A 144179-nucleotide genomic window follows, 5' to 3' on the forward strand; every position below is an offset into this window, starting at 1 on the left:
AATTGTATATATTCAGAGACTTTGTGTTGGACTACCCACGGTCCTACATCGGTCGCCAACGCTCCCTTTAACACTCTCCATCCCCACTCCCCACAAAAACGCCACCACCCACGCTTACGCCTCCAATCTTACACCAAAACCACAAAAGCCTTCATCAGCAAATCATCACGTTCCAAACGTAATCCTTGGGCGTAGGAGCAGGTTTTACAACTGTCTGAACCTTTGCGATACCAAACTGTTATTTCATAGTCTATGATAACTTCTTTGACTTGCTTGATAACGGTGTTAGAACCTTCACCGAAACGTCGCTCCTATTTGTAACAAAGAAGTTGTTCATCCATATACCTTATTCTTACTTATAATAACCGAAGATAACCTTACTGTTAATAATTCGAACAATTAGCACTTATGCATGACATCAGCGGGACAGATTCTACTTTCATTGTTTACATCCAAGTTCCATTAGGAAGCTAAAGGGCAAGTGAGGACAGGCATTAAATTGCCCGTGTGACCAGAGTGTTTTCATGCCCGAATGATATACGAGTTTGCGTTAAATGGTCCACTTATTAAGTTGTCCAGAAAATCACGCATGTGTTCAATCAATAACCATTCACTGGCACTGTTACACTGCTATGTTGTATCCTTGTCGAAAACAAACCTGGTCTCATTTCATATCAGGGAGTGTCAGTTGCACTGAAAACACTTCAATCTGTATCCCCTGCCCATGAAATTGAACTTTGCAACTATCTAATCAATTTCTAACAAAATGAACGGCTTTACAACGTTCAGGACATCGATAGATCGTGTTGATTACAACAGCAACATGTCATCTGCATTCACTCAGTGAGATTTGTCGGTACCACGTCGTCGTGGTAAGAACGTGACAGGTTATCTAAACTTATCAAAGGCTATTGAAAACATCATATTGTATATCAAACTTATATAATAATAAATTGCCAGGCAAAAGAAAGTAAAACTTGAAAATTGTATTTGACCAAAGCATTACAAAGGTTATCAAAACGTTACTAGGCTGAAAACAGTTACCGAAATTGTAAACTTGAGGTCCAAAATAGAACATTATCGGTATTAATTTCACCACCATCCAATAACCATTTCTTGTTTGTTTCATTGTTAGCCACCATCAAACATGGGTAGATACTTTCCTTTGCCAGACAGTTCTTAAGTCATAAGAAGTGACATACACGTATGGCCTGAACAATAGTTTAGAAAACGAATTATTCCAGGAGTTATAAAAATCCCTATAGCTTGACAATGGCCATGATACACCCCTATTTGGACCTATAAAATATCTACATTATAGTAGAAATGCGACATGCGACATACTTTAATATAAACGTATCTACTGCTTTGGTTTATAAGGTTTTGGTTTATACTTGCTATTCCATGTTTCAGCTCACTCGACAGTCTTATATAAGAAATTCGCTGTGCATTAAAGTAAAACATTGCTAAATGTTTTTGATATTAATTCATAATATTTTTATCTCAAAATATAATTATCGTTTCTCAACATCGTTGATTGACCACAATCTGCTTCCACAGTGGCATATGGATATATCAACACTTCCAGGTCGATTAATACATTTTCTAATCTGCGCGGTGAATCAAGCCCTCAAACAATCCAGTGTGGCATTATCAGTATTAACATCCGACGTTTTATATTTATATACCACTGACAACCACAAACATACATGACAAGTTCTCGATACTAGCCTATTCTACCATATTTTCCCTACATGAGCAATGAATCATTGACGTCGTTATCGTCGTAACAGCCAGTGTCCATTGTGCATATGCACATTAACACCCTGTTAACTGATACATTATATATATCACGACAACGTCAACACAGATGGAAGTGCTGGACATTTGTGGGGTTTTAAATGTAACAGTAAACACAGGCGAAGCATGGTTGGTAATGCCATATGACCATATTATTACAATGTGTTAGGAGTGTATCAGGAGAATTCAAACAAGCCATTACAATGTTATTCCACGACTAGTAGTTGTTTCGCGTTTTGTACATTATTTTATGTGAACATGTTTTATAAAAGAATGCCCAGATCTAATATGCATGGTTTAATAACAGTGTTACTTTAGGGGCGTACTTGATGGTAGTTTATACTGGATTATTTCTATTAAGCATTTGATCTCATTCATCTCTGATTTTCAGTGATCCATTTATACAAATGTCACCACTAGTTTGCTTTTTCGCCCAGTGTTTCGGAAGATAATCGACACTGATAATTCGCAGGCGTTGACGTTTTATATTTCACATTCTAAGAACTGATAAATTCAGTTCATGATTTACGGTACTTTAGTTAATTGAGTACTTGAAATGAAATAATAATATTATCTATGAAACATAAATGACTGACAGATCTGGCGGCTCAAAACTAGTTCTGGTCCATTGATGTGTCATACCCGAGACATCTAAGTAATCAGTACTGTCTCTGCTGATATTGCAGATATTAATGGATAAAAACGATAGATAATTTAAAGAACACGATACACAAAATGCACATAGTAGTCGATTGGATGAGGATGTGTTTGTCATATAGATCACGTAGACGTTTAATGTATTTCCCACCTACACAGAACACGTCTCGGACGTGTGTGGATCATTTCAAATCTTAGTGTCTTTCCCTTCTCTAGTTTCATCCTATGAAAAAGTGACGTTGTTTGGAACGTCACATAGGCTGGCGCAGAGCACGAAGAGGAATGATTAGAGAGATATGCAAATACACTCACGTGTTGCCTCGCGGTCTATAGGTGATGGGATATGGACCTAGACTGGGATATTTAACCAATTATTCGCCATTATCAGAGTGTGGATCATATGAATGTTTAACGAGGCAGGAGTAGGGAGAGAGAGCAAATAGCAATCCGATGAAGATTTCTGTCAGGAAATTGATAGTTTGGCATTCGAGCTCAATTGTACTTTTACTTCGAATATTACTTTTTATACATGGTCGAACCTAGACTGTTGTTTCCTGGCGTAACAATATTTAAAGCACATGCTTGATGTGTGGGGCTTCAAGTCGATGTGGTTATTTTACAGAGATATTCTATCTAGAGCTTGTGTGTAGAACAGTCTAGCACCATCGCAGAATGGCTATCCCCTGCAGTACGATGCTGTTGCATTTGACAATGGTGAGTTTATTTAAATCTACAGCCATATATTTCTGTACTTCATATTATTTAACGTTGACTTTACAATTAATTATTGTAATTTCATAAATAAAAGCATTGACTTTATGTTTTAATTCAAGTGTAGCAATATTAACATGTGATATGAACATTTCAACATTACAGAGTTTTGTTTGTAGTTCCATGCAAGTATGCTATCCTATATGGTACATAACGCACTTGTAGTTCCATGCATGTATCCTATACGGTGCATAACGCACTTGTAGTTCCATGCATGTATCATATATGGTGCATAACGCACTTGTAGTTCCATGCATGTATCATATATGGTGCATAAAGCATTTGTAGTTCCATGCATGTATCCTATCCTATATGGTACATATCGCACTTGGATATCGAACGGGATGCTGGATACTGTACTTGTTTTATCTGTTTTTGGCCGAGTTTTCTTATGAATATGGAAAGGTTTGTGTGGCTTTTATTGTAGAATATTTCATAGGGTACTAGGTATGAATGAACTATTTCTACATATATGGACGATCCATAGCTGAACATCATAATTGAAATGATTCTGGTTTTAAATTATAATAACAATGGTCCTTACATTTTATTTTGTGTGTTGTGTGCAAGGATCTAAAATAATTTTGTTCGTCTTTCTTTTCCGTTGTTCTTTAAACTTAGGCGGAGTAGGCTTTTGTGAAACATTTTCTTTGTAAGTAATTGCTGGACGTGGAGTGTACTCTGTACTGATATCATTTCAATATTTTTCACGCTCTAATATTACTCCTTTAACACCACTGAAATGCGCGTTCATTGAATTAATGTTTTATATTCCGGGGTCGAATCCAATATGTCGAGACAATACCTTTCACATGACTAAAATAGGATAAGAATTGGCCTAACATGTCAATGGACATTCAAGAGGGGACACAGTTGTCCAAGACGCCGCAATTAGCTGTGCAGAGTTGCGTCCCTTGGGCACGCCAGAAACCTATGATTGTTTGTTCGAATCCCGGTTCACCGCGAATATGTTTCCAGGTTTGTTAGCACCATACCCGTGCACGTGGGTTTCAACGAAGTGGTAAACGTCTGAGACCAGCAATATTCCATCAATATCAGGACAGGGGACATCAGCAATGGGGATAGACCACACGGTGGACCTATTTAAACTAAATATGATATAGGGGCAATGCATATTTCTCTGAAATTACCATGTTATTTACAGTTATACAAAATGGAATATTGATTAAAAGTGGACGTGCAATTAACACTGTTGATGCCATAACACTGAGTTGAATCTGGCTCATTTCAGATGACACTTTAACGTACCGGGAATAATGTATATATACACATGCACAAAAGTTAAGCGCCACCCACCATATTTGTGAGCTGTTACTTTTGGCACTTAATGATGACTATTATAACAAGATGTACGATTGTTATAAGCCGTATATGTAAACCTCATGTGATGGAAAAGTTGTCCCAACGCAAGTTTATCTTGTGTTCCAAAAGAATATGAGCAGAAAGGGATTTTACCGAAGGCCAGAAATTGAAGGATTAGAAAACATTGAAAAACTTTTTTTGTCATGTAACTGTCATGATATCAGCAGACCATATCAAGTGTCACATAGACACCCTAGGGAGTGCAGAGTCTATTGCAAGACAGAAACGTCAGTACCGTGTGTATGATCCACGGACATTGACCACAGCTTCAACCCTACGCCTCATACTCATTACAAGTCGTTGAATGCTTCTCTGAGGCAAACGGATCCATTCTTCATGAAGTGCGGCTTCAAGTCCAGCGAGATTTTGAACTGGGGGATCACGATGTCTGATTTTCCGGCCAAGAATGGCCGAGAGATGCTCAATCGGATTAAGATCCGGACTACAGGCCGGCCAAGGAAGAGTGACAATAGCTTCTTGACGCAAAGAAGCCAAAACTGCCCGAGTTCTGTGTGGTCTAGCATTGTCGTCCATGTAAACAGGTCTTGTCTGAAGAGGATGGTTGTCAAAATGAGGGACTACCACTGGACGAAGAACGGCATCTTGGTATTGTTGGCCATTCAGGTTTCCACGAATTATCACCAGCGGAAGTTTGCAGCCGAAGGAAACACAACCCCATATCATGACAGACCCCCCGCCACATGCTAAGGTCTTCTGGATGTTCCCTGGTGCAAAACGAGTGTTACGTTGCCTCCAAACACGTATTCGACCATCAACAGTTCGTAGCAGCATTCGACACTTGTCAGACCAATGGATCCTTCTCCAGTTGGCCAAGTTCCATCGACTACGGGCACGACACCATATCAGACGATTCCGCATGTGCCTCTCTGTCAATTGAGGACGTTTTACTGGTCTTCTGGCAATATAACCAGCCGCTCTGAGGCGACGCCTTACGGTCATCGTCGAGAGTCTCTGATGGATAATCCACTGCAGTCTTAAATCTGTTGAAGTGGCAAATGGATTTCGTCTGACTATCCTGATAAGACGTCTATCCTCTCTGTTAGAGGTCTTTCTTGGCCTACCAGACCTATGCCTATCATTGACATCATTGGTTTGACCATGTTTGACAATCAAACGAGTGATAACACTGTGATGACGACCCATTTGTCTTGCAATGGCCCTGCATGACATGCCAGCATTTTTCATGCCTACCACTTGCCATATTTCAGTGTCGTTAACTTTCTCCTCACCATGGCTGATTTTCAACCTTTATTGGAAGGGGAATCTCACACAGGAGCAAAATGCAACCACGTGTCTGAAACTTGAATTTCAGTATTTATAGGGTAGGGGAACTGCAGCAACACGTAAAGCACGCTTTCCTTGTGGTATCTGGACAAATTTGGGTTCATGAAACTATAGAAGCCTAATTCAGTCATACATCATCATATTTCGTATTTCTGATTCCCACACGTGAAATCAAGAGACTATGAATATGGTAGCGCTTAACTTTTGTGCATGTGTATATTATATAGGAATGTGTAAATATATTGCAATAAATGTCACCACATCTCAGTGTTTCAACAGCTCCTATATCCTAATACTTATACACTAAATGCCTGATCTGTACTAGTACTCAAAAGGAGTTACCCCGATTTCTTCACCTGACTATAGTTAATCTGTCATAGCAACGTGTATTCGTAGCTATTCAATTGTGGGTGTTCTTTAACTTGTTTTGTGTAATATATAGTGGAGTATGTCGTCCCGATTGTGTGTCTATTTAACATCATTACTGTTACTATGGACAGAGCGCAAAGCAAACAACTCTACGGTTGAGTTTTACATTCAGATCATTATCCCACAGGGGGACAGTAACAAAGCATTTAATCACGCAGCTCGTTGTCACGTGACAGGATGGTCCCAAGAAGGTCATTTTGGGACCATCGGTCAATATACTTTGTGATATTTGAGACAGGTTTGCTCATTCATGCTTAAGACTAGATGCATCAGAACAAGGACAGTGGTTATTAGATGGTCACGTATAATCTAAACTCGGATGTTATTCGACAAAAGTATCTTTTTTGTGAGCAATAAGTGGATGTAATGCTCCCTTCGTGATTATATTATTATAGGAAGTCATCGACATGATGTTTGCACCGAAATAATAGGATGTGTTTCTCGACAAAACATGACACGGCGCTCTATATTTTGATATGATTCATGTGGTCATTACGTGTACTTTATGAACTATGATGTGAACAAATAATGTGCGATCGTGTGTAAATTAAAGAGCGTTTTATCTCGAAGTAGCTAATTAACTTTTTTTCATAAACATTCATGTAAAGGAATACACATGTAGTTCTGAATATACACAGATGTCAAATGCGAACATAATTGCAGGAAATAGATATGTAAACCACATGAACATTCAACGTATATATTAATTTTATCATGTCATTTCAACATGCAACATTGACAGTTCATCAGCCCCAAGGTGACAAAGGCTGCCCCGTCGTCTACGGCGCCGAGATTTGTTGTGCAGACTTGCGTCCCTTGGGCGTGCCAGGAAACTATGCTTGCGGGCTTAACTGATCATGTTTCAAGGGTTGTCAGCACCATACCATCTGTGCTAATTGTCTGAGGCCTGCCTCACTTCGGACTTTCCTGAAGGTGATAACAGCACGCGGTTATATAACTGAAACACTCCTCAAAGTGGCGTTGAACCCAAATCACTCACTCACTCCAGTCACACTATCCAGTCCAGTCATGACGCACTCATTCTGTAGATGAGGTGGCTTTAAAGACCGTATCTTTAACATATGTACAGGGTCACCTTACCCCCACTGCACATAACGGCAACACAATATGAACTGGATAACTTCTAGCTTGAGTGCAGACCTAATTACATCTATGACCTATATGCAGAAGAAAACATTGTAGAACACATTCTTGACATGGAGAGACGTTACCAACTGCACCTTGATATAACCACACTTATCTGATGAAGAAGGAACGCACCTTTCCACCAACTGATGTCTGGCTGATATAACCGTAACTTAAGGTAAGATCAACCAAAATGAAGCATGTATTTTGAGATAGTGTGGTGAGAACTAAGTCGACTTGGTGAAGTAAAAATGTTTCGTGAATGAGTCAGTTCCTCCATATTTCATAAACTCCCCATGATTGGACCTTTCTTAAAGAAAGTGAAATGACGTAATGTGTGCATACATGGGGGACTTCTGAGAAACAAGCCAACTTGTAGGTAAGATTGCTAGGGCCATTTCAGAATAATATGTTCAGTGAGTTAGTGAAAGTTAATGTACATCCTAGCTAACATTACATCTTTAAGAAATCGGGTCTTGGTTCCATAGTACGAGACATCACTGCAAGAGTTCCTTGTTGCATACAGGAGAACAATACCCTTATTACAGCCATTCGCCATCACAGACGGATTTGATTATCTAAGAGGGATCTGTACTGTAGGATTGAATGATCAGGAAGTGGGTTAGATCCAGCCTAGGTACACATATTCATATTCATCACACTATACATATATGAAAGTTATGACATAGATGAAATGTATGAACAAATCAAATAGGCAAGATGTATGAGACCCATCAGATAGATGCTATTTGAGAAGGCCATAACATGTATGTATGTATGTATGTATGTATGTATGTATGTATGTATGTATGTATGTATGTATGTATGTATGTATGTATGTATGTATGTATGTATGTATGTATGTATGTATGTATGTATGTATGTATGTATGCATGCATGCATGCATGCATGTATGTATGTATGTGTTTTTGCACTCCATTCTATTACGGTACAGAAGCAATGCTGTAGACATGCATACAATCAGTCAACACAAACATACGTATGACACTTAGAGCATATTTAGAGAAGAAAACCCACTACATAAATGCAATGAAACCAGTAGGAAAAGAAAAACATGAAATAATCCATTAATATTGCTAACTACCATGATATGGTTGCCTCTATTAGTTTCGTGAAAGAATGTCCATTCATGTAGGCTCACAGATGCTCGTACTTAACGTGTTGTCGGCAGAACAGTAAATCCTACACATCAAACAACATGTCACTACTCCCAAGCTAATTAGCACAACTGTCTACCACAGGAACATACTGGGAATGATAAGCCTTTGAGTTTGATAAGCCAGACCTTTGTAGGTCCCTCTGGCAGGGTTGATAGTTCACATAGGCCTGTTTATTTGCAACACACGAGCTTGTTAGCCCATAAAGGTAGATATTGTGATAGGCATTGACGTAGGTTGTTGACGAATGTTGAGTGAAAACAGTCAAGTACTTTCAGAAAATATTGGTTGCGTAATCAAAAACAACAAACAAACGTAGCTACATGCATATCTTGGAAGTTGTAATGAAATGTTTTAGTTTTTGTCATAATTAAGTTGTGTTCCGTTGGATGTGTTCACAGTATGAGAAAGTTCATTACTACATGTGGTAGTTTGTCTTTGATCTCGATGACACGAAACGTGACAAGGGTAACTAGATTCCTAGTGCTGGTTAAGTTAAGGGCATTCTAGTTTGTTTGTGAATATGAACAAGTTTGGTTTATGTATAAAACCGACAATAACAATTTCAATAATCATAAAAATCGCCATTGAACGATTCCGACTATTTCTTAAGCACTGTCCCCCACTGTGAATATATTTCATCAACGTTTTTCTTAACTAACAAGCAGCACAATCTTTGCACTTGTATTGTTCACAATTAGCGTATCGTTGTCATTAGTTTCAACAATGTCAGTAAATCAGTATCGAGTCGCTGGATTTTCGGGTTCATCGATCGCTTCATTGTCTGTTTTGTTGTTGGTGTCATTACTATTTGAGGTGAAATGGGGTTTAACGTCGCGTCCAAGATGACTGCACTTATAATAGCGACGTACATGCACGCGCGTGCGTGTTTGGCTGCTTGTACTAATCCGGACTGATGTCGATTCACAGTTCTAGCACACTGAGATACCATGCCGCAGTTTAACATGAATACCCCAGTCAGACTCCGAGCCGACCAGTCCTTGTTTTAGCCCCTTAATGCCGAGCGCCAGACAGGATAACAAAAAGTACCATGCTTTGGATCGAAACCCGGACCCGTCTCTAATTTCGGCAGACATTTCTTATGAATTTGGAAAAGAGGTTTGTCGCTTTTATTTACAGGCCGCTATCGCTTGGCGAGAGTACTGCTGTGGGACGTCAGGCAATAAATACTTACATTATTAGTCAAATTGTGTGAATGGCGGGCTCTTCCTGTCAAGCAGGACATGCTTACCCTTTTCGCGAACACCTGTTGTCATCACTGATTTCCAGTGGTCCATTCTTATATTTTTCACAGCTATTTTGCCTTTTGCGCTAGATGCAATCTGTTTCGGCGGATAATATAGATTGGTAATTCTCGTGCATTGACAATATATATTGATGAATCACTGTCAGATATTGATGATACAAGGTGTTCGCAAAAGGTATTCTGCCCCACCTGTGGCACCCGTCACAAGCACATGCAAAGGCGAGTCAAGTGTTCCCTTGAAACAAAACCCATATGGCAGAAGTCAAAATAGAAATTTGCATCGGACGTTCCCATGTATTTTTCAATTCTTTTTGGACAATGATATTCTCCTGTTATCTGTATCTAATTACATTCATTTTACCGGAATAGTGTTATAGTGGCGCATGTGATGATGCCCTTTGGCAGCAAGTTCTCCCCATCGATGCATTCCTCCGTGTAATAGTGGTGCATGTGGTGTTGCCACCTTCCAGCAAGCTCTCGCCACTGATGCATTCCCCTGTGTAATAGTGGTGCATGCGGCGTTGCCACCTTCCAGCAAGCTCTCGCCACTGATGCATTCCCCTGTGTAATAATAGTGCATGTAGTGATTCCACCTTCCAGCAAGCTCTCTCCACTGATGCATTCCCCTGTGTAATAATGGTGCATGTATTGATTCCACCTTCCAGCAAGCTCTCGCCACTGATGCATTCCCCTGTGTAATAGTGGTGCATGTAGTGATTCCACCTTCCAGCAAGCTCTCGCCACTGATGCATTCCCCTGTGTAATAATGGTGCATGTAGTGATTCCACCTTCCAGCAAGCTCTCGCCACTGATGCATTCCCCTGTGTAATAGTGGTGCATGTAGTGATTCCACCTTCCAGCAAGCTCTCGCCACTGATGCATTCCCCTGTGTAATAATGGTGCATGTGGTGTTGCCACCTTCCAGCAAGCTCTCGCCACTGATGCATTCCCCTGTGTAATAGTGGTGCATGTAGTGATTCCACCTTCCAGCAAGCTCTCGCCACTGATGCATTCCCCTGTGTAATAATGGTGCATGTATTGATTCCACCTTCCAGCAAGCTCTCGCCACTGATGCATTCCCCTGTGTAATAGTGGTGCATGTAGTGATTCCACCTTCCAGCAAGCTCTCGCCACTGATGCATTCCCCTGTGTAATAATGGTGCATGTAGTGATTCCACCTTCCAGTAAGCTCTCGCCACTGATGCATTCCCCTGTGTAATAATGGTGCATGTAGTGTTGCCACCTTCCAGCAAGCTCTCGCCACTGATGCATTCCCCTGTGTAATAATGGTGCATGTAGTGATTCCACCTTCCAGCAAGCTCTCGCCACTGATGCATTCCCCTGTGTAATAATGGTGCATGTGGTGTTGCCACCTTCCAGCAAGCTCTCGCCACTGATGCATTCCCCTGTGTAATAATGGTGCATGTGGTGTTGCCACCTTCCAGCAAGCTCTCGCCACTGTTGCATTCCCCTGTGTAAAATTTGAAATAGTTTGCTGTTGCATGGACATGTCAAGGTTGATTCAGTGGTTAGATCTATTTCTCAAAACATGTTTACATGTCTGGACGCTGGAGCAATTTGCTAAAATACGCGCAGTAAAACATATCGTTATCTGTTAATAGGTCGTAAAGAGAGATTTCCGTTTACCGTTTGACTGATTCTGTGACAGGTGTTCTTTGACACATGCGTGTAAGCATCAGTACACATGTCGAGTGGTAAATAAACGCCGCAGTGTTTTACTGGGTATACTGCATGCGAGTGTACAGAAGCGTGCCAACATTTGTGTGTGGCGTATTTAACAAACAGTCGTTAAACCTGAAAGGGGAAGTGTAAATAGCACACAGAGTGGTCATATAAAACAAGGCTATACATATAATGCTGAGTTGTGTGGTCAGTGACGAGATTAGACAGCATTTTGAATGATGGGTGTCAGCTCAGTGTTGGATAAACGTCGAACGGGAAGCTGGTTGTTGACATTAATATTTGATATGGTGCTGACATACCCCAGATCGTGGTTAATCGGGGATCCTGCCCATAACCAGCGGATCCTGGCAGTTACGGGACACTTCTCTGCACACTCTACTTGACCGCCCATCTTTATGCTTGTAAGAATGGTGTCATATTCGTGACAGTACAAATGTTGTAGTTTATAACGACTGTGCAGAGATTTGCTTATTGGTTCAAACAACATGTTAACTTCTCTGAAGATCTACAAAGATCACAATTAACATGTCAAACATTGAAGGTTTCAATATGATAATCCCCAAATCGCTTTACGTCTAATGATGACACGTTCATAGAATATTGGTGTCAATTTTAGGAGGCATCTGATCTGAAGCTACGATATTGGGTATCCGATAATAGCATTATTGGTTCATACGTGTTCAAGAGGGATTGGAAAACTGTTTAAGTTTCATATAATTTCATGGCTATTTAAGCTTAGAATTGCACGCATACTATTAAGTATGAAGAATCCAATAACAATGTCACTTAATTGAGAATTCAGTTCATTATGAAACGAACGTCGTTCAAAATGGATTGTCCCATGCAGTCACGACTCCATCATTTCAACCCTAGACTACCGGCGTTGTATCTTCTCAGACGATGTTGTTTCAATTATATCGTCTTCCAGAAGGTATATTAAGCTTTATAACAACCAAATTGTCACAGAATGTGGCTGCCCGACTAATAAGTTAATCTTTGAATGTGCGTTTTCCCGTATAGAATATTAAATATTTCATAGGTCATGTTTTCTTCATTTATGCGTAGTAAACTTGAATTTTAGTAAAGATATCTTATCATTGTGTGAGGGCAATACATGGTAATATATGCTTCATTGTGTCACTAAACGTTGATTCATGTATTTAAATAATCACACCAGACAAATCAGTGTATAACATCATGAGTATCGATCTATGCCATGAAGATACGATGTGATCCATATGTGTAATGTTGATAAGGGGCGGTTGAGTTGCCTCGTGGTTATGACTTTGACACGTCACGACGAAGACCCGGATCGATCCCCCACTTTGGTTCATTACGTAAATCCCTTTTATTCTATCCCTATGCCGTGATGTGATTGGAATATTGCAAATGGAAGAAATGGTGGTGGGTGGGGGTTGGGGGAATCCTGTATTGTTGATCATGTTACGAGAACATACATTCTGAGTCTAGTAATACTAACAATAACATATTAGTCTTTTCGAAGACTTGGTTCGATTCTCCATATGTGTTATATATTTGAAGTCGATTTCATTCTGGTTGTCCGCTGTTGTGGCATTGCTAGAGTATTCCTAAATTCAGCATGACTCCTTACGAATCAGTACAGGTAGAAGAAAACACCAAGCTTGTAGCCTTCATATCTTCCCTAAATTCGCAAAAATCTCGGAAAATAATCCTTGGTGTATAGTTTGCTGTTTCTCCACCTTTGTGTAAAATAGCAGAATACCACGTGTGTAACTCGTAGCAACGATTCAAGTAGTTCTTGTAGGGGGAATTTCCGGGAAAACTGAGAAACACTTAAACCATATGTTTAAATAGCTTTACCACCAACACAACATACTTCAGTCAAATGTGACAAGGAGTGAACACATCAGCTGTTTCCTATTCCAAAATGTAAATGTAAAGAGAAACAAACTGCAAGAACGCACAGACACATCTTCCTTCGTCTTCCAGTTTCATAACACTGCTTTTACGAGAAACACCATGTTGTAAGTAAATGAAATATCTTTGACCCTATTTTGAGAGCACACTTCATTTGTGTTAGCGCCAGGGTTGGTTCTAAGGCAAGCCCAAAACAATTGTACCAAGTCCCTTACCCATGATGTCACGTTGTGTGAGTGTCTGCACGTTAGTCCCAGTCGTCTCTCGTCAGTCAACAGACTCACGTTGGTTTGTGTTGGTCATATGACTGATATTATAGAAACGTTGGGTGACATCTCATCGGATAAAGACGCTAGAAGACCTATCGGATTATAAGACAAGGGAAGGAGTCCATATTCTGTGACTTTGACATATACGTATCCTGATGCTGCACATAGAAGTCTACTAAGGACATGGAAGAAGCAATTGTCAAGCGGCCCTATTCAGCCAGTGTGTTGCACTACAACAATATGTGGACTATTCATACTGGGAAAAACTTCTATACGTTTGGTGCAGAGTAAGTACTGTAAACATTATGTAATTATTAACATTCCAACGCTGTGCCACTCTCTAGAAAACGCTTAATGGAGCATGCATGTATTGAGCAATGCGCGAAGATCTTTTCAATGCACTTGGTGTATTGGTCTATGGATGTATCTACATGTGTACTTGGTACACTTCCTAGCTGGAAATAGATTTATGTCAGGCATACCCACATTCTCGTGTTGCGTTATAGTCTGCATGGAGCATGTCAACATGTGTACGGTTACACATAGCTGAGGCAGTGATATATATATTACATATATTACATACATATATCACTGCCTCAGCTATGTGTAACCGTACACATGTTGACATATATATTGTGCAAGTCTGTGTAAGTGTACTCTTCCACCAAACACGATATTTTAGAATTTGGGTCTTACTTTTTATATATCATTTTCAAAATAATTCTTTTTAATGCCCTTTCATATGGAATGTATATACTAAATATAAAACGCCAACGCCAGAGAATAACCAGTCTCGATTATCTCTCGAAACAAGATTCCACTGGGCGTAAAAGGTAAACTTGTGGTGAAAAGGGTATGAATTGATCTCTGACAATCAGTGATGACACCAGGTGTAGCACACGCCATTCACACAGCTTGCATAAAAAGGTAAGTATTTGCTGCCTGACACCGCTTAGCAGTATTCCTGTCGGGTGAGAATATTAACATCCTGTGGCGATTCCGGGTGAGAATAGAATAGAAATGTAAATATGATGATCGAATTAATGGGATCGTTGGTCATACTCGGCGACTTGGATAATTGTTTGTCATCGTACACCGACGGTGTGGAAATTTCCTGGTAATTTCAGTCATTGATTATTAGTATTTGCAGGTAGACGTCCGCCACGAGAGTGGAAGCTCCGGGGTTCGATCCTCGGTCGCGTCATACCAAAAGTCGTCAAAAGATGGTACTTATTACCCTGTCTGGCGATCGACATTGAGGGGCTAAAACAAGGACTGGTCGGCTCGGAGTCAGTATACTGCGTCTGAGTGGGGTATTCATGTTATCTCAACCCACACACGCTAAATGAGTAATAATCTTGGCCGTGACGTTAAACCCCATTTCGCCTTACAGGGAGACGTGATATAGATCGAATATTGCTGACTACGTCGTCAAACAAACAAACATTAGAGTACATTTGAACGTACAAGATCGTGCTATGAGTGAATGAATCCACTTTGTTCTATACACTAATTATATTTCCCCTTGCCTTGCTAGGTTACACTCGTCCCAGGTTCGAGTCCTCGAGTGGGTTTCACTTAAAGAGTAATCATTCATCGTCAAAGACCGGCGTCACATTGGCTGTCCTCCCACATAAAGTTGATATGCTGTGATATAAGCGTATCCATTGTCCGGGAAAGTAATGTAGTGCTTTGAGGTGAGGTGAGGTGAGGTGAGGTGTGGTGAGGTGAGGTGAGGTGAGGTGAGGTGAGGTGAGGTGAGGTGAGGTGAGGTGAGGTGAAATTTAGTGTAACGTCGCGTTCAATATTAGTGCATCTTTGTTTAAACCCCTGAATGCCGAGCGCCAGGCAGGGTAACAACAAATACCATCTTTTAACGTCTTTTGGCATGACGTGGCCGGGGCTCGAACCCACGACCTTCCGCTCTCCGAGCAGACGCTTTATCCACTAGACAACGGAGACGGTCTTAGCTTTAGGGTGTGCATGTGGCGCACTATATATGCACATTATATATTACTATTATTAGTCACTATGTAAAAATAATGCCTTATTTCCCACACTGAGGCTGATAAACATATCCCACTGTTGTGCCACTATTTAGTTTCGTACAGGCGTATTTCCACGTTCATGTACATACCGATGTGGTCAACAAGCAGGACCACATGATGGAAATAAATCCAGTATGAGTTCCAACCACGGCTGGAACCAATCCCGAAGTCGACATTTACTAAGACAAACAACGCTGACTTTGTAAATAGGGTTCAACAAATATGAGGAGAATTACTTCATTACTAAGTCAGAAACGATACGTATTGTTTCAACAAAGTCTGACAAACATTGACGCAAACTGTGATCCTGGACATTTTACGACATCCATATGGATCACTTTCCAGCATTATTACCAAAGGCTGCATAACGACAATGTAGGAAACATGGCGGCTCTGTCGGAAACCGTTCTGTGATCTGGGGGTCAGAAGAGAGAAGCAACGGTTCCTGTATTCCGAAAACCACAATTCGAATTTATGCACTTGATACATGTGACAAATAGCAATGGCCTGAATGCAACGTTGTTCTGTGGATGTTTGATTATTTCAATAGCTGGACATTTTGTACACACATATGCTGGTAATCTATGACCAAGGGGTGATGCATATCTTTGTGAAACATGTTCAACATCCTATTATGGAAAGTAATGGCTAGCCAGAGAACACACCAATCAGCCATACTCCTGTTTATATTACCCTTAAGTCTCTGTATCTTTGGCACCAGTAATCTTCCTTGTGTCTCTGACACGAATGATAACAGAACTGAATTATTTTATACCGCTGCGCAACAATGTGGAGGAAAAATGACCAACTAAACGTAACGTCACATGCTAACATAACGTCCAACTAAGCCAGGATCGCAGATTTTACTACCCTCAAGAACGTAAGCATTTATGGGACCACGGCCTGTTATTGTGAAGCCATGTGTTTCTTGAGTAGATGGTTTTACCACCCCCTTGATGGACTCTGGATTTGATAAGTAATCTTAGGAGAGCCATGTTCATACATAAGGAACAGTGCTCCAGGGTTCAGACTACGTTTCGTGTGAACTGTTTGAGGTTATAGTTGTGCCCAGGAGGTCGTTGTATGTTCTGGATGTAAGAAAAGACATTCTTCAAAGCCGAGATGTGATATTGGTGGTTACAGGAATGTTAAATACGTCAGGTAGGTCGTTGAAACGCTTTTTTGTATATATTTCTGGTTGATTTGGTATGTTTTATTTGAATACAACATGAATAAATCTTGCGTGGAATGTAACAGGGAAAATATGTCTTTGAACACTCGCGTTATAGATAACACACCACGAAACAAATCTACATTTAAGTATGGTTGTATAGCTCAGATTTAGCCCACAATCCCTCTTCCCTTTGTCGATCACTGAGTAACTTGAGTAACGTTATTTCGTGTTTTGAGCACAGGGAATTGGCCAAATCACAATCAATTAACCAATGCACGTTTGAAAAAAAGAATGAAAATATAATACACATTCCTGTGACCGTAATTATTCCATGTGTCTAATCCTTTGTCCGTGTGTAGTTGGCGAAGAAACATATATCATTGGATGTATTTCATTAAGTTAAGACGAGATGCCACAAGTTACAACATGTAATTCTCCATTAGTGCCTCGCGTCATCGACTGATGATTACACGTTTCAAACACCTACTCACACAAACATGTTAGTTAATTACAGGATTATGCTTCAACATCCCTTTGAAGATTTTAAGATGTACGAGGAGTAAAAGTCAATATAAAAGTGTCTTGAATTACCAAAAAAAGACTCAACTGAGCGGATGCAGGTTTTTGCGTATAAATCGAGAAGCATGCGCAGTTACAGCACTCGTTTAAAGTTCCGTTTGGTTGGTTCATTCAGTGTTACGCTACACATTGGTAGGAGGAACTGCATTGAGTGCTGCTGATCAGAAATGGTGTAGTCTTCATATGCCAGGTAAGAAATGAATGATAACGTTATTTTTGAATGACGGAGTCTTGGGATAAAATTTCAGTCCATGTGAAATGGTCCATCGTGTGCTCACTGCGAACACCTGGTGTCATGGACACGCATGACTATGACACCGGGTGTTCGTAGTAAGTAGCTGTTTGAACAACATCCGAAGATGAAGATGTGTCATCGCTTCAATATTCTGGGATATGTCAGAAACACGTTCACTTATCCACTGTTGAAATGTAATTTGTCTTCAAGATGAATGTGTTTTATCCTTCCCTCTGTATTGTAGCTATGGCAGTTTGTGGTACTGTAGCATAAGTTCCCATCCTGATGGCCCTGATTAAGATCCTGGGTTTGTCAGCACCGTGTGTGTCCGACGTGTCGATATAGATCCTTATTTAGTTATCTATACTTTGTCATCCGTCAACTTGTAAGTAATGCCTATCAAACATAACAGGGTTAAATCACTCACTAACTCCAATACCTGTGCAGTACATAAGATAAGATTGGGACTTCCAGCAAAATTCTCTTAATGTTGATCCACAAAACGATGCCTTCGTACACCTGGTACCTGGAAGTGAATGTAGGCTATATGTTGAACTAGTATACATGCACAGACATACTGCTTACACTGGCGTCTCAGAAATGATAATGATGCTCCTGAGCGAATGCCCCGACTGAAACAACACTTTGATTACTGTATGGGCAATACTACAGAGTATAAGAAATAGCATAGACAATGAATATGCCCACATTTCCCTTTCCCTTGGATAAACAAATACATGACAGTCTACATTGTATTTACACATGATAGATAGCCTTGCATTTCACTCAATAATCTTCTGTCGGTAACCTGAGTGAAGCTTAGGCAATAAATGATGCCTTCTCCTCATTTGTGACACCCCTGTATTAAGACGGTTAAGTATTATATACGTTATGGTTCAATTGGTAACTAATCCACTGTCAGGTACCCGTTGACTGGCACAAACTGGGAAGGATACTGTCTTCATCTTCTAAAAACCATCATCATCAAAGCAGTAAAACATTGTCGTGCTTCCTAATTGTATTTGATGCCCCGGCGAATGACTTATAAAATTTAAAACGTCAACTCTAGAAAATCAATCAGTCTCGATTATTTTCAGAAAAATAAATCAACTGAAGGTTAAAGGTAAACTAGAAAATGATATGGAGGACCCAAGGTGTTCGCGAAAGGGTAAGTTTGTCCTATACCGGTATCACCCGCCACTCACACAATTTTCATAAAGACGTAAACGTTTGTTGTCTAGTGCCGCACCCACCAATTCTCCTGCCATACGACGAAGGTATACGGGCAATCGATTCTGGACCAGACAAGTCAGTGATTAGCATCATGAACACTAATCCACATCGTTTACCCACCTGAACTAGAAGTAAAAGGGAACAGGTAAACCACCCCATCTGTTTCATTTTTAGTTCAATGCATAAAGATCTTGACTTGTATGATAGTTTCCCGAACTTTTCAAGGTGAACAATTGACGTGCCTTTGCATGTGTTTGTGACGGGTGCCACTGGTGGGCAGGATACACACACCTGGTATCATCACTATATGATAGTAGCTGGGCAGATATGTCAAATAAATGTTCACTTCTGGAAGCAAGCATGAAAATTTGTACATAGGGGTTATGGAGTATGCAGAAACTGATTTTAATGGGATCAACGCTGGCAAACCAATGGTTCCCACTCAAAATTGAGAAATCCAAGATGGCCGCCATCCGTATTACAAATTTCGATATATGGACATAAGTTTGGATCTATCTGACATAGAAACATGATCTTGGTGGCAAATTATAGGTTTTCGGGGGCCAAGGAATGCAATGAAATAGTTTAAAACACGATCAAAGATGGCCGCCGTCCATTTTACGAATATCGATATCTCTCCATAACTGTAATTTGATTCCCACTCAGAACTGAGATTGAACATAGAATGTATTAAGTTGAACCAGAATTCAAAACATAGCTTTTATTGATTTATTTTTTTCTGTCATCAGCACATGTGAATAAAGTTGTTGCAACTATATGATTTTGAAAATATTTTGTGGGCATGACGACGCTAATACATGTAAAAAATACAAGAATCAAGAATCAAACAAAACCGTTTTTTTCTGACGTGATGCTACCATACAAGCAACCTATAAACTTAAAAGTTGTTGGATTCCACCTAATTCTAAAAAACAAGTGTTCTCTTCTTGTAAGAAGTTCTTCACTCGATGTCTGCAAGTGGTTCCAGACACTTTAGCAAGTCAGATTGTTCTCCGAGACGCATCATGTTGTTTTCAGCCAGAGACGGTGGCCAAGAGTTGTTTTCATGCATGAAGAACACGTCCATTTCATCATTTCGTGCTTGACAAGAGATGTACATTCGCTAAAATAGCTGAAGGTCGCTCTTCACGTCGAACATTTTGAGGAGACTTTCCGTTCTCCTAACTTGAACAACTGGAGGTTATTTTTTTTAATAGTGTCATTGAAAGGCTTCTCCATCTTCACAACTGGCAAATCAACAAAGGTGTTGTACTAAGTCCTACCTATTTCCTCGGCTTCTGAGAAGTCCTGGACGACTTGATCAGACATGATGACCTTCGTGTCCAGTGTGAGGCGATCAGCGCTCGTTTTTGTGAAGGGATTACCCAATTCATGTAGAACATCTATCATGCTTTGGACATTTGTTGCAAATTTCTTTTGTATGGTCAGAGTTTGCTCATGGTGTCGATCATTGCGGGTTGTCTTCTGAGATGTGCTCACTTCAACCTCAGGTATGACCCTTGCCATCTCGGGACCTGCAATCATTCCCCGCCTGAGGGCTGCTTCATTTTCAGTGATGCCAATTATTCCACCATCCCCTTTCAACACAGCATTGAGTTGCTCGTGTACATGGTCATGAGCCATCATGGAGAAGCGATGAGTTGTTTTCTGTGTCACAAAGTGTCCTTTTTTGAACTCATTGCATACTGCTGGACATTCACGCTGTAACTGCATCAGATCTCGGACGTGAACAGACAACCACCTCGTATAGTGGAAGTGATCCATGGCAAACATCCATGGCACAATTTTTCCTGGTGTGCCAATGTAGAGCTTAAAGATTCCTTCACGCTGTGATTGCATGAAATGGAGGAAGAGAACCTCAGGTTTGAAGGTTTTGTTCCAGTACCGAAACTGCGGATGATGCGTCTCCATGTGTGTGCACCAGTTTTCGAATTGCATCACAGGCTTCGCGTCTGCCTCTGCTTCTGCTTTGTATGAACTGTAGGCTTGGCTACGTAAACAAATAGTGCAGCAGCTGTTACTTGATGAGCCCACTGAGAACGTACCGTGAATGATCCCTTTCTAAGAGCATCAGCCCTACCATCGGTGGTAACGTTCGCAGTCGTCAGTACAACCAATCATTCACTGCCATCTAGCCAATCTCCTAGAACTTTCAGGAACGCCATCTCTATTTGCAATCCACCCATCATCACCACATACTTATCATCACCACAAAATTGTGTTTGCCATAGGCAGCTGGCCAGGTCCACTGGATCTTCGTGGCGATGGCATACAGCGGCTGATCAACAGTCAATATTGGGACTTGTCCAGGATGCACATGTTCGGTAGCTTTAGCGATTACATCCATGCCATGCTTTACCATCGCCAAAGAACGTGCGTTATCACGGAATAATGGCATGAGCCCAGATATCGCCGGTGGTCTGGGGCAGGAATCTTGTGAAGCTGCAAAATGTGCTGACCAATTTCAATTCAGGTTTCTCCAACAGCTTCTCAACTGCCTGTGTCCATGAGAGCTGCAGCTCATCTGAGTTGACTGCAGACGTTTTGGGGACCGCTTGTCCCTCTGTCTTGCATGGTATAGGGTTATCGGTTGGGAATGCAGATGGCGGGACAGTACTGTACGACTCCATGATTGGCTTGATCTTCTTTGTCCTGCAATTGGTGTGTCCTTGTCGATGAGAGGTTTGTTCTGGAGCTCTGTGCCTGCACATTCATTCGTAACATGCTGTGTCAGAGATATGGCAGTTCCATGGAACGCAGTTTGTACTGAAGTGGATGAAGGATTGTGATCTATGTTGTCGAGATTGCCTGTTGTGAAGAGATCTTTTCTCAGCGCTGTAGGGCACACAGCCCCAACATCTTCAAACGAGGTCAATGCACTGTTTGGTACATCTATGGGCCAGCTGATGTATGGCCAGTATTCGGTCGTGCGATATAGACAATCCCTTCTCGAAAAGAGTGTCAATCAAGTCACGCTTTCTGGTCTTGTTGTGGATCAGCAACCCAAGGTACAAAGGAAGTCTGGTTTCCCGTTCCAGGCTGTGTCGAGTCTGTGAAGCAGTGGTTTCTTTCCTGCCACCTTTCAGGGTGTTGAATGTGGGCAACTCAGCTATTGATATTGCAGCTGTTTTCACAACATGATTGTTTTCCATCTGGTTTTGGATGTTTGTACATTGGTTTGCCAGCGTGGACCCCATTAAAATCAGATTCTGCATACACTAAAACCCCTATGTACAAATGTTCACGCTTTTTTCCGGAAGTGAACATCTTGGCCCCATATTGTTACATATCTGCCGAGCTATAGTGATTCCTGAACACATGCTTATGATATAGTCGTAATCGGACAAAGGACTCTTTTTATATTTCTTATGATTATGGAAATTGTATTTGTCCCTAATATTTATTGTTATACAAGGCCAAGCAGTCAGCCAAAACATGACTACCAATTTATTAAAATAGATATTTGTGTGTAAGAATGTATGAAAGGTCATAGTATGGGATAACATTGCGCATCATAAAGTAATAACCGTGATCATTAATGGACCTTCTAGTCCATTACGATGTAACTCAAATCGTATTGGGCTGTTCCAACTGTCGGTAAACCTAGCATGTCAACCCAGCCCTACCTAGTCATTCGTGACCAACTCGTCTTATTCCGGGACATGCCGAATAGCAGCGACTTGTGACCCTCTCGTGGCCATTTTTGCGACTGGGTTTCCGTCTAAGCGCAAACGTGCATATGAAAGGAACTGTCAACTCGTTGCGTAAGGATTCACGTATATTTCCCCATATATCGTATATATTCCGGATACTATTCAACACATCGGAACTGACAGTATAATACGGTATGATTAAACACATTTAACTGTATCTTGGGTATATTTTTAAAAGCAAGACATATGTAAAATCAAACATTGTTCCAGAGGGATTCTGTGACCCAAGTACTTGAAGTCGTTCGCGCATTCTGATTGGTTTGTCGTATTTTTGCACATAACATTCATCGATAGGGGAGCTTCTTGCAGGTTACGGAAAGGGAAGAGTGGTGACGAATGCTTCTTAGTGTATCCGTCTCACACGCGGGTAAAAGACACATGTCGGGTATGTCTGATTGGGAAGAACGGAAGGAATGGCTACACGCATTCTCCGTATATGGATGTCACAGGTTTCTGATATTGTCAGCCATTGTTCTCGTTTGAGATTATTGTCAAAACAACACTTGTTTTGATTGGCTGTCTTTTAATTTTTTTAATAGTTGTTTACACGTTATTTTACTGCTATGGCTTAATACTTTCCTGGAAATGCCTTATGCGTTTTTATGATCCAATTCGAATAAGTATTCTCAGAACCGCGCGGCCCTACCTATTTCAGGAGGGGCTATGTATAACATGTGTTCAACTGCATCAGAATCACCAAACAGAATGTATGTAAACAATTCTTGCACCTCATCTATTATATTCGACTCGCAAAGTGTATTTTATTCTGACATAATGCCATCGCAGAAATTCGGTCTATTAACACTTCTATAAACCATCTTCGTCATGCTTGAGTAATGTGCTTGAAGATAGACCTGTCCGAAATAACAATTTACATCAACCAATGTTTTGGGGCCATGAACTTGTTACACCAAAAACCTGTGATACGTGGATTAAGTTGCTAATTATACGTAATCCAAGTGTTATTTAGAGTTAATAAGTCATGATTAAATTACATAAAACGGATCAAACTGATTGAATAATGCGCACATGGTGTTTATAATAACAACATAAAATTGAAACCATATTTACGGTGTTTGGTAGTATGGTGTTTCGCCACTCACTGGAACATTAACTGACGTCCAAAAACAACTTTACCAACTGAAAATATATATTTCAGTATCCATTTTTGTTCGATGGAGTCTATCTAAAACACATAACCTAAATACAACAATAGTGTATGCAGAAAATGTTCATCGTCTGTTTGCGAGATAACACGCGAAAAAGTGAAAAACACGTGCACCACGGAGAACTGCAAATGCACGTGCGGGTAAGGGTATAAAACGATTGCGACGGCAAGTCAGACATCCACAGTGATAAAAAAACACAAAAGAAATGCCACGACTCACAGTCGAACAACGTGAACGAGCCTTGGGTATGGTACAGATGGGAGCCACCCACACCCATATTGCACGAACCTTCGGTTGCTCCCGTGTTGCCGTTACCAACTTGATGCAACGTTACAGACTGACAGGGCGGACCGCTCACAGGCCAAGAACAGGCAGACCCAGGGTGACCACGCCCCATGATGACCGGTACTTGCGTACCTTGCACCTCCGAAATCGCTTCCTGACAGTGACGTCATCGGCGACAAATGCCTTAGGTCACAGGGTTAGTCGACAGACAGTGGCCAGGAGACTCAGGGTTCATGGAATCAGGGCTTTTAGACCATACAGAGGACAGCTTTTGACAGTGCAACATCGTCGTCTGCGATTGAGATGGGCCCGGACTGTACGACGTTGGCAACGACGTGACTTGCAGAGGGTTGTCTTCACTGACGATTCTGTCGATTCTGTATGTTTAGGGCTGATGGAAGACAACGTGTTTACCGCCGAAAGGGTGAACGAACGGCGGCGTGTTGCGTGCAGGAGGTCGTACCATATGGTGGAGGGTCATGGTGTGGGGAGGGATCTGTGGGCAGGAGAGGACACCGCTGGTCATCGTTGACGGAAACTTGACAGCTCAGGTTACATGGATAACATTCTTCGTCCAGTTGTCCTACCATTTCTCCAACAGCAGCCACGTAGTGTCATTTACAGCCAGAATTGTTACTAACTTCCTCGCAGCCAACAACGCCAACGTCCTGCCGTGGCCAGCACGCTCACCCGACATGTCCCCAATAGAACACCTCTGGGACTTGATGGATCGTCGTGTTCGACAACGACCACACTCTTCAGCCAACCGGCAAGAACTGATCTTGGCCCTCCAAGAAGAATGGCGTCAAATCCCACGTGACCTCATCAGACGACTGACTTTTTCTGTGCGTCGAAGAGCTTTTGCGTGTAATGAGGCATTTGGTGGTCACACACGCTACTAATGACTTGGGCGATTGAACGTGAGCGATTGTTTATGTACTCTGCCTATTGTCCATGATTCTGAAAGCTCGAGTTTTGTACCACACCCAACTTTGGGGGGCTCTGACGTCATTCTCGGTCGCGGTATGATTGTCATTTTCAGTGTTGATTATGTTGATATATTGATCTTCTCAATACACTTTACTTCATGCATGTATGTTTTGTTGTTTTTGAGCAAGAGTGATTTCAAACTCGGGTAAAGTTTCTTTTGGACGTCAGTTTATATGCCTTTGTATACTAAACGTTAGGAGTCATGTACGCTAGCATCATGAAGTCAAGAATTATTTAGATTGTAAAACTGTGACATTATATCAAAACTATCATGGTAGTAAATCGAACAAGTGCAATGAAATGTTCACTGAATGGCTGTATGGTATGTATGTATGTATGTATGTATGTATGTATGTATGTATGTATGTATGTATGTATGTATGTATGCATGCATGCATGCATGCATGCGGGTGCGTGCGTGCGTGCGTGCGTGCGTGCGTGCGTGCGTGCGTATGTATGTACATTATATATTTTAATTTTAATATATAATTTAATTTTAATATTTTAATTGGGTGGCTCCTACCTCGCAAAGAAAGTAAGACCCCCTCCCCTCTCTCTTTCTCTCTCTCCGTCTCTCTCTGATCACCATTAATAATAATATATGTGGTATAACGTGATAATAACGGCATTTGACAATATTGCTTTAATCTACACTTTGAACATGTATAGAAACACTCTACCCTGTCAAAACTTGATGCTGCTCAAAATAAATTTTCAGAAAAAAACGCCAACATTCCACGTGTTGGAGGCAAACACGTTTTGAAGTAGAAGTTTTGGTACAGTTGGACCTTCGCAGATCGGCTTATTATTGTATAGACCGGTGAGATGTTCCAGAAACAGTTCAACCGCTGTATGGCCCCGCTGTCTGGAAGTGTCTTTTACTCTCAGTGAAGGAATACGTTTCAAACGAACTGTAACTATTTTTTGTATTTTATAACTGCATGTCAGGAAGTACCGAATGGAAAGTATCTGTATACGCCAAAGACGATCATCATTTTGAATGTATTTACCAGATGGGGCGTTCTGCCCCCATGGATAGAATTTGTAATCTATTAAAGAAAGTATTACCAAGCATGTAAACTTAATCGAATGCAGCAGCGAAAATAGCAAAGACATATTCTCACATTAGGTCTATGTCATCAATTCAGTATCAGTTGATGTTGTGTTTGTATATACTCCCTGGTGTAGTTTCTTAAGAGAGGATGCATTCGATACTCAGTCGCAGAATCCGCTAGCTGTAGGGTCGAATGCAAGAATTTCCGCCTTTATTACCTTGGTTTGTCAGCACCATATTGTTTTCATGGGCTTCGCTAAGCTGGCAAGCATATACAACATCTCTTACAGTAAAGTAACGCCGGGATGTAACATAAATACTGTTGAAATCGTTGTTAAATAGCTTAGCAGACATTGGCATCATATATTTATAACTTCCTACTAGGTGTAAAATGTGACTGAATGTGTAAAAACTTACACTGTTTGATTGACATTCGAGAAGTTGGTTGGCATTAAGAAAACATACAACCTTATGGAAACAATTTCTGGTTTGTTGCATACAGCAACCTTCCATTTTGATTCTTCCACCGCAGCTTTCAGAACTGCCGATGCGTGGGGCTCTTTAGCCTGACTAAGAATTCAGATCCCAGCCACCCTTCCGCCTGTTTTCCACACTATAAGACAAACACGGAAGTAAGCGATACATTTATCATTATACGCCATAACATCCACCATACCACTGTCCCTGTCATACGTGATAACAAATACGTAGATTAAACAAATAAAACCCAGCAAAGAAAGAAGTGACAGGAAGACACGAATAAATAAAAAGTCCATTGTCATACAGCGACGCGGGAGAGCAATCGACAATTCCTCTCAAAACGCTCCTGTTTCCTAGAATCGGAACATTTAACAACATTGAGGTGTCGGGTTTAACCTACCATGTATGTCTCCGTACACACACATCGTGTGATCAGGAAATACAGCCGTGATACTACATGTCGCTTTAACACGAACACTTCAGGCCATCGCCATAGCCATCAAACCGTAGGTTTTACAGACAAATCCCTTGGTTGTTCAGTCTGTTTTTGATAATGAAATTTGTTGGTATCAGTTATAACCTGATATCTGTTTGGATGAGTTGCTGTTTGAAACCTTTTGTTTGGAATTCCAGAGGGGATAAGTTGTCCCCCAGCCAAGGAGAAATTAAATTATTGATGACATATCTGTCACGACTTAGGGCATGTGGTCCACACGTCCTGTATCAAATTTATCCGGACCATTGTTAACCTGACCTATACTTTGACAATCCCCTTTGCACGTTACGAAATCACAATGAAATTGCATTTAAGGTATTAGTTAGAAATCTGAAGTAGATAAAAAAATCGGGATCATATGATGGCAGATAAAATAACTGTTAGCCCACTCAGACACAGTATACAGTCGAAAAGTCTTCATTTCATCCCCTTAATGCCGAGCCAGGCAGGGTAACAACAAGTATAATATTTTAACGTCTTTTGGTATGACGCGTCGAATGAACCACCTACCTCCCGCTCTCTATGGAGGCGGTCTAGGGACACCAGGTGTTGGTTTACACATAGGACTTGGGAGGAGTCGACCACGGTGAACACGGAGACTCAACGCTTTATCTACTAGGCTTCCCAACTGCACCGACTTTAAGTAAGGCGCATATTAAGGCTCCTATTTGGATGGAGTTTGTGAGGTGGAACTGCGCAGTGCACACTGACAATGGACAAAGAATACAATGTAGGTATCACACTGTTTATATGTATTGTGTTCGCAACCTACCGACAAACTATTATCTGTGTCAGGGTATCCGAAAACTCCCCCTTTAAATACAACTAACGTGTTACCTGATTACCTTATACACACAGCAGCGATTGGTACCCGGCAGGATGAGATGGTAATAGGAACAGTCATCTTACTAGGGGTAATAAGGGTAGTATTCTCCCCAGGGAACTCAGAATGCAGTTTGAATGCACACCTATCCGTTGATTGGAGAACTAATGGCATGCATATGTCCATTTGTGGCATGGTGTCTTAATAAGGCGACTATGCTTGTAGTAAGAGGCGACTAACAGGATCAGGTAGTCAGGCTTGCTGACTTGGTTTGATGCGTGTCATCGTATCCCATTTGAGTGGATCGATGCCCATGACGTCAATCATTGGATTGTCTGGTCCAGACTCGATTATTTACAGACCGCCGTCATATAGCTTGAACATTGCTGAGTGCGGCATTAAACAACAAACAAACAAACAAAGATAATGAGTTGAATCTTAATTCTGACGGTTTTAGTAATATGGTTTGAAATGTCTGAAACAATGCATGGACTAATTAGTTAATCACAGGCAACATTAAAGCAAACGAATTAAACTTTTAAAATAGAAATCAAAATTTTATATTCTGTCTGACTTCGACCAGCTGTTGGTAACGAAGAACATGGAGGTTAGGAACTGACTGCTGTCATCAACCGACATCACTTTGCCAAACCGATAACGCATACATATCTCATGTCAATCACGATCACCCAATATCAAAAATCAATTCCATGATCCGAAACAGGATTTCATGTAAGCCTTCAACTAATATCAATACACCCGTGAAGATGCGGGTTAGAATTGATCTTCAGCAACATGTTGGTAGTGAGAGCTAGACAACAAAATGGATCGGGTTGTCAGGCTCCCTGACTTGGTTGATGCATGTCAATTGCGTAGATCGATGCTCATAATGTCAATCACTGGACAATCTTTGATTATCTTATGACCCCCGTCATAAAGCCGAGTGCGGCGTTAAACCACAAACTAACATTAATATCAATCACTATATAAGTTTGGCAAACATTTGTTCCGTCTATCCTGCACGGTGAATTAGTAATGCCCGTATTAACGCTATGTTGCAGACAGAAATCTGGCTTCTGTCTCTGATCGGGGTTCCTAAAGGTCACTGGGTCATGTTCTGAACACGCCTCTGTCGCTGAACGTTATCATCGCCTATTTGATACCAGTCTCGTGGCTATTAGAACAATTACGCAACTATTGGAGAGAATAATCTTATAATAATTCACCACCGTTGAGTCAATATTTGACGTTTTCCGGCATCGAGGTGTATGGGCCGGAGTAATCACGGGGAACTCTCTTGGCTATTCTTTGACATGTCACGTGGTTGCTGGGTAATTCAATTTGCGGAATTGTCAGGAATCGGAATGATATCATTATCGGTAAACGCAGAAGTTATAAGAGTGTGGTTTGGTGGGTGGTCAGTTTCATTCTTGACACCTTTGTGAAGCACGACTGAGTCCCCGATCAACAGATGTGTCATTGCTGACAGAAGTCCTTATGGCACACAGGTATGTCTTTAATTCTATGTAAAGTGACGACCACTTGTGTGCGTGTGCGTGTGTGGGGGATTTTGTATCGAGGATGTTGTTTTTGCAACACCTGCAGAACGAGATATGTTTAATGTTATAACTATGAACCTAAATATATTTTTTAAATGTACCGCTATAATTGTTTTCAAGCATTATCTGGGACAGTTTATTTTTCTTCATAGAACTAACCACCCCCAAGAATATCAAATGGTCGGTGTCTAACAACACGTTTCTCCTTTAACCGTTCCAGTATCATGTGTAGAACATATACATATCGAGTTTGGCGGGTGAGTTCTGACTGATACCAACATCCGCCATGACGGGTTAGTCTAGCGGGCAAAGTGTTCGCTCGTCATACAGACGGTATGGGTTCGATCCCCCATATGGGTACACATTCTAAAGTCCATTCTCTGTGTTCCCCGCTGCGTTTTGCTGAAATGTTCCTAAAAAGGACGTATCAAAGACAATAATCGTTTACCATTCAACAGCATTCAACATTATTAGCATCTGGAGAGTTTTCCCCCTTGAAAGTTGAAAGTTATGTCTGAATTAAAGAGATTCAATAAACGGAATAAAGCAGATTTCTACGTACTATTAACGAATCTATTTGTTGTTTAAAAGCAACATAACGTCCGCTTTGGTAATTATATCTGTGTTCAATAGTGATTCAATAGGCGACGTTATAAAGCAGATTTCTATGTACTATAAATAAACCAATGTATTTGTTGTTTACAAGCCACATAACATCCGCTTTGGTAATTACATCTGTGTTAACTACAAATGATTATTGCTAATCTGTTCCCATGAGACAGAGCTCCCCACTCTGACCTTCCACGCTATATCGCAAATGGCCTAAAAACAGCCCTGTTCGCTATTATCTCAATGCTGACAGTGATATTTGAGTTTACACATATCCGCCAGTATAATGGATACATTACTTATTAACTAGGTGGTAATAGAAATATATAGGGTATTGGCTGCTAATGTCAATGGGGAGTTAATATCGAAACATAATACTCTTATTTTTTAGTTAACATGTTTTTTATCAGCCTAACGTACAAATGTAAGATGATACAAGTCAGTATGAAAAAATTACGGTATGAGATATCTTTCAATACATGCTATTTATCCGGGCCCTATTTCAGTAAATCCCATTTGATATGCTGCATAAAGTAAACGGAAGTTTCGAGTGGCACAATACCTTATTTCAAAATACTTGCACATTGATATCCAAGTTTATAAAACAAAGCCACAATGAGAATCAGAATCTATTACGTTAGGTGGTTGGTCGTAACTGGACGATGCCTCTTTTCCGGTGGTCGTTTTAAAATTTATAATGAACAAAGCGTACGTCGAACCACTTTGCCATTATTAGCTTCGACGACTTTATTTGTTTTAATCTCGGCATATAGTAACTTAAAGTTTAGAGTTACCTCTTTTTACGTTTTCAGCAGTTCACAAGCTCAAGAAACTGCCACAGATTTCGGAACACTTTAAAGTGCACTCTTGACATGTCACGTGGTTGCTGGGTAATTCATTTTGCGGAATTGTCAGGAATCGGAATGATATCATGGCGATGTCCAAACATGGCTGTTTTTCCAGTTAACGTTTTGTCTCGGTTTGACATTAGAATATTAAACTTATATTAGATATTGTAGGATGGACATGAAACTTGTCTCGAATACACTGCTGACGAGGTTTACCATAAGCGTTACAAATTAACAAGAAATTATGTTGGTCCTCCACATAGTCCATGCTACTTATCTTACACAATCATTGGTCTCTGGAAGAATTATTGTGTCTGCCAGTTTCCACATGTAAATAATATGAGTTACAGCGGAATCGAACCATTGCCCATCTTTGGTTACAACTGATAATTAATATTCTACAGTGACAGTTGATTTAAAAGGTGGATAAGGGTGCATCTGTGAGATCTTAACACTTGATGAATGCCAGTACTGTTCAAAAGCCGAGTTCAGCCGTGTTACAAATTCAGAAATAAAAGGTTTAGGTAAATCAGTACCCCAAATTTCCCTTATCCAACTTATACTTCCACATTCATCCCTGACACAGAGGTTTGATGTGGAAGACTTTACCCCAAATAACTCAATCTCTTTGTAAGGGGGCGATCGTTCGATTTTCGTGGTAAGCATCTTGCAATAATCTATTTTATGTGGTTGTCAATTTCTTGTGATCCCACCAGCCAGAAGCACACACTCCCCCTCTCCCCCCCCCCCCCCCACACACACACACCCCTTCCTACCACCACCAGCAGCAAGAATATGATATATATCTAGGTTGACGGGTAAGCTCTGAATGGCAACAACATCCACCATGACGTCGGGGTAGTCAAGTGCTTAAAGTGTTGGCTCATCACCCATATGGTTAGGGTTCGACTCCCCATATGGGTACAGATTCTGAAACCCATTCTTCGTGTTCCCGCTGTGATATAAAGGCGTGTAATGCTACTCGCTCGTATCAAAGACAATTACCATTCGACAGCACGAAAGTTTATATATTAGTTGAATCTGAAAAGTTTTCCTCCTTGAAAGTTAAAAATGATGTTGTCTGAATGGAAGTGATTCAGTAGGCGACGGTATAAAACAGATGTCTATGTACTATATATAAACCAATGTATTTATTGTTTACAAGCAACATAACATCCGCGTTGGTAATTATATCTGTGTTAACTACAAATGATTATTGCTAATCTGTTCCCACGAGACAGAGCATCCCACTATGACCTTATCATGCTTCCTATTTTATTTGATCCACAAATGTCATAAAAACATCACCTTCCTCTATCATCGAAATGCTAAACCGTGATATTTGAGTTTGCACACATCCGCCTGTATAGTGGATATATAACTTATTAACTGGGTGGTAATAGAGATAAACATAGTGTATTTGATGATAATGGAGCGTTAGTATCGAAACACAATACTGTCATTTTTGTTGACGTCATATTTTCGTTATTAGATATCTTACGAAACGGGCTTTTGATCTCTGAGCTATTACAGTGAGTGCCGTTTGATATTCTGCATACAGTAATCGAAGTATCGAGTGGCACACTGTTTCATTTCACGTACTCGACGACTCACCAGCTCAACTCTGATCAAGTACTTAATAATATGTTAATGAAACCGCCCCAACATTAGGAACACTTTAAGTGCAATCTTTTGAAATTGTTCCAAGATTTTGGGTTCAGTAGCATAATGTTGATTTCACTGATATTCTAACGTTCTAGTTTGGACTTAACTTTCAAAGAGAAATGTAATATCATTGTCATTTCTGTGTAGATATTGCAAGAATCAAATGACGTAACACAATGATGACCCGCAATCAACCAAGGTACCGAACTTGACGATCCAATCTTTTTTGCTGCCTCTTCTTTTAGCTCGGAATAATCACTACAGGATAGGACGCACTTTTAAAGCTATTTTTTCCACCACAAAGGATTATGATATCATATAAACCCATAATGCAAAACCATGCTCTCTTTTATTTATTAAACAGCTTGAAGAAAGATACCCTATTATTTAGCTCAATGAAGGTATCAGGTGTGTAATTTTGAGGATTTAGGCTATGAAAGCAAATAAGAAAACGTACAACTTGTGGATATGAACGCCTGGTTTATCGCAGATAGCGACGTCCCAATGTAGATTCTTACACAGTTATCAAGCCACGTGTAAGAATCTTCACCAAGACGTGGCTATATGCAAAACCCCAGAAGTTATCATCCATAAAGTTGTACGATTTCTCACCAGTTTATTTACTCACCAATTTATAGAATGCCAATCAGTTATGAAAGAAAAGGCTATGGAGTTATTTGTGCAACGTCCCAACAGTCATAGGTCTCAACGTCCCAACGTCCCAACGTCACCAAGGTCCCAACGTCCCAAATGCAATCAACTAAGTTACCGACCCTGACCACCCAATCTGTTCAGTCGTCTATTTAGCATGTGTTACTGGTGACCCGTTCTACCTAGGAATCTCCTTGCAATGTGTAATAATCACTTGCTTTTGTAACACATGCTGCAAATATGTACACACAGTTATTAAAAAAACTACAACGCCACATTTTCTCAATCTGTAGTCCTCAGCATGTGTCCATATCACAGCACGTCACGCTTATCAGCGCGGTTTTCTGAAATAAACAACTCTTGTAATGTAACTTAATGAAATCCGTTGTCAAAGTCGTAACTAATCTTGTCAATTACATGTTGGTTACGTTAGGCTGTTTCCCAAAGGTAATAAAAAGTGATTTACTATTAATTGCAATTGCAGATATTGCATCGCAACAGAGATATCACCGTCAAGACCAACTCATACTGAGCAGATGCGTAAAACACTAATTTATTAAAGGATATATTTTGTCACGTTTAACGACAATATGACTGAAAACCATGAAATAGCAAGTTATTCATTTACAGAGCTACAAATAAAAGCTCTACGTTCTAAGCTCTTAGCCTACGTTGTCTAGTGAGTAGATGTGAACGTTACCGTTCTTGGAGGTCGGCATTAAAAGCATACAACACGAACTTGTCGGCTCGGAGTCAGTATCAATGTGGGACATCCATGCTAAACTGCTGCATGGTATCTCAGTGGGCTAGCACTACAAAACGAACAAACGTCCCCAGGGCGCTATGTTTGACTGAAATTGGGACAGATGGTCACATTATGTGACTGACTGACTGTTTGTCTTTGTTCCCCATCAACACCAGTCGTTGCACATGCTATCAACCACTCGTTGTTCTGGTCGGGATACGAGTATTGTGATTTAGATGGGTTATTGCTGACTGTGGCGTCATCAGTCACTCAGTCATGTGAATCCAGTTCTCAAACATGCGATTCGGGTTATGGCGTCAGCCTACATTAGCCTCGAAAAATCAACCTTAACACGTAGCAGTAGTGTGCACTGTTTATGTGATCTATAGGTAACTCGCGGGCACGGGTGCCCTGTCTTCTAAGACGCCACAGTTCGCTGTTCAGAGTTCAGCACCCATGGCGTGCCAGAAACATATGGTCGAGGATTCGAATCCCAGTTCGCTCTGAATATGTCTGTGGGGTCGTTAACACGATACTCGCGGGATTCACCATAGTGGTAAATGTCTCCGGCCTGCATCACGTCGGACATTCGTTCCGCGTCATGACTGAGATATTGTTCGAGGCGGCGTTAAACCCAACTCACTCCCTCCCTCACTCACTCACTCACTCATTTTTTCACTCACTCACTCACTCTTTCACTCACTCACTCACTGTGAGTGACTGTGAATAGCTAATAATGAAAGGTCCTCAATTATGGTATTTAATATAACATTCAAGTGTTAATCTTACCACTGGCATCACGTACAAGCCAATTTCCTATGTTGGTTTGTGGGACAATTTTTGTTCTTGCTTGTTGCTTGATAGGCCGTGTATACCATTATCACAACCTGTCTCCCGCATCTTTATCGCTCATGTCAAACAAAGTAACACTATCGCTACGACAGCTATATGGGATTTCAACTACGAGCTGTGAACTGCTGCAACACAGACATTGTTCCGTCCCTTCCTATATATAATGCATGATCATAGAATCGCGTTTTACAACCTCATCGCGTTGATGAGTTGAAGGCCACATCATTCGGCGCCGAGGATTAATATTACATCACCTGTTGTACAAGGTCTACTGCAGCCCGATGTACATTTAATCGTCGGTTACTCTCAGTTGGTAGAATGAGTGAAATATGGCTGCTGACTCGATTTGACGTGAGTATATATATGAATAGTGCCAACTAATTGGTTCAAACACGCCGCTGTATGAGTTTGAGACTGTTATCATTATTCTAAAGGATCTTTCTCATTTTAGATATGTGATTTTTGTTATGTTATGCAATGTCATACATAGTCATACAACGTGAAATGTCAATAGTCATACAGTGTCAAACACTGTGACCTTATGTCATACATTGACAAATACTGTCATAGAACGTCATACACCATCACCAGTGATACAACGCATAACCTCTATTTAGCATAAGAAACATCGTGTTGAATACTTATATACACCCACTGAACCACTCACATCACCATACACCGTCATGAACTGTAGCCCGGGTATGCAATTCATTAACGGATGTTTTGATCGCTACTCCTTCCGCACTTGCTTATCGAACTAAATATAACGACAATTGACAAAAAATGTAAATATGAAGTATTGCTTGGAATATCGACCCTTACAGTTGATGAATTAAGCAACTAAGATTATCGATTTTGTTCGTTAATGATAACAAGGACATGTTTTGTGTCGTCTTGTCGAGACCGGTGTGTTTTGTTTTGAAACAAAATGTTTCGTGATTATTCGTACTTTGGGACCTGCTTTCGAGTGATTCCTATTAGAGCAACGTCAAATTGAAATTGTTTCAAGCGGGGACTGGGGGTAACCAAAATAATACTATATGTATCATACATGCAGTGTTTTAATATGAACGAATTGAAAACCACATGTACATGACGTAGATCTATTTGGACACAAATCGATTTGAAAATGGTAATATCAAAAATATACAGTATATGCAATATACATATTCTAAGATCTAAAAGTTCGCCAACTTACCATGAGAGAGCTAAATTAAATTAGACAAGCCTCAAAACTAGAGAATGCTGAATCAACCTTTATATACGAATAATATTAAAGAGAACCCTGTCATTTCAGCTATAAGAATGCAATGACCATTTGCTCTAGGCATTGTTATTGAACGCAGATAGCAAAGTCGCTCAAACTTTGCACACTGCACATGTATAGCATGCCGTCCACGATGACCTATCCTGGACATGTGTCCTTTAACGTCACAACGTCATATGGTTCATTTCCACAAACAAGGATAATGTCTACAAAAGTGTACAGTCAGAAAATGAAAAAGTGCGCGCAATAGGCATGGTCGAAGCTGGCTAATCACAGAATGCAGCTGTCTGACCCTTTGGTAAGTCTAAAAGAGTGATATCCCGACAGCGATATCGGCAAACGGGTGGGGTTAAGGTGAAGGTGGGTAGAGGAAGGCCTAGAAAGACGCACGCATATATGCACGCACCATTGCGCTGAAGAACAGATCCATTTCTGCACCAGAGCTGAGGGACAACTTCAGGGCTGCCAAAAATATGCGACTTTCGACGTGAAGCATACGAAACAGGTTGAAAACTGCAGGTTTAAAGTCAAGCCGTCCTTCAAGTAGATTGGACGTAAAGAAGTCTGACTGTGGCACACATGCATCTCAGGCAACAGTGGGAGCAGCAGATAGGAGGTCGTCAACAGCGGCATTGGAGATACACCATGTTTTCTGGTGAATCGAGGTTCTGTTTACGCTTTACAGATGGTACACAACGTGATTGGAGATGGCCTGGAGAGATGTGCTATCAGGCAGCCTTCCAAGGGCACGATGGGTACGGTGGTGGCTGCATCATGGGCTCAGCTGGCATCACATCCGACAACAGGGCAGATCTGATGATCGAGCCAGGGAACGTGACCGTTCAACGATATGTGGACCAAATATTACGTTCCGTGGTCATCCCATTTCCCCAGTGCGTAGGTCAGAACGTTTACTTCCAGGATGACAAAGCACGTCATCATAGAGCTCGTGATGCAGTCACAGCAAGGCCATGGCAAGCCAAATCTCCAGACATGTTCCCGATTGAACACCTTTGGGATGTTCTAAGTCGAAGCGTTCGCAACCGACCTCCGCGTTCCCAGCATTTGCAACATCTTGGGCAGGCCGTACAAGAAGAATGGCGAAGGCTACCACGAGAGACATTCCGGCATTGGATATCAAATATGCCTGCATCGATGTCGTGCCTGATTCGATGTCGTGACTGCATCGATGTCGTGCCTGATTCGATGTCGTGACTGCAGCGATGGTCACGGGGGATGGTCCTGAGTTTGACTTTACTGTGAAGATTGAATTCCACAACATCATTTCTTTACACATCATTTATGAATAAATTTGGGTGATCCCTTAAATTCTGTTCCTAGTATGTATTGATATAAAAATAACGATATCACACCTGCAAGTGTCACACTCGTTTTGGTTATCTCACATGTCTCTCCAACATATCACTAATGAAGTCATTATTTGACAAACCTAGAACAAAAACCGTTTCCTGTTCAACATATAACAGCCAATGACCCATTCCACTACATGACATGTGTTCTACGAATGCTGCAAACTCGTTTGAAGCGTTGTGTAAATTATGACAGTTGTACGACTGAGATTGTTTTGAGATCCAAACAAAGGGATCCGTCCAACAAAACGGTGCTATTAAAATATATATGAAAGCATAGATGGTATTCTACGATTATTGTTAATTATGAATCAAAACTCAGAACACTGTCCCGCAAAGCGATGTTAACGCTACGACTACCCTAAAGCATAAAAAGAACCAAGGGATTGGTTCTCAGTTCTACTCTCGTACCATAACATTAACGTAAAAACATAAACACAACCTTAACAATAATTATAGTTGTGGAACGGTGCTAAAAGACCTGGAAGAAATACTTTTCAACTAAACTATCCAGAAAAGCGAATTCATTCAATTTATGTATATACAATATAATCAAAATATCCACTGTGATACTCTCTGTTCAAACAGTTCTCATATGCCCTGCGGTTACATAGCCTACTGTTTATGGGAAAATAGAAATTATACGCTCCAGTAACCGAACATCTAAACGCTCCAGTAACCGAACATCGTTATTGATTGACCCTTGTTATTCATTGGGTGCTACACGAATATAACATTAATAAAAGCGCTTCGCATTAGTTATTGACAGTGTTGACATGGTAGCACGCTGTTGTGGCTTGAACTTGTTATGGAACTATCAGCTTTGCAGAAGACGGTAAGTTAAAACTAGAAGTAGTAATCATGAACACGTTATCATAACCATGTACTTTTACTATCGATGATGAGGAAGAGAATAGAGTTGAATATGTTTAATGTAATAAGATCAAGTGATCATAATATAAATGATTCTGCAAACAGAAAAAGATGTATTTATAGTGTGTAGGTTCTCATGTTACACAATTGTCTATAGTCAATTATACCTCGCATGATTCCACCTGGCGGCGATTCCCAGAGTACAACTGGTACCATGGATCTTGTGCGTGCAAATCATGTAAATAAGTTCATATCAAGCTGATAGTGACTTGAACCATATCATAACAGTTTATGTTTTGGCGTGTATTAACCAGTACTGCAATTCATTTGTTTGTAACGTATAAACTTGGTGACAACATGTCGGACGGACCATCTTCGGCGTTTCCTGATATTTTTAGGCCACTGTCCCCCAAATTTAGTACATATCATTCTCGGCTTCGACACATAAATAATAATAATAATAATGATAATAACAACGACAACAACAACAACAACAACAACAACAACAATAATAGTAATAATAATAACGAGAGTGAAAAAAGACATTCACAAAAAAACGTGTAATTTAATTTCAAATTCACGATAACAATTCTGTTGAGAAATAGCGTTTCACAGCTCATTTGTAACGTAAAACATCGACTCACGGCAGATTAGGAGAGCCAATTAACGTAGGTATTCCTACCCGGGATGACTGTAGTTCATGCTTTCAGTCACTAACGTATGAAAGCCAGCCCGTTTGATATAGCTGATTGCGGCCTTAGATAACAGTCACTCACTTACTCTCATGCTATATCATTTGTTCAAATATAAAACGCCAATGCTATATTTCCCAAAGAAACAATCCTTTGGGCGTAAAATGCAAAATAGTGGGGAAGATTATATAAATTGATCACAGAAAATCAGTGATGACACCAGGTGTTCGCGAAGTGGGTATGCATGTCTGGCCTACCGGTGGCACCTGCGACACATATCAACACGACAACATTTCTCAAACAGAATTATTTTCGCATTACCTTCGATTTCTCCTAGGATGTTGTGATGCATTTTTGCTGTGAGTACAATTGATTTAATAAATATGCTGCACTAAAGAAACACTTTATCTATTTGCATTTTGTCTCTCAAAGCCTGACTTCAGTAAACATCAGCGTCCTATTCGAATCGTCTGCCGCCATTGTTCATGGTGTTATATTTAATAAAATGTAATCCAAAGCAACAGACGTAATTCTCTGTCATGCGTAAAAGTAGTATTTCAGGGCATTGAAAAGTATGTAAGCGTGATCCAACACTCTTTGCTAAACTGACAACGATGTTTCAAGCTCTTCGCAGGTAAGTGCTACTCAATTATCAGAACCTGTTTCACACGACTGCCACAATCAGAACTGATCCCCTGCACTGCAAAGCATTTATTCTATCAATATACTTCTGTAGTGGAGCACCAGAACTTGGAATGCTAAGCTTCAAACCTCTTGATTGCCTTTACAGAAATAACTCGTTTCATGTAACAAGGGATTTATAGTCTCGGCCTCAATACGTTTAATACGCTCTGGCACGCCGTGGTATGAGTTTAAATCCACTTTTAATTACATACCACGTTCGGCTAGTAAAGAATGGAAGATTACTTAGATAGTTCCCTACACGTTTGAGTTCAATGTTTCATTTCATGTATGATTTGATGGCAATATTGTTATTCGACTTCAATAATCTGTGTTACTCATAAAACACCCAGGTGCGTCATAATAATATCATTGTTTGACCTTTTGTGGGGGTGCCGGGGCTCAGTGGCGATCTCCCATTTGTCATACAGGCAGTTGTCAGAGAGCCAGTTGTTAGACAGTGGAGTAGGGGAGTAATTAAGACAATACAACAGCTAGAATATGATAGATCTAATTAGCGGGCGCTACTCAGGAAGGAATACCTTGATTACATAGATAGATAGCTTGTCCTTTTCTCTGCAAAGTTGGAGACACTGATGTGATCTGTCAGTCTTCAATAATGCCAATCGTTATTTATGTACAAGTTCAGCGTTGTTTTCGCATATAAATAACCTTATTAATAACATAGTAGATGTACACTCAGTAGATTGCCCCAATGAAACATAGTTTTACACATCACAGTCTTCCTATCTGACCAGAGTCTGTGGAACATCTTCAAGGCATACCTCTAAGTAGGATTTTCATAATAATATCATCGTCACTGTAAGACATTGTAACAAAACCATTCACATCATGTGTGTCACAGAGTGTTTCAAACATAATATTTCTTTCATGAAGATTAAGTTCATAAGACATTAGTACGTGTCTTACAATATTTGTAAATATTCCTAATGTACATACTATGTACATGCGCCAGATTCAATATTGACATAAGATTGAGCAGTCATTACTCCAATACAATCTTCAATGATGCTACTGGAGGTATAAGGGAGACCCTGGATTTTTCTAGAGACATGACGTATATTTTTCAGACACAAAGCTTGTACTTTCTAGTGTTGAGTTTGATCTTCTAATTTGGACTCCTGGGTATACTACATTGTCTTTTTGAGAAAGTCTAACAACACCAGGATACAATTATTTGCATCAACCACTTTTAGGTACATTATATTTGAGCCAACACTTATTTGCAAATCAATGACTCATGTGTAGCAGACTCTGGAACCGAGCAAGAGTGCTCAAGTCCTGGGCTTGGCCCAACAGCAATCTTAATCCATTGTTAAGTTTATCCAGTTCACATACAAACTGGGGCGGTCGGGTAGCCTAGTGGTTAAAGCGTTCGCTCGTCACGCCGAAGACCCGGGTTCGAATCCCGACATGGGTACAATGTGTGAAGCCCATTTCTGGTGTCCCCCGCCGTGATATTGCTGGAATATTGCTAAAAGTGGCGTAAAACCAAACTCACTCACATACAAACTTGAAGTTCATTCATATTTCCAAATAAATATAAGACACCTGTATTGTCTAACTAAAGGGTACACTCAAATTTTGTTGATTTTAGATTTGTGTTTCCATTACCAGTGGTTTTGCTGTGCACTTCACCAGATATACATGTATTGCTGTTATAAACTTTCTGACATTTGGGAAGTTACCGGCCCAGCGGTCTAAGGGGCCGCAACTCGCTGTTCAGAGTTGCAAAGCATCTATGATCGTGATCGTGTGTTCGAATCCCGGTTCGCCCTGACGTGGTAGACGGCTACATCATTTCAGGCTTTAAGCTTACACTAAGCTGTCACGCCATGATATATCTGAAAAACGGCGTTGAACCCACCCCACTTTTATTGTGGTGCCTTGTATAGGGTTTGGCTCGCAGTCAGTGTCTCTTTGCACTGGATCAGTTAACGCAAGTGTTTCTATTTGCGAAAACACCGATACTTCCATATCTGATCCCTCAATCACACCATATGATCCTGACAGGATGTTTACCGGCACTAGAGCCTGATACTGGCACGTTAATTTGTTTGTCGCAAACTACTGGAAACTCGATACCTATAATTTTACTATCCCAGCGTTTTACTGCACTGTAAAAAAAGTTAATAAAAAATACTACGTAATGCAGCCCCAATTTACTGATGAAGTTGTCGCACACCATTATGAAACTTCTGTTGTGGAGTACTTTTTCGATGTTGATATCCGATTTGATTTTTTTCGATGTTGATGTCCGATTTTGATGTTTATGAATGATTTGATATTAGATTTCGAGTCTTAGTCGCATTAAAACATACACTTGCAAGCATGGCTATTTTTGCTGGTTATTTGGAGCATTATCGCCCTTTTTTAAATAGTAACTCTGTACCTTGCGGCTGTTTGACGTGCGATCAAAGAAGGGAGATGCGATGGGGTAAAATGGGGTTTAAGGTCACGTTCAATCTTCTTACACTTCTATAGCGACGTGTACGCACGTGTGTTTGTGGCCACTTATACCAGTCCGGACCAATATGTTAATGCTAGCTAGCTCACTGCGATACCATGCGACAGTCTAACATGAATAGCCCACTCAGACCAAGCATAATAACTCCGAGTCGACCAGATCTTGTTTTATTTACTTACTGACGAGCGCCAGGCAGGATAACAAGTACTATATTTTATCGTCTTTGGGTATGACACGGCGGTAATCAAACCACCGACTTAGGTTCCGCTCTTCGGGCAGAGGCTGTATATGGACTAGACCACGGAGGCGGTCATGTTGGGGCTGTAATGGGACATGTGTATTACGCTCAAGACTTAGCCAGGAGTTCTGTTTGCATTGTCAGCTAATGTGTGACCCCTTGGCATTGTCAACAAGGGTGACCTGTGAAGATCCGTGGTAGAATAGGTCTTCAGCAACCCATGCTTACCGTAAAAGACGACTATGCTTGTCGTAAGAAGCGACTAACGAGATCGGGTGGTCAGGCTCGTCAGACTTGGTTGATGTCATCGATCCCAGTTGCTTGGATCGATGCTCATGATATCAATCACTGGATTTACAGACCGCCGTTATATAGCTGGAATATTGCTGAATGCGGCGTAAAACAACAAACCAACCAACCAATGTCAACAAGACAAGGCTACGTTTGATACCCAGTAACCTAATTCCGGCAGAGTTGTGTCCCATAGCATCAAACAAACTTTGTTTGTTCAAGTCCCGATTCACCCAGATTATAATCTTAAGTTTGTTAGCATTACACCCGCGCACATTAGCCTCCCGATTTCTATGGCCCCTTCAGATGTTGGATATATCAGAACTTAAATCCTGACCTGTGAATCTGTCGTATTATGGGAGCAATGTTATCAAAGCTTTCACGTGAACATTTGATGTAGGATCCGTTTCACTCCGTCATGTGCACGTTTAGATTTGATAGAGTCTCTCAGGATCATACCGTTTATGCCATCAAGACCTTGGACTGGATACAAAAACAACAATATTTGATTTACCATAAACCCAGGCAGAAGACCAGTTAGGTATAAGATATGCGGATCAACACATTATCTTTTCTGTGGTATATCGGGTACTTTGTCTCATTTTACTCCCCCACAGTGTGTGCTACTTATGTTCCGAAGAAAATGGCAATGAGGCGACAACGATGTGCACGCCGAATATATATGCGTTAAATAACGTTGTTTTTTTGTTTCATCTCTTTAATTGGACGTATATATACCCTTGGTCGTGGGTTTCACCAAAGTATGTTTTTGATATATCACGTTATTTAACGTTATTTTCTTAATGCATATCATTTTGGGGCAGCGAATAGCAAATGTACCCTTATAGCAGATGTACTCGTCTTTTCAAGGTACTATAGGGTCAATTTATGTTATTTTACACGGGAGGTATCAATGTAACACACATCTCTCAAGTCATGGCTCGTGGTTGATAGCTCGCGAGTATGATGCTACACAATCAGTGACACATTGTGGCCTACTGATCAACATTACAGTCGATGGTTCCGAATATATAAAACGCCAACGCCTGAAACTAGTCAGTATCGAGTATCCGCCGAAACAGTGATTGAGTGAGTGAGGTAGGGTTTTAACGTCGCTTTGAACATTATTCCAGTTACATCAAGACGTGTCAGCTTGATGTGGGAGGAAAGTGGTGCAGGTCTTGGACGTTTAACACTTTGGTGAAACCCACGACCAAGGGTATTGCGCTGACAAACCTAGAAACAGATTCCGCTGGATCACTGATAGTCACCACACCAGGTGTTCACGAAAGGAATGAACATGAAAGGTATGGATACTGGTGACGTTTTGGCCCTACTTATGTATCAATGAGAGATATGTTGGTCCAGTCGTTTCAGCTACCTCAACCCAGTGTGTACATTGGCGTACAGGTTTTGCTGGTTCTGGTTTCTAATATCAGAATGATACCAAATATGGACCTTGGTTTATTAGTACATGTACCAGTTCTAGCGGGCGTCACCCTGATCGTATATATCTCCGACATGTGTCAGTATGGGCTCGGATATTCATATAAATGAAGTAATGATGACGTTGGCTTTAAATCCAACTCCTACTGAACAAGTGTTGAGTATGCTGTTATAAGTGAAGTCATCAGCTTTGCCAGGGGAGATTTTATCGATATTGAGGGATATGAAAAGGATGAGCATAATGTCCAACTCATACTTCCTGCATTTTGTCATTTTGATCGTTGTGAACAGAGACGCTTGTTCACACATATAGTGAGTGAGTGAGTTGGGTTTAACGCCGCTTTTAACATTATTCCAGTTATATCACGGCGTGTCAGCATAATGTGGGAGGAAAGCCCGAAGTGATGCAGGTGTCCGACGTTTACCACTTCGGTGAAACCCACGTGCACGGGTATGGTGCTGACAAACCTAGAAACATAATCGGGGTGAACAGGGATTCGAACCCACAATCATAGGTTTCTGGCGTGCCCAAGGGACGCAACTCTGCACAGCGAATCGGGGCGCTTTAGACGGCTGGGTCACCCGTGCCCCTTCACACATATAGGGATCGGTGTTCACAACCGCATGGTAGTGTATGTCAGCTAACCTTCAGAAAGGTTACCGCACAGCAATGAAACACCTGCCACAAATGACGTCAACAAAGAAAGACGGATTTTGGTACTGATTGCTCTAACCTAATCGCAAAAACGAAAATAATGCCTTCTAAATTATACATTGCCCACACACAATTCAACACACGCAGTCTTACTACAAACTCCGCTATTGACAAGCACAGCTCGTTAAACGGGAATAAATCTTCATTATCTTAAGCACGGCGGTTCAACATCAATCTGCCTAGTGGTGAAATACACATCACATTTCGACCTGCCCTTTCCAATCCGATTGCAAGACCACCAGCCACAAACACTTCAATCTTTCATCCCAGCATTACCATCCTCCCGATAGAACCCACGCCAGTAATGCAGAAGAATGGTGATATGGTACAATTAGGTTTTCTGTCTATCCCCAAAGGTGAGTGTCAGTCTATATATCCTTGCCAGGGAAATGTTGCCTCACACGATATATGATATCACCAGATGGTCTGTGTACCGCAATCTGTTCTGATCGAAAGCAGTACAAGCGGAAGCTTGTAGTCTTGAAACCTTGCATCGAACGTAGCGTACACAACGATACCAGGAGCACTATTCAAACAAACTTTCCCTGTCTACCTGTTGTTTGCTTCTGAATCAGTTACATGTAGGTAGCACAACCGTTGTTTAATGTCTTGATTCACCTGCCATCACATGACGTCAAAACCCTACAATAATAATCTTCTCTTGGAGTTACGTCAAACAGTTGATGTTGTTATCAAATCATTTCACTACACCCTGAAGGTCATTTTCTGTGATCCTAGCACAAGAAATAGCTGTGTCGATTAACGTTCCCGAAACACGTTAACTGCCAGACGTAACGTTATACATGTTAAACTTTCAACGTGACTTGTGTCAGCGACTTCAGTGATCAGGTAATACGTCATACCACTAGCATACCAATCCCCAGTGCTATGTACACGGCACATAGGACCCACGATATGATATACGGATTAGAGAGCACACTTCAAGGCTCCTTGGGGCTCTAAATCATCGATTACCGGTTGGGGAGTGCAGTCTTTGTGCGATCGGCGTTGATCTGGGTGGACGCTTGTGGTTTTACGCTGTTCAAGGTCAACGTGTAAAGAAACTTTTCAATACGATTTATACCGGAATTTTCAATATGGGGATATTTCAGGATTTCCCGGTAAGTTGGTTCTTTAGTTCAAGTTTTGCCTTATTTGTAACAGTATAACCACTCACAATTATCGAATCTACACATTCAGGTTGTCATTCACAGTAGGCCTTCATGTTTCGTGTATTGTATCGTAACAATAACTGAATAATGCAATTAACTTATAATAGTGTACAATTCGGACAGTTATGTTCGGAATCAGGGTTATAAAAGCACATATATTTACTTGAAGTGAGATGATAAGCATACGGAATATCAACGTAAGGAGGATATAATTTACCTGTATTTCTAGACCGGTAATCATTTTACATAATGTACCATTTTGATTACTTCCTTGTACCTTCAGCATATCTTTAATTAAACAGGACACGGGATTCAGTCGCAACCGTCTATTTAATCTAGTATTGATTCGATTGCCGCTTTGGAAACTCCGCACAGTCAGGTCTTCCGATGGAAACGTGTACATCATTATTAAGTGTTATTTTTAGTGTTCAGTTACATTGTCTGGTGAAAGAAGATGTCCACAAAGACGTTGTTTGTATTGAAGCGGTCGCAAACGGAACGGCATATTGTCAATGAGCTAACTAAACAGTTAAAGCCATCAAACAATTAAAGCCAACCAGACAATTCAAAGAAAATATGCACCGACTGATATGCTACGATCGACATTGTATGCGCAAATACATCCTTAGTTGCTTCCACTATAATTGATTGCGTTTGAGGCAATTAGGTTTCTGTCACAATGACTGTTTGTAGCTAAGAGGCTGACTATTCGATTTTCAGGGGACCGCTGGCTTGGATTAAAAAGATATTTTTAAATTTCCAGATAATATGTCCCAAGGTTTAAGGAAATAAATATTAGTGGGGTATCCTTGATGTCCTACATAAATGAAATGTTCCGGCCTATCCTCTCACAAATATGTTTGTGTGTGTTTTGAAGCATCAACCAAACATGCTCTTTGGGATATCATGTAAGGGGTTCTTGAATTGGAATTGCAGATATTTTGGGCTAAGCCTCCAGTTCCTGGTTTCGATGGATTGTGCAGTATCTTATGGTCTCATCATTCCTCTGGAATGTCTAACAATTGCGATTTGACAGGCATTTTCCTTCCAAATATAATGTTAAGAGCTAATGGTGTTGAATAACGGGGCGTTGTTTACAACAATCGTCAAGGCGGAAGTATCTGCACCTAATTATATCTGTATACATAGCAAGTAGAGGAGTGTACCTTCACTTAGGACGGTGTTTAGAGTCCGACTTAGAATAACATACTGATAACATACTGCCGATCATCACTTGTTGGTTGTGTCTATAATGGAATTTCAATGTAATCAAACAAATATTTATAATGTGATAAATTTCTGAATACATATAAAACAAGGGCTTTGCAATGATTTCCATGGTAATAAATTTCAGAATAAATTTTAAATTGAGAATTTGAAATGATTTTCATCACTGTTGAAGCTTCGAGTACAAAAGTTGTAAATTTAGAAAATTATGACAATGACAATCGTTCGACGGGGCGGAATGGGACGGCGGTCAAAGACGCCTAGATCCGTAATGCACAGTTCCATATCGTGCCAGGTTCCGTGGACTGTGTGTTCGAATTCCAGAATCTCCCCAACTGTGATCATATATGAGTGAGTGAGTGAGTTGGGTTTAACGCCGCTTTTAACATTATTCCAGTTATATCACGGCGTGTCAGCTTAATGTGGGAGGAAAGCCCGAAGTAATGCAGGTCTCAGACGTTTACCACTTCGGTGAAACCCACGTGCACGGGTATGGTGCTGACAAACCTAGAAACATAATCGAGGTGAACCGGGATTCGAACCCACAATCATAGGTTTCTGGCGTGTCCAAGGGGCGCAACTCTGCACAGCGAATCGCGGCGTCTTAGACGACTGGGTCACCCGTGCCCCCGATCATATATGAACATCATACCCGTGCTCGCGGAATTGATGCAAGTGATACCCGTCCTGGACCAGCATCACTTCGGGCCTTCCTCCCACGTTCAAACAGTGTTCTTCACTCAATCGATAGCTTTATGCGATCGACATAACTTATACAACCAGCTTTTCTATATCATGAAAGCGTATGTGTTATCTTGATACAACGACTATAGTATCAATCTTCCGTGTCCGTGTAACGGAATACAAGCAACGGCTGCATGAACTATGCACGTGATAAGTAAGAAATACAATTTGACCTGAACTGGGATCGGTGAACATATGTTTAGGTCTTGATAGACGGGCGACACCGGCATGTTATTCGGGGGTAGTGTCATGATCACAAGTTTGTTTGATGCTAGCTTCTGCAGTGTAATTTACTGCCATGTTCATGTGGAGTCAATATTTGGTTTATTGCATGAGGCTGAGAGAGAAGCTTGTTTATATCACACTAGGACCATGTGGTTGTAGTTTGTGATATTGGCACACGCGTCTTTCAGATTATTATTGTAACCCCGATTATAACCCAGACTGTAATTAAATGGACGCGTGGTGACATTGCGTAATGAAAGTGATTTTTTTATGAATAAATCATGATAAAGTGGTATTTCACCGTTGTTAAATTTAATACATTTTATAGAAATAACTATCACGCTGACGAAAGACGGTGTGCTTCAAACAGATTTAAAGATCGCTAGTATGTTTTGCACTTAAGGATGCTAATCTAATTAAGTGTGTATTATCATTATATGTTAAAGTACTCATTCATATTACCTAAATTTGTACACAAAGTTTATATCAACTAGTATAAATAAAAGCAACAAGTCCGTTTCATTATTCCGGCTGTATCATAAGCATGTTTTTAAGAATTACTATCAAATAGTGATGAGACCAAGTGTCATTCCAAACTTGAATAAGCATGTACATTCATTTGAGTGAGTGAGTGAGTGAGTGAGCATGTACATTCATTTGAGTGAGTGAGTGAGTGAGTGAGTGAGTGAGTGAGTGAGTGAGTGAGTATGGATATACGCCGCTTTTAGCAATACTCCACCAATATCACGGCGAGGGACACCAGCAATGGGCTTCACACATTGTACCCATGTCGGGAATCGAACCCAGGTTTTCGGCGTGACGAGCGAACGCTTTAACCACTAGGCTACCCGACCGCAGTGAGGGAGATAAGAATAGATAACAGGTAGTCTGATTACTGTAGTCAGAAAGCCATGTAGCAATATAACAAGATAACAGATTAACAGGTAGTCTGATTACTCTAGTCAGAAAGCTATGTAGCAATATAACAAGATAACAGATTACCAGGTAGTCTGATTACTGTAGTCAGAAAGCCATGTAGCAATATAACAAGATAACAGATTACCAGGTAGTCTGATTACTGTAGTCAGAAAGCTATGTAGCAATATAACAAGATAACAGATTACCAGGTAGTCTGATTACTGTAGTCATAAAGCTATGTAGCAATATAACAAATAACAAGATAAAATATCTGGATAATCAGGTAGTTTAATTACTGCAGTCAGAAAGCCATGTAGCAATATAACAAGATAACAGATTACCAGGTAGCACATTACTGTAGTCAGTAAACCATGTAGAAATATAACATAAGATAACAGATTACCAGGTAGTCTGATTACTGTAGTCAGAAAAACCATGTGACAATATAACATGAGATAACATATTACCAGGTAGTCTGATTACTGTAGTCAAAAAGCCAGGTGGCAATATAACAAATAACAAGATAACAGATTACCAGGTAGTCTGATTACTGTAGTCAGAAAGCCAGGTGGCAATATAACATAAGATAACAGATTACCAGGTAGTCTGATTACTGTAATCAGAAAGCCAGGTGGCAATATAACAAATAACAGATTACCAGGTAGTCTGATTACTGTAGTCAGAAAGCCAGGTGGCAATATAACAAGATAACAGATAACCAGGTAGTCATAGTGCTGTTGTCAGAAAGAAATGTCGCAGTACAATGTGATAATAGATAATAGATAACAGGTTGTTGGATTACTGTCGTCACAAAGCCATGTAGCAATGTAACAAATAACACGATAATTGATAACCAGGAAGTCATGTTGCTGTAGTCAGAAAGAAATGTGGTAATACAACAGAAACGTGATAATAGATAACAGGAAGTTGTATTGTTGCACTCAGAAAGCCACATAACACAACAATATACCATATAACAATATAGCAGATAACAGGCAGGCAGATAACCAGGATCAAATAACAAGATAAAAGATAACCAGAGTCCGCCACATAACAGATACGGAGGTCGTCAGATAGTCATGCACATTATAACAGATAAGCAAGTAGTCAGACTACTCAATAACCAAATGGCCATAGAGCCAAGAAATCCCATAACTATATAACGATATAACCAGACTTCCAGATACCGACATAACGTTTCAACAAGATCGCGCGATAACCCGATAACCAGGTCACCTTTGTCCATATAGCCATAGAGCCAGATAGACGAACAACAGAATAGATATTGTCCATATAGCCATAGAGTCAGATAGACGAACAGCAGAATAGATTTAGTCCATATAGCCATAGAGTCAGATAGACGAACAACAGAATAGATATAGTCCATATAGCCATAGAACCAGATAGACGAACAACAGAATAGATAGTGTCCATATAGCCATAGAGTCAGATAGACGAACAACAGAATAGATAGTGTCCATATAGCCATAGAGTCAGATAGACGAACAGCAGAATAGATTTAGTCCATATAGCCATAGAGTCAGATAGACGAACAACAGAATAGATATAGTCCATATAGCCATAGAACCAGATAGACGAACAGCAGAATAGATATAGTCCATATAGCCATAGAATCAGATAGACGAACAACAGAATAGATATAGTCCATATAGCCATAGAACCAGATAGACGAACAACAGAATGTCCAGACTACCGTTAAACTAGATAACCAGATAGAACCATACCCAGCCTGGCTACCCTACATACTGATAATCCGATAAGCGGAAACTACATTACATTAACCGTATAATCGGAAAACCGTAAAACCAGATTGACCAGTAAGTCCCTGGACCCGATCACCCGTGTCAGATAACCCGATGACCACAGATCCAGATATCATGATAACCAGATACAAAACTAACCATTAAAGCAGAAAAAAACAGATGACCATATAACCAGATAGACAGCAAGGTAATCAGAGACACATTGCCAGATTCATATAACGAGCAAACCGGATAAATGGAACGTTCGATCTAAAAACTGAATCTACGTGATTCACATTTCATAAATAAACAGCAACGCGTTATACATTATGGCAAGCAATATGCGTGCACATATACGTGACATACATCATGTAGACAGCTTCATCGCTCCATGGTACGCCAACTGATGGGTCTATGCTGATGCTACTTACACTCCCGGTTATGCCCTTGTTGCTTATCTTGTAACACTTCATCTTCTCCTTCCTTCTAGAAGTAAACAACTCTTTTATAACATAAAATATAATAAACGCGACGAGTGAGATGCGATGATAGATTGCTTACCCTTATCTATATAAAATCAGAGTCATACGTACTCAGTTGTTTCTCTAATAAGAAGGAAGGATATAAGAAGGAAGTTAGAAAGTATAGGAACGTGGATGATCTCTTCAACCTACAAAGGTCTGTCTTAACGTGTGTTACATATCATGGTTCTTTCTGCAGCATGTAGATAAGTTTGCTTTTCATACAATTATTCAAATTTGATCTCACCTGCTCCATTCTAATGGCTTTTGGCGGTTTGGTTAATGGGATATTTTTTGTGACAGTTTCTCAATATAAATAGCGGACTATGGCGCCAATTTGTTTAATCAGCAGATTTGTGTTCCGTAGACGTGCAGAATCCTCTTATTTTTGTTTTGAAAACTAGGTTCTTGCACGTTTTTTAACCTGGTCATGGGTTTCTCTAAAGTGATAATCATAAACGACCTGCCTCACTTTGGCTTTCCGCCAACAGCATACTGTCAAACTCACTCACTGTATACCAATCCAACCGCTGTAAGACAAGGACAACATGTAACACCTATAATTCTAAGCATGTGGGTAGGCACATGCGTAAGTACAACTACCTTGTGGTTTTAGGGAGATGTTTTATGATGCTTAAGTCCAAGAGTATTAGTAGACATACTTATGCTACATTATCCGTTGCATATGTTTCTGGCCAAGACCACAAACGCTTTATCATGCGAACAGTAGAAACAAGGTTCATCGGAACCACAGGAGCAATGTTCTGCTACCTTCTGATTCAACATTATGTACGTATAGAGCATTGACTTCATTCCCCATATCCGGACAACATCAGCATACTTCCACATTACAGACATGCTACATCATGTACCTCTATCAAAAGTATCTAGATCCGGGATGCATAGCTCAATAAATAAAAGTGATAAAAACCTTTCCATAATCCTAAAATATATAACGTCAATGCCATAGAACAATCACTCTTGATTATCTGCACATTCCATTTGGTGTAAAAGGCAAACTTGTGGTGGAAGTAATGTACAAAAATCAATTTGGCACCATGTGCTCGTCAAAAATGCGATGAACCATGTCATAGGACCGAGACTACAAGCACACACACACACACACACACACACACACACACACACACACACACACACACACATATATATATTACAAATGTATAAATGAATATAAAATGTACACGGAAAACAACAAAATTCCTCGAATACTTACTAACGTGAATTTGCTCCAAAACAAATTATTTTGATTTCACTATATTGACATTCCTGTCCCCGTACAAAACAAGATACATTTTATAATCCTTTAAAGGACGCTGTTGTTTGTTAAACACTTTTACCTATTTGCACTGAGCCACACCTGCACCTGAGTTACCCCTGAACAGTTGGCATACACCCTTATCATCTGTGCATACACCGGTAAACGGGGGTCTTGATCTCAGCCTAGCTTTACTGCTGACTTCGGGTCAGTGTCAACATATCCGTACGTCAATGCAATGTGACTTTAAATTAAACACATTATGTTGTTGAAGTACCACAGGTATGTAGATTTATCCGGTGATTTATGTCAAGCGATACGTACAGCATGAACCATCTCCAGTAAGACACACAGTACATCTTCCTGTTGTAAGTGTTGCCTCAGCTTTTGATACCGCCCCCCTCCCATCACACGAATGGTTATAGAGTAAGACCATTTGCATTGTGTCTGGGTCCTGAATCATTTTATTCGACCAGCACCATGTCGAGAATTAAGTGTCGATACAGATTGTTAGTGGTTCGTGCACGTAGTGATGGCTTGCATGTGTTGGGATATCCACAGGGATCCCTTTTGCTGTTCCCAGTAGGTCGGAGTTACCCACGTCACGTTTCAGTGGCTGGTGGTGATTATGATGTCTTTAACCGGACAGAAAATGTCATCTTCGTTTTTGTTACATTTTTATTCATACGGATAACAGTTCCCCGTCACAACAACAACAACAACTAAAAATAATGATAACGAATAACAATAGTAACAACAACAACAATAATACTACTAACACTAGTTACCTTGTCAGAAATAGAACCCACGGACTTGGCTCTTCCCTCAATCGCATGTAAATATATTTACCAATTATAATGGGAGGGTGGGTTTGATTAACGTGGAGGCTCTTCATGATAGAATTGTATTGTGTACTTTTGTCCACATTTATTTCTCTGATGATCCTCCTGTGAAGCATGGCAATGCTCAAGAAAACAGGATCACCAAAACCCTCTTTGCTGCATTTTGTCTTTTATCTGTACACCTTTCACCATGGGGCCTATGTTGGTTAAGATGACAACAACAGCAACAACAACCACAAATAGTGAAGATGATGATGAAGATCATGATGTATTTTTTCCTCTTATGCAAATCTATTGCAGTCAGCAAATGTGTGTCATCTGGCAATCAATACTTCACGACAAACAATTATTGATGCTATGAAATAAACCCCGACATTCGTCATGTACTGTATTGTCATGGGATGGGAGGATGTCAGTATCAGTGACTGATTCTATTTCTTGGTCTTTGCGTTCCGTCCCGCGGGCTTGTAACATGATGACAGTCCTCATCAACTGCTGTCAATAGCCAATCACAGCTTGTCCATTTTCCTCTCTGCTATATATTGACAAATCTGTTACTGTTGCCGGTAACCTTCTCGTCACGTTGTTGCTGTTTCCAATTTCTCGGAGTTCAAAGAGCAAGTGAAACAGCTGCTGATATCGATAGGATAATAGTTGTCAATAACGGTGTGTGTTTATATCACTCTAACTTGTTATCTCAAATATGATTACCTTTCGGGCTGCCAGTGGCAGTTAGATTTCATGTGTTTGTTTGGAAACTGCGTGTTTATTTTGGAAATATGGGATGAATTATCGAGTTTATTACATGAAGGAACATATTTAAGTTTCGACATGAAGAAAAAAAATGTTTGCAATCGACAGATTTGGATGCATGACTATCTACAGGTAATACGTTTTATATGTCACTTCAACCTATATTCAGTTATCGTAAAACAAACATATAGTTTAACCAACACAAGCTGTCACATATCGCCCACTTATAAGAAATGACAAAGTGCATCCAATTTCATATCATATTTATTTTACTCACATATATCATTTGGCACATGAGACAAATATGTGTAGAGGCTTTTAATTGTTGTTGCTGTTGTTGTTTTGAATATTAAACAGTAACTTGTACAATGTATTACTTTGCATCCCCTCTCATGTGCACACTAAATAATGTGAATGAAATATATGTGATATCAAATTGGTTGCAATTTGGCATTCCTCATGGGGAGATCTGAGACAGTTTGTGGCCGCTTGTATTGGTAAATAATATGACTAGCGCTATGATAGTATATGATGTTATACCTTCATACTCACACCCTGCACATTTTCAACATTTCAAACACGAAGTGTTTGCCATGGATGTTGTCTGCATACAAACACAATTACAAGTCCTCAGTTAACAGTATTATGGACGTCTTCACAGAATGATAACACAATCTTAAAGATATCACAGTTATCAACATCGTTGACTTTGAGACAGAATGACGTCGATGCACGCAATCACCTCTCTAACCATAACATCCCACACTCTATCTCTGAAGTATTGTAAAACAAATGATTATTTATCGTCAGTTATCAGACACAAAAATAATATTATCATTTCGCAGGGTCTGATTGACACAACACGTGCACAGATATAAAAAAATGTCTCTGATGTGCTGAGGTTACTTTCATGTGCTTCGTGAAGCCGGGTGAGGAGAGATGCACGGTGATTCACATGGGGCGTACTTCGAGATGCATTATTCCAGTGCATCCATACAATATTAATCAATTGCTTCGTAGAGCTATAAAAAATGTCGCATCTTGTAATCCTTAAACGGGTGATCAGCTTTGATAATCTAGTCCACCTGTGCCAGCCATACGTATCAAGCGTTCCCTGGTGGTAGTAATAAATATATTCATCATAATTATGATTGGTAGGCTTCTCGGCGGGATAAGGCCAACGGATAAAAACAATATCCGTTTGGATCATATGCGGATAGAGATGCAAATTTCAAAGGTCATGTAAGGACTACTTTCACTGTTTATAAACAAACATGACGTCGCCCTTGTCATTCGACGATCGAGTCAGAATTAACCATTGGGAATCTGGAGAAACTTCTGGGATAATTGCTATCATTATTAAAAGAATAATCTGAAAAAGTGAAATCTGAATCTAACTGTGACGTAGATAAGGTATTTTAAAAGTTTTGGCAACTCTGGAGATATTAATAGCGAAACAATTTTGCGAGGGCACCAGCCAAGCGGGATCAGTTGCAATGTCTGTGCTTGTAGACCTTTGCGCCGTGGAACCTTTTCCACAAATTAAAACAGTTCGATTTGGCCGAAATATGTCCTAATTGTTACTTTGTGTCGTTTGGCGCTATGTGTACATCCGCCTGCACTTCGTAACGTTATGACAGGACAGACAGACGGTCAACAACGTCTGACTGTGGCTGTGATGTCGTGTAGATGAGGGTTAGAGCAGCTTCCCTGTGATAAATGACAGTTACTCCAGCGGACAGAGCTTTTTTGCATATATATAGTTACGCCACTGTATAATACACAGGTTTTAACTGGAACTATATTGGCTACTATCACTGTTCGACTGAAACATCACTTACCTTCTGACGTAATATATATTAATGCGCACATTCCAGGAAAACTGTTTTGGTAATGTTTGTGAGAGATGGAAAGAGATTTTCGAGCACAGAATTGAAGAAGGTTAGACGTTATCAAGCTTGTTTGTTAAGGGATGGTAAATATTCTGTATTAGGAATAAATACTATAGATTCTTGTGGAATTGTAACAATTATTTGCTATCATCACACTTTCGTCAGGGGCACGGATGGCCCAGTCGTTTGAGGCGCCACACTCTGCCGTGCGAAGTTCTTTCCCTTAGGCACGCCAGAAATCTATGATCTTGGGTTCGAATCCAGGTTCGCCCCCATTATGTTTCGATGTTGATCAGCACAATACACGTGCTCGTGGGTTTCACCGACATAACCTCGGGCTTTCCTCCCACCATGATATAACTGGTATACTGTTAAAATCAGCGTTAAACCCAACTCACTCACTCACTCACACTTTTGTCATGTAGGTTGCTCGCGCGGACATTTGTCAAAGAAGATATGAAGATATTAGTGCTCAATATGTAGATGTGATGAGAAATATTGTACTTCAGGTATTTTCTGCACATCACTGTTACATGTATAGACTTGCTGTTCAAGGGTTCGGAACTTTTGTTGTAACCATGTTAAATATTTGAAACAACAAACAACGACGGAAGTAATATAGCACCTTGGATGTCAAGTTAGTGCTCGATGAGCTTTTTTTCTGCACTAACGATGAACAGATAATTTGTAGACTTCAAAAGCTGGAATATTTTGGAAGCTGTATAATGTATACATTATGTAGTGTTTACGAGTATGTGACTGATATCTACATCCCCCTTTCGTAATTGAAAACTGCTTAGAAAATGATACCACCCACACGCTTATACTTGCGCATATCTTACCTGGACTGGAACAGAGATAGTAATAAGTCAGCGCGTCTATCTCCTTGTGCTTTCTAATGGCGGAGAAATATTCAAAGGGTTATGATCAACGAAACCTTTTGAATAGTTAACAGACTCGTTAGATAAGAAACGGAATCTATTATTCTGTGGCAGGCTTGATAATGATTCTAGGTGCAGTCGGGCATCTTTTGAAATATATCTTCGATTGATGACGCCATTATGCCACACGGCTAGACGTTAAAGAGGGGTAGGAAATAAACCTGTGATTAATTTTGTGAAAGGTTTTGCTTAAAAAAGAGGGCATTTTAGTTGTCAGAGTAGATGTCCATACCTATGTTTCAATGATAAAATTATTCAAGCATGATCTTTGTGTACAATATGTCCAAATGCAATATAGATGATTAATCGAACATCTGACATGCATCCAAAGTCTCCCTCTATTCTTCCCATGCAACCACCAGGTTGTTCTGTATATTTCGGATATGATGAAATCAATAACAGTAAAAAATCAGGACATTACTGTTATTTGGTTGTTTGGTCTAACATATGCAGCGGACACCGCATATATATAGTGAGTGCGTGAGTGGGTGAGTTTAACGCCGCTTTGAACAGTAATCAAGTTATATCACGGCGTGTCAGCTTGTTGTGTGAGGAAAGCAAGTGATGCAGGTCTCAGTTGTTACTCTGAACGGCGTCTTCGGCGCCTTTGCCCCCCATTTCCCGATATATATATATATATATATTGTTATCTACTTAATCTGTTCAATCTTCACAACAAACCACTTTGACTGCAAGCGGGAAAACAAGATTTGAAGCCGTGTGTGAGAAATTATATTTATCGCTAGCCCAACGCACAGGAGGAGCCACTTAGGTCGGCACTTCAATCGTCCTGCTTGCGTCATTGAGCAGGTGTTTCTAAAATGCCTCTAGATCACTTCTATACTGCAGTAAGGCACTTCATGAGTGACGATTTTGGAGGGCTAATGTGGTCTGTATATCAACGCTAATTAGTATTTACTGTACAAAATCTTGATATATGCCCTTGTGACTTCACAGGTTAAACAGGTGTCTGCCGCGAAAAACTGGACTAACACGTATACAATGTACGTAGAAAAAGAAATGAATAAAGTACAATGTTGTTTTATTTTGGCGATAAAGCATTTAAAGCACATGGTTTACAGATTCCAGTTTTTCCTGATATTTGGTTTCTACTATTATTTATGAAATACTTATTAAAACTCTTACCTTGCTTGTACTCCAAGTGTAAGGGTCCATGTAATTGCACCTGATTCATTGACCTGACTTTGTAACATGACGATACATTCTGACCACGATAATGCATGCGTCAGATGTAAGAGGTCTGAGGGGCCTCAACAATCAGTTCGTCATATCCGTAGTTTGTTATGTCCATAGACTGTTTCTCGCCACTTCATTTTGAAGTCGGTTTCTCGCCACTTCATTTTGAAGTCCGTTTCTCGCCATTTCATTTTGAAGTCCGTTTCTCGCCTTTTTGAAGTCAAATAGAAAACGAAGTTTCATGTTATGTCTGTCTTGTCTGTCTGTCTGTCTGTCTGTCTGTCTGTCTCATGAAGAGTATAAAACCGATATCACAATGTCATGCCCATGGTATTTGATAATGGCACGATAAGGTCAATGAACTATATGTATCACCTTGTACAATTAACAACATGATAGTTTTTTAAACAACTTTTTTTCTTTGACTGGAATAAAAATAACAAACAGCAGATATTGTTGGGTACAGGGTATTCTTTGTCCTGTATTGAACATTTAATAGACTTCCCTATTTTGAGTTATTGTGCAGTTCATTTTCTCATTTGGAGCGAAACGGACTAGAGTTTGAGTGCGCGTGGAAGTCCTACGGCTATACAGGTGGTAGATACTAGTAGGTTCTTGAAACGGCGGGTACGGTGCTGACGCATCTAAGATCATACTCGGGGCGAATATGGCATCCGAGCCCGTACTCAGCGGATCCTGGCCAAAACACTAAGGGGAACAACTCTACTGTGAGATGTGGTGCCTCAGATCCCTGTGTTGTTCGGACATCAACTTGATAATTATATTATTACTTACCGTTTAAGACAGAATCGATAAACCAATTATTGATAAGCCTGAAGCGTAATCCTCTTACACGTTAGTACGTTATCTGATAGTCTTAATAAATACAATAACAGCGCTGTTTGAATGAATACAGTTAATACTTAACCGAATAAGAACATCGCCGCTTCACAAGATATATTCACAAACTGCTTGTTTTAAACGTCTTTGAATAAATCATTACAGTAAAACGCTCATCAAAGTCTACACAGCAGGTAGGACTCACTGCTCACAAACAAATCCTTATCCCCGGTGAACTGTTCCAGGTCTAATTATGCTACTTTGGCTTGTAATTATAAGGTGCTGTACGGTTACCTGAATAGACCACGGTCATTTACGCACAGCTGGGACAAATCATGTGTTTATAAGCTATTAACATCCGACGGGCAAGGTGCGATCAGTCTTCATGATTGACAGCAAAGGGTTCCTGTGAACAGGCATTGCGAAACTGTCAGTGACTAGTACGAAGGGACAACCTCACACATGGCTCTCGTGTGTTTCCGTGGCGAGCGAACAGGAACGTGGCAGAAAGGCCATTGAGGCAAGTTGTGCAGTTTGTTTTAACACGCTGGGGATAAAAACGTGCTTATTTACACTGGCCTGCTGCAGATTTACCTGCAAGTGTTACATCGTGCAGTAAGTGTTTAAAGCGATGTTATGTGTAAACATGGTTATTTGATGTTGTTTAAACGCAATTTGTTTTGAAGGTTTGACATTCACAGTGAAACCTTGATAACCCGACGTCATCGGGGCCAACCGCCACAGATCAATTTATCCGTAGTTCGAAACGAGGAGTGTAGCATAAAACATTGTAAATCATGTACAAGTGTCGAATCTGACGGCGCGGTGAAGTTATCGTCTTATAAAGTTAGTGAGGGGCGGTCGGGTAGCCTAGTGGTTAAAGCGTTTGCTCGTCAAGCGTAAGACCCTTGTTCGATTCCCCACATGGGTACAATGTGTGAAGCCCATTTTCCGGTCTCCCCCGCCGTGATATTGCTGGATTATTGCAAAAATCGACGTAAGAGGATACTCACTTGCTCACTAACGAGATAATGAATTTTCAGTATATTTCACTGTATAACAAAAATAAATATGCCGTTTTCAGAAAATCAAAATATTCTATGTTACTTCTTGTGAGTAATGTATCATACAGGCATAAATCGGCTTGGGGTAGGTCTTTACAAAAGTGAAATATTATGAACGCGTGTGCAGAAGATTTGTTTTCCATTAAAAGAGACTCATTTGATTCAGGATAACATCAGTTATTAAACGAGACACATTTCGTTGAAATTCGTGTTTGTGTCGTGTCATCATCACCTGGGTAAACCTGTATATCGCGTACCGGTCGTGATGACTGGGACCAGTGCAGATCGTGTTATGTACGCTCATTGCAAATATGCTCCATTCATGTGGGAGACTCATTTTATTTATTTATCTATTCATTTAACTACTGACGTTCTGAGAGAATGAGTTCCTTCACGTATTATTCACACTTTCAATGGTTCAGACCCGCAAAGATCCGGGTAGAGAATAGGTCTTCAGCAACCCGTGCTTACCCGTAAGAGGCGACTATGCTTGTAAGGCGATTAACGGGATCGAGTGGTCAGGCTCGCTGACTTGCTTTGATGCATGTCATCGTGGCCCAATTTCGTAGAATGATGTTCATGATGTCAATCATTGGATTGTCTAGTCCAGACCCCATTACTTACATATAGCTGGAATATTGCTGAGTGTGGTTAAACAACAAACAAACAAACAAATCAATTGTTCAGTTTAGTATTCAATTTCTGCTAATTCATTCATTCATTCAATGATTCATTCACACATATCCTCCCTCATTGACTTTGTTTTCCTTATCATTGACCTTGTTGAATCAATTTGTGTTTGAGTCATATATTACCTGACTCACTAAATCAACCTGTCAACTGCCCACCCACTGCCAGATACCGACGACTTAAGGATTGACTCACTGATTGAGTCGTTGACAATTTACCGAATTCCTAACCAGCAGACTAACTCGTTTTAGCCTTCTTTGTTCAATCGTTCACTGAATTACATATTGGCTTGCAAAGGACCATGTCCGCGTTGGGATTCCGGGTTAGAATAGGTCCCGAGCAACCTATTTTGGTCGTACGAGGCGGCCAAAGGGATCGGGTGGTCAGGCTCGGTGACTTGTTTGATTGCGTGTAACCCGACCGTATGGTTCGTTGCTCACAATATTGATCACTGGATTGTCTGATCCAGACTGTTTTAGTAGTACTTTTTTTCTTTTAGTGCTGAGTGCGGCGTTACACAACAAACAAACACATCATTCATTTTTTCGTCGCACAGTGGACTGACAGATGGCTTAGTGGATTTTTATTGTTATTACGTTTAGTAGACCAATGGATATCAGTACGTCCTAACAGTACACATAACTAGTGGCTCTATGCGCGTGACACTGATTACGACTAAAGATTTGTTTGATAGACATTTCTTAGAAGTTGAAGGATGATAAAGTAGACACAATTTATGGATATCAACTCCTTCTTTCTGTAATGGCGACGTTCCGGTATATATCCCTATACCGCTATCAAGCATCGTCAAGTCTACTTCGGATACGACTCGCCTAAGATCATGTCTCTCTTCAAGAACACAACACTTCCCAAGTGTGCAGCGTCCACCATCGTATTCTCCACACACCAAATGTATTGTAATGACCACGAACTGTTACCCCAAACACTCAAGCGATATAGTGGCTCATATCACATTTACATATGTAATCCAGACAGTCTGTCATGTTTCCTTACCTAAGTGGTTGGCATGACCAGTCAAAGACACGCGTACGTTGCAAGCTGTCAATAAGATAAAGTACAGTTATAAACTTCAAGCTTAAAGGATCACCACTAGGTCAATGAAAGCAAGCAGATCACGGATGTACACAGACACATATACGTAGGCCTTCCCAAATATCGGCAGTCCATGTACATTAACTGCAGGGTCCTTTCCGATCGGTTTAACCACCAATTTTAGTAATGGGTCAGTTTGCTCAGCTCGAGTGTGGTTTTAAGTAGGTGGGATATTGTGTGTCAATTGGGACTGGAAGTGTTTCCTGTTCATGACTAGACATGGCGTTTGACGTTATTTTTGTATTAAGGTCATACGAAATTATTACTTGGTTCGAGGAACAAGTGATCTATCTTTTGTAGCTTGTGTCAACGGATTGGTTAGCTTATTGCTCATCTGCCAGTTGTTTTGAAAGTACAATATAAGATATATGATTGAATTGATTGAGCGAGATAATTGTAGTTTAATAGGTACACATTTCACTGTCAGTTAAATAATTATTAAAATTAATGAAGCATTCGTGACGTAAGGAGAGTCATTGAACGTTGAATAAATGCGACAAAACCATTTCCGTAGTTAACAGACATATCTGTTAAAAGCTAAAAACTAAACGAATTTGTTTAACAAAATTGTAATCTTGAGCAGTTAGCATTTTATATACTGTGTTATTAATTTCCTAGTGTTTGTTTGGATAATCATGTAATGAAGCCTCTTTACTCGAACTCTGTAATATCCGTATTCTGCGTATCAGGAACAAGCGATAACTCGATATACTCGGTATATATACACACCGTCTTTCCTATTCGTTTTAACGAGGGTTCCCTGTATGTTGATGGAGAGATATGGGTGGAGTACTAGTAGAAAGCTCCTTTTTAATTGTGAGTCTACATTTTGTCCAATCCATATAATAGCCACTTTATGGACATCATCTTTTGCAAGAAATAAATTGAATGCGCCTTAACATCTATCTATAATAAAAGCGACAGACCCTTTCCATAGCAACAACAAATTGTACGATTTCGAGTGGATCACAAGCACGTGTTAATGAATCACTGTCAAACAGTGATGATACAAGAAGGTGTTTGTGACGAGGTGTGCCCTATCGGTGTCACCTATAACAACACAGTATTTATAGTCTATCAGTGAGTATGGTTATGCCATAGTTTTAAGATTGACATTCATATCTCTGAAGTTACAGCTCTTCAGCTAATTACGGTGTAGCGAATGCTCCTAAATAAACCGTTAGACGTGTTCGTAAATTGTTCATGCATTGCTGTGAAATGGTTGTTCTTTAATATTCATACACGACCTCGAAAGAGAAGGCAGTGACTGAGTAACGTTATATACTTTAGACATTACTGATTAACCGTTAAAACGTGGAGGCATGTAATTGGAATAATAAATTCATCGATTGTTTTATACCTCCAGATACTTAAAAGGCGATGGAGTAGCTTAGTGGTTAAAGCGTTAACTCGTCACGACGAAGACCCGGATTCGATTCCAACATGGGTTCAAATTCAAGCCCATTTCTGGTGTCTCCGTGTATATACTAGTATTGATGGCATGTTGATAAAAGCGGCGTAAAACCAGACTCACCCAAACACTCACTATGATACTGAGACAACACCCATCATGACTCCTGCGTTAGATATCTTATCATGCGTAAATACCGACGATTAGGCTCCGTCTCTGGCAGTGACAGATGTTGACTGATGACTAACAGTCACTTGGACTATTGTGCATTTCCGATACACATGTGTATACACAATATACATGACCAGCTATATACATAGTTATACAGTATACATAGCACCACTGACAAAAGGAAGTGTGGTGCATCGAAATAGCTAGAACAGGAACTGAGACAGCACAGAGGTGATTTGTCTAACGGATTCTCGCTTTGTGGATAGTATTTTATAGGACAATGGATCGTAACTTACGGCACATACCACCAGCATTGTTGTTGAGAAAGTGTATCGCTCAGGGCAACCGGCTAGTGGAGGCGGTTGAAAGTGTTTTATAATCAATCAGTGAGTAGATTTACTCGAGAAATAAGTTATCTCCGGTGTTTTGATAAAACTGCTGTTTCACTGGAGGATACCAAAGGGAGGTAACCGGTATGGGGTTATATCCAATGGAGGCTCGCTTTGTTATCAACGGTTTATATTCAGGAGTGCTTTGGAGCAAGTCGTGCACTCACAGCCTCGCGTGAGAAAGGATGACTTGTGGAATTACTTTTGGAGATTTGGAAATAATGCGAGAGGTAAAGTGATACATTTCTGGCATACTTTACGTGACATTGTGATAATCGTAGCCCCTCCCGCCTATGTGACGCTTATGCCTGTCCTATTTCTCACTCCCGTCTTAACGGGTAACGTAGCAATGCAAACCACATTTTCAACTTGTGAACTTGAAAGAAACTCACACATATTTACCGGGCAAGAGCAAACGATTGAGCTTGCAGTGTTCGCGGAAACCGTTCAGTTTTCTCAGCTGCTGATCAGAGATAGACAAACCATTGTTACCAGATTTCACGGACACATTATGCCCACTTGACGTAAACCGTAGGTCAGGCTTTTTCACTTATAACCATCACGCGTGGATAATGTATGGAAATATGGAAATTTTTCCTCGTTTTATGTGAAATCTGTCCGAGTCAGTATATACTGTGGGGGCACAACCAAGTCAGGGTGAGTGTTGATTTGGGTCATTCTTTAATGATATTGCTTTTACCACAGTGCTTTTACCCGAGTATATACATTACTCTACATTAATTGTAAACGGTCAATAATGTTTTATAATATCATGGAAGCCGTCATAATACATCGATTGTACATATTTCGGCCCATACTTATTATGCATGAAGTATGTTCGCGGAAGGAAATGCGTGTGTACAACATGTCACTTAAACCTTGGATGTCACACTGCGACTACGCTATAAGTAATGTTTAAAAATGTGTTTGCGTTTACACTTTTCTGCATGTCAGCTATACGGCGTTACAGTGCATATCCGGGTAATATAACACGATGGGGCAATGTCGCATGTGTCGTATATCACACACACACACATAAGGCAATCGAATGATAAATGTTTGTATCATGCTTAAGGGGGAAATCCATTTGATTTCTAGTGGTTGGGGTATTTTTAAGTTAATAGTTTGTTCAGAATTTTTTTAAATGTATAGGTTTTTTTTACAGTGGTTGTGATTTAATGAATGAAAGATGTAAAGTGAATTTACACCAACTAAATCAGTTTGTCTGGTCATGTAAGTGTGTATTACTTGTTAGTTTATTTATAAATATATCATGTAATTGATGACCAACCATAGACGAAGATGAAACCATGCTAGAGAAGATAGTGTTTCCAGAGAAGATAGTGTTACTGGAGAAGATATTATTACTAGAACACATAGTGTTACTAGAGACGAGTGTGTTACTATAGAAGATAGCGTTACTACAGAAGAAAGTGACAAAACTTATGCCTGATGCAATTCCCTATTTTGATTGTGACTCAGGTAAACGATTGGCGTGCCTCTGCATGTGTTTGTGACGAGTGCCGCTGGAGCAGAATATGCTCACCTTATCGAGAACGCCTGGTATCATCACTATTTTTGCAAGTGATTCATAAACACATGCTTATGTCATAGAAGGAATCGTATCACGGACCTGCGTGTTTACGTGTCGACGGCTGTGTGTACGTGCGGGACAGTAGGGCATCGTGGGTAAAGCGTTGGCTCGTAACCACGAACTCCGGGGTTCGATTCATGACTGGGATACGATGTTTGAAGCATTGAAGCACATTTCTGGTGTCTCCCGCCGACGGTTGGCGTTGCCAGGGATGCATGTGCATGGGCAGATAACATTAACTTAACCACTCCACCTGTCTTGACATTTCCTGTATCATGTCACGCGTGACAGTGTTCCTTGATGGTACGCCCGAGCAGGGAGTTTCCGTGATGCATTTGTGTCTGTGCATTCAAAACGTTCAACCGACATTCGCCACGAACTTCATGGGAGTAGACTGAACGTTTACTTGTACTAATTCTTAGTCTGTCGACGTCTGTTATTCAGTGTGATATAAAAACAAAATGAAAAAGTGTAGGTAAAGTTTTGAAATGGAGTAAACCCTCAGATCCGAGGGCTTAACGTTAGCGTGTCAGATGCGAGTCAAGGATAAATTAAAATGGCAACATGATTGATGTCCGTGTCACACCACTACCTTAAGACATGTACGTTTTACAATTGTGATATATTGCATTGAATGTACAATTCTCTAACGAGAACACTGTCCCTGATACCACAAATGTCAGGTCTCATTGAAAATATAGACTGAAATATTCAAATCCATTGAAACTGAATCGAACTTTCAAATACATATACATGTACATGTGGTATAGCTTAGATATAAGAGTGTGTGAGGTGGATTTAACGCCGCTTTTAACAGTATTCCAGTCATATCACGACATGTCAGCCTAATGTGGGAGGAAAGCCCGAAGTTTACCACTTTGGTTAAAACCATGAGCATGGATATGCTGCTGACAAACCTATAAACATAATCGTGGCGAACCAGGATTCTAACCCACTCTGCGCAGCGAATCGCGGCGACCAAGACGACTGCACCACCCGTGCCCCTTAGATATGAAAGAGTCAATCATTGTTCTTTTCTGTCAGGTCAATCTATTGAGGGTATGTTCAACACGTCAAGCGTAGATATCGTGTCACCTAATATAACTACATCATGTGTTTCTTAAAAGGAAAAGGCACTTATAACTGTGCGATCATGAAAGGCATTGTCAAGCACAACTGACAATGAAAAGAGTCATTAACACACTACATCCATTATAATGCAGTCCCGAGGCCTGTTATTAAGCGAAAGGTTGAATCACGGCTCCGTGAAACACATATGTGTCTTTGACCTCTCTATTTGGGTGTAGCGAAGCACATAATTTTGACATTTTTGAACATATATTCAGCATTTGATGGCACAGACATTAGTTGTTGTGCATTTGCGTACTGAATATATGATTTTAATGTTCGTACGAGTTCACATATCACATTGGAATAGATTTGAATACTTCTTTATGTTCACGCAGCGACCTCTCAAGGGAGGTCCTGTCGTCTGAGGCACCACAACTCGCTTTGCAGAATTGCGTCCCTTGGACGTGTCAGAAACCTATGATCGTGGGTTCCAAATCCGTTTCGCCCTGGTTGTGTTTCTAAGTCAGCATCATGTTGCTGCTCGTTGGGTTGAAGTCTAATGTCTGCATCCCTTCCTGTTGACTTCCATGAGTCTCTAAGGCAATAATTATTAGTTTATATCATGATTTTTAGATTATATACATAATGAGAACAAGTTGTCTCTATAAAAGACTGGTGTACTGTCCGATTATCTAGACTTGCCCATTATAAGGATAGAATTACTCTACGCCCATGGACTTCAGTGCAACCTTTGAGCAAGGCTACGCTTCGGGCTTTCCTCCCACATCAAGCATATACGACGTGCTAAAACTAAACCTATGTACAAAACTGTGATCACTCACTCACTCATCCATCCACCCACCCACTCACTCACTCACTCACTCATTCACTCACTCACCCACCCACCCACTCACTCACTCACTCACTCACTCACTCACTCACTCATGTATTTAATTCAACAAAACATAACTAGTGCAATCATACACGAATGAAAACCAAACCAAAAACCAAATGCTTTCTACATGAACACACGCCCTAGATTTATTTAGACAAGATTGTATCCCTCCACCCCCAATCAAGATGGTGATGACATATTGCAGATATCTGACGCTGATGAAAGAATGTCCAGGTCTCCACAATCTTCTCTAGTTCAAGTTTCCCTTTCCCATTCACATGTTTTCCTGCAGTAAAGCTCATTAGAGTACTGCAGACAGTGCTGTATTTGTCTAACGTAAACCCAGCAGTGATGTTGTTGACCGTGTCCTAGGCTCGTGGAATTCATCTCCTGGGAGATTTTGCCATGAGGGGTCATTTGGAGAGTGATGTAACTTAACCTGCCGTATCTGAACGAATTGCATGTTACTATCAGAAAACAAACGTATTCTGTTTGCATTTGCTGCAAAGCACGCGAGTGTCTGCTCATCAGCCATGTAGCGGCTCTCTGGATTTGCACGGGATAATCAACTCGTATCAAGGCACGGGAACATCAACATAATTACAGCCATGTAGTAAATGTTCTAGAAATATTGCCATTGCAATCACGATCGACGGTTTGGTTGGGAACAAGGGATAATATAACGACCATACAAAAATTGATTTATTCATTTTGGTCTCCTCATTCCAAATCAGATACCCCAATTTGTTACATATACAGAGGGCACGGATGGCCCAGTCGTTTAAGGCGCCGCGATTCGATGTGAAGAGTTGCGTCATTTTGACACGCCAGCAACCTATGATTGTGAGTTCGAATCCCGGTTCGCCCCGATTATGTTTCTAGGTTTGTCAGCACCATACCCATGCTCGTGGGTTTCACCGAAGTGGTAAACGTCTGAAACCTGTATCACTTCGGGCTTTCCTCCCACATGACACGCTGTGATATAACTGGAATACTTTTTAAAGCGGCGTTAAACCCAACTCACTCACTCACATATACGGCGTGCACATGAAGGTTCACAAAGGACTCGATATATATTCAAGAAACTATGATATTCATATTGTAAAAGAAAACCATTTTCAGATATCTCTGTTCACTTATTTGCCTGTGGTTTGTTGGGACTTCATTTCCACTTTGCTGAAACCTTATCATCCATTTCTGACAAAAACCATATAAAAACATGAGAAGGTTATTTATCTTTTCCGTGATTCAATGCATTACACAAAATGTGGGCTGTGTCCTTCCGATACTGATAAGGGTATAGACGTAAGCAGGCATTCGTTAAAGCGGGCTATGTATATTCCTGGACAAGCATTGTAACACTGGAAGTAGTGGTTAGGAAATGATAGCCAGAATATCGACTACTTTGTACATTAATTTGTCACGGGCCATTGGACTCGTATTGGAGAGTTTCGTAAGTAAGCTAGAAGTGCTCGAAGTTTAATGATCGAGATCTAACCTGCACCAATGCGTGTGACTCAACCAGCATCGACTATTTTCTTTTAGGTTAGTCGTGATTGGTTACTTAAGGTCAAACCTTTTAGCTTTTTTTGCTAACTCACTGTGTTCATGACGCCCGTTGACATCGTAATGCATTGTCAACTTCAGCAGAGGATTATTCTTTGAACATCGTGTATACTCGTGTCACACTGAAAAACTCGCGTTAGATGAGGTGAGGTGAAATGGGGTTTAACGTCGCGTTCAAGATTATTACATGCCGAGTTTATAGGGCTAGCTCACTGAGATGCCATGTCGCAGTTTAACATAAATACCCCACTCAGACACAGTATACTAGCTCAGAGCCGACCAGTCCTTGTTTTATTTTAGTCATTTAATGCCGAGCGCCAGGCAGGGTAAAAACAAGTGCCATCTTTTTAACGTCTTTTAGAATGACACGGTCTGGGATCGAGCCTACGATCTCGCGCTCTCCGAGGAAACGCTCTTATCCACAAAATTACGCTGGCAGTCTCAGAGCTTTGGACACTTGCGTCGTAAATATAGTACTATGATAATACTAATAAATAAAAGCGACAAAACCATTTCCATATTCGTAATAAATCTCTGCCCAAAACAGGATCGATTGTACGATCCCGATTATAACATGGACATGTGTTTATGATTCATGATAAAATGGGGATGATACCACACCAGTGGCTCCCGTCACAAACACATGCAAATGCAAGTCAATTATTCATACGGGAACATACGGTACAAGTCAGAATAGGGAATTGCATCTGACATCATTATTGTCACCGATGCGCCAATTGTGGAACACTGTTCCAACCGATATGTGTTGTCTGTATTATTATGATTATGACTATGGTTATGATTATGATTATTAATGCAATCCAGTTTGGCTATTGGCCTATATGTATAACGCCGTTTTATAAAATACAAATAACTTATATATAATGTATGGTTTATGCAAAATATAAAATCTCGGTATCAAAAAATATACAGACAGTTATGCTTTATTCAAAATGAAAGTTCTCCTGCCATGATTGTCTGATAGCTCACGGCTGTTGTGAGTAGATGGTCTGTAGAAAGATTGCCCATTGATTACACGATCCTATCTGTGATTTATGAACGTAGCCATTCATTGTGTCTAAAACTTTGTATGTTGCGTTTTTGTAGTTATCATTCCTAGTGCACACTGTAAACAGAACAAGAAGCATATTTTCTCAATCTTCTTTCAAAGCATGTCTGATGTAAAGACTTTCGTTTTGAATAATGCAGTTTGAAAATATCCCTAATATTAATGCCGTCTTTATATATTGCTTCAATTTGTGGTACACATTTTGATATGCTCAACTCCCAATCTACCAATACATTTCTCACTTATACCAAATATCAGACAAAGTGAACAACATGATGTAAATCAATACTATATTAGTTTTTTAATTGTTTTTTATTGCTCAGTTTCACGGGAACCTATTTTTTTCACCCGGAGTCTCATTTAAAGACGGATCTCTTATAACGTTATATCTATTTTTACATCTTTCCCGAAAAACAACATTATTAGTTCAAAGTAATACAAGTCACAAAATGAAATGTAACGCCTATTGAAATACGTTATGTTTGTTATTGCACGGATGACACAGGCTACACTATACCAGACTATGATATATTGAAAACTATCAAGCCCCAGTTGGATCTATATAGCCGGGTATATTCATATGACAGGTCGTTCAATTTGATATTAACTACATAAGTGACAATATACACCGAGACACATCGCATTGATTATGTTTCATGCCTAATGACTCGACCATATGTTGCACATTTACGAGGAGAGGAGGTCATTAGCTGCCATCCAATAGTGCCTGCGGGGAAATTGTTGACCATGTCACTTGTCGATAACACCTGTTAATATGTTCATTTCTTTCGCCAGAAGCGAGGTCAGATTTAGTCATCATGTATTTTGTTGTATATGTTTACATTGTAAGTGACAGTTATGCAATGTTTATAGTGATTACCTGCGTGTGATGTGCTACAATATAACGTAATGTTTGGCAAGCCTTCATATACCAATCAATCGTTAAGGCAGAGATTAACATTTTTTGGAGAAAGTAAAGATCAAGTGTACCTCATCCGTGACGTTAAAGGCATTCAGGCGGTTGGACAATCGGCTGGGTCTGGATAGGATTATGATTAGTGATCAGCTGGATGACCCACGCTTTGGTTTGACCTGCCCTACTTCGACGGTGCAGATCAATGCTTAGTATAGTACGTTATAATACGTTATCGATCACAAGTTAACTTGCTCTTCATACCACATTGCAGGTTCACGTGATGGAAAATTCATGGTTGATTATTGAAATTTCGATTTCAAATATTAAAATGTCCCCATGTGAGTCAAAATATGTATGCATGCGGAATGTAGTCGATGCGTTTCATATACGAATCTGCTCGCATGTGTCACATTGAACAAGTTATTTTAAGTAAACTCGACGTCCGCTGCAGCAGATACTTCACAATGCTTTCCATCAAACCATCAATACAAATGGTTTTATAAATGCATTTAGGTGTTCATTCACCGTGCGTGCGATCACGATTACACCGCGTTCATGCAACTATATCACATCACAGTGATGTCTTTCATTAGCATCCACACTTTTTTTCGGCAAAATGTCATGTTGACATTAACTTGTACATTCGTGATCATGCTAACATCTCGTTCATCACACATGATTTTAGTAAATCGCATCAACATTTTAAGCCTCAACACTTTCCTTCTGTAAAATTACGTTACTAGGACATCTACGGTTATGATCATATCAAGATGTGTCCATGGTTATCGATGTAATGCAGCTGCATTGTGCATCACCACATGCTTTCCTCAATATGATAGTAAAAGTATTATGTCGTTTTGATGAATGGCGTCAGTGCTTTGCTTCAGAAACATGGTGTTACAAGCGTCATACATGATATGAGGTTTCTTCGGAAATATTTATTTGTTTATTTCATTTTTTGTTGTTTTGAAACTGAAACCAAGTTGTTTGTTCGACGAGTGTATGCACTCAGTGCGTCTGATTCATATTATATCTTGATCGTGAAACACGGGTCAGGTTACTACAGTCAGTTTTTATAGCAGCATGGTCATGCTACAACAACCTTGTGCTACAGTCATATTTCAGCAGTTGCCACGTAAACAAGAAACAGGAAGTATTGAGCATGACATTCTCATTTCATTGACACACATTTCAATACTTTTTTAATACTTCCTTCAGCAGCTGTGGCGAAAAACGTTCCCTAATTTGACCTTGATCGCTTGTCAGAAGGCATAATCTCTTAGATATAATGCTTCATAACTGTTAATGTCATCTGAATTACCTGCAGCAAATAGAATCCGTCATAATCATGTCAAAGAAAAGGCTTGACTATTTAGGGCTTAGCTTTTATGATCAATGTGTCAACACTGCCAGCGATGCAAATATGATATATGACCATAAGAACAACTGAAACGAATTAAATATATATGGATCAGAATTATTCACAGTTTTGCATTTTCACATTAATCAAAGTAGTGTGGATGATATTTTATTGAGATCGGAGACTTTGACAGCACAGTTACACGGGCGCCTCTCCATGCATGGCCAACAGACCATGAAGGGAATAATCACAGTAAGTGGGTATAGAGATGTGTCTTGATGTCTCCATGTGACATGAACGTCATAAGAGCCTACTTATTTCTTCATTCAGCTTATCAGATGTCAAAGCAAAGCATTGGCGAGAGGAATTGGATGTATTGATTCGCATCATGCGTTTGATTTGATTTTAGGACAGGTTCTTGTATTGTTTGTTTCTGCACGGGAGGGTCTTATTTCTCATTTTATCAGCATCCGGTAAAACTGTTGTGGCAAAATTGTAATATTCATAATTTATTCATCCTTTGCTTATACGGTAAACTACAGTTAAAACGAGCTCAAAGGGAACACTGATTTTAGTTCGTTATAACCGTAATTCGTTATAAGAATATATGGAGCATATATACTGCAAATGGCCGGTACCAAAAAGCAGTTCGTTATATCCGTCAGTTCGTTATATTCTGTGATATTCAGTTATATTCTGTGATATTCAGTATTTCAGTTATATTGTGTAATAATCAGTTATATTCCAGACTGGTCAGCTATATTGTGTGATATTCAGTTATATTCTGTGATATTCAGTTATGGTGTGTGATAATCAGTTATATTATGTGACATTCAGTTACATTCAGTGAAGTTCAGTTATATTCTGTGATATTCAGCAATTGATATTCCTTCAATTATGTTTGTGTGATATTCGGTTATATTGTGTGGTGTTCAGTTATCTTCTGTGATATTCGTTTGTATTCTGTCATATTCAGATCTATTTTATTATATCCTGTGATATTCAGGTTTATTCTGTATACTCTGTGATAAGCTATGGTATACAGCACTTGGTCAACTCGGTATAAAATCAGCATGAAATCTTTTGATCCTCCGGCAGTACTGAGATAAAGTGCACCTGTTACCTACCGAGCTTGGCTGGCCCATGCATGGAACATACACCGACGTTGTATTTATGTTCAGATTCAAAACAGGGCTCAAAGACACATGTTTCAGATGTCATTCGCTGAATGTGTGTTAACCAAACACATAACGCAAGTCCTTTACCTTGGTGTGTGGCAAATACATCAGTTCTCTTACGGATGTATACATGTAAATGATACTGTAAAAGTACCCGTTTGACTATTGCAAGCATATTTGGTTCAGTACTATGTGTAGCATACCGCTATTAACGCTATTACATTGCATATTATATTCTGTTCAAAAGAGACTAATAAAAAGGACGAATCGATTTAGCTTTTAAATGTATTCGATATGTATCAATGTTCATTGGTGTGCTTGATATTATGTGATGGCGGTGGGGTAATCTTGTGGTTAAAACGTAAAGTCTCCACGCCGAAGACCGGGGGTCGATTCCCCACAAGGGTACATTGTGTGGATTTCATTTCCGGAATCGACGCTCCTTGTTAGAATAGATCTTCAGCCGTAAAAATCGACTATGCTTGTCGTAAGAGGCGATTAACGGGATCGGGTGGTCAGGCTCGCTGATTTGGTTGATACATGTCATTGCGTGGATCGATGCTCATGATATCAATCACTGGATTGTCTGGTCCAGATTCGATTATTTACAGACCGCCGTCGTATAGCTGGAACATTGCTGAGTGTGGCGTTAAACAACAAACAAACAAACATTTCCGGAGTCCACTGTCGTGATATTGCTAGAACATTGCTAACAGCGGCGTAAAGCCATACTCACTCACGTATTCAGTTAATCTGGACACTACTTTTCGGGAGATCACTGTTTAACGCCTATAGTATATAGACATTACTATGTAACTAGAAATCGTATCGGTAAATGTGCTAATCAGGGCGGCTTCACCTGGAACGGTACTGGTGGAGTAGGAAGCCTCCCTGTAAGGCACGAAGTTGGTATACCAACTGGTTAACCTTCTTAAGATAACCCACACGAGCAAAGCTTCAGGTCGCACAGTACAAAGTCGCACGTTCGTGTGTCAATATGACCTCTGATGCGCATTGATCTTAACTTCCGGTTTATGTTGGAGATTCACACACGCGTACCCGTGAGACTGACGCAAACGAGTTGGTAAATATTGCTTTTAGTCGAATCAGCAATGTTCTGTCGTTAAGAACAAGCGTCTGGGTTGTCACATCGCCCACGTACACACACGTATGCCTGGTTTCAGGGTTACTGGTCGGCATAATTATATACTCTCGGCAACTGTGACGCGTGGTTTGAGATGGTTAACATTTGCTAATGCACAAAATCGCAATTTAAGCCAGCTCGATATCTGGCCGGGACGATCTTCACACAAGAGGATGAGTTATATCTTAGGGTGTTAGATAATGGAGTATTTGATATTATTACGCATTTATAAGTGACATAGAAATGATGAAGGCCATGTCGAACCTATGGAATACTAGAAGGGACATTGTCACGTTGTCGCATTGTCGAATTGTCGCCCTTTCAAAAACAAGCATAAAGTGTCAAAATTAACCCAAGCGCGACAATGCGACAACGCGACATATTTAGACCTTGAATTGTCGCATTGTTGCGCTTTGGAAAATTCAAAGCGCGAAAATGGGACAAATGGCAAAAATGTCGCGTTGTCACATTATCGCGCTTTGGTTAATTTTGACGATGTCCCTTCTAGTATTCCATACGCACCGCTTTTGTTTAGGAACGTCCACTATACGTATGTACACGGTATCTACGTACCGCATATCATGGCCAGGTTGCCTTGACATTATTCTTCCCTTTGTAATTAGTTTGTCGGTGTGAATCCACATCCACAGATGTCTTCTATTTCCACTCAGTGTAGTTATAATCATATTATCGCTAAATAATTGGATCACGGGTCTTACGTTATAAGTGACCACGATCAATAACCCACGCATTAAAATATAATGACTGGCTTTAGTCTCGTCAACAAAGTGACGGATGTTGATGATGTTGATGAAGATTTGGTTCTAAAAGCATCGACGTAGACTTCCAGTGTCCCAACATACGCTTAACATTAATTCGGGTTTAACTTTGTTTGTCAAAGTAATAAAAGCGATAAAACCATAATGTTTCCATAATGTTACAAATTCTCTACTAAAAGCAGAGTCAATATCACGATTCTGACTTTATCATAAGCCTGTGTTAATGGGTCATTATCAGTGAATGAATGAGTGAGCATGGTATTACGCCGCTTTTAGCAATATTCGACTGCGGGGGACACCAGAAATGGGCTTCACACAATGCACCCATGTCGGGAATCAAACCCGGGTCTTCGGCGTAACGAGCGAACACTTTAACCACTAGGCTACCCAACCGCCCCGGATCACAATCAGATACAGATAATACCAGGTGTTTGCGAAAATGTGGCGCCTGTCATAAACACATCTCCTTTTTGAAATATGCTGTGAGGACTCCATGAGGTCGCAGTACTTGAGGCATGCTTATCAAAAAGACATATCCACGTTTGAACAAACAGCCTCGTTCGTAAAGAGGTCAGGACTTTATGAAACTCTATACGATTTATAGGGTCCATTCAGGCTTGAAGTGTTTATCAACATCCACGGAGATCACCATCTGGCAATCAGTATACTCTGCACAAACTGTAGTTTGATCATTTCCCAAGGCCCTCTCTAAGATGTAAACGAAAATGTATTAAAACTGCTTGATAACACCTCATGTAGGTGGTGATGTACAAGTTCTCTTCGATGTTGCTGTTGACGCATCGCAGTGGAAATTACATTTTTTATGAACCCTCTTAATAAATCGTGATTTTGATAGATGACTTTAATTCAAAAGATGATTTTTGCACATGATTTTTACGCATAGAGCCATATTGTCGAACACATGTTTGGAACACACTCAACACACAAATGGCCCAAGCCTTCAAGGTGCCACAATTCGCTGTGCAGAGTTACGTCCCTTGGGTGTATCAGAATCCTGTGATCGTCGATTCGTATCCCAGATTCTTCTTGATAATGATTCTCTTGGGTTTCCGAAGTGGAAGCTGCCTAAAACCCGTATCACATTGGAGTTTCGTTCTCATTAAGCGGATACTTCGTGTAACATGAGTACAAATCTGTTAAACAAACTCACCAGTGGATAATGCTTGGCTCGTCACGCCGAACACATGGTCACATGGGTTGGATTACCACTTGGGTAATTCTGTGGAGTCCATTGTTGGTGTCCCCTGGACTGGCGTTGCTGGATAACTGATACATGCGGATAACGTGTCCCCCACGCTTGTCTCAGAGGAACGAATTCCAATATATTGAGCGAGTATTGTTTTTCGCCATGTTTAGCAAAATTCCAGCAGAATCAAGGCGGCGACACCAGAAATGGGCTTCACACATTGTACCCATGTGAGGTATCGAACCCGGGTCTTCGGCGTGACGAACGAACACTTTAACCACTTGGCTACCCCACCGCCCACATTTGGATTAGCGTGATGGTTAAAAAAACATGTGTATCAAAGAGAGCTACCATGAATCAAACAGAAACGTGCTAAAGACGACAAATATGTTAATATATGAACCGTAGAGATAACTAACACATGCCTACTGTTAACTGATAAAAAGTTAGTTTACCAACATGTGTCAGATAAAAACCTTATTACCACCAATATATTAACTACGCTAGTTACTGTAAGTGCTCCAGCCTAGATTACATGCACAGGCAAAATGTACCAAGAGGGGTAAATTTCGCCATATAAACATGTTTTCAAAATTTACCCCTGGAGGTCAAATACCCCAGCTCCAGAAGTGGAGCAAATGTCTTACCGTCATGGGGTCATCTCCTCGTATTTCATTAATTAGACAATCACATGTAGATATCTGGCTAGATCATGGATTTGGCGCACTCATATTTTATAAGCATATGAGCAAAGTGTTTTACAGTGTAACGTTTGCTCAGTTTGACACTGGTTGTAACTTATAACACAAATTCAGGATAACGTTTGTTTGTTTGTTTGTTGTTTTAAACCAAGTCAGCGAGCCTGACCACCCGATCCCGTTAGTCGCTTTTTACGACAAGCATTGTTGCCTTCTATGGCAAACATGTCAGGTTATTGTCATATACTGTATGTCTTTAGGATTCCGAGTCTGTAATCATGTGAAGTACCTTCTTCCTGAATATTAAACTTGATTTAAGATACTTGAAAGCAATCTCCGCCTCGTCCTTTCATTTTTATGTGCCAATTACCCACACTTGGCCACAGATGTCAGTGTTGACAAAGTTAGTATTTGTTCATTGCACGAACTCTATCAATAATGACACGTGCATGTTAATGTGCATGTAAATTGATTGCAGACTATGTGCCGAAAATGCGTTGTAAATAAACATGTGTTAGAATTGCCCGTAGGGAGATGAAGGGACGAGGTTAATAACATCCATTGGAGACACTAGTCATAAACTACCGCCCCTTAAGTGCAGATTGGGAAATATTACCAGGCGTGTCGCATGGTGGAGGAATGTCGACTGTTTGTCTGGGTGAACTCTACGTGTAACTTAACCTCTGTCTCCTGCTTTGCTAGCTACGTTTGGATCCCGGGGATGAGCAGGTCTCTTGTGCTGGCGGGGGCACGGGTGGCCCAGTCGTTTAAGGCGCCGCGATTCGCTGTGCAGATTTGCGTCCCTTGGGCACGCCAGAAACCTATGATTGTGGGTTCGAATCCCGGTTCACCCCGATTATGTTTCTAGGTTTGTCAGCACCATACCTGTGCTCGTGGATTTCACCGAAGTGCATCACTTCGGGCTTTCCTCCCACATTAAGCTGACACGCCGTGATATAACTGGAAAAATGTTAAAAGCGGCGTTAAACCCAACTCACTTCATTCACTCTTATGCTGGCTCTAGAGCCAACAAACGGGGATCGGTGGCCTGGTTCTGTAACTTGGTTGATTGGGTGTCATCAAACCCAGATGGTGTGTGCTCATTCTGTCAGTCACTAGTTTGATTCCATCGACTCCATTATTTACATAGCAGCCTGCGGTGTGAAACATTTATGCAAATTATACTTGCTTGTATGATTTAAGATGAATGTATTGTATTGTGAGCTGATGTGAAATAGATTTTAACTTCGCGTTCATGATTATTAGCGACGTGTGTGTGTATGTGTGTGTGCTTGTACTCCCCCAAACTAGTGTCCGTGGATACTCACCCGGGATTCGAACCTACACCCAAATAGTGAGGAACCTAATCGCGAGCATACATTGTCCGCGATCTAACCCACTCAGCTACGAGGCTTCCTCAAACTTGATTTCCGATAACTCGAACCTACCATCTGGGATTCGAACCTACACTCTCTGTGGCTGACCGGGGTAGATTGCTGACTTTGTGTGCTGGCGATTTGGTGCTTCACTCTAAGAGAGTGGATTCAAACCCTAGTAATTGGATTGTCTGATCCAAACTCGATTATTTACATACAGCCTTCATAAAGCTGTAATATTGCTGGATGCGGCGTTAAACAACAGACAGTCAAACAAACTAGTGATGTCTACAGCAAATGCAGTTTTTGCAGGAATGTTGATCAGAGTATGTGTAAGGACATACGTATTTATGTCGCTTCCTAATCAAAGTAATCAGACATTGTCACACCGGTATACATTAAGGGGCATTATAAAATGATTGATCTGTTGCATGGTTTATTCACTGAGGCAGGGCAAGTCTTTCTGGTGGAGACGAATCCGCCCTTAATGACCATCAGCGCACAAATTGAACTATTCTCTCACGGATGTGTAGTGGGGGCCGTCATAATGTCACTGCGAGTTGTTTGTCACTCTTGCAGATGTTCAGTTTTAAGCAAAAAAGACCTTTGAAGCGTGAATTTACACAGTTGCCATGGCAATAATGAAATTTGATTTCTTTTGGCTGTTGTTGGTTGTAGCACACCCATCAAGTGTTTTAGTTGACGCCAAATGCGTTATTATACCCAGACCTTCCTTTAATTGAGTTGGCACAGTTATATAATTCCCTGAAAGGGCAAGTTGCTCAACTTCAAGGCACACAACACTGGCATGTAAACAGGGGTGTTAAGGACTGTGATTGAAGTCTAGATTGCAATGAATATATAACGCAATACTGAGTCATGCGGCGTGTTACAAGCATAAATGAAACAATACAAATGACATTTAGACTTGAAAGTGCTGTGCCAACTTTGATAATTCCTTCATGTTTCAGATTGTAAGTTTTATTAGATGGCCTTATTGTGTCTCACATTGTTGAAAGGGGGAGGATAAACTATATGTGCAGGATCCGCTGATCTTGGGGTCGAATACCACATTTTCTTCTTTTATGGTTTTTGTGATTGAGTATGGTTTTACGCCGCCTTTAGCAATATTCCATCAATATCACAGCGGGGGACCCCAGAAATGGGCTTCACACATTGTACCCATGTCGGGAATCGAACCCGGGTCTTCGGCGTGACGAGCGAACGCTTGAACCACTAGGCTACCCGACCGCCTTTTATGATTATGGAAAGGGTTTTTCGCTTTGTCTCTACGAGCATCACTTTGGTACTGATCTGAAACATCGTTAAGCAACGCTAAACCCAACAGCCATTATCTCTCATCCTCGTTTTGTTAAAAGGGAAAACACATCAACCATACAAATAACTAAAGTATATCTTTAATTTGTTCTTCCAGATTCACATAAGACTTCAAACCGGGCCGGTGTTATCTGACTACCACGATGGAGTTTGTCAATATGTCGCATGTTAACGACACAATGAGGGATGTGGATGCTTTGTGCAAAGACCCAGCCGGTGGTAACACAACATGCAACAAACAGTCGCTGGGCATCAATTTGTCGACACCCATTCTCATGCTGTCAACGGGCGTCCTTGGAAATGTCCTTGCTCTTGTTGTTTTGTACACGTCCAAAAAGGAAGTCAGAAAGACGGTGTTCTTCACGATGCTGGCTGGGTTGGCGTGGACTGACGTCATTGGCCAGATGTGTGCAGGACCAATCGCAATTATCACATACGCTAACAATCTTCAATGGCAAGGTGGAGACCCCGTGTGCAAATACCATGGTTTCACGATGGTGTGTTTTGGAATTCTAACCCCACTGTTGGTTTTGATAATGTCCATGGAACGTGTTCTAGCTTTGAGGTTCTCCTACTTCTACGCACGAGTCGTAACAGTCAGAAAAGCCCAGTTTATGATCGTCGGCTGCTGGATATTTACTCTGTCCTTCTGTACTCTTCCTTTCATGGGTCTGGGGACATATGCACTCCAGTTTCCCAAATCATGGTGCTTCTTGAATTTTCACCGACAGAGCAACACTGACGCGGCGTTTGCCTATTTATTCTCCATCATGAACATCCTTGTCATCTCCCTCATCTTTGTGGCCAACTGTATCGTTGTCGTGACGTTGCTGCAGATGCGGCGGACACGGAGGATCAACAACTCCCCATCCATTGACCGGAGGTTGCGCGTTAGCGGACATCGTCACAGGAACATACTCGAGATGGAAATGGAAACCCAGATGGTGTGGTTTCTTGGCGCAATCACCATTGTTTTCTGTACCTGCTATGTGCCCCTCAACGTGAGTATTCGTCAACACAACATCCGAATGCACATTATTATATCAGCCTGTTAAAGTTTCTGCAGTTAAAAGTTAGAATGTCTACAAAACTAAATCCAGTTTATAATCACGCACAACATACACAAATCAAACGTCCATTGAAGAATAGTTGTACAACTTGTATAAACACAATAAAAGATCGAAACCATATGAAACAAATATCCAATTCATTGCATCTTTGTCTATTTATATGAGCATCTGTAATTTATAACCAGTGATTTGTTCAAATAATGTATTCAAATAAGCTAGATAATGGTTGTAACATTAATCAATAGGATCATCCTCACAGCCACGACAAAATGCGAATTTACGGACGTCTGGGGCTTTGTAATTCTATACTTGCACTTGCGTCATGTTTCTGAGGCTTAATTTCCGTTTACTGCATAAGTTTGTGAAAGTGTGCAAAATTGCACTACAAAAACAATTCAACGAGGGTAATTTGTTTCAAGATATTTCCTGGTGTGGTTAGAACTTTTTAATGGGAAGGTTCTTGTCATGAGATTGATTGTGAATAACGAAGCCATCTTATAAATCAGGAGGAATCATGAACAGTTGAACATATCTATAACAGTAGCTTACTTACGACAATCCTTGATGTGCAGTGTAAGGGTACCCAGCATCTCTAAATTACTCATCCATTGTATCAAGATAGATATGGCAATGAAACCTCCCATCTTGATGTGCAGAACACCGTCGAAAATAATCCGTAGCTCGAGAAAAGCAGTCGTTTGATATCAGGCCATATTGTTTTGAGGCGGATTTTACAGGGATCATCATTGTTCTACAATATATCCAATTAACCTGTCAACATTAACATTCAATTTCGTTATCTCATTTCAGTGGTTATATGTGTGTGTTAATATTCAATTTAATATAATTTCAGGTTCATATCCTTACAAATCAGATCACTGGACAAATAGATGTCAAAAAGGACTTGATAAGTATTCGTCTGGCAAGTATCAACCAAATTCTCGATCCGTGGCTCTACATTCTTTTGAGAAAAGCAATGTTTTTCAAATTCCTCAGAAGGGTCAAGCAATTTGTGGCACAACGGAAACGGCCAAGTTCATCACGAAGGCATTTTGCAGCACACACTGAAGGATCTCAGAACGGTTCATTTGCTGCTTACCAGCTACATTCTGTGTCGGGAGGGCATCATAACAGTCATCATTCTCTGAACGAGTGTGTTATTCCCGAAAAAATAAACACCGGAAGTGCTATAGAGGCCACAAAGAGGCCGGAGTTAAGGGACACAACTCTTAACGGAAGTAGTGACAGTGAATCGGATGTGTTTGTTGAGCCTCAAATAAGGACTAAGGCGAGTTTTATCAGTATTGACGAGTATATTGCGGTACACAAGTTGAAGAGGAGGGAATCCAGTGATGGTGGGGACATTAATGGGAACAAAAAGTTAAAGAGATTATACAGCTTACCCGTATATCTGAAAGCAACTGAAAACGATTGTATTGACACACAGCTGTCATGAATAACATTCATCATGTAACATTAATATGTCCCTCCAAAGAAGACGACCCATGGCCAGACAGCTATTCAAGATTCTATAAGTATAAAGCGTCAACTTCAGACAATGACCAGTCTCGATTATCCGACGAAAGATATTCCTTTGAGCGTATAAGGTAACATTGCCGTGAAAATTATATGAATGGATCACTGAAAATCAGTGATGACACAATGTGTTCGACAAAAGGGTAAGCATGTCCTGCCCTATCCGTCGCACCCGCCACACACACAATGTGCAAAAAATATGTTTGTTGCCTGACACTGCACAGCAGTTTTCCTGCCATGCGACGGCGGCATGAAAAACAGACCAGACAATCAAGTGATGGACCAGAAATCAAGTCACGCGACAGCAAGCATATCTACATACCACTTGATATGAAGATCGTTCAGATTCCACATGGTGGTGAAGGCCGTTTCTGATGTCCCTAACCGTGATGTTGCTTGAATATTGCTAAAAACGGCGTCAACCCTAGCCCACAAGCGCAAGATCCTTCATTATAAACTGTCGGGCAAAAGAAAGCACCAAACCATTTTTGATTGTGGCTAAAATTGAAACAAACATGAAATGGTTATTCGATAGTTATGCACTTGGTACGGATATGACACTTGGATTTTGGTCCATAAGTGTTCCGTGTTTCAAGTACTAATTTCAGGGGGCACGGGTGGCCCAGTCGTCTAAGGCGCCGCGATTCGCTTTGCAGAGTTGCGTCCCTTGGGCATGCCAGAAACCTATGATTGTGGGTCCGATTATGTTTCTAGGTTTGTCAGCACCATATCCGTGCTCGTGGGTTTCACCGAAGTGGTAAACGTCTGAGACCTGCATCACTTCGGGCTTTCCTCCCACATTAAGCTGACACGCCGTGATATAACTGGAATACTGTTAAAAGCGGCGTTAAACCCAACTCACTCACTCACTACTAATTTCAGCCTGGTAACGTTTTGAAAACGTTTCTAATGGTTTGGTCAAATCCAATTGTCTTAGCGTACACTTTCTTTTGCCAGGCATTTTAATATATATCAAAATGACTTTTTGCGCGCCTACATCGTTTTCCTCACATCCCACGCCCTCATTCAAAAATAATCTCTGGCATTATGTTGAAAAAGGATATGTTAATCAGAGTAGACGTCATATGTGTTTTGTTTTCATTTTCTAACATTCATATGTCGTCTACTATTTTGACACAAGATGTTGAAGAAAATACTCCGATACAGTGTATATCTGTTCCGTGTGTTCTCGTAGTTATGTGAATATTACAAAATGTATGTAAATATTGTTTATTCAAAAAGCAATTATATCTCCACTACCGTTGTTATCAGCGCGTTTAAAATTCAAAATGGCCTCCCCTGATACATAAATGGCATAAAGTGGAGTTGACAAAAATGTCGTGCTGACAATCAACGGGTTGTTTTAATTATTTACAACTGTTCAACACCGTATCAGTACTTCAAAGCACATATTCACAAAGCAGTAGGCACTTAAACGGAAATCTAGCTGTAGGTATCCACAGAATGCCGTATTTGTATGTACATATATCGTGTTTGTGTGTTTAAGTATTAATTTTGTACATATGAATTGCAGAGGACAACATATTATTTTCTGAACGAAAGCTAATATAACATCGGATAATCATTTTTCACACATGATCACGTGTTTCATGTTGAGCCTAAATGAAAATGATCAAAAAGGAATTTGTGATGGGACATTTGAATTGATTCACGTTTAGTCCAATAATATATGTTATATATGAAATGGTACAAATAAATACAGTATTGTAAAATGCGTGGTACAACCAGTATTAATGAAGACACAGTTGATGTGCACTTTATCATTTGGAAGAAGAAAAGAAACTGAAGATTCTATTTGAATTCTTAAATAATCTTCACATTTCACTACATTAAAAGATATCTTGAGTATGAACACTTACTAAGACATATGTTGTGATCATGTTTCTATATTCCCAACAGAAGAAACATCGTGAAACGTAATTGCAGTATTTTTTGTAGCGGATTGGAAAACCAGAGCGAAAGATGCTATGATAAGTCCCTTGCAATGGATTGGGCGACTACCATGGCAACATGTATGCCTTTTATGTTGCAATCTTAATGCTGGAATGTACTTTTCGTGCAAGCACAGATTTCTGTGGCTTGTATTATTGGACGTACATGAACTGACATTCCAAACATTAAATAACCATGACCCGAACCGGTGATAATGTTTGAAATTATATGTCTTTTGTATTGTTATTATAGAAACATGTTGCCTTTTCCTGGACTATGCCTTATTACAATTCATGGGTTTGCAGTTCCTAGCTGTATGTCATCAGCTGAACATCTGTGTGATCACAAGCTCACAAATATACATGAAAACAAACTTCAACGGAATAATGAACGTCTGACTGAATTCTGTTTATATACTGACACATGAAAACGTTTGGGAGACATCGTGCAATTCGTTATTCACGTAAATCAAATGTTTAACAAACTTACACTGATTTTTGACGAATTTCGCTCTTTTTACCATTACCCGGCCGTATTCTGAGACATCCGTCTCAGTCATATCCGGAGTTGAATGTATTTGTTCTGTTTAATACCATATACACAGTACATTCTTAGAGCAGAGAACAACTGTATACTTGACACGCCTATTAAGTAGTCACACCTTAAGACAATTGATACTGCAACAATGTCTCTTGAGGCCGTGTGAATTGCTCCCCATGTTGTGCTGTAACTCCCACGCGGGGCATTCTGAAACTCCTTCTTCCTCATCCTTCTTGTAAAAAAAGGATACCTTATCTTTCACGAATGTTAAAGGGCTTGGGATAACAGACAATTTAGATAAGTAAATACATAAATAGACATGATAACTGTTTCACTTGTGAATGTAAAAGATTGTACCGGTCCCTAATTCAAGATTTATGTTTTTTTATGCTGAAACTGATATTTTGGTCAAAATCCCTAGATATCGTTTAAGTGGCACAACTGCAATACAAAACACGTGTTATAGATGGCTTGGAGGGGTGTTGTGTGTCTCGCTGTCATCTTGTTCCAAACAAATCTCCGCGAAGCTCATTTTCAAATAGCTATTCTGAAATGAAACGCATGAGATGTTTATTTTTGTTATAGATGACCTGGAGGCGCGTTGAGTGTCTCACTGTCATCTTGTTTCAACAAATCTCCGGGGGGGGGGGGGGGGGGGGGGGGGCTCATACAAACTATATAATACGCGTTGTTTAGATTTGTTTCTTTTAAAACTTGTGATGTCAGAAGTTCGATTTTATATCGTAGATAATGCCTGTAATATACAACCAAAATTCATACCAAAGACGTAAAATATGATCACATAATCTGTCTATGTCGTTACTGTGGCAAGTTAGAAATGGTATCTTAATTCGGTGTTTTCAATGAATCTAATTACACCTTTTTGGTAAATGATGATTGACATATTTTGCTATGTACATATAGTGCACATTTCATCCTTCGCCTGACGTGTAAAGCCATGTGACATGTTGGTCTCTGCAATGTACAACTGTTTTGTGATATGTACATAGTGTATACAGTAGGTATTGTCAGTAGCATAATTGTGAACAACTGTCATCTCTTATGTGAACTACGCCTGTGATATGTCTCAATAAATATTAAATACATTTATGTTTTTGTTTGTCTTGATTTTGTTTCATATGTGGACAGAATGGGCGTGTTTTATTCAAACATGTTTTTATAAATTTTCATTTTCAAGAGGTAACAATCGGCCTCCGGTAACCTATACTGGCAGAGAAGGACTGAGGACGACAAAATGGATCGGGTGGTCAGGTTAGATAACAGGGTTGATGATTACGAGTTATCGCCCCCCAAGAGCGTGGGGGGTTACTCATAATATCAGTCGACCTGTGAAGATCAGGGGTAGAATAGGTCTTCAGCAACCTATGTTTGCCGTAAGAGGCGACTAACGGGATCGTGTGGTCAGGCTCTCCGACTTGGTTAATGCATGTCATCGTATCCCAATTGCGTGGATCGATGCTCATGATGTCACTCACTGGATTGTTTGGTCCAGACTCGATTATTTACAGACCGCCGTCATATAGCTGGAATATCGATGAGAGCGGCGTTAAACAACAAACAAACATAATATCAGTCACAAGTTTGTGTGGTCCAGGCGTCTATTTACAGACACTCGTGATATAGCTGGGATATTGCTGACAGTTGCGTAAAACAAATAATAGAAACAAACAAAAACATTCAAGCGGGTGTTAAAAACATTCCGGTTTACATACTGTAAATGCACGGCACTTCTTAATATAAAATATTTGAAGTGAATGTATTACGAAGCGAGTGGCTTTAAGTGTCCGCTTGTCGTGGCATGGAAGACCGCGTGCAGATCCAAACGGAAACACAAGTCCACCGCTGTCCTGCCCAAAGCGCTAGCATCGGCATTAGTACAAGCAGCCACACACATAGACTAACATCTAGTCTCTGAAATGAACATATCGTACAGAAAAAAACAGTTGTTCAGTTATCTTAATAAAAATATAAAAAAAGGGAGCCCAGGGACCCATTTCAATTTCATACTGCAGTAATCTAGACTTGCCAAACATTATAGACTTGCATGGGCTGTATTTGATATATATTTGTATCAGGGTCTGTAAGACAGACTACCACACACACTGACACAAGCGCACACATATTTGACGGGTGATGCATAAAATCTAGGCTTCTTCTGCTTCATGTTGAAGCAGTCGTAAAATTTGTACTGATGTTTTGTTGCCAACAACCGATGTCCGCAGTTAAAATCCCCTCTCTGATTAAGAACCTTGGTTTGCCAACACCATATCTGAGCACTAACACGACATATTCGTGTCAACAAAGCGGTAAATCACTTTCAAACGAAGGTGTACCAGCGGTCGTGGTGTTGATTTTGTGAAACGTGTCACTGAACTCTTACACGAGTAAGACCGGGCTCTATTCCAACAGGAAGGCACGGGTGGCCCAGTCGTCTAAGGCGCCGCGAATCGCTGAACAGAGTTGCGTCCCTTGGCCTATGATTGTAGATTCGAATCCCAGTTCGCCCCGATTATGTTTCTAGGTTTGTCAGCACCATACCCCTGCTCGTGGGTTACACCGAAGTGGTTAACGTCTGAGACCTGCATCACTTCGGGCTTTCCTCCCACATTAAGCTGGCACGCCGTGATAAAACTGGAAAAATGTTAAAAAGCGATGTTAAACCAAATGCACTCACTCACTGACTCGCATAATGAAGACAGTGCAACATTCAATGACTTACGTAACTACGTACCATGTATGCCACCTATAACGTTTCAGGGAATGACGTCGAAAGGTGGGGCCACGGGTGGACCATTTTGTTACCCTCTTTATGAAGAGTGGCGTCCCTTTGATGCAAGGATCCGGTGGTTATGGGCTCAAATCCGAGATTCATTCCGATTATGACCCTTGGTCAGGCCACAATAAACACGTGCTCGTGGTTATAGAAATGTAAACATCGACGAAACCGGATTGACTAACTAACACCTTGAAACCTGTATGACTTATTTACGACCCCCCTGCTCCGACAAGTACATGTACATCCAATGTATGATTTTGTTTTCGGCATTGCGTTTGATCAAGCAAACTCACTCACTCACTCACTCACTCGTTCACTCTGTGTCTGTCTGTCTCTGTGTCTGCCTACCAAAGAAACATAATTGCCATGATCATAGGATTCTGACACACCTGAGGGACACAACTCTCTCTCTCTCCCACACACTCGCTCTCTCTCTCTCTCTCTCTCTCTCTCTCTCTCTCTCTCTCTCTCTCCCTCTCTCTCTCTCTCTGTGCTCAGTGGTGCTGCCTATCCATGAAACATTAATATTCATGCTTAAAGGATTCTGACACACCTGAGGGACACAACTCTCTCTCTCTCTCTCTCTCTCTCTCTCTCTCTCTCTCTCTCTCTCTCTCTCTCTCTCTCTCTCTGACCCTAAATAGTCGTTCCTTTTCAATGAATAAATTTATTTGTTTGTCTTAATTGCTGTTATGTCGTTAAATTTCAGTAAAATGCGTAAACTAGGTACACATATCACTTATAACTATTTTCACATCGATCTGATTTTTCAGGCGGTCGACAGAAGGTGATGGTGCTGTCAGTTTAAGGGAGATAACTCGGTAAGTCTTGTCGATAAAAGCGTCCGGTGATGTGCATAAGTAACACAATATGTGATATTGTTTGTGTGTTTGTTGTTTAACGCTGCACTCAGCAATATTCCAGCTATATCCAGTGATTGATAATATGATCATCGATCCACGCAGATGGAATACGATGACATGCATCAACTAAGTCAGCTAGCCTAACTAACCGATCCCGTTTTAGTCGCTTCTTACGACAAGCATAGTCGCCTTTAACGGGTTTTTAAAGACCTATTCTACACCGGTTCTTAACGGATCTAATAGTGAGATGAGGTGAAAAGGGGTGAAACGCGCGCAATCTTTTTGCACTTATATAGCGTGTGTGTGTGTGTGTGTGTGTGTGTGTGTGTGTGTGTGTGTGTGTGTGTGTGTGTGTGTTTGTTTATTCCTGACTAATGCCAATGTTATAGTGCTAGCCCACTGAGATACACAATGCCACAGATTTAACATCGCTGCACCACTCAGAAACAATGCTCCGAGCCAACCGGTCTTTGTGTTATTCGCTTCATACCGAGCGCCACCAGCGGTGAGATGTATATATCACGTGAAGTCATATGATGATATCATAAGAAGTCATATTGATATATAACGTACTGTCATATGGATGTATCACACACAGTCATATGACGATATCACACGCAGAGATGCACACATGGAGTTATCACATTACGTTATATGGAAATATCACATGAAGTTCTGGAATGGGGTTTTAGGGTGGTGAAAATTTTGAACTTATATAGCGACGTGCATGCACGTTTGCGTGTGTGTGTGGCTGCTTGTATATGGAGATATTACATGAAGTCAAATGGGATCGTTTTGATGACTCGTACTAAATATAACACAGTTATCCACATGGAAATATCACGAACAGCAATGCAGACGAATGTTAATTCTTCAGTGGCTTAATGGTGGATCAGAACGACCTAAAGTGTGCTTGAAACAAGTGATCAATGAGTGAATGATTTATTAGAACGCCAAATAGTAAACGGACAGTGACCAGTGCATATGTGACAGAGTGTAACAGAATAACTAGAACATAAGGTGGTGGTCAGTGTTTGCGGTGTGATGTAGGGTGTATCAAAGAGACCGAGAGTATCCGTGGTGTTGATCCAGATGTATGCGGTATGGTTTCCATGTGTTGCGGTATGGTGTATAAGAATGGCCAAGAGTATCCGTGTGCTGATCCAAGTGTATGCGGTATGGCTTCCATGTGTATGCGGTATGGTGTATAAGAATGGTCAAGAGTATCCGTGTGCTGATCCAAGCGTATGCGGTATGGCTTCCATGTGTATGCGGTATGTTGTATAAGAATGGCCAAGAGTATCCGTGTGCTGATCCAAGTGTATGCGGTATGGTTTCCATGTGTATGCGGTATGTTGTATAAGAATGGCCAAGAGTATCCGTGTGCTGATCCAAGTGTATGCGGTATGGCTTCCATGTGTATGCAGTATGGTGTATAAGAATGGCCAAGAGTATCCGTGTGCTGATCCAAGTGTATGCGGTATGGCTTCCATGTGTATTCGGTATGGTGTATAAGAATGGTCAAGAGTATCCGTGTGCTGATCCAAGTGTATGCGGTATGGCTTCCATGTGTATTCGGTATGGTGTATAAGAATGGCCAAGAGTATCCGTGTGCTGATCCAAGTGTATGCGGTATGGCTTCCATGTGTATGCGGTATGGTGTATAAGAATGGCCAAGAGTACCCGTGTGCTGATCCAAGTGTATGCGGTATGGTGTGTCAGAATGATCTAGAGTATCCGTGCGATGATCCGTGTGTATGGTGTATGGTGTGTCAGAATGACCAAGAGTATCCGTGTGCTGATCCAAGAGTATGCGGTATGGTGTGTCAGAATGATCTAGAGTATCCGTGCGCTGATCCGTGTGTATGGTGTGTCAGAATTACCAAGAGTATCCGTGTGATGATTCGTGTGTATATGGTGTATGGTGTGTCAGAATGACCAAGAGTATCCGTGCGCTGATCCATGTGTATGGTGTATGGTGTGTCAGAATGACCCAGAGTACCCGTGCGCTGATCCATGTGTATGCGGTATGGTGTGTCAGAATGACCTAGAGTATCCGTGCACTGATCTATGTGTATGCGGTATGGTGTGTCAGAATGACCAAGAGTATCTGTGCGCTGATCCGTGTGTATGGTGTATGGTGTGTCAGAATGACCAAGAGTATCCGTGCACTGATCCATGTGTATGCGGTATGGTGTGTCAGAATGACCAAGAGTATCCGTGCACTGATCCATGTGTATGGTGTCTGGTTTGCCAGAATGACCTAGAGTATCCGTGCGATGATCCGTGTGTATGGTGTATGGTGTGTCAGAATGACCAAGAGTATCCGTGCGCTGATCCGTGTGTATGGTGTATGGTGTGTCAGAATGACCAAGAGTATCCGTGCACTGATCCATGTGTATGGTGTCTGGTTTGCAAGAATGACCTAGAGTATCCGTGCGATGATCCGTGTGTATGGTGTATGGTGTGTCAGAATGACCTAGAGTATCCGTGCGATGATCCGTGTGTATGGTGTATGGTGTGTCAGAATGACAAGAGTATCCGTGCGATGATCCGTGTGTATGGTGTATGGTGTGTCAGAATGACCAAGAGTATCCGTGCACTGATCCATGTGTATGGTGTCTGGTTTGCAAGAATGACCTAGAGTATCCGTGCGATGATCCGTGTGTATGGTGTATGGTGTGTCAGAATGACCTAGAGTATCCGTGCGATGATCCGTGTGTATGGTGTATGGTGTGTCAGAATGACAAGAGTATCCGTGCGATGATCCGTGTGTATGGTGTATGGTGTGTCAGAATGGCCAAGAGTATCCGTGCACTGATCCATGTGTATATGGTGTCTGGTTTGCCAGAATGACCAAGAATATCTGTGCGCTGATCCGTGTGTATGGTGTATGGTGTGTCAGAATTACCTAGAGTATCCTTACGCTGATCCATGTGTATGGTGTGTCAGAATGACCAAGAGTATCCGTGCGCTGATCCGTGTGTATGGTGTATGGTGTGTCAGAATGACCAAGAGTATCCGTGCACTGATCCATGTGTATATGGTGTCTGGTTTGCCAGAATGACCTAGAGTATCCGTGCGCTGATCCATGTGTATGCTGTATTGTGTATGGCGCGTCCGAATTATTTTGAGTATCCGTGCAGTGATGCATTTGTATGTAGCGTGGTATGTGATGTATCGGGAATGACTAGAGTATCCGTGCAGTGATCCATTTGTATATAGCTTATTATATTGTGTGTCAGAATGATCTGTACAATTCAGAAGTATGCATGGCGTGTGATATGTAGGGCAGAAAGGTGCAAATATAAATAAACACTTAATTATTGATATTCAATTACGTTATGTGTCTTAATTTGTTGAAAGCATATAGCACTATTTCGTCACGACATGGAAATAGCTTGTGGATAATTACACCGACGACGAGCAAACACTGAAAAGATCACAACTAGGAGTGTTAATGTGTTAATGTTTAATGACATACAAGCGTGTTGTGGACAGATACACGGAATAGAGGTTTTCCTAGCACGCACAAAAGGCATATTGATTGACAAAGAACTGGAATTGTAACGCCACGATCTGATTTACTTTCTATAAAGGTATATTTTACATCAGCAAGGCCCATTCTATCCAACAAGAAACAGTGATATATAGCACCAAATACCAATCAATTAACTATTAAATTCAAATTGCGGAGGTAACATCCTGTGTTTGGGATATAATGGCAACAGACTATGGAATACTACAAGGGACATTGTCGCATTGTCGGAATGTCGCGCTTTGGCTCATTTTGACACTATTTTTCTGGTTTTTGCAAGGTCGACAATGCGACAATGCGACACCGGAACAAAGTCCCTTGTTGTATTCCATAAGAGACAGATAAAAGACCAAACCATACTAGTTTTAGCAAAATAATTTGCGTTTATTGTTGGTGAGGAACGTGTTATGTGTGTAACTGATTCCCCAAAAGAGCTATAAAATTGATAACTACACCAGCAACATAAATATGTACCGTAAACCTTTATTTTAGCAGTGAGATATCACATTTATTTGCATCCTTTTACGCAAACACTGTCTGTTGGGGGCGGTTCTTTACAGATAAAATATACGTTTTTGAAAAAGTCTGGGAATCCAGTGGAATGGAAGTAAATCTAATAAAAGAATTTTTTTTGTGTTTCGACGAGGCGGAATATTGAAAAGCTACAAGAATGGTAGTTCAAAGGCCATGGAATTGAATATTATATAAATATTCAGGAACGGGTTTCACCCAAATTGTCTTTGATCCAAATATTCATAGTCTTACACCTCAAGCAAAACATGTATCAACTACTATTAAAATAACGGATACCCATTATTACAAGAAATAGTAAAATAGTTTACAGTGTTGTCGTTCCAGTCTCGGGGGACATAGTACAACATTTTAATTGAAAATGTCCAAATATCCTTCTGTAAACGGTATCGGCGTCTCTTTAAGAATGGTATAATGGTATTTGGAGAGTGTGACACCCCTTTACAGAGTGTCAGTATGACAGTAACAGTGAAAAATTGCTGCAGACCTGTTCATCTTGACTCTCACAGAGTTCCTCGTCAAGTCTTGTTAATGTTTAAACCTCTGGAACATATGGACTGAATGACATGCGGTACATCACTTAAAAACATTCTGTTCCCTATAGGTTTTAGTCTGGTCTGGTCTGGATAAATAAAGAATCTCACCTGAGAGTCTTTTGATATCAAATACCGATTTCTTATTTTATCCTCCAAAACTGGCTGCCACAGGAGATATCGTGTGGAATATTGATGAGTCAAAATTGAAGATATAGATATTTGATATCAAAAGGCATTGGTGAGATAAATTGAATTATCATCCAACATCATTCTTCCAACTTTTTCAGTTTGTAGACAGTAATGAGCAGTGTATTAATTGTAAAAAGTGCTGTTAACAGCTTCAGTAGCAGAGCCAGAGTGATGATATTTGATTGTGAAATGGTGACAAAAAACGCCACAATGGTCTGCAAAGCGTTGTGAAGCAATTTCATTACAGCGATATCTACAATGTACACAGGAAGTTATATAACAAGTGTCCTCCCACATTACATTAAGATATATACCTCAAAGTTTAGATGTAATAATGTCCGTTTAAATATGAAGCTCGGAAGATAGTCACATCCCTTGAAATGAGTGAGTATGGTTTAACGCCGTTTTTTTAGCAATATTCCAGCAATATCACGGCGGGGGACACCAGGAATGGGCTTCACACATTGTACACATGTCCGGAATCGAACCCGGATCTCCTGCGTGACGTGCGAACGCTTTAACCACTAGGCTACCCGACCGCCCTCCTTATAATGAACGATACAACGATTTCTATACTAAGGTGAATAGCGTGCTATGTTTAAATGTGAACGATATGCCACTATAAGAAGAACGCATCTCTCGCCATATAAAACTGAAAATCCATGTTATGTAATTCACAAGGTAATGCAAACAGGTGATAATATAGTCCTCCATAATGTGATTATGCTAAGTTGTTAGCAAATGTCGTAACATTAAGTAACTCCTAGTACCTTTTTTTCCCTTAAATAAAGTTGTTATTTACTTCACTCCAGCATGCGTGATTCATCATGCTAAACTAATGATGGGCCGGTGGCTTGTTTCTAAATAAATTGTGTGTGTGTGTGTGTGTGTGTGTGTGTGTGTGTGTGTGTGTGTGTGTGTGTGTGTGTGTGTGTGTGTGTGTGTGTGTGTGTGTGTGTGTGTGTGTGTGACTAACCATCGTCTGTCTCTTTCTGTCTGTCTATTTGTAAACCTTTGATTTGGCAGGTTTGATTGATCATACAATTGCATCAGAGCATGTGAGGCCCTATCCGATGTCGTGCCACGCTAACATTTGCAATTTAAATACGTTGTGTCAATGCCATTCAAGCAACGCTTCCCTCAGTGTTATGACCCAGATCAATGTATAAATAATTACCTTTATTGCATGCTTTAGGAACAATGTCCACTTTTCACAAGAGAAATAGTTACTACGTCTAGACCAATAGTGAAATTAGATACTTGACCACAGTTGTCCCTCCCTCGCTCAATGCGTTTTACTCCCGACAACGAACTCCAACTATCTTAATACTTCGTTAACATGAAATCATAATGCGTTTTACCACCATGTATGGTTTCATGTTGTTTCCGTTATTACCATGTTTTGCTATAACACGTTACACCCGTAGACAACAAACTATTAAATATTGTGAGATGGGTACATAAAAGGGTCAAACGATACAGGGGACGTACTGATCCAGACGTGATACACACATATGTATTAATTGTTTGAAACATAGAACACTGAAATAAGTTACGCTTGTATTATGTCGAATATAATAATCTTCTTCAAACGTTTAATCATATTTAAGAAATTTGACGGGTTCCTGAAACGATGCAATACTATTAATGAACGACATGTATCGTTTGTTTAAATATCCGTAAGATTCATTGTATTGTAATGCCATTTAAACAACATAGGTTTATAAGAAAGCGCGTATTATCATCTATTCGAGCATGTCATCTTGAAGTACCTTATAGTGGAATTAGTGGGATGGATTATCTGGAAGCGCTCATTAAATTCCCGTCTGTCTGTGTCTGCTAGAACATATCAGAAATAACTCGGATAAATTTCAGGTTTTTGCCATTCACTTTTCAACATATTTCATACTATCAACAAAGATACCAGTCAAACTTGTACAGGAATGTAATGTTGACTGTTGCGTAGAATCAGTTGAACTCACTAACTCAATTACTCGCAGAACATACAGCGTTGCCATTGGTCCTATTTTTCATCTACATGCCGATAGTTTCCTGTGATATTAACTGAATGAAGGACACCAGGTGTTCGGAGTCTGGACACATGCATGGGACCTCACACACCGACAGCAGGGTAGATTCAGACAAGTCCATATGTGCATGGAGTTTAACCAACATAAACCTTAAATTTTGTCATGCAAATAATTCTTCATCAAACAGGAGTAGTTGTCTGTGTCTGATTTTGATTACCTCAAAACCGTAGTTAGATTGTTTGTGGGCTAACCTCAACCTTTGAATCATATTCTTTATCTAATACTTTTTATTATTATATAAAACCGCAAACTTCTTTTAGAGACTCACACACCGGATAACACCCGCAATGCCGACAAACATACTCACATAGTCACATTAAGATTGTAAAAAGGCGTATCTCTTCGAGTTGAGCTGCTATCAGACTAAGTACATATAACTCATCCTGTTTTAATATTTATTCACATGTTATTTTGGTGACAATCTTTCAAGGCTTGACGATACTTCCATGCCACATATGTACGTCAAGAAAATACAAATTATAGTATACTAGTAGACGCTTACGTATATAAACTGACGAAGAACATCAATTATTTATTATGTTTATTTGAATATTGATTCACACGTTAGTTTGGTGACAATCTTACAAGACTTAAACAAATGTTCATGCCACATACGAACGTCACGAAAATACAATACATGAACAAATAGTTCAGATGTTGACGTATATAAACTGACAAAGAACATCAATTATTTATTCGTTTCTTTCAAATAATGAACTACACACCTAGGAAATATGTTTCAAATGGATGTATCTACGTAAGTACTTAGTCAACATAAACACATGTTTCTCGGTCACATTTGCTCTAACTTGAGGAAGGAGGGAGGAATAATGTTTTTCTATTGTTATTGGAAACATACGGGACGTGGGATGAAAGATTTATATTATATTCCCAATTGCAACAACTTACAGACAAACACAAATAGACATATCCTAGTCTGCATCCTATGGCGCGGGGTTTTGGGAAATTATTTAAAAATAAAAAATGAATGACGAGCAGGATTTAAAGTTACTCGACGAAGCCGTTGGTAACACGTGCATATATGGATTGAGCATAAGAAGTGGTTGCTGATTTTTTATTCGGTTTCCTGAATCTAAATGTCCAATAAGGGTGTACTTCTACCTTTTAATGCTGGTTGTGAGGGCAAATTTCAGATTCACCGTTGGTAGCACAGTAAGTGGCACACGCTACAACCTGGGTGCTCTAGGTTTTCAGCAAATTTCAACCATATCACGGTAGCCTATAAACATCAGTCTGTACCCGACAAACCAGTGACTGATGACACGCAATGACGACTCCGAGACTGACCACACGATCTAATTTAGTCGTTTTTTACGAAGAGAATGGGATTCTGGCGACCTGTACTTCTGGAAACGCATGTGGGGAAAGTACTTTTGAAATTCTTAAGCAACCTCGTGTGCACAATTATATATTTACATCAAACATTTTACAAAGGTTCCAATTTACAAATACTTGCTAGTCTACCAAATAATTCACTACATTCACTCAACCAAACCTTACCAACTGATCTTGTAATAGAAAAACATTGGCGAATGAGAGGAAACAATTCCCACAGACACAAATGTGCCGACTTTCCAGTTGCCAGACGCAAGCAATATTGACTACAATCTGCAGTGCAATTCATAAGCAACGTCATTTCTGCGAATGAAATATTAAATCCAAATGATAGGAATCGAGTGATATTCGTATACTTTACAACGATATCAAGTTTCTGTTATATATTAATAATAATCAATACACTGATCAGTCGTCGCCTTGTCGGAAGTATTCAATGACATCGCTTATGATCATCATTAAACATGCATAATTCTTAATTAAATTAAATTTAATTAAAAAAAAGGACAGCGTACATGATCCTGTTTTCAGAATAATAGTTAGTGTGAAACAGAAGTAAGGTTAAGCAAATGTCAACGTTTCTTCGTTCAGAATTCACAAGTCCAACAATTATGGAAACGAGAAAAATCGAACACAATGACACACAAACTAAGCACATTGATACTGGTATTGATTAAGGATGCAGAACATGGCACAGTACACTTGAACACACTCCACTCTGCACACCTTTATCTGTGAACGTGATAATGCAATATATGATGTCTGTGTAGCGTACAACAAGGCGTGCCTCAGGAATTGGAGCACACATGTACGTTATTTGTATTTCTTCACATCAACAACGAAGATTTTCTGCCTGATAATTAAGAATGACAGTTAATGAGACAACGACCATTAGATACGCGTGGAAGTGAAATGTTTTTAGTCAATTTTATTGCTCAACATTTCAGAAATATATTACATCAGGATTAAGGGTATTTGTTGTTATGTGGCAGTGTATGTTATTATTTAACAATGATTGTAACTTATTACATTGTTTCTGTTGAGATTCGGTAGACGCTCGTTGTGTTTATACTGTTGTCAGGAAGTTACTATATTTAGATGCTACTGTGGTGTGTAAATTTGCGGTTCTTTTAACGCGGACGATGGTAGTATTTTATGGAAATTTCTTTGATGTTCTAGTACCGATGGACTGGTGAGGGCACAGTCTGGAAATTTTCCAGTGCGTGGGTAGGTAGTATAAAAGTGGGACATCTATCACATATTTCGTTTCTCACGCATTTTCATCGATTCCGAACCAGTTTTCATGTGAGGATCGCTCAACGATTCCTGATTCCCCGCCCAGCCCATCTCGGAAGCCTGACCACTGTTGATGCTGGGTGAATAATATATTATTATCACTGACTTCTGCTATCACCACTGTATTTTTGTATTTGATGACCACTGCCATCATATTATTTATTGCCATTGAATATTTGCTACCACTCTATTGTGTACTGACATCGTAATTGCTGTGCAGTAATGTTTATTGATTTGTAAACTTAGCGAAATGTGTAATACATTTATTGATTGTATTCTGCGTGTTAGTTGTTTGTTAGGTTCTTTTACGTTCAGGTTTCTGTGTTAACATATTGTTTCAATTTGGGAATCGACACGTAACATTGTATATAATCCAGACTGAGCCAAACAAACATTAGTTGATACCATGAGCAAAGATCGGCTAGGATGATACACAACCAACTTGAGTTTAGCCGCTCGATTACCGTCTAAAGATCGGGATGAAGTATTGATACCTACTTTGCCTGGAATCAGGCTATAATCTATGCAGACATATAATCAAGACTTCATATTTTTTCATGATGTTATAACGTTAGGGCGTTAACGGTCATGTCTAACTCAATAAATGTTGTTTTGCTTGAAGAGTTTCTGACTTTATTTGAAGGAGAATCGTATAAGGTCAACAATTGCTTATTTAAACCCTAGTAACTGCTTCGTTTCATTTAGTCTTACGTACTACCGCGACAAGTTTATTACATCTCATATCGATTGCGTAGAACTGGTGCTTTTGATATTCATTAATAATAAAAAGAAATTTAAGTATAAGCGACAAAAACCGTTCCATAATCCAAAAAAATTCAAAGTACGGTTCCGACTACTTCATAAGTATATTATGGTTATGAATCAATATAAAAAAGTGACGATAACAGCCATTCGCGAAAAGGTGAGCGTATCTTGACCTAGCGGTGGCACCCGTCACAAACACATCCACAGACAAATCAGCTGTCACTTGAACAAAAACGGAAGGATTTGAAAAATTCAAAACAGGGATTGCATTGGACATGACTTTTGTCACTGATGCGTACAATTTGGAAATGTCCTCCACATGTGTACAATATAACTTTGTGAAAGCTTTACTAAGGCCTTGAATGCTGTAATGCTGGGGAAGTTGACTATTGGAAAGTTGAAGTTAAACCTCTTGTCATACAGTCTTGTTGAGAATTTGTTTGTCACTCTGAATCTTTATGCATATATATGTCCTCGATATTTCTACCAGAATCCTTCTGAACGCTTTACGGAGGCCTTGAATACCGGAACGCTGATCGAACAACGTTTGAGCAAAAGTCGTATGAGGCTCTTATGTAATCTTCAAAGAAATAGCAAGCTCACATGTACCTCCAAAATGTAGACACCATGGGCAGGAGCTTCGGGAATATTGCTCTTCACCAAGGGAAAAAATAGGCTTTATAAAGGAAAGTAATCCCTCTTGTCATACAGTCTTGTGGATAATCTTTACGCATAGATCTAAATGGGAAACAAATGAGGCAGTTACATTTATCCATTCCATTATGTAAACAATTGTATTCCGACCAAATGAAAAAAAACCCAATGAAGTAGATTGGTTTAAGCCTGCCATACAACAGTTATTATCAAATATTTAGATATAATTTTTAAGCTTACGATTTGCACAAATATGAAAAGAAACTACCTCAAACGACCCAAGACACACCCAAATTACCAGAACAGAACATTAGTAAAAAAGATGAATATCCGTTTAAATATTTTATCTTATATAAATGTATAACAGAATATATGCCAAACAGACCATTCAATTTGTATTTCCGACTTGTAATTCCCTTAAAGAAAACAATCATCTTTACCGGATGATCCCAGCAGCGGGCCAAATACGTTCCCGAAGGATGCGTTACGAGCTCTCCTGGCCCATACTCATATTACATCCTTCACCAGTTGATGTTTGCTTGAAGAAGATCAACCCTAACAGATCACTTATAGAATCTGTGCGACCTGCTGATGAAAGTCTCTTTGAACTGATCCCTGGCTTTGAAAATACGAAACCTCCCATTCATCTCCTACATCTCCAAGCTGACCCGCCTCCATGGGGAAAATCAGGATCGATGGAACTTTAGAATTTCAAAGGTTTCTGGGGAAGTTAAGAAATTAACTGAGTGTTTGTCTACAGTGGGATACACCTTCAAAGTGTTCTTGTCGGCATTTTCAGGATTTCTTTGAGATTATCCTGAATATCTCCTTGTAGCAGAATCTCTTTTCGAAATCGAATCTGTGACAACGATAGATATATAGTGTAGATAACGATGGAAACACAACGGAATCTCGTTCACCCGTAATTATTATCTTGATTTATCGTTTAAGACGAGAGATCTTATATTTGGTTTCTCGATCAGCACTTGTGATAATGGTAAGGGGTTTTGGTTAAAAATAAATACTTATTTTTTTATGCAAATTGTGTGAGTATCGGGTGTTATCGGTACTGAATTTCAGCGATCCATTCATATAATTTTCACCACCCTTTTGCCTTTTACGCCCAGTGGAATCTGTTTCGGCAGATAATCGATACTGATGATTATTCTGTTATATTTTCTCTTTCGTCACCAGTTCTGTCAACAATAATGTAAAATATTACTCACAAGAATTTTCACTCGAATCAACTGATATGTCGGAATATCCAGCTTAATAACCTGTCTTCAGTAACATGATATTCTCATATTTTACTGTCATCAATCATTAACGCCATTTCCCCGGCTCACAATGTACAGGAAAGAAGTTGGCCCTTGAAACAATGAACAACTTACTCCAGAAGCGTGAGAAATGGTGACTTAGTTTCTAGTTTTCAACGATTAAGTACTTTTAAGTATAATTATACAAACTGCCTCAAATTAGTGAAAAGAAAGATTACGAGATGAAAAAATATTTTGTGGCTTCGCAAGTACAAGATATATACACCTGGAAATTAATCAAGCACCACCAAAATCAAAATGACAGAGAATAATGAGTTTTGAAATTGAGTAAGTTGTATCCATGTATGGTCCCTTTCTTACACCATGCCATTGTCAATACCACTGTCAACAACCCTGTTGTTGCACATACGGCACGTGTAACATAATACCCATAAAATGTCTAAAAACACACATTGGTCGTGAAGATTGCAGATACACATTTCTCAACACAGGCTGCTGCATGCTTATTACAAAGCATTATCATGGCACGTTGTAGATTGTCTGAAGCGTTAGGATCGCAGATTATTGGAATGAAAAACGCAGGAATGTCTTTTAGGGCAATTGGACGTCAACTTTGACGTCCCCATACTGTAATTTCATGATGAGTGCAGAAATACCGACCAAGCAATGAAGTTAAGGTCAGGCCACGCTAAAGTCAGCCTAGCAAGACATCAAGGAGAGAAGATGCAGCATTATTAAGGCTCGTTAGACGACGTCCACTTGACAGCAGTACAGTTTTAGAGACACAGTGGCTACAAGGCAGAGCGATTTCAACCAGCACCATCAGAAATCGTCTGGAAACAGCTGGAAACAGAGCCAGAGGACCAATCAAACTCAGTCCCATAAAGCTGCTTGTTTGCTGTGGACTAATCAACGTCTAAACTGGAATATTGCAACATGGCGGAGCGTCCATATGCATTTTTCTGATAAAGGTCGGTTTCTGTTACACATTGTATACGGCCATACACGTGTCTGGAGGCAGGCAAATACAGACAAGGCTGTACACAACATTCTATAGACCAAATCATTTGGTGGGTGATATGTAGCATAGTGATTACAACAAGTATTGACGATAACTGTGACAGTGTTTCTTGCGTCTACTGACATTGGTTTGGGATTCCGTTGATACAGGCAGCTTTGAAGCAGATTAGTATTTATTGTGCGACAACAGTTATTTCCACTTTGTTTTTTTGGTGGGTATAACGTCGTTTTTCAAATGCAAACAATTCAGAGAAATTGTCATAATTCAAATTCAAACCATTCTTTTCTTCGTGCTCGGTGACTGGCAAGCAATATATATCATTGGATACTGTTGTCCCGAACGTATTTTGCACTAAGCCGCAAGTACATTGACTTATTTAAAAACATGGAGGATGTTTAATTAATTTCCATGCTTCCAAATGTACCATGAAGAGGAGGCGTTAGATGATTCCGCTGCTGTTGTTTAGTTTCTGGCTGATAGTGGAAAAACCGAGACTCATACTTGGTTACAAATCGCTCAACAAAGTCAGCTGGGCCTGCTTCAAAACGACGTACATTCTCACAGAGATGATGAACCTGGAGCGTTTCTGATCAGGACCCTGGAGACCCGCGTCCTGAAACCTTTGTCATGCCGAGTTGATTCCACAGAATGTTTTCAACCCTCTCACGGCAGTCGTCGATCATCCATAATCATTAAACATTTTCTTAGTGGTTGCAGTTGAAGGTCTTGTATCATCTTCGACTCATTACGCTCTTGAACTCCACTGCCTACATCTTAACAGTGGCAAAGGAAGGGGTCAAATTCCTAAAAGATGATACATGTCTGCATGGATGGGTGTTGAAGTTGAACTTTCAGTCGATTTTATACTTGATGATAATAGGTAGCCAATTTTGTCCATATTTATCAACAGAGAATACCCAGTTACTTTGATGTCTGCAATTATATTCTGCCTTGTTGTGTATTTGGTTCAAATGCAGCCTGTAAGCATGGAACGCATTGTACTTAATACCTGCAAACTGGCTTTTCGGGTACCCGTCGTATATTCCGAAACATTAAAGTTGGTCGGAAATCATTAATGTAAACCTATACCAACCACCATTTGATGAGTATATTTTTAAAAAAACAACCAAAGAATACTGAAAACAAATTGTCAAATTGAAAACATTACTCTTTTTCCAGCACGTGAATGGACTTCACACATTGTACGCATGTGAGGAACCGAGCGAACGCTTTAACCACTACGCTACTCGACCTACCACCACGTGAAGGAAATGCACATGTATCTGATAAAGGTGAGAATATCAAAGGTCTGCCCCTATGTCTAGACAGGTTCCAGACTGTTCAATAAGTGCCTATCTGTAAATCTTGGAAGGTGACGACTATTACATGGCCAGCTATAGTCAATGCAATTTACGGATATAATGATGGATGGTTTACCGATCTCAAACCAATCCGATAATCCTAGCTCCAAGCCGCTTGCCAAACCCTAATAGGCCACGTATCCTACGTGGATAACACATTGAAAATTAAATATACTATGCATTTCATAATTCGCTATAAATATTTTCCTTTTATTTTGAAAAATAGGCATGTGGAATTAACACACTGTACATACTGCTAATCTGGGATACCAGATGTGTGACAAGATGTCTAATGACGTCATTTGTATTTGATAATGAAGTATAGTCTCCAATTACCATAAATACTCCTCTATTGGGAAGCATGACGTTTGCCAATGGTCCCAATTAGGTATCTGACAATATAAGATTTATATTATATAGATTATATAAATCATAGATTTATATTATCAAAATTATTTCTTTTTTTTATGTTTGAGCTCGGTTGAATATTGTTCCAAATGAATATATAACACTTTGACAAAGCAAGTGTCACTTAAAAATGAGATTGTTTAGGACCGAGGGACTTGCAAGTTGAAAATAAGCTGGATATATCAGATACACCACGGCGTTTCACCTTTATAGGGGATACACCCACAGGGACGTTGTAGAAGTTTATATATTTATTTATTATCATCTTTCACAAGGAAGAGAATTTATGGATGTCAACTTATTTATTAACACAACATTTCGGAGTACATACTTACTCCTTCATCAGGCTAATGAATGCTATGAAACAGAGAACATATACTGACCAACAAAAGTTCTTGCGACATTGAATAAGATTTAATGCAAAGGTTTCGTATCATAGACAATGCAGTTGATAAACTATGTTTTTATATTCAAGGTTTGTTACTTTGAAATCGAAAATCCAATTTCTAGTGTCTAGTTCACTAAACTATTTTCTTAAACTGTTTTATATACTGAACAACAAAAGTTCCTGTGACATTGAATACGATTTAATGCCAAGTTATGTTTTTTACCAAATCTGAAACAATTTTGGTTTGCAACAGATAAAAGACCTGTGTAAGTGTTCAAATGGTTTTATTTGCAATGGTGACTTCAGAAAATGCGTGATTTCATAAACAAACATGAACATGACAAAATGTCATTTTACAAATCAATAGCGCGTGTGTCCACCCCTGGTTGCGATGCAAGTAACACACCTTCGTCTCATGGAATGGACCAGGCGTCTCACAAAGCCCTGTGGGATATCTGTCCATATCTGCTGGAGCATGTTCCGAAGTTCCTGGAGTGTCTGTGGAACACGTGGTTGACGTCGATCATCCCACATGTGCTCGATTGGTGAGAGATCAGGGGAGCATGCCGGCTAGGGGATGACATTCACGTTGTTTTGTTGAAGAGAATCCTCAACAAGTCGAGCAATATGAGGCCGGGCGTTATCATGTTGAAAGGTAATGTCTGGGCCATGACGACGCAAAAACGGTAGCCGATGATCGCGTCGCGGTAGCGCTGTCCGTTGAGATTTCCCTATTCCACTATCAACGGGATCCTCTGTCTTGCTGTAATCCCACCCCATACTATAACGCTGCCGCCCCCGAACCGATCTTCTTCCATGACACAATGATTGACGTAACGTTCACCTCGACGTCGGTACACTCGAATCCGTCCATCGCTGTGGCTGAGGTGAAAACGAGACTCGTCAGTGAATAGAACTTTTCCCCACTGCATGGCCGTCCAGCGTAGACGCTGTCTGCACCACTGTATAGACGTGCTTGACGGTGGTATCTTGTCAAAATGGGACGTCTGGTGGGTCTTCCGGCGACAATCTCTGCACATCTGAGGCGACGACGTACGGTTTGTGAAGATATTCGTCGAAGGCCAGGGATGCTTCTTGCAGTCACTGTTGCTGGCTGGAATCGATTTCGTAGGTGTGTTGTTCGAATCCAGTTGTCTTGTCGATTATTGGTTACGCATGGCCTGCCACTCCGAGTATGGTCTCTGACTGCATTCGTTTGTTGCCAACGTTGCCATAAACACCAAATGGTGTTTCTGTGGACTTTAAATTGTCTTGCAACATCACGTTGACTCGATCTTGCTTCAAGCATACCAATGGCTCGCAGACGCTCATTTTCGGACAGGCGTGGTATTTCGTAATGTTGAATAATTGCGTAATCACCCTTCCAAGACCTTTGCATTTTATACCATTGATGTTGCTGTCTTTGAGGGAACTTTACATTTTATATCATTGACATGTTGGCACCTGTGAGGGATCTTTGCGTTTTATATCATTGACATGTTGGCACGTGTGAGGGATCTTTCCATTTCATATCATTGACATGTTGGCACGTGTGAGGAATCTTTCCATTTTATATCATTGACATGTTGCCACCACTGAGGGATCTTTCCATTTTATATCATTGACATGCTGGCACGAGTAGGGGATCTTTCCCTTTTATATCATTGACATGTTGGCACCAATGAGGGATCTTTCCATTTTATATCATTGACATGTTGGCACGAGTAGGGGATCTTTCCCTTTTATATCATTGAAATGGTGGCACCACTGGGGGATCTTTCCATTTCATATCATTGACATGTTGCTACCCTTGGGGGATCTTTCCATTTTAATCGTCACGATATTGCTGAAATATTGCCGATCGGACGTTAATTTTAACCCACTCACTCATTCACTTTCCATTTTATGTCATTGACACGTTATTTTGTCTTTAGGTCATTATCCCGAGAATCTTTACATGTTTTAATGTTGAAGTGCAACTCTTCATTTTATACCATTTGCATATGGACACATCTCTGTACTAAAGTAACCAGTGCATTCCGTTCTACCGCCCCGTGGACACTGTACTAACCACTTACAATGAACACATCGTGCCCTCTCTATTTATTACTTGGCCACAAAGATATATAACTGCCTCAATTAATTAGGTCGTGGAAGAGAATACATCAGTGAATGTGGGTCCTACTTAGACTAACTAGATCTAATGGTGTCTGAATTAATTATTTGTGCGAATCGCTAACTTAATTATTTAATCTTCATGACAATAGCGCGTGTGTCCACCCCTGGTTGCGATGCAAGTAACACACCTTCGTCTCATGGAATGGACCAGGCGTCTCACAAAGCCCTGTGGGATATCTGTCCATATCTGCTGGAGCATGTTCCGAAGTTCCTGGAGTGTCTGTGGAACACGTGGTTGACGTCGATCATCCCACATGTGCTCGATTGGTGAGAGATCAGGGGAGCATGCCGGCTAGGGGATGACATTCACGTTGTTTTGTTGAAGAGAATCCTCAACAAGTCGAGCAATATGAGGCCGGGCGTTATCATGTTGAAAGGTAATGTCTGGGCCATGACGACGCAAAAACGGTAGCCGATGATCGCGTCGCGGTAGCGCTGTCCGTTGAGATTTCCCTATTCCACTATCAACGGGATCCTCTGTCTTGCTGTAATCCCACCCCATACTATAACGCTGCCGCCCCCGAACCGATCTTCTTCCATGACACAATGATTGACGTAACGTTCACCTCGACGTCGGTACACTCGAATCCGTCCATCGCTGTGGCTGAGGTGAAAACGAGACTCGTCAGTGAATAGAACTTTTCCCCACTGCATGGCCGTCCAGCGTAGACGCTGTCTGCACCACTGTATAGACGTGCTTGACGGTGGTATCTTGTCAAAATGGGACGTCTGGTGGGTCTTCCGGCGACAATCTCTGCACATCTGAGGCGACGACGTACGGTTTGTGAAGATATTCGTCGAAGGCCAGGGATGCTTCTTGCAGTCACTGTTGCTGGCTGGAATCGATTTCGTAGGTGTGTTGTTCGAATCCAGTTGTCTTGTCGATTATTGGTTACGCATGGCCTGCCACTCCGAGTATGGTCTCTGACTGCATTCGTTTGTTGCCAACGTTGCCATAAACACCAAATGGTGTTTCTGTGGACTTTAAATTGTCTTGCAACATCACGTTGACTCGATCTTGCTTCAAGCATACCAATGGCTCGCAGACGCTCATTTTCGGACAGGCGTGGTATTTCGTAATGTTGAATAATTGCGTAATCACCCTTCCAAGACCTTTGCATTTTATACCATTGATGTTGCTGTCTTTGAGGGAACTTTACATTTTATATCATTGACATGTTGGCACCTGTGAGGGATCTTTGCGTTTTATATCATTGACATGTTGGCACGTGTGAGGGATCTTTCCATTTCATATCATTGACATGTTGGCACGTGTGAGGAATCTTTCCATTTTATATCATTGACATGTTGCCACCACTGAGGGATCTTTCCATTTTATATCATTGACATGTTGGCACGAGTAGGGGATCTTTCCCTTTTATATCATTGACATGTTGGCACCAATGAGGGATCTTTCCATTTTATATCATTGACATGTTGGCACGAGTAGGGGATCTTTCCCTTTTATATCATTGAAATGGTGGCACCACTGGGGGATCTTTCCATTTCATATCATTGACATGTTGCTACCCTTGGGGGATCTTTCCATTTTAATCGTCACGATATTGCTGAAATATTGCCGATCGGACGTTAATTTTAACCCACTCACTCATTCACTTTCCATTTTATGTCATTGACACGTTATTTTGTCTTTAGGTCATTATCCCGAGAATCTTTACATGTTTTAATGTTGAAGTGCTAACTCTTCATTTTATACCATTTGCATATGGACACATCTCTGTACTAAAGTAACCAGTGCATTCCGTTCTACCGCCCCGTGGACACTGTACTAACCACTTACAATGAACACATCGTGCCCTCTCTATTTATTACTTGGCCACAAAGATATATAACTGCCTCAATTAATTAGGTCGTGGAAGAGAATACATCAGTGAATGTGGGTCCTACTTAGACTAACTAGATCTAATGGTGTCTGAATTAATTATTTGTGCGAATCGCTAACTTAATTATTTAATCTTCATGACAGAAATAATAAGTTTGGCCAGGGTGATTATATTAACTATGTCCCTCACTGGAGGATTACTGCAATAAAAGTCTTCATTATAATCATTTGAAAAATGAGCAGACAATTGCAATATCACATATAGTAATCATTCCGTGGATAATGGATAATCTGCTGAACCATAAATAATAATCTTAACTTAAGGACTAGGTTTTATAGTTAAGTAATAATATTGCATTGACCCTAATCATGTCTGTTCATGTTGAGTCAGGAAGCTTTCGTTAAGCGCAACATTAAACAACATTTCGGTTATTTCACTTGAAAAGCCGAAGTGATGCAGGTTTGAGACGTTTTCCACTTCGTTCAAACCAACGAGTACAGATATGTTGCCGACAACCTAAACACATAAACCAAACGAACCAGGATATGAACCCAAAATGACCGAATTCTTACACGCCAAGGAGACGTAACCCTGCATAGTAAATTGCGTCACCTCAGAGTTAGTTGGTTTGTTGTTTAATGCTGCACTCAGCAATATTCAAGCTATATGACGGCGTTCTGTATATAATCGAGTCTGGACCAGACAATCCAGTGATTAATATCATGAGCATCGATCCACGCAATTGGGATCGATGATATGCCGACCACTCGATCCCGTTAGTCGCCTTTTACGACAAGTATAGTCACCTTTTACGGCAAGCATGGGTTGCTGAAGACCAATTCTATTCCGGAATCTTCACGGGTCCGTCACCTCAGTCACCTCGTGGCCCCAATTACCCTTTATGGATATGACACACATGAGAGGGCCTGGAACGTGTGTAGCTAATGTTTGCCAAGTATCTATCTTGCTTGTTATGGATAGTCACATAGCCCAAGCTGCGTCACTAATAAACGGCAATGACATTTATACCAAATCTACTCTATCTCCCATTGTGATAATGAAAATCGACTCAAGTAAGAGGCGTCTAGGTGTGAGGTTAGGGCCGGGAGCGTAAACAGGGGTTCAAGGGCACATGTCTAAACCAAGATATCAATGGGAAGAATCATGTCATATGGTTTCAAAGGGTTTGGAATGGTCTGCCTGTGGTAGGACATGATGTGAAAAATGGCGGTATAATTTACCGGCTAGTTGGGGACCGTTTGTTGTTCTAGTCGCGTCTGGTCACGCCTCAACAAGAACACCCTTGCATAGCGTGTACAACCCCACGTGTAACGGTAAGGAACAGTGAATTACTCCCGTGTGACTCCGATTACAATGTGTGCAAGCTGTGGGTATCTTGCCAGTGTGAGTCAATTCACAAAGCCTGAATTTTAGCAGGCTCTTACGACAGTCATTAGGAACTGATATCCACTGACATTCTGACTTCTTACATGGTCTTGACCTTGGTGAGAAGTATATTAATCAGACGCTTGATATGATAACTCGAAGACAACCGTTTTTGTCAAATTGTCGTTCCTCTTCGTGATATCATGAACGTGTACATGTTCACGTCCTGCAGTGCATTTCATCGGAGAAGAATCATTGCATACGTTGTTTTTTGTGCATATACATTATGGCATTGTCAATGACACAAAATCAATTAAGCCTCGCCGGCACTTTCATCCCAAACTGCTGGATGCCGATACGGCGGTTTTGACATGTAAAATATGCCGGCGCGTCCATTACAAGATCTCAAAATAAACGGTTGAAACCATGCAATTATACTTAACGGACGTTCATTACACCCATGGGTGGTAACCGAACATGCGATACATATGAGAGCGGTGGGGTAGCCTAGTGGTTAATGCTCGTCACGCCGAAAACCCGGGTTCCATTACCAACATTGGTAATTGTGTGAAGCCCATTTCTGGTGTCCCACGCTGTGATATTAATATTGCTAAAAAGATTCTCGAAACAATACTCACACGATACATATTCTTCCAACAACAAAATTTCCAACTGATTGGTAACGGCTACATGCAATATTGGACGACCTTATTCATAAGACGTGTGGCATCAGTAGGGGAATACATGCTGGTTCATTTCCTTCAGCGCCGTCATTGAATTTGATTAAACGATTTTCTTTGCTTTAACATTATTCATGCATCATGAATAATGTAATTATCTTAAAGGTCGTTATATTAGCACTGCTGTCTTACACTGACAAGTTTAAGGGCCTACATGCATGGATCTTTGTAAACTGACAGTGATGACCGCAGGTGTTCACGAAAAGTTACAGTGAAAGACATACAGAAGCTTAAGACTTATTCACGAATATTAATCTCAAAACCCGTTTCTTTCGGATATGATTGGATCTTTCATCATTGCACCTCTTCCTTCCAGAATAATCATTATGATTGTTTTGTCGGATCGGATAGTATTCAGGGAGTCATTATTATTTAAATACGGGTAAATTCTTTTGATGTTGATGCAATATTCTAGCTGTATGACGGCGGTCTGTAAATAATCGATCATACAATCCAGTGATTGAGATCATCGATCCACGCAATTGGGATACGATGACATGCATCAATCAAGATCCCTTTAGTCGCCTCTTACGATAAGCATCGTCGCCCTTTACAGCAAACATGGGTTGCTGAAGCCCTATTCTACCCCGGATCTTCACGGGTCTAATCATTTATGACCACCGAATATGACACCATGTACAATATTTGCTTTGTGCACTTTGGTTTCCGACGCCGCATTCAGATATATGAGGTCGGTATATATGGATCGAGTAAATTGATACGATTAATACGAACCAATTGTTGATATTATGGGCAACGATCCACTTTGTTCGATGACACACAATCAACCAACTCACCAAGCCTGACCATCCGATTCATTTTGTCGCCTCTTTCCACAAGCATGCCGGACCCCCGGGGACCAGAATTCCCATTGTCTGTAAATCACATAACAAATATCATTGCAAACGTGTCACTTCATTGCTTGAAACCTCCATAGGTCTAAAAGGCATGTAGTTTCAGTGACACATGGCCTAAAATGAGACAAATCAAATATATGTATTTATGCCAATTGAGGTATATTATTTTGTGTTTTTGTCTGTTGTTTAACGCCGCATTCAGCAATATTCCAACTATATGACGGCGGTCTGTAAATACTCTGTACCAGACAATCCAGTGATTGACGTGATGTGCATCGATCCACCCAACTGGGATACGAAGACATGCATCAACCAAGTCAGCGAGCCTGACCACCACGCCTGACCATTGGTTGCTGAAGACCATTTACACCCCGGATCTTCACGGGACTATTTTAAGTGAGTGAGTTCGGTCAAGCACAACATTCGAAGTGTATGCTGAGTCAATGAGTGAGTATGATCTTTCAGCAATATTCCATCAATATCACGACGGGAGACACCGGAAATGGGTTTTACACATTGCCCCAAATTAGGAATCGAACTCGGGCCTTCGGCGTGACCAGCGAACGCTTTAACCACTAGGCTACCCCACCGCCCCAACACCATTCTTAAACTAAAGAACACTTTATAATAAGGTGATTCTGGGATTCCCACCCACGATGATCGGATCCAGGAACATTAGTCCACTTGTCACCCCTATTCTGAGAAGTTCTACTGAGATGGAATTACTGTATTGAGTCCCGGGCATTTAACGAGACAAAAAGAAACCCACCTAGAACTATGTTTCAGTACAGGAGTTGTCACATCTAGCGCTCCACAAACCAAAGGCATCATTACTTCCAGTTCACCACCAGTACACACTCACCACCGCCTGTAAAACCAACATAGCAGTGATAAACGTATGAACAATTATGTTATTCTGGAAATGTACAATGTGCTTCTTGTATGCTTGTAATTTCTCCCCGTTCTTACTTGAGGGAATTATAAAATATATGTTATCCATGTATTGATTTTTCCTTTCAACGTTAACTAGTTCGTGTAAGTTGTCTCTGATCCAATATGTCTACCCATTTTTATATGCCCTTGAAAAAACGTACATTGTTGATTGAATTTGAACATTTTTTATTCAAAGAATAGGATAAGGTGAAGTCATATTGACCTCATCACTGTTCCTGTTTGATAGACATCCGTTATCTTTGCATAGTGTCAATGTACATGTAGTATGCAAACTAGGGGAGGCGCTTTCATAAATGACACAACAGCGCAAACTATAACAAGTGGGGGGTATTGCGGCCTCGTTTGTAATACATTTAGGAAATAAACGAGGAGGTTATCGTAAAACAAAACACTTCAGGGAGACTACAAACTAACGGCGCAGGTTTATTTTCCCTGTAGTGTTATATTCACAATAAACAACGATCACTTGTCGTTTATTTGTTATATGAGACATGAACGCTAATTACAGCCTTTTTAAAAGGGTTAATTAAATTTACAAGCTCAAGCATATGTCTTCGTGAACCCCTGCTTGCCGTAAAAGGTGATTATGCTTGTCGTAAGTGGAGACTAACGGGATAGGGTGGTCAGGCTTGCTGACTTAGTTAATGCATGTCATTGTATCCCAATTGCGTGGATTGATGCTCATGATGTCAAACACTGGACCGTCTGGTCCAGACTCGATTATTAACAGACCGTCTTCATATAGCTGGACTATTGCTGAGAGCAACATCAACATCAACATCTTACCCATATTTAAATAATAATGACTCCCCTCCCTGAATACTGTCCGATCTCGGCAATGTCGGACAAGTCCATTGTATGAATAACGGTTAAGGTTTGGTATTTCTTTGGAACAGCAGGTGTCATCTGGTGGTCAGTAGTCCATTCAGTGTCACAGTGTGTTTTGCCCTTTACGCAAAATGGAATCCGTTTCGGCAGATAATCTAGACTGCTTATCCTCGGGGTCGAATGTTTCTGCTGGTGGACTGAAGCCCCCGAGTTTCATCCTGAACTCAGTATCATATCTATGTCAAGTCAACTACAAAAGACATTTTTGGGCCGAGACTTTAAAACTGTGTGTGGTCGAATCTCCAAAAATGATGTTGTGATAGAACAATGCTTTATCGTGAAATAAACCACGCCTCGTTCTTCTTTATGCTTTGTGATTTATCGCATAGCTATCATATTTTGAAATATAAATATACAACCGCATCCAAAGGTATACACAATATAATTTCACAACCAACCATGTCTCAGCCTTTTGCCTGTAAGGGACCAAACCCTTTCCATATTCATCAGCAATCTCTGATTCTCTGAAGTCCACAGACAGTTTCCCACTAAATCATGAGAATAGTGTTTATGTATCAGAACAATATACAGCGGTGTTATCAGGTGTTCGCGAAATGGCAAGCATATATAACCCTACCGGGGGCATTCACTACACACACATGTAAAGGCAAGTCAAATGTGTACCTAAAAAACACTGGAACATAATTATGGTAACAGTCAAAAGGGAATTGCAGAAATTGGTCCCTGATTCATCAAAATATGAAAATGTCTTCCATATGTCTACCAAAGAGAATTTTGAAAGCTTCTCTGAATCACTAACCCTGATCAAGCAGGTTTTGAGCAAGAGTGGTATGAAGCTCTGTGAAGTTTGGGTAGAAACAGCATACTCCATGGTACCTGAAAAATTGCGAATTGTGGACATCAAAGGCTCGAGCTCCTGGAACATTGCTATCATAAAGAAACCTTGAAAGTTGAAGTTGTTGAGTTTTTGTTTCCCCCCTTGGATTCTTTGAGTATATAACAAAAGAGGAAAGATGATGAAGCGGTGTTTTCGTTCAAAAACATTTTGACGTGAGTTTTGTTGTATTTGAACTTATAAAAATAAATATGCGCATATGCTTTTGAAATAAGATTGGCTCATGATGTCCAATTGTTGCAACACTAGTTATTTCAAAAACTCTGTTTGGTGTTTATTGGAAAACCTGAACTAATTTTTGATGATTGCTTTTTAACTTTAGGGTTTATCTTTTCCTGTTCCAATATTTCTTTTGAAATGCAAAACCGGCGACAGACTTCCTTGGTTCCATGCAATATATATGTATGCAAAATTATCGATTTAGAACGAAGTCACTTTGACTCGGCAAAATCTGACATTATTGACTCGACATATTACCAACGACATCATATTTTGGAACAGTATGAATTCTATTGACTGAAATATACACAGAAGAAATGCACACTGGATCAACGTGTCCGCAGCTCATCAATGTAAGACGAACATGACCACAATGACGCTGTACAAAGACATTCATAAATACACTAATTGCATGATGACTGCCTCTGACTGAGTATGCTTTTACGCCGTTTTTAGCAATATTCTAGCAATATCACAGCGGGGGACACCAGAAATGGGCTTCACACATTGTACCCATGTCGGGAATCGAACCCGGGTCTTCGGCGTGACGAGCGAACGCTTTAACCACTAGACTACCCGACCGTATTGCATGATGAAAAAGGCCTGACGTGAAATCATAATTACTGAATCTGGTGACGCAAAAGTGTATTAGACGCTGTCTGAAACTCTGTCTAAAGAAACCGTCATTCACTTTCCCTCTGTGCACACAAATCGCGATGGAAACAAACACGATTCAAATCGTTTGAACATCCGCGTAGTAAAATGATTGTCTCAGTGAACGTCAGCAAATCCCAAATGCAAATATTTCGCATGCAGTCTGTCGCCTCGATTCGTGGTCAGGTTTACTAATGTCTATGTAATATCGTCCCTGGCAAGATCGGAAATGCCTGGTGGCCGTGTACTGTATGTCGTTACCACGGCATTATAGGTATTGATTAAATATGAAAAAAGCACAATCATGCTTTAGTGTTATTATCTAAACTAGGATTAAGTTTAGGAAGTAGCTTAACTCAGTGTGTTGAAATTGTCTAACGTTTATCATTATTGATTGGGAGTTTGAGTTGGTTCTGTGCTTAGGTCATCATTGATTCGTTAGAATCCTGGAAGCAAGAAATCGGGGGCACAACCATACCTATGACTGTCCTTCACCTTGTCGGCTCCTTCCAGATTCTTAAGTATTAGGGGCGGTCGGGTAGCCTAGTGGTTAAAGCGTTCGCTCGTCACGCCGAAGACCCGGGTTCGATTCCCGACATGGGTACAATGTGTGAAGCCCATTTCTGGTGTCCCCCGCCGTGATATTGCTGGAATATTGCTACAAGCGGTGTAAAACCATACACACCCACTCTTAAGTATTAACGTACTGGACACGTCACGAATCACCGCGTATGAATAGACATGGTGTCAGTGACCGCGGAGTTGCGCCTCTTACATACCCATGGGTATCATGTTACATACCCATGCTCATTTGTGGCACAGACGTTTTAAACGCCCCCGCTCTGCAGCAAATTAAAATTTCTTCCCAAACATGTTCCAAACTATGTCAAAGCCATGCAAAGCCAAGCCAAATTAATCACCGAAGCTAAGAGTTTTCTTTAGATTTGTTATGATTTCGTATTCATCACTAAATCAGCTATTCAATTCCGCTTTCAATTGAACATTCAGTGTGTCCCTTTATGATCACTGTTTCCTTATTCAATCTCATTTAGACAAATGTAAAGTTGTAACTTTAATGACGGTTTATAATCGTACAAACTCCAAATATACTACTGATCAAAGAACCAAATTACTGAGACTTCAGTGGTGACAGTCCTGATAAAACATCGTTGCCTTGACAATAAGGAAACGTCCGTTGGAGATCGATCACAAAAATTTCCCCTCTTACCACGACTCAGCTCTGAACTAGTGATCAATCAGGTAAGAAGTCCTTATACTGTTGTCTGTTGCCTGTGTCTCGTCAGTGCATCTTTTCGTATAGAACTTCCCAGTCATCTTCTGTAGTGTTCACTGTACTTTCAGTTAAAGAGGGGATACCATGCTTTTCGTGTAGCCCCAGCGTTATAGTTGTCAAAAAGCGTTGACAGGTATCGTCTCATTAACAACGTTCTAGTCCCCTACTGTAATATTTACTGTACTCGGTTAAAGAGGGGATACCATATTTGTTTGTCACAACTGTCACTTGGACTTCAGGACCTGGTAAATTCAACTAAAGACTTCGTAATCCAGATATAGGCGGCCTGTAAATAATCCAGTCTGGACCAGACAAGTCAGTTATTGAATCATAAGCATCGGTCAACGATGGCATACAATCAACCAAGTCACCGAGCCAGACAACGCGTTCGATGTTGTCACCTCCTTCAACACGCCTGAGTTACTTAAGAGATCACACGCAACTTCAGCTTGTGATTATTGTGTTATCAGCAATCAAGAAAGACTAATACATGAAGGGATAGAATAGAAAATAACAGTGTCATCTATATAATACACCTGTGCAGCGTATAGCATTTTTGTATGAACCGTATTTGCCTACCTGAAAAATTATTGAAATGGAAATATAAAATAACTCAATCAGATACTACTACTTCTACTACTGATGATAATAAAAGGTGAAGCCTATACGTACTTGAGAGTGCAGGTTAGGGACAAACTCCAGAATGCCCATATCAAGGAAAAACTTTGGTACAGAGTACAAAAGTAAACTTAAGAATATCTGGTGTTCAGAGCTGAACGCTCGCAATAAGGTCAAAGCCACAAATACTTATGCTGTACCCGTCCTTTCGTATGCTGTTAGTGTTATTGATTGGACGAAACAAGAAATTCAGAGTATTGACACCCTCACAAGAAGAATCGTGTCAGACACTAGATCCCACCACCCACGTTCTTCCCTCAATCGCTTATATTGACCACTTATACTGGGAGGGCGGGGTTTGATTAACGTGGAGGCTCTTAATGATAGAATTGTATTGTGTACTTTTGCACACATGTATTTGTTTTATGATCCCCTTGATGAAAACAAGGCATTTCAGTTTTCTTATACGGAAAAAAGGATGTTGGACATAATCATCTGAGGGGAAAACCCAATTCTGGAATTGTCCTAACATAAGTGAAATAGGCAGATGTTCTGACATTGTATTGCATGTGACAATAAAATGTTTACTATTTTGAAAAAGTGTGTGTGTGAGTTTGGTTTTACGCCGCTTTTAGCAATATCCAAGTAATATCACGGCGGGGAACACCAGAAATTGGCTTCACACGTTATACCCATGTCGGGATTCGAACCCGGGTATTCGGCGTGACGAGCGAACGCTTTAATCACTAGGCTACCCGACCGCACCATATTGGAAAAGTGACTGCGACATGAATATATAGTCAGGGGTACTATAACCATTATGACCTTTAATGTCACTGAAAGCATCTGAAAATGTTCCATTACAAATATAGATATCAATCTGTTCACATAAATCTAGGGGCGGTCGGGTAGCCTAGTGTTTAAAGCTTTTGCTCGTCACGCCGAAGATCCGGGTTCGATTCCCGACATGGGTACAATATGTGAAGCCCATTTCTGGTGCCCCCGCCGTGATATTGCTGGAATATTGCTGAAGGCGGCGTGAAACCATACTCACTCCAATAAATCTAATTACCTAGGAATTCACAACGTTATCTTCATTTCTTTCCGCCCGAGTGAGGTAGTTGAATGGACGCCCTATCCAATACCATCTATTGGGTAACATTCTATGGAGTCAAATTCAATGCAGTCTCCCTCGGTACCGGTTACTACATAGTATTACTTCAAGACATTGATATTCTAATTTCAGAGAAGTAATCATATTTCCCAATAATCCTATAGCATTATATCGAACTTGAGATATTAACTCGGAAGCAAGAATGACACAGCCATCCCATTCCCTGTTTATATGTTTAAATAAGCGTGAGTAATAATCTTGTACATACACCATCACTGTATCTTCCAGCTCAATACTATTTCTATCTCACCGACTGAAAACATGTATATCATGGGAGTATATTTTGGAGATTCTCCTTGTTGTTTTGCCTGGGTCTCCGGGAGACAAATTATATGTAAATTTGTCAAAAGTTGTAATGTGTTTGGTTTTGCGAGCTTCCAACACATTTGTGAAACATGGTTTTCCTCCAATAGCATGTATATATTTGTATTAATTGATGTTTTGGGAATATTTGGATCTAGGCCGAGTTTTCATTTCTCTGAAGGGCTGTCAAGTGAGATTTTATGCTTCGATTACTTTGTAATCGTATGAGGGTTCTTCTGTCGTGCTATCGTAGGTATATGGGACCTTATCGATCATAAATTATCTTGTACCAAGAAAGCCTCCTTTTCGTCTTCACTTTCCGACACAATGAAAGGAATTATCTTCCTTCGGAGCTCCCTTGCATTAAATGTAAAGTCCTCTGACACCCTTATCTCCTTGGTGTCTTGGAGTAAAGTCCGTGCTGTACGTAACACAATGCACTTGTCATATATATATTGTTTGTTTACAAACGCACATTGCCTTATTTGTGTCACGGGCGTGGAACTCGGGGTGCACGTGCCTCACATGTGTTTACTAACTTAGTTTGAAAGTCCTCGGTATTAGAAAGATATAGTTTTTTACAATTGTTCGTAGCACTGACCACAAGAGCGTATATTGCCATACAAGCCGACATCGCTGGCTGTGATGAAGCTGGTCAGAGACGAAACTATGAACATCCGATAGGCGAAGGCCATTCCGGGTGTCCTTGATGTCTCCCTCAATTTGTCTGTGTCCAATAGGCATTTGGAAGAGTCTAATACGCATTCGCCAAGTTACAGAACTGGTTCCAATGTTGCTGAACATTCATAGATATATATAGCTTGTGAAACCATTAAGTTTGTCAAGTGAAGTCACACTCACTTTGCGAACTCCGAAAACCCGTTCCATCGCACCTCATTCATCTGAATGTTATTTCCGAACTTGATTAATTATCAAGCCTTCGTGATTTTAATGCCTCAAGTCTCAACGTAACATTTAAATCTTTTCGTTTTTCAAGTCATTATCATATATTACTATTGTGATTAAGTTAGTGGGTTTCGCGAACTCCATTGGTTAGGAGCCTTTTAATTCAACCCACTCAGGATACTCAGTGCAGCATAAAAACGAATGCAGGCAGAAGATACCAACAAGATACATACAATAATGCCAGTAAGACCACTATTGTTGAAAGTGTTCAGTATCAGAGAGTGCAGAAAAACTGCAATGGTCTGCGTTGGTTATAACATTATTATGTCAGCAACAGTATTGGCTTACCTTAAATATTGATATTAATAGAGTTTAAATATTCATGTTCCTTTTTCTTGTACGCCAATAACAGATTAGAGAGCACACCATTCTTTTCACAATACATAATGGTGAATTAGGTTGTTCACTACCGAAAGAGTACAAAAATATATGAGTCATTTCACAGCCGCAGTAGTAGTATCATCATTATCATAACAGTAAAATGCAATACATGACATACCATCATGAAATTTTCACTGGAAGGATATTGATTTTTAACTCGATGTTGATATTCACTTTCTTGATCATACACTCATCCAACTGATAATGCATTATTTGTCGTTATACCAAGTTGTTATGTAGTATCGTGTGTGTGTGGTAACTTGAAGTGGACACTAGTGATACGCCAGGTTGTGCATAAAATAGGATTGGTAATAAACTCGACTGTATCGTTTACTTAAAGGCAAGGCACGATGCCAAGAGGCTAACCGAACCGTGCACAGGCCTTTCAAGATGGCACTATGTTTCCACTACATGAACCATAGGCATCAGACAAACGTCAATGGCTCACGTAACATATTTCTTGAAAGGTGAACAGGTTAGTGAAAAGGTAAGCTGTGCTAATGATCCAGCATATGAGTCAGTCAGACTTTCAGCTTTATTGCTACATAGACGGCAGAAATAATGTTATCGCGAACAAAAGGAGAGCAATATCAGATGTGCAATCATAATTCATCAAACACATGTTCCAATGCATGAAAGCTTTTACAGGAGCAATATATAGTGACAATACACATCTTATAGTTACCATAGTAAGTACTGCCGGGTGCTTCGGTTCAGAAATCTGCTAATACTTACATCTAATAAATAATATTGTCATGCGATAACATAGGTTGTTAGAGCGTATGGCTGTTGATAATGCTAAAGTTACATTGGGATGAGACAATCCACAACCAACAATGCTATTTAACCAGGGACGGTGACTAGGAATAGGGCTAGGAATTGCGCAACGTAAGGGCTCGGGTTTTACTGTCTTGAACTTGGCCTTCACAGTCACTCAAGGGTGCAGTGATGTGAAATGGGGTATAATGTTATGTTCAAGACTGTTGTACTTATGGGTTTTAAAGAATCCACATGGTTTGTTATTTCCTTTGTCTTAAACTATATTTTGGGAATATAAAGATTGACTTTTTATTTAGGATTATTATTACCCTTTGAAACAGGGATTTGGTGGTTCATTTGCGAAGATCTCTCGTTTTGTGCGGAGTTTTCTGGACATTTGGTATCCAGTACATAAGAAGAATAGACATGTCTTCAGGACAAGAGATGATAGGGCTGATGCAAGTTTCAAATAATTTCTTCCTCATTTGACACACTGATCTTATAAGTGGCATTAATTGATATGTCACTTTAAATTCCTTGATCAAACACTTTCTATGCTGATGGTTACATAACGGTTACGTTATTTTGAGGACTTATGTGAGTGATGTTACTGTCACAGCATAATGAATATGTGGAAAGACCAGGATGTTATATGCAACCTTTAAGTATTCATCTATGTGAGCGAGTGAGAGTGACTATGTTTATACGTCGCTCTTAACAATATTCCAGCGGGGGACACCAGAAATGGGCTTCACATATTGCACCCATGTCGGGAATCGAACGCTTTAACCACTAGGCTACCCGACCGCCCCTCATCTATGTATGTATCCTCATGAAAGATGTATGGACCCAATGTACTGTTTCCTGTTCAATTACCTTTGAATTACGAGGGGTGTTTTGCAACTTGGGCATTTGTGTTTACACAAACAAGGTGTGACACTAGTCATAACATCAGGTTGACACGTGTCATAACAGGTTCCAGACACAACAATAAGTTAGACGTGATGGCTTCATTCACCTGAGGGTGGTCACAATCATGGATTCTCTCAAACATGAACAACGCGCTGTAATAAAGTCCCCTACCAAGGAGGGATGCAAAGCAAAAGAAGTCCATATGGGAATTATGGGAATGTGAATTCGAACAGTTAAATCGCCTACCCTTCAGCCAAGACTTAGCCCCCAGTGACTATTTCCTGTTCCGGCAAATGAAATCTTATCTACGTGGAAGAGGCTTCCAGGATGACGAGGACATAAAGGCTGCCACAGAGGCTTTTCAGACTCCAACCTTGCGACATTAACCAGTATGTATCAACTGAGATATCAGATCATATTTACCTATAAACGTAAATGCTTGCTACAAATTACTTCTTTGTGTTAAAATGTAAATTTGCATATGATTACTGTATAAGAGACAAGGAACGGTGGTGTCGACTACTGGGTTAAGCTTTCCCACGTCATCCCTCATATGGGGACAATAGCTTGTGATGTTGCTGGAGTTCTGCTAACAGCGGTGTGATAAGGTAATCCCTCACTATAATATGTAATACTCACACCATACCAATCCAAGTGTCTCAGTGATAAATTAAAATGGGAATGGTATTCAACACATTTTATAAATGAACTGAATTATGACTGATATGTACAGACCATACACTCTTATCGTCTAGCTGACTGCCTAACACATTCCTACCCCTTACACTAGTTATATAAAAAAAACAGTTAAAAGTGTTTAATTTCAAAATACTCTCCTTTGAAATGCAAAACCGGCGACATGCAATATAAATGTATGCTAAATGATCGATTTAAAATGAAGTCACTTTGACTCGACAAAATTGTATCTACATATTACCAACGATAGCATATTATGGAACAGTGTGAATTCTATTTATTAACATATACACATCAAGGTAAGACCCACACACCACAATGACGCTGTAAATTCGCAAGTATACTAATTGCAGGATAAAAAGATGCCTGACATGAAATCATAATTACTTAATCTGGTGACGCAGTGTTTTGAACATAATGTCTGAAAGTTATCTAAAGACAACGAACGTCATTCATTTTCCCGCTTTGCATACAAATCGCTATGGAAACAAACACGATTCAAGTCGTTTTAAACTCTGCGCACTGATGTGATTGTTTGAGCGAACGTCAGCAAATCCCTAATGCAAACATTTCACAAACATTTCACAGACTGTCACCTAGATTCGATCCCTGGTTTAATAATGTGTATGTGATATCGTCCCTGGCAAGATCGTAAATGCCCGGAGGCTGTATTGTGTGTGTGTCGTTAACTCGGTATTATAGGTTTTGATCAAATATGAAAAAAAGAAAGCCCAATCATCTTTTGGTCAATTCATTATCTTAATTATGATTGAGTTAAGGAAGTAGATTAACTCTCTGTGTTGAAATTGTCAGTTTGTTATCATTATTGATTGGGAGTTTGTGGAGGCATAAAACATTAATTTTTGATAAATATCCGACAGAAAATTTATGTGCTCAGGTAATCTCAGAAGCATGTTATCGGGGGCACTGCCATAATTATGATTGTCCTTCACCTTATCGGCGCCTTTCAGATTCTTATTATAAGAATTAACGTAATACACATGTTACGAATCACCATGATTACATGGAAACAGTCGGTCTTGGTGGCTGCAGAGTTGCACCCCTCATCCTTTCAAGTATCCGGACATGATCCTTGATCTATCTTAATTAACATGCGACAGAAATTTCTGTGTTTAGGTCATCACTGATCCTTTAGAATTCGAGCAGAAAGAAATTGGGGGCACATCAATAATTATCACTCTGTCGGCTCCTCAGGTTCTTGAAATATAATTTAATACACATGTTATGAGTCACCGTGTATAACTAGGAACAGATAGTCAGGAACCGTTCTGGATCCTTGATCTACCATTATATGTACCCATGCTCATTGGTGACACCGACGTGGTAACGCCCCTGCTCTGCAGCCAATTAGAATGCCTTCACAAATGTGTTCCAAACTGCGTCAAAGCCAAATTAATCACCGAAGCTGACAGTATCCTTTGGAATTGTTTTTGATTTTGTATTCTTCACTAAATCAGCCACTCAATTCGGCTTTGAATTGAACATTCAATGTATTGATGTTGTCCCTTTATGATCACTGTTTCCTTGTTCAATCTCATTTCGACAAATGTAAAGTTGTAATTTTAATGAGGGTTCAAAATCTCTAAGATATTCGGCTAACCAAAGAACCTAATTACTGAGACTTTAGTGGTGACACTCCTGATTAAACATCGTTGTCTTGACAATAAGAAAAAGTCCGTTGGCGATCGATAACATGGATTTCACATCTTACCACCACTCAGCCCTGAACTAGTGATCAATCACGTTAGAAGTCCTTATACTGTTGTCTGTTTGTTTGCTTGTATCTCGTCAGTGCATCTTCTCGTAGAGAACTTCCCAGTCACCTTCTGCAGTGTTCACTGTACTTTCAGTTAAAGAGGCTATATGACGGCGGTCTGTAAATAATCGAATCTGGACCAGACAATGCAGTGATTGACATCATGAGCATCGATCCACGCAATTGGGATCAATGATATGCATCAGTCATGTCAGCGCGTCTGACCATCCGAGCCCGGTTCGCCTCTTACGACAAGCATTGTCGCCATTTACGACAAGCATAGGTTGCTGAAGACCAATTCTACCCGGAGTCTTCACGGGCCCTCGGTTAAGAGGGGATACCATATATCTGTATGACCCTCGAGTTATAGCTGTCAAATAGCCTTCAGGACCAGACAAAATCAAGTAAAGCCTTATAATATCGTGTTGTTGTTTTTTAACTACGCACTAAGCAGTATGTCAGATATAGGGGGCCTGTAAATAATATAGTCTGGACCAGACAGGTCAGTCGATCCACGATGGTATGCAGTCAGCCAAGTCACCGAGTCAGACGATCCAATCCATTTTGTCACCTCCTTCCACACGCATAGGTTACTTAAGAGATCACATGCAACTTCAAATTGTGATTATCGTATTCTGATTAATCATGAACTGATAGAATTGAAAATACCAATGTCATCTTAAGAAAACATCTCTGTGGCATATGGCGTATGTGTTAGAACTGCATGTAACATGTCTGAGTGACTTATTGAAATGAAAACTTGTAAGTGATATTAAATCATATGTCATATCACACGTGCGTCAGATACCATGCTGAATCAGTGTGCTGAGATAAACAATAGAATGCATACTCCTTATGGCACATGAATGTTTTATTCCGAATTCGAATAACGGTGAGGCTTTCATGATTTTAATGCTCCCGGGCTTAACGAAACGATTAAATCCTTTTTTCAATTCATGTTTTTATTTATTCCAATTGTGGTTAAGCAAGTGGGTTTCGCGAACTCTAATCTCCATTGTTTAAGAGCTTTCTGATTCAACCTATTCAGGATACTCAGTGTAGCATAAACACGAATGCAGGGAGTAGATATCAACAAGGTTCTTTCAACAGCGCCATTAAGACCGCTATTGTTAAATGTATCCAGTATCAGGGAGTGCAGAAACACATGGTCTGCGTTGGTAATGTCATTATGATATCAGCAACAGTATTGGCTTGCCCTACAAACACGATAATCCACTTACTCGTTATCCGCCTGGCTATTCATTGAGTTTGAAATTGATGTTCCTTTGTCTTGTACGTCAATAACAGATTAGAGAGCACCACTTGTCTTTCACAATTTATACAGTTCAAGTAGGTTGTTAACTGTCGAAGAGTTAAATATTTAATGAATCATTTCACACTCGCAGTATAATTATCATTATCATAACTATAAAATGTTGTACATGACATAACATCATGGAATTTTCACTGGAAGGATATTGATGTTTACCCCGTGTTTGCTATGAATGTTCATGATCATACACCTGGAAATCAGAACATCTAACTGATCATGCATTATATGTCGTTATATCCAATTGTTATGTGGTATTGTGTGTACAAGATGCAGCTGCAAAGTGGACACTAGTTATACGCAACGTTGAGCATAAAGTAGGCTTGGTAATAAAATCGACCGCATTGTGTGAATATAGGCACGTTGCCAAGAGGCTAAGCGAACCGTATAGAGGTCTTTCAAAATGGCGCTACGTTTCCACTAGATGCTCACAATGCATCAGACAAACAGCAATGGCTCATGCGACATATTTCTTGAAAGGTGAACATGCCAGTTAAATGTTGTGCTGTGCTAATGGTCGGGCACATGAGTCATCATTGTTACATAGACGACAGAAGCAATACAATCTCCAACAACATGAGAGCAATATCAGAAAGACCACACAAGGAATATAATTCGTTGCATTCAAAGGTCGTCATCCTCAATACATTGATAGCTTTACAGGAGCATCTTATAGAGACAATGTACACCTAACTGTGACCATGGTTAGAACTGCCGGGTTCAGAAATCTGATAATTACATCTAATAAATAATGTTGTCATGCGATAACATAGGTTGTAAGAGTGAATGGCTGTTGATAATGCGAAAGGTACATGGGTATGAAACAATCCACAAAAACAATACTATTTTAACCAGGGACTAGGGCTGGTTTTAGGAATTGCACCAATGAAGAGCCCTTGTTATTTACTACATTGAACTTTGCCTTCGCGATCACTCAAGGGTGAGTAACGTTGCGTTCAAGATTAATGCACTTACATCTGCGAGTGACTGTCGCATGACGTTTATGAAATCTTTGTTGAACTTTAAAAGTTATGAAATGTAGACCTCAAAGTCATTCCTCTTCTCATCTTTCTGCACAGATCCTAACTTAAATCAGACGATGCAGTTTCAGTGCTCTCTTTTATTTCTAGTCCAAGTGAGTAAATCGTTGGAGGAGAATTGGCTATATATGTGACCATCATTGAACGATGTCAGATACCTCAAGCTCAAAACACCGATTCATATGCACATTTTACGTATTTGTTTCCAGAAAACTTCAGATGGCATTTGCTTTCATTTTAGGAAAATTTTGGGTCCACATGGTATTGATTTCTTTTGCCTTCTGTGAAAATAAACAAAGTCCTTCCTTGATTGCATTTAGGATCATGTTTAGTCATCGGAACAGGTATATTTGCTTACAATCTCTCTCTTTGTGCAGATGTGTATGGAACTTTAGAATCCACTGCAAAGAGGTTTGGACATGTCGTCAGGAGTCAAGCCAAAAGTTGATTGTATTGATGCGGATTTGGACCGATTTCTTCCTCTGTTAACATACTGATCTTATATGTAGGATTATTTGATGTGTCACTTTTAGATCCCTGCCTTAACATTTACTGTAGTGATGGTTACAAATGGTGTCACACCATACAGAAAATGTGGAAAGACCGGGATGTAATATGTCAACTTCTATTGATTTATCTATGTTTGCTTCCTCATTTAAGATGTATAGACCCACAGTGTTGTTTCCTGTTGAAAACCTTTGAATTTTCACTGATACATCTAAAGCAACGACGTGTATCTCCATACACGTTGTTGATGCTTGTAGAGATTACTGACTGCGATTTAAGAATAACAACGCGGCAGGACGATGGACATTATACACTTAGAGCCCCCTCGGGATCATACGTTCCATGTTTTGCAACTTGGGCATTTGTGTTTACACAAACAATGTCAACATGTGGCAGGTGTGATACTAGTCATAACATCAGGTTGACACGTGTCATAACAAGTTCCAGACATGATGTTCGACGTGATGGCTTCATTCACCTAAGGGTGGTCTCACTCATGGATTCTCTCTAACATGAACAACTCGCTGAAATAAAGTTCCTTACCAAGGAAGGATGCAAAGCAAACGAAATCCATGATCGCATGTGTAAAGTGATGGGTAAGGATGCTCCTGGCTATTCCACAGTTTGTCGTTGATCTCTACAGTTGAAAAGAAATAGAAAGAAGAATTTTGTCTGACCGATGAGTGAACGTATCTGAACTTTCTAGGGAATTCCAAATATCAGTTGGAACTGTTGGAACCATTATTCATAAGCATCTTGGTATGTCCAAGGTATCTACAAAATGGGTACCTAGAAACCTCAGAGCTCAAGATCTCCACCAGAGAACTAAATTTGTCGAGACCTCCTGGATCTCTATACTAGTGATGACGTCGGATTTCTTTCTCGTCTAGTGACAGATGATGAAACATGGATCCACCACTGGGACCCAGAAACTACATAGGAATCCATGCAATGGAAACACCCAATTCTCCGCCCCCGAGGACGTTCCATACTCAACCATCGGCTTGCAGGGTAATGGCAATGGGATGCAAGAGGCATATTACTGACTGATTACATGTCACCCAAAACTACAAATCAATGGAAAAGTATTATGCTAATGTAATGACAGAAATGCGAAAATCTATTCGCCAGAAACGCCGTGGGATGTTAACACGTGGTGTTCTACTTTTTGCATGACAACGCTCCGGTTCACAAGTCGAGAATTGCACTGGCCGCCATATGTGAATGTGGATTCGAACAGTTAAATCACCCACCCTACAGCCCAGACTTAGCCCCCAGTGACTATTTCTTGTTCCGGCAAATGAAATCTTCCAGGATGACGAGGACATAAAGGCTGCCACATAGGCGTGGTTAGAAGGTCAATTTGCGGATTTCTATATAAGTGGTATTAAAAGCTAGAAGGACAAATGGAATAAGTGTATTGAGGTGAATGGAGATTATGTTGATAGCTAAAAGTGCAAACGATATTCTGCGACTTGGTCTTATATTGAAGTTGCAAAACTTATTGAACGCCCCTCGTATTTGAACATTCGTTTGAGGCCATCTATACAGTGCATACAAATAACAACACGTTAGGTTGTCTTGCGATCATAACGACACCGAACAGATATTAACACATCCTGGTTTGAATACAAATATGGTGTCATAATCTAAAAATGCATGAAACTGTTATGTATGATATGGCTTCATGATCTTAAAGATGTGACCTGAGGAGTTTTAATGCAGTTAGTTCCCAATAAACAGCTGTTTACACATTCACGAATGAACATCTCTCCGTGATTTTCGAACTCCAACATTACGACATTAACCACAATAAACTGAGAGTGCCCTAGATATCAGATTTTTTACATATAATGATGAACGTGAGTGCATTCTGGAAATGATGTTTTTGTATTAAAATGTAACTTTGCTCGTGATCATTTTATAAGAAATAAGGAACGGTGGTGTATACTGCTGGGTTAAGCTTTTCCACGTCATGCCGAGGGTTCGATTCTACATATGGGTACAGGGGCGGTAGGGTAGCCTTGTGGTTAAAGCGTTCGCTCGTCACGCCGAAGACCCGGGTTCGATTCCCGACATGGGTACAATGTGTAAAGCCCATTTCTGGTGTCCCCCGCCGTGATATTGCTGGAATATTGCTAAAAGCGGCGTAAAACCAAACTCACTCACTCATATGGGTACAATATATTAATTTCCCATGAAGCTTGTGATATTGCTGGAGTTCTGCTAAAAGCGATGTGAAAAGATACTCAATTACTGTAATGGATAATATCCTTCACAATATGCGAATCGACAAATGTTATAAACGGATTAAATGGTGACTAATCTACTCGCCTTTTGTGTTATTCCGTTCTTGAATGTTCTTACAGATCATCTGATTTAATCAGAGGAGGCTGCATGGTAACTATATGAGATGAAAATCAACGACTTTGAAATACCTGTTATCTGTAAACGTGCCAAACATAATGACGCACATGTTTCGGTTATTTTCAAATTTCAGCGTATCAAAAATTGCAATTATCGATTTTGTTTTAATATTAGATACATTAAGCTCAAATTAATTAGCCAAATTAGTTTCGCCAGTATTGTGGCTAAAAGATGGTTGAGTATGAAATTGATTATTGAATGCTTTCTTTTCACATTATATGAAGACATGTTTTGGGATCTAATAGACTCTGTAACAATCTGACACACACGTGGTAAACTCTTAAGACCCGTATCACTAAGTGTTGTATACGTGCATTAACTTGAAATGCTGTGATATAACTAAAATACCAGTCTGTCAATCGCGATGTTAAAGCCTAACTCTTTCTGTGACATCTGTGATGTTGATAGACAAACCAATCATAAGACATAATATATCTCGCTTTAATAGTTTCTATATTATTGTGGAAACAGATATTGCTTTCGGTGTAGATAAGGTGTGTGTATCATTTAGTTGCTCCAATGCTCACCTAATCGAGACAGGCTTGTGGTCCAGACTCGACATAACTAGAATATTGCTGAGTGCAGTGTAACAATATTCAACAATAAATTTGCGGTCTGTGTTCGGTACAGCAATGAAAGTCATAACATATGGACGGTACTTCCACACTGTACAATGAGACAACATTCAAACAAAGCCATTCAGAGTACAATAGCCATGCGTTACCAAGGCCCTTTTACCCCCATTTTTCTTATGCTCAATGATATACTTGAAATACGTCTGAAAGGGTATTAAACCTAACTGCCTCACTAACTCTGTGCAAGGTCCTCCTCAAAGGTTCCTCATTTTCGATTATTGAAATCAGAACAGAGTGCAGCCATCATCAATAACACAGCGAATATCAATTAGTATTCCAAAGGTCAGACAGTTTATGATAACATCGATAATACGTCCTCATCTAGCGTTAAGAGCTATTAGATAAATCACTTTAAACTTGTTGTTAGTGCATAGCCGTATACAAAGACTACTCTTTGTTTAATAGTCATATTTTAATTGACCAATAGACTATTCTCCTCCATTGATTAACAACCTGAAATATAATAAAAGACAGTCCCCTTTGTTTCACATTTAGATATATGCATAACGATTAAGAGTGACAGAAATATCCACAAGATTCAACTTTCCCACATTCAAGTTTTTCTTTATGTCTAGAATTATTCAAGCTGGTCCAGCGTTTGGTGTCTACCTTTCACAACTTTGGAGGTTCTTCCGATCATGCTTTTTCTATTACGATTTCAAAGAGCGTGTATGCGTGCAAAAGCGGTCTGATCAGGATTGCTACATCCAATGCTTTCCAAAAGGTTTACGGTAGACATGTGGACAACATTTCCGAATTTGACGCATAAGTGACAAAGGTGATGTCCTATGCAATTCTCTATTTGGACGTGTATCATATGTTCCCGTTTTGTTTCAGGTGAACACATGACTTGCCCGTGCATGTGTTTATATTTGTGGGGCATGATACGCTCACATTTTCGCCTGGTATGATCACTATATGTTAGTGATTCATAAACACATGCTTATGATATAGTCGGTATCGTACAATGTTATTTTTGTAGGTAGCAACCATGTAATATGCACATGCTATGAGCCATGTTGCATGTTGCAAGGATTTTCAACTTTTTATCGTTTACGAAATCCATCTTTCATCTGATAAAGAAGTAAAATATATAGTCATTTTCTGCTCGGTCAGCTACAGAACTCTTTGCCCTGATTGTTTTGCGAGTGCGTGAATAATACTTCATCTGCAAATTAATTATTATCTGGACAGACTTATCAAATCCTACTATTTTAATAACAAGCCATCGTGTTTCGGGATATTACATCTGTAAAATATCAAAGGCGCTAGTAAATGTCATCGCTGATTGGCGGATTGTTTTCCAAAAGTGAAATTTCATTGGATTTGATAACAATCCTATACGAGATTTTTACCCAGATGTTCAAAGATCACAACAGAGTAACTGCACCGATGTTCAATGCAAATTTGTCAAAGTAGACATTCTTTTTTAATGCAGCATTTGTTTAACAGCATTTAACAACAGAGACAACCTTTCACTGATCAAGGTCTTTGAAAGATCCAAAGTTGACGAAGTTACAATAGCAATCACTATTCTCATGATACAGTATGGCTCGGAGTTGGTTATTAACACTGACTATACACATGAGATGTACACGGGTACACAAGACATTTACAGGTACTTGAAGTGATACCAACATGTATAAAACATCAGTGCCTGTAAATATAAATATCAATGCCAGAGAATAACCAGTCACGATTATTGGGCGTAAAAGGCAAACTAGCGGTTGACATTATATGAATGGATCACTCAAAAATCAATGATGACACCAAGTATTCATGTCAGAAATATAATATTACTTGAAACAATATATGTTTTGTTTTCGCCTTTAACTTTGCAACCGCAAATCGTCTACATGAGCATGCAATGAAAAAGTCTTCTTGAGACAAATGAAAATTAACGTCATTCACGACAGCCTGTGCATATGAGTGGCTTGATCAATAACTCTGCACCTGCCCTCTGTCATTAGTGAGAAGACACCATACATATTGCTGGCATGAAGACCAATCCTGTAGACTGTATATTGTCTTTGGTGTCATTGCCACTTTTCCTGGTATGTGATATGAACTAATATACGCCCAACAACAAAGAAGCATAGAACATATCTAAATAATGTTTACTATGAAATTTGAATTCAGATTATGAATAATGAAGATAGTGAATCAGTGAAAGTTAAGGCCTCACTCGTCTGGTATTCAGAACGTGATGAACTATGTTACCAATTTAGCAGACATGGAGCAAAACTAACAAGAGCCCCCTAACCTTGTGGTACAGTTGGGGTGTATTTATAATGAGATGCACTTGGGACATTAAGGTTCTGTGTGTTAATGACATTCATACACTGCTGGGCAAAAGAAAGTATACACCCATGTGTGAAAACGAAACAAGCAAGAAATGGTTGTATTATTCGATGGTTATGTATTTGATGTAGGTATCACAGGCGATTTTGGACCTTACGTTTGCAGTGTTTGGGCGAATGTTTTCATCCTTGTACCGTTTTGATAACGTTTGTAACTGTATGGTCAAATCCGATTTTCAAGTGTATACTTTCTTCTGCCCAGCAGTTTATTTCAGTACAGGGCAAATTGTTATGATCATAAAATAGCTATAAGCTGAGAAATGTCTTTCTTTATCTTTGTTTGTAATAGTTCATTGTGTTGTGACATGTGTAATTGTTGTCAATCATGACAAGTTCTGTTGTCAACATATATATAAACGTCTTTGCCAAGAACCCACTAGGATATGTAACTGCATAGTTTGTATAAAATTGCTTTTATCTTGCCATGACTCAACGTTTGGATCTTGTTTAGGGTTTGGTGTACGATAACCTGGATCCGTGGACATGAAGTTGCCACCGTCCATTGTTTAATGCTTCGGAATCATTATCAGCGGTTACATTGTATGGTATGGGTTAACGATCAATTCACTAATCAATGAAGTAAATGCCACCGCTCTGTAGTTATGTTTAACGTTCTTTCGCACATTCCTCGAATGTCGTTCAGTATTTCCCGCAAGCACGCGTGTAACTAATGGGTGGTTCCCGTTGAATACCTCAGGCCATCTCAGCTGTAATGTACTTAACGGTCCTACTTTCACCTCGGCACATTTAGGGCTTTTAGCACTGACCACTTCTGGTTTTAAGAATACTAATAAAATAGGTTGATCGTTCATCAACATCCTTTCCCTGTTTCCAGAGTTTCTGAATAGGCTGATATATTCTCACATTCGCCTGAGGACATTTACCAAATGCATGCATATAACAGGTTGTGCAGAATGTTTAGCACTGGAAAACGTACTTAATTAACAAATGTTCTTCCTGAATTGAATACAATGTACAATCACTATAAAACAACCACTTCTTATTTGTTTCATATTTAGCCAGCATCAAACATATTTGCTTCCTCCCTACCGTTTACAGAGATACATGCAGCTTTTGACACAAGGGGGGGTGTCGATACATACATCATAAGTCTGTGTACCATAAGCCACAGGTACTAAGCTAAGGGGGCTTCACTCCTTTGACATTTTCGATTTCTTGGCTTGAACTGTGAAGTATATTCTCCTTTATGACATTCATAATGTTCTTCCACTGTCATGATGCCAAATATAATATTCTCTTTTCGACATAAAGAAATATACCTTAATAATCATGTACCTTCTGCTTATTGCTACAATTAATAACAACATTACAAGGACAGATTCATCTCGATATCTCACTCCCATCAGACAATTCTGACATGTTCGAAATACCAGGGCCTTTAAGATTGACTTTTCCTTTCGATCAAAAATTAATTAGGAAACATTGTTCTTCCAGATGCGTGAAATATAATCGATTATTAGAAACACAGTCCTCTTTATATCAGGTCCGAAACAAGTTCCTTGATGAAATTAAATACTGTTTTATTTATGATTCCTAGCTGCTTTGTCTGTCTCTCGAGGCTACGACACCCAATACGAGAATAGATGCCAGTGAAGAAAACAGTTTGTCTGTGGGGGTAATTTGATATTAATAATTCAGGGAAAAGTAGCAACATGTGGCGAGATTAAAAATTAGTCAGCAATCGTACATCACTTGACCATCTCTTCCAGCCACCTGATGCAACCTTTGTTATTAAAAGGACACACTACAAAGTATCACATGTATATAGGATATTTTCAGTTACCAAAATCAAAAGTGCTCGCTTGAGAGGAGGCATTGTTACAACTCTTGATATAAAAATTGCTCTTAATGTAAAAATATTTTAGATTAAGGGTTGCGGGTTCACCCTTGTTACAACTCTTAATGTAAAAAAATACTCTTTTTGTAAACATTAAGGGTTGAAGTGATAGATAATATTTATTTTACATTAACGGTTATCACTATGAACAATACTTAATGAAGCTTCGCAAATGTAATTGGTGGTTACTTTGTCCAAACGTGCTAATGACTAATCATTTGTAGAATCCCTCTGTACAACGACCGTCTGGTTGTTATATTCAGGCTTCATAAAAAGGTTTATGACCCCTAACCCTTTTAACCAATTTTTATCAAACTTACTTTTTTTCAAAGGTAATTTTTCGATACTCTGCAAAGTAACCTCGTTACTATCCTAATACCGTAACGACAGAAAGGAGGACTCAGCCCAAGCAGATCAGACCAAGTTGTAGCAGGTGATGGGTTGTTAGAATGGTCCGTTAACAGAATTTTAGGCATAAAATAATGGACATTTTGTTGCAGTATTAAGGATATGACAGTTAAGCATACACCAGAAACATTTGCTATTACAAACGACAGGGATTCCAATGCAATGATGTTTGGTTACAAAAAACCCGTAGGTTTCCAAGTACCGTGCCGAGTCAAATATAGCCACTTAAAGTTTTTCAGATATGAAGTCAATACCTTTTCTATAGCAGTTTAGCATATCCTGTAGTAAGATCATTGTTGATTGAAAATAGGGAAAAAGAACATTAGGCATACGGCCTGTAGAGTATTTCATGTCAGTTAGGAACCGACCATTCGATCATCTGGGGGAGCTGACATAAGCTCACCGCGGAACTTCGTACCAGGTGAGCTGAAAATGCTATCTTTAGACATATTTTATGAATAAATCGTATTGGATTGTGACAGATTTCACATGACGGACGACGCACGCCGTACAACATGTTGAAGTTGCCACGTGTACAAAGTTTAATTGAAATCAGTCATTTAGTTTGGAAGGAATTGTTCGGAAAGTTATTTTCTGCGGACAGACCGGCAGACGGGCTGACACGCTGATTCCATTATACCCCCTAACTTTGTTGCGGGGGTACAGAACTAATAATCTGATGAAATGACTTTCACGAGGGTTTCCAAAAGGAATTCATAAATATATATTTACTCATTTAGATGTTTGAGACCTGTAAATTACAAAATGGCGACTGTGAGACCATCTTGGATTTCTGAATGAGGTTATATTACTGTATGTTGTGCTGATCATCCACACCTAGTTTCACAAAGAGCACATATTAGTATGGTAAAATAGTCCTAAATAGGGTTAACTATCTAAATTTCGACCAATCAGAGCCGAAAACGAGTCAATGTGGTCCTGAATTTATTTACAGTTATATTACTCAAATAGTTCTCACATGAAATGGATGTTTTAAACTGTGCATAATAAGCCATTTGGAGCTTTTGCATAGATCACTATGCCAAACCTGAAAAAAAGTTTTAACCGCTGACGTAATATATTTAAGAATGCAGTTTTATTACCACATGTTTGAAAGTACCTGACATTACCAAATCCTAATCTTAAAATAACAGTCTCAAGTTTCGTTACCCAATTTGCGTGGCAATGTTCATCGTACAACCGCAACATATTGTATTTTTTTTTGTTTTTGGGGGGGGTAAACAAGATGCCTGCATATCATAAAGAGACAGCCAATATTTTAACACATTTCAAAACAGCGAGCGACTGAATAGATCATCTGCCAGACTCGGTTTAATGTCACTGAACGCCCAAATTTCAGCCCCGTATTAAAGTTTTGAAGTTAACTTTGTATCAAAATATTGGTAGTAAAAGTGAGGCGATTATGGTTTCAAGGAAAGTACACTAATTAACAGGACCTTGAACACCTGCCTTGCTTGAATTGCAATATTATCTAAGCATTCGACCTCAGTAATCTATTGCTAAAATACAAGCCAAGGTAACTGTATCCAGTAACTATTTCATACGCATTTCCATCATAATTTCATTTTTTCATAACGTGATAAACCTCCTCTATTTTTGAAGAACAACTTTTTTTGTTTTCGATAGATTGACTGGCATTTCCGATTTACAACAGATATCATGCAAGATATTCAATTTACATCATTTGTACGTTGTTGACAGTATTGCCAAACACAATAAGGTCTTCCGCAAATAGAAGTAGAAAAATATAAATATATTCCGGATATAACTTAACACCAAAACGACAATTTTGTCCCGTTTCAGTAACCAATTCGTTTTTTATTAAACTGAACAAAAGGGGACAAAGTATACACCCTTGCTTCACACCCATGAAGCAACAAATATACCAGATACTCTGTTGTTTGAACGAACACAAGCCTGTACATTGCTGTACATAGAGGATAACAGTTTACCCATTTTATCACTCAAACCATGTTTGTACAATGGCGTCCATAAATGTCGTCAATGCCAGCTGATTTTTTATGTTTCTTACCACTGATGCTTTCAAAGAGTTCGGATCTGGTGATTTGGGATTCTAATACCATTGTCAGTTCTTGCACATAACCTTGACATGTCACTATGTCCTCCACCTCACCAAGATTATGCCATATTAAGCTGTCACGCCGTGATATAACTAGAATACTGTTAAAAGCGACGTTAAACCCAACTCAGTCACTCCCTAAATGCCCAATATACGTACAGTCACCGATTTAAAAGTCATTTCCTAATCTTACACTCACAATATGTATGTTCGGAATTGAACACCTTTCCATAGTTATTTGATAATTTATAACATGAATATCTTTCCGTCTCAAATTGTGTAAAAAATTCTACTGAGTAATTATTACTTTCAACATGGTGAATAACCTCGTTCTCCACATAGTCCCGCGTCACACCGGTTCTACTGTTCATGTACAATGGACCCGTGAAGATCCGGGGTAGAATAGGCCTTCAGCAACCCATTCTTGCTTCGTTCAGGGCGACTATGCGACATAACGGGATCGGGTGGTCAGACTCGCTGACTTGGTTGATGCATGCCATCATATCCCAATTACTTGGATCGATGCTCATGATGTCGACCACTGGATTGTCTGGCCCAGACTCGATTATTTACAGACCGCCGTCATATAGCTGGAATATTGTTGAGTGCGGCGTTAAACAACAAACAAACAAATCCAAGTACAATGATAAAAACAGCTGGACACTCTTCCAGTGTACTCATTAAAAAATACAGCAAAATCTCTACCCCATTTTGTCTGGTATCTTTGTTATCAAACCAGGTCGATCTCTCCGGCTATATATATGTAAACACACATAATGTAGCTCTACTGAAACAAAACATACTTTTATCCAACAGAATTGTAATAGAACATCGAACATCAATAACATATCTTACCAGTAAATATTTTATCAAAAGTATTCCTCCCGAATACCTCCCGAACTGAGATCTTTTTGTGGCTGGTAAACAAAAAAGTTTATTTTTTTTAACAATGTCACTAAAGTAATTTTCTGTTGACTATGTTTCATATAAAGCAACGATGTCATGTTCAGATACAAAAGGAACAAAGCCAAGGTCGGACAGTTTGTTGGTTAAATCTTCTACATTCCTTGCAATGTGAGATATGCTTTTGCATAACCTTCGACCTTGTCGGCAGCACCCGCCTCTGATCCACAGTTGACGATGTTCCGCTTGAGTCGCGATCTTCGACTGGAGGCGACGATTGATGCTCATCACCTTCCAGAGTAGTAGCTGGCATGTCCTCAATAACGAGCCTGCCATTCTTATAATAGCCCCTCTTGTTCTCAGATCTGAGCAAAGTCAGATTCTCACGCTGTCGCTTTTTACGAATAATTGCAAGAAACCGAGCAAAAACAATAAAAAACGTGAAAATAGCACAAAATATCCTAAATTTCCAATCAAAATTTGTTTATAAGAATATTTTTTACATTAAGGGTTGCGGGTTTTTACTCTTAATGTAAAAAAAATTACATTAAGAGTAATTTTTACATTAAGGGTTGGAACAAGGCATGCACATTTGACGAGAACATTAAACTATGGACTATATATTGAACATGAGAGCCAATACATATACTTATTGGTAAACCGGCTACAATTTCCTTTTTTTTGCAAATTAGATTGTTGTTTAACGCCGCACTCATGACTATTCCAGCTGTGTGACGGCCCTGATTGACATCATGGGCATCGAGCCACAAAGTTAGGATACGATGAAATGCAAATCCAAATCACCAATCACCAAACCACCCGATTTATTCTGTCGCATCGGACAAGCATTTGTTGCCGGGATCTGCATTCATACCCGTATCCCCACAGGTGCCCCCCCCCCCCCCCCCCCTTCTCTGAGGACATTATTCAGATACGTTGGCGAAATACAATTAAAATCACAATTAAGTTCTCGCTATCGCTAAACAAAGATCTGAGGACATCCCATTACGGGTCACGTCAGAACGACCTTTTTATCCGACCAATCAAAGCGTCGCTTACCAGATTATGAAAGTGACAGTCGCAATTTGTTTTCTAGTCATTCATCCTCGAAAACGTTAATACGGGACATTCCGAACGACAGTTACGGCTCCTACGACTGATTCCGTCAAAATTATCGTCTATGGGATAAACATTTGAACGGAGGAGACAGTACGTGGGAAGCACTGCCATACAATCGCAACCATATTAGACATTCCGGAATGTTCGTTTGTTCAGTGTTACAAAATTTTAATCGAGAACTGTGTCAACATATTTTCCAAGCGTAGTCTGAAATGGAAGTCGCCAGGTAGAAACGAGTGCCGTAAAAGCTCGTGAAAGTTGCTTTCTAATTGGCTGATGTCGACTTCTTGTTAATCGTTTCAGTGGTTGGTCAAAGTTCGCTAAAGGTCTTTCTGGCGTGACCCGTAATGGGATGTCCTCAGATCTTTGTTTAGCGGCAGCGAGAACTTAGATCTGATTTTAAAGAGATTGCAATTGAGTGTAATGCATGAGTGGCCTCATTCAACAGCTTTTTTCACTGATGTACGCTGTCCAGTAATGTGGGTACAGGAAATTCAAGCTATGAATCTCACCAAGCTCGGGAAAGCCACATCCTTTTAAATGAACTGACAAAGACTGAGATTAAACAGTTTCTTTTGGAGTGTGTATGTTGAAGCACGTTGGTAGGCTTATAAAAAATCAATGCCCATCGTCAAGTGTTTTCTTTCTTTGTTGTTCAATGCCGCATTTAACAATACTCCAGCTATATGACGGCTGTCTGTAAATAATCGAGGAGTCTGGACCAGACTATCCAACGATTGACATCATGATAATCGGTCTACGCAAGTGGGATACGATGACATGCATCAACCAATTCAGCGAGCCTGACCATTCGATTCCGTTTTGCGCCTCTTACGACAAGCATGGGTTGGTGAAAACCTATTCCAACCCGGATCTCCATGGGGCTCATTATGTGTAATATTGGTTGTGTTTGTATACATTCATGTATCAAATTTTTCTACCCCAGGCAATAAACGTCAATCTCCAACTCTCTTGTGGTTAAATAAATCGATATACGGTGAAACGTTGTAGACGGCGCTAAATGAAAACCGCTGACATTACCAACGTCGATGACTGTCTGCAATTTATTAATGATCGGAACTTAATGTTACTTAGGAGAAACAGTTACCATGTCATGATAAGGAATTTCACACAGATGATAAGACACATTTAAGAGACATAATTAAGTCCCATTGTGATTCCCATGTCTACAAAACAGTTTTGTTCGAACTTCTCTTTGCAATATTAATTCAACGTATATGAACGCATAAATGTATTTTTTTAGATGGTGTACCCAACGGAATCTCAACGAATTTGATATTTAGAAAGTGAATAAGAAATAAATAGTGTGATTGCACGTTGTTAATATAGTGTTAATGTTTTGTCTATTCGCTAATAAGTGTCTTCAGACTGAGCTTTCACGTTCTGTTTGAGGGAAAGTGTACAAGGAAATATCATGTTCTCTTTGAACAATACACGAATGTAAAGAATATAATATATCCCTCAGTATGAATCTACATATAAGACGTTAGCGCCAGAGAATAACCAGTCTTGATATAAGAACAGGAATTGCTGCACTATTGACGAATTTTCCTTGAACTTGAGTGAGTACCATCGCAAGATTCGCGAACAAATACGTGTGGAAAAGAGAGAGTATACAGACTTTAACTGTTTCATTCTAGTAGTGTAAGCAGCTTGGCATTAGAAAGATTCATAGCACACGACCCGTGAAGATCCGGGATAGAAAAGGTCTTTAGCAACCCGTACTTGCCGTAAAAGGCGACAAGGCTTGTCGTAAGAGGCGACTGACGGGGTCGGGTGGTCAGGCTCGCTGAATTGGTTGATGCGAATTAACACTTATTAAGTGAAGCACTCATTAACACATCTAAACGGCAGCGCCAGAGAATAACCAGTCTCGATTATCAAAAAACAGATTCAATTGGGGGTAAAAGACAAAATGGTGGTGACAATTATATGATTGGATTGCTGAAAATCAGTGATGACATCAGGTATTCGCGAAAAGGGTAGGCACGTCCTGCGAATGAGTCGCACACCAATGTTATTTTATTCTGACAAACTTTTGACATTCATTGGCTGATGCAGATGATGGAAGGTTATTGGTTGTGTCTTTCACTGATAAAATATACAAGTAAGGGAATTTACATACAAAGTTCAGTTATACACATACGTACATTCATAACGTCAACGCCAAATTATAATGCCCATTGAGCGTAAAAGGCAAGAAAGCATGTTCTTAAGGAAATGAGAACCGCAATCATTTAATGTTTGCATCACTTCGGGCTTTCTTCTCACATTAAGCTGACACGCCGCGATATAACTGGAATATTGTTAAAAGCGGCGTTAAACCCAACTCACTCACTCACTCACTTACTCACTAATGCTTGCAGGACACCTTTTCGCGAACACCTGGTGTCATCACTGATTTTCGGTGATCCACTCATGTGGTTTTCACGGCTATTTTGCCGGTGGAATCTGTTTAGGCGGATAATTGACCACTTATTCTCTACCGTTGACATTGTATATTCACATACTGTGCCAATATGATGCATCGAGTCCAGGTCTTCTGCCTGACGAGTGAATCTTTCAACCACTGGGCTACCGCCCGAGAACATTTTATTAAAATATCCTGCGATTAACGCTCTGTTTGCCACTAAAGTAACGAAGAATTCACAGTCTCCAATATTCCAGCAGCCTGCTGAGTAGTTTTATTACCCCCTAGATCCCGACGGACCAATTAAATTCTAGAATTGCGCCTGGTTTAAGGCGAAGTAGGGACAATGTGAAATCGTACGTACTAGTCGCGACATCTGATGATAATGTTCTTGCAAAGACATGTACATAACGATTGTATTTTAGCTGTGAGGATTTGTAAACTAATTTGTTCTTCTTGAACCCAATGTCATTAACTGATGTCATTAAAGATCTTTAAATCAGAGTTCACATCTATCAATATATCGTAATGGAATTCTATATACATATGCTCTCAGCAGTAGGCTCCTTTTGTGGTCGTGCTTTCTGGTCAGTATCATAATGGAACATAAATATTATTGTTGCACTTACATGTAGGTCACAAGTAAAGGAACAATTGCAATTTAGTATTAAACCGATATTACAAAAAGAAAAATATTTGATTTCTTCCAATCTATGTTTTGGTTATTTAATCAGGAAAGGTATATAATACAACTTGACATTGTATTGTTCAAAATATTTTTACGAATTGCGCATAATCGTCTTTTATCCCTGCTTCTATGTAATTATTGTTACTTTAGTCTGAACGTAATTTCGACATATATTATATCAGGTGGTGATTTTCCTATCTATTGATTCCTGGTAAATGCTGTATTGTTGTTTTACACACCAGTCAGCAATATTCCAGCAGCCTGTTAATAATAGAGTCTGGACTAGTCAAATCAATGGCTGAACAAATGCGCAACGTCCAGCGTCAGCGTCACTTACTTCAATCTAGTCACATGACCATCAGTCTTCTCATATGACCATCAGTACATTTAGAGTCCTGGGGACCTATTCCAACCGAGGTCAATAATGACAGTGCTGAAGGTTCCGTGCAAACAAACGAAATCAATATTATAAACGTTTGATTTAACGCCGCCGCGAAATACCCAGCATTATCACGTTTATTGACACCGGCACTGCACGTATTGTAGCGATGAGGGGAATCGAACCAGGATCGTCGGTGTGACAAGTGGATGCTTCTACAAACAATACCCCCTCACCCTCACGACATACTTAATGATACGCCACATTGCGTAACGTCAAAGATACACATTGCTATAATAGCACACACTCAGCCTCTAATAACACACACACACACACACACACACACACACACACACACACACACACACACACACACACACACACACTTTCGCACTATACATCATTATCACATTTTCACAATATTCTTTTCATGGCCACAAGATATCGGTCTGTTTGTGACATTGATCCAAATTGAAATGAAAATATTCTTTAAAATACATCAATTCTCTTGCAGTATATATTACAATATATCCATGTTTTGTTAATGTTTGAATTGTAGTCAACCATAACATGTTACAATATCATGTGGCGACATTTAATAATTTATTTACAACACAATGGATCGAATCCGCATTAGATCTTCAATTATTCCTGTTTCAAAAATGACCTTTTTACAATTTTCGTTTTCCTCGATTTCATTATTCAACGTTTGAACAAAGCATTGGCATTTACATGTAAGTGTATGTGCTTGCACCTCGTCACCTTCGTTTAAATCTCATTGTCCTTAACCCTGAACTACTTTTTGACCGTCAATTTCGTTTTCGATGTGGGGCACGGGTGGCCCAGTCGTTTAAGGCGCCGCGATTCGCTGTGCAGAGTTGCGTCCCTTGGGCACGCTAGAAACCTAAGGTTGTGGGTTCGAATCCCGTGCTCGTGGGTTTCACCGAAGTGGTAAACGTCTGAGACCTGCATCACTTCGGGCTTTCCTCCAACATTAAGCTGACACCCCGTGATATAACTGGAATAATGTTAAAAGCGGCGTTAAACCAAACTCACTCACTCACTCGTTTTCGATGTCTGATTGTAAAGAAAATGCTATGGCATTATAGGCTTTGAAGATAGACGTTAAGAATTTATACTTTCCGCTTTTACATCTCCTTTAAAGATAAAACATAATGAAGTAATTTTTATAAGTAAACAATAGCTTCACAGGCTGTTCATTTGATCATTATTGCACAAAACTGTGGACAACAATACGAAATACGTGATATTTTTCATTGCAGTAAGCCTACCCAAGCCCCGTCCACCTCATTATCTATCAGGATAATCAGGAAAGAGTAGTTGGTTTGGTTTGTTTGTTGTTTAACGCTGCACTCAGCTCTATGACGTGGTCTGTAAATAATCGAGTCTGGACCAGACAATCCAGTGATTGTTATCACGAGCATCGATCCACGCATTTGGGATCGATAACATGCATCAACCAAGTCAGCGAGCCTGACCACCCGATCCCGTTAGTCGCCTGATTCAACAAGCACAGTCGCCTTTTACGGCAAGCATGGGTTGCTGAAGACCTATTCTACCCCGGATTTTCACTGTCTGGAAAGAGTAGTACGCTAGTGGCACTAATATGTTTTCAAACCGTTACAAACACATGCACAGATAAGTCAACTGTTCGCCTGAAAGTACATGGAAACATATGCTAAAAGTCAAAATACGGAATTGCATCGGACACAATTTTTTGTCACTGCTTTTGGAAATGTCCTTCAAATGTCTACCATAAAACGTTTTGAAAGCTTTACTTAGGCCTTGGAGGTTAATACCTTGATCACACAACTTCTGAGCACCCTCGAATGTTCCTTACAATTTGTGAAATATAGGCACCAAGGGTTCGAGCTGCTGGAATATTGCTCGACACAAAGAGAAAGTTGAC

The 144179-nt window shown here is 40.0% G+C and overlaps 1 protein-coding gene across 11 annotated transcripts; it reads left to right on the forward strand.

Annotated features, from left to right (window-relative positions):
* The first annotated feature begins 3115 nt into the window (after nt 1-3115).
* On the forward strand, nt 3116-86173 carry LOC139478944 (prostaglandin E2 receptor EP3 subtype-like). Of its 11 annotated transcripts, XM_071261646.1 has the most exons (4): nt 17743-17799; nt 19086-19222; nt 80536-81439; nt 82362-86173. In XM_071261646.1, the coding sequence occupies exons 3-4, from the start codon at nt 80582-80584 to the stop codon at nt 82962-82964; spliced, it is 1461 nt and encodes a 486-aa protein (XP_071117747.1). In that variant the 5' UTR covers nt 17743-17799; nt 19086-19222; nt 80536-80581; the 3' UTR covers nt 82965-86173. The 11 variants fall into 11 exon arrangements, with proteins under 11 accessions (XP_071117755.1, XP_071117750.1, XP_071117753.1 ...); XM_071261654.1 differs by lacking the exons at nt 17743-17799; nt 19086-19222 and adding an exon at nt 3116-3171; XM_071261649.1 differs by lacking the exons at nt 17743-17799; nt 19086-19222 and adding an exon at nt 13805-14095.
* Nucleotides 86174-144179: the final 58006 nt, after the last annotated feature.

The sequence above is a fragment of the Haliotis cracherodii genome, unplaced genomic scaffold (genome assembly GCF_022045235.1).
Source record: "Haliotis cracherodii isolate W230 unplaced genomic scaffold, xgHalCrac1.p SCAF_4, whole genome shotgun sequence".
Taxonomy (NCBI): domain Eukaryota; kingdom Metazoa; phylum Mollusca; class Gastropoda; order Lepetellida; family Haliotidae; genus Haliotis; species Haliotis cracherodii.

Coding starts and splice junctions, on each gene's coding strand:
- LOC139478944 (XM_071261654.1), top strand. CDS start 80,582: ATGGAGTTTGTCAATATGTCGCATGTTAACGACACAATGAGGGATGTG. Junction 81,440..82,361: donor CCTGCTATGTGCCCCTCAAC/GTGAGTATTCGT, acceptor ATATAATTTCAG/GTTCATATCCTTACAAATCA.